This window comes from Heterodontus francisci, chromosome 5 (assembly GCF_036365525.1).
Source record: "Heterodontus francisci isolate sHetFra1 chromosome 5, sHetFra1.hap1, whole genome shotgun sequence".
Lineage (NCBI taxonomy): Eukaryota > Metazoa > Chordata > Chondrichthyes > Heterodontiformes > Heterodontidae > Heterodontus > Heterodontus francisci.
The window spans coordinates 129,081,777-129,203,672 of NC_090375.1; the positions used below are offsets into that span (position 1 = coordinate 129,081,777).

Genomic DNA, 121,896 nt, shown 5'->3' on the forward strand with positions numbered 1-121,896 from the left:
ATTGTAGGTTTGGAAGAGCGTTCTGCTAGTACCGTCAATGACTTAGAATCCTGCATATCTCCCACCAACATCAGCAAGCACCACAACAGGCAGAGACATTGGAGAATGCAGTTAGTAAGCTTGAGGAAGTAGCACCAGATGAGTCACAGTACAGAGCTGAAGAGGAGCAGAAACCAGATGCCATGATGGCTGCAACGAGTGATCTCTTGTGACATGGAGCTGACTGCTGGCAATGAGCAGCTGTATCATGTTTCTGGTGCTATTCAGTGGAAAAGAGCTGCTCTCCTAGAGGTGAGAGAGAAGAAAGGTCTCTTTAGAGTTGAGGTACTTCCAAGATGAAAAGCCTGGTGATGGAAGTTAGAACCAAGCCAACCTTACATAGTAGGCTTGATAAGCTGATATCTGAACCAGCTGTGGTATGTCAAGACTGCTCAGGACAAATCTCCCAATCAAAATATATGATTCTGATAGTGCGTTGCTCCCACCACAGTCAACTCAGTCCCACCGCCTCACAGGTCGCATAACATATATCTTTAATCTTTCCAAATCAAAGAACACAGCAGCCAAATTGAACAATCTAGTAACCCTAGAATGAGGCAAACCAAACCAGATATCTTTAGATATTAACAAATTAACTGTTTATTAGAAAAAAAACTAAAATCTTAAACAGTACTAAGATAAACCAATATCTAAAGACCTTATAACTTATCTAAAAATCTAACTCCCGCATTTGCAAACATATACCCAAACTATCAGAAGTTTTGTGTTTAATTATCTGTCCAAAAAAAATAGAAAAACAATAAAGTCTTTGCAGATTAACGATTCTGCTGAAATGGAATCTTCCAATGTGGAACTGTCCAAGGTTGCTTGAAGTCTTCCAAGGCCTGATGAATCTGACGATAGGAGTTCAGCAATTACAGTTCAGTATTGAAGCATTAAACTCTTCTTCTTTCCAGCAATGAACATAGTAGATCGACAAATAGCTATTTTTTAAAAAAGAATTAATGTGGCTTGACTTTTCAGAATTCTGCGAGAGAATAATAAATAAGGTTTAAATAGACTGAGGGAGAGCTCTCCTCTTTCGTTCATGTGCCAGAACAGTCTGCATCCCAACTGTCTCTGATCAAACAGTTTTCAAAGTTAAACAGCTACATTATATGTCCTGTTCTCCCTCTTTGCATGGCTGTATGCCTTTCCAGTAACTTCTGAAGCTGGCTGCCTTAAAGAAGTACTGATCTCTTACAGCCTCAAAGGCACACTGCATATTTACCCCCCAAAAAAACAGAATCATGACACTGTCCAGGATACAATGCAGTAAATGACCAACTAAACTGGTTCGCTAATAGAATCTGGAGGACTAGACCTATCACTTAGGGCCTGGATTCTTCCTATTCAGCTTCAAGTACCTGTGCAAACCAATGCTCTCATATGTAGAGTGATCCTAGCTGGATAAATAGTGGGAAATTATCATCACTCTATATAGGTAAGCTGCATGTTCTTAGCTAGTTAAACACTGGCAGTACTCCTGTGCCCATTCGAGGGTCCCTAAGCCTGGGGTTTTCTATCCTGCATCATAAGTGAGTGGAGTGTGCTTCTCTGTGCAGTTTCAGATCAGGCAAACAGAAGCTGTATGGTACCAGTTATATGAAAATGTACTCCTGGCATAAAGCCTCATGGACTGCCAATGCACAGCGGGAAATTAAGAGTGTGTTTCCCATGATTTTACATCCATTCATGTTAATAGATGGAAAATCATGGGTGTGTGTTCTGCAAAGTTCCAATGTGAACCCCATTGCTTTTATTTCATATTTGGTCATGTGAGTACAAGAATGATTAGTAAAAAATGGTTAAAGTTTATAACCAGCATGGCACAATAGCCCCCTGGCCTCAAAACTCAGAGAAAATGCACAGCCTGTTGTGATCATAATGACATTCCTGATCATCTCAGTTAAAAATCTATTGTACAGTCTTTTTTTTAGATTTTTTTTTTTTAGATTTAGAGATACAGCACTGAAACAGGCCCTTCGGCCCACCGAGTCCGTGCCGACCATTAACCACCCATTTATACTAATCCTACACTAATCCCATATTCCTACCACATCTTCACATGTTCCTATATTCCCCTACCACCTACCTATACTAGGGTCAATTTTTATAATGGCCAATTTACCTATCAACCTGCAAGTCTTTGGCTTGTGGGAGGAAACCGGAGCACCCGGAGGAAACCCACACGGTCACAGGGAGAACTTGCAAACTCCACACAGGCAGTACCCAGAATTGAACCTGGGTTGCTGGAGCTGTGAGGCTGCGGTGCTAACCACTGCGCCACTTGTGCCGCCTCTTTTTTGTGAATCTCTTGCCAAATTTATTACATCACTGTCAGGAATTTGAGCATGTGCAGGAACCCATTAAGGATCTAAGCATTAAATATCCAGTGTATATTCAGATTTAAATGGAAGGAGCAAAAACTCTTTACAGATGCTCAGACTACTGTGAATTCCCTAGGCAGGACAGATACATTCCAATTCTCCCTTCAAACTAAACACATTTTCATGCCAATCCTGAAAATATGACCCTGAGTATTATAAACTTTTCCTTAATTAGTTGAGTGTGGTGTTTGTATTTGGGTATGGATTACTGCTTATTACTAACTTGGTAAGTACAGTTTGAGTTTGAATCCCAACATGGGGAAAAAAGTTGCACAACTCTCTTTTCTGCACCAGATACCAGCCTCCCTCCATATTCAAAAGGAGACTTCTTTCCCAGAAAATAGCCTGTGGATGGAACAGACCAAAGAAAGAGTTGCGCAGGCCCAGTACTGATCCTTCCTAGAGGACTACAACAAACAATGAAGAACTGAACTGAAGAGGTAGGTGAGAGTGATTGACCTGGATATCAAGGCAGCATTTGACTGAGTGTGTCATCAAGGAGCTCTAGACAAACTGAAGACAATTGGAATCAAGGGGAAAACTCTCCACTGGTTGGAGTCATACCTAGCACAAAGGAAGATGGTGTGGTTGTTGAAGGCCCAGGACATTGCTGTAGGAGTTCCTCAGGGCAGTGTCCTAGGCCCATCTATCTTCAGTTGCTTCATCAATGACCTTCTTATCACCATAAAGTCAGAAATGGGGACATTCGCTGATGATTGTAGGATGGTCAGTACCATTTGCAACTCCTCAGATACTGAAACAGTCCGTATCCATATGCAGCAAGACCTGGACGACATTCAGGCTTGGGCTAATAAGTGACAAGTAACATTTGTGCCACACAAGTGCCAAGCCATGATAATCTCCAAGAAGAGAGAATCTAACCATCTTCCCTTGACATTCAACAACATTACCATTGCAGAATCCCCCACTATCAACATCCTGAGAGTTACCATTGCACAGACACTGAACTAGAGCAGCCACATAAATACTTTAGCTGCAAGAGTAAGTCAGAGACTGGGAATTTTGTGGTAAATAACTCACCTCCTAACTCCCCATACCCTGTCCACCATCTCCAAAGCACAAGTCAGGAGTGTGATGGAATATTCTCGACTTGCCTGGATGAGTGCAGCTCCAACAACACTCAGGAAGCTCAACACCATCCAGGACAAAGCAGCCCCTTGATTGGCACCCCATCCACCACCTTAAATATTCACTCCCTCCACCACTGACGTGTAGTGGCAGCAGTGTGTACCATCTGCAAGATGCACTGCAGCAGCGCACCACGCCTCATTTAACAGCAGCTTCCAAACATGTGACCTCTTCCACCTAGAAGGACAAGGACAGTAGATGCATGGGAACACCACCACCTGCAGGTTCCTCTCCAGGCCACACACTATCCTGACTTGGAACTATATCGTCATCCTTTCACTTTGAATGTCCATTTTATACAGCATTAAAGATCACAGCTTTTAAAACATAACCATCCTACAAAGTCCAGCATTCATAACACAATCAAATAGCATCAAGCTTGTGATGCAGGGATAACTCATTTTCCTCGCTTTCACAAATAGTTAATGAAGATTTCCATACAGTTTGTTCAGCCCTCTGTCGAAAAATTGCAAGACATATTTTACTATAGTGTAAACACCTTCACGTCATATTGATACCAAACGGTCAAGTAACATTTGAATTCTACTTGAATCCTAGATATCTACAATGAGCAAACTAGTACAAAGCACATACAGGAAGGGGCAAGGGTTGTGGCGGGGGGTGGGGGCGGTGAGGGGGTAGGTGCAGATGGAACATCTCTTCTTTGCTCCTCTCACAGTCAAACAATTTTAGGTATTCAGGCATTTTTTTATCAGCAGCATAAAGCATTTTTGCTAGCTTTTCAATTTAGCATACGTACAGTGAATATTGTGGTGATAAAATGAAATTATTGGAATATTTAGGAATATATTGTACAGCTTTAATTGGGCGTGGTTACTTTCATGAAGAGTTGTCATTGGACAGATTGTGTGAAGTAATATGGCACTTGTGATCATTTGAAGTATTTGTGCAGCACGCTTTAAAATTTAAAAGGAAAACAAGCAAAGGGAAACACAAAGTAAAAGGCAAAGAGAACACAAGTAGATAAGCAGGAACTGGTAAGAAGGGAAGAACTGATCAGTAAAAAAGAAAAGTAATGGAAAATGCAGATAATTTGCTTCAGATGCAATTCTGAGGCTGAGATCAGTGAGCCACCCATCACTGTCACCACAATAGAAAGACTCTACTCTTTCTATGCATCTATTTGTTTGTCCTCTGATCAAATAAGTCATAAGTATTTCCATTATAGTCATCTAAATTCTATAATTAGTGCTGAAAGCAGACAATTTTTTCCTCGGTATATAGACTACAAACTTGCTGCAGACTACATTTGCAGAGCAAATATTGATTACAAATATCAACTGATATCAACATTGTCAAAATGGAAATACAGTTTTACTGTAATGCTACATAATTTGATTACAACTAAAACTGTGCTACTGGAGACTGAGTTTTATTGTTGTCTGTGATTATTATGCTGACAATTGTGTTATACGCATGCATAGACATCATTCAGGCTTAGGGTAATAAGTGACAAGTAGCATTTGCGCCACACAAATGCCAGGCAATGACAATCTCCAAGAAGAGGGAATCTAACTATCTCCCCTTGACATTCAACAGCATTACCATTGCTGAATCCCCCACTATCAACATCCTGGGGGTTACCATTGACCAAAAACTGAACTGGAGCAGCCACATAAGGACTGCGACTACAAGAGCAGGTCAGAGGTGGGGAATTATATGGCGAGTAACCCACCTTCTGACTCCCCAAAGCCTGTCCACCATCTACAAGGCACAAGTCAGGAATGTGATGGAATACTCTCCGCTTGCCTGGATTAATGCAGCTCCAACAACACTCAGGAAGCTCAACACCATCCAGGACAAAGCAGCCCGCTTGATTGACATCCCATCTACCACCTTAAACATTGCCTCCCTCCACCACCAATGCACAGTGGCAGCAGTGTGTACCATCTACAAGATGCACTGGAGCAACTCACCAAGGCTGCTTCGACAGCACCTTCCTAACCCATGACCTCTTCAACCTTGAAGGACAAGGGCAACAGATACATGGGAACACCACCTTCTGCAAGTTCCCCTCCAAGTCCACACCATTCTGACTTGGAACTATATTGCCATTCCTTCATTGTTGCTGGATCAAATTCCTGGAACTTCCTCCCTAACAGCACTGTGGGTTTACCCACACCAGATGTGCTGCAGCAGTTCAAGAAGGCCGTTCACCACCACCTTCACAAGGGCAATTAGGGATGGGCAACAAATGCTGGCCTCGCTGACACCCACATGACACGAAACAAATAAAAAAAATGTAGTTAAATAAAGTAATGATTAGTATATTGAAGTGAGCCGCTTGCATGTCCTGATATCTCTGATGAGCTCAGTTAGCTGTTGCTGTTAAGTCATGTTGATTGGCTTCCCATGGCTCTGTCTTTTATGTAAATTAAGTTATGTAGCGTAACTCTATTTCTGAAATTAGGGGCAGGTTTTACGTGGTGAAATGGGGGCAGGAAGGAAGGCGCATGAAGGCACAATTTCATGCTGCTGAGCGCTGTAACGGCTTCCTGATGCAGTTCTGACGCTCAGAGGTTCTGGCACCGAGGTCAGGAAGCGGGACCTAGCATTCCATCCAAATTTGGGCAATACGCAATTGAGGATGTAAATGAGTTAGTTGTCAGCCCGTTCAGGGTCAGTCTGCAATTTTTGAGGGAAGGTATAGGAAACATGCTGCATCTCAAATAGATCAACAAGGAGGAGGCAGCAACGCAGCAGGGAGCCAGTTATGGGCACACGTAAAAGGGTGCAAGGATCAGAGGGACAATCAGCCATTCGTACACAGTTGCTATTGAATGAGGAGAGCTATCAAGCAAGTTGTTTGTGGGCACTGGGACAGCTGGGGGAGGTGGGGTTCTTGAGCCTAAGAGGGTGTGTCCAGGAAGCATTGCTAATGTAGCTGACCACAGTCAAGGCAACAGCTGAACATGGGATTAACATGGGATCACCACTTCTTCCCTCTTTTGCCACTTTGCTATCAAAGATTGGAAGCTCATACGTCTGAGTTCATGGTACAACATTAAAATAATCACGCTACACAGCCACAAATAAAAGCCACCCAAGTGAACCACTCAGTACTAATGAATGACACCGTGGCCTTCGATTGTAGCCACTTCTACGTGTTGCTCCCGTTGTGACCTTGGATGAGGTGGAGGCAGCCTGCTCGTGTATGGCTGCTTGCGGCTGAGATGTCCTGTGGTGGTTGTCCCCAACATGGAGGTGCTGGGGGGGCACCTCCAGAGGATGCTCCATTGTATCAATGCGGGGACAGCCTTCATAACAGGGCCATGTTGCATAGACGATCCCTTAGTCAGATGGGCCAAGGAGGCCGATGATGATAACGGTGCTACATGAGGGGTGACAACCTTATTCTTATAATTAATGACTGCCTCAGCCCTTTGATGGTGCTCTGGATCGCTAGAGGGGACCACCAGCTGGGATGCAACTGGCATCCACTCATCATTAGTGCCACTGACATGCATTCTGTGCATTTCAATGTGCTTTTCCTGCATCTATTCCAAGTGATGCCAGGCATGGCTCTCCATGAGGTTGGCCGTTCTTTCAATGGAGGAGCTCGTGCACTCAAAACTCTGAGCCATGGCGCACATGTGCTGAATGGACTTCTCCATTCTCAGCCCATGATTTTGCACTGCCTCAGTGATCTCTGACATGTGGGTACACATCTCTCCCTGCAGGTCAAAACAGAGCCGCCTTGCTTGTGGCACCTGAGGCTGTGCATCTGCACCCAGCTGAGAATGGCTGCGTCTGACCTCCATCCTCCAAGGGGTACTGTCCACAGCTGCCTCCTCCTGTTCACTCTGTGCTTTTCACCCAGTGCCGACCTTTCTCACCGAGCTCGAGTGTATCTGCGCTGGTGGTAGGTGTGCATGAATGCTGTGACAGTGCAGCCCCTGTTGCTTCATTCTCCGCCAAGGACTCCGGTGATGTCCCTCTGACACAGGCAGGCTCCCCCTCCACAACTGGCCTTGTGGGAGACAAAGAATGAGATCATGAGAACTCATCTGTTACAGCAGATGCCTCTGTAGATGCAGATGCAGCTAGTTTTGGCATGGTGCAGCACGGTGAGGAGTACACTCTATCCCCTTCATGTGGAGATTTCAGTATTTTTTTCACCCTTTCTGTTGTATGATCACTTCAAGAGTGATGTCCCTTTAAGATCTCAATATGCTGATAAGCTAAGTACCAGGACATAGTCATATGACTGGAGGCCATAGTCACTCTGCAACTGTAACACCCTCAACAGAGGGTTCTGTATATAGTTTTCCCTGTGTTGTATATACTAGAATAGCTGTTAATAAACCTGTTAGAGAACTTCAAAGAAACTGGAATCCACATACCTCATTGTGTTGCTTACGATAATACAAAGAACACATGATATGGTGGCAGCTGTGGTGAAAAGACCAGCTATAACCTTGAAGACCATGGGCAAAACAGCAAACAAGTGAAGAAACTTTAAAACAAGTATCTGAAAAGAATGAAACAATTACAGGCCCTAACTGTGGAAAGAAAAAAACTTACCTCCAGCTGTGGGAGACAGAGCACTGACAACAGGCTGCAAATAAATTCCTGTGATCAGGTGCCAACGATCGAGGAATCCAGGTTTAAAAAAAGCTTTGAAGTGCTTAAAAAATGTATTTTTTTTAAAGGCTCCATGGACGAGAGAAAAAACGAGGAAAATCCAATTCCTATCTTAGGCTGATTGAGGTTGACGCCATTACAGGAGGCGTCTGAAAAAAAGCACGTAAAACCTCCAAACACTGCAGAGTCTCCATTCACACAGCCAAAGCTAAACAAAATCATTAAACAAAATCATTAAACCAGTCAACCATGAAGGAGATAAATAAACTCTAGCAAAACAAAAAGCAAAGGGGAAATCCCTTGAAGTTTCTATCGAACAGCTGTGTAAACATACAAGCTGAAGTGCCGAAACCAAAATAAACAGAGAACACGGTCAAGCACCTGGTACACTCTATCAAAGCAGCCAGCCTCAAGAAATTTTTTTTCGTAAAGGGGTAACAGTGCAGAGTTCATAGAACAAGTTTTAGAACCAGTTTCAAACCACAAATAGAAAATTCATAATAAATACAGTGCTGCAGGCACACACAGAGCTGAACAAAGATAAATTTAGAGCAAAAAGCAAATGAACAGCAGAAAGATGGATACCAAACTTCCCAGCATGAGCTGGAAGGCCATTGATATCCCATCCAAGTTCAAACTTTTTGAACAAAGAATGCAGTTATGCTTCACAGAGCAAGTGGGGTTGTAGAACCACAGAAGCAGGCTGTGAAAATATTGATAGCAATTGGAAATGAGGGGTTATGCAGAATCAATATCTCTGGCTTACTTGAAGAGGATCAGAAAGATCCCACAAAGATATGGAAAGTACTAGAAGATCAGCTTCGGGTAAGAGTGAATTGTAAAATTCATCACCTGGAATTGATGTCCTACAGGCAACAGTCACAGGAATAAATAAATTAATTTGTCAGTAGATGCCTTAGTAAGGGCAACAAATTAGATTTTTCAGAAACTGATCTGTCAGAGCGAATAATGGTGATTGTCTCAACACCTATTGAAGCATTTCAAAAAGACCTCTTGGGGAAAAAGGAAAGGTCACAGCATTGTTGTGTTGCTAGAAGATGGCAGGAAATACAAAGCCATTGTAGCTGGACAACAGCATCTGCAAGCACCAGGTGCAGCCGACAGCTTTGGCGTGATAACCAGTTTGCAAAAGCAACCAAGCTGTGTGGTAAGTGTGGTTTGTCCCACTCACCACTAGGTTGTCCTGCATTTCAAGAGCTGTGCAAAGCGTGCGGTGCAATAGGACACTGATCCCGTCTATGCAAGAAATCTGGCTCCAAAGATGCAGCCAGAAGGCACAATAGGACACAAGCAAACAGAAGACAGACACAGCAACATGGCAAAAGCAGCAAGGAGAGCGCCAGAGACCTGAGTAAATGCAAGCTGATACACGAAGTCCACAGAGAAATAGACCTGAGACAAGGCTCAGCGTGGAGCGATTCTCAGCCAGAAGACGATCAGACATTTCACGTTGTGAAACTGAAACATTGTGTTGATGAAGTCAAACAACTGGAAGCTTTTACCACTATCAATATCATGTGGCAAAGGAAGTTGGCAAGCACACACTCAGGACTAAGATTGACATGGGAGCTGGTGCAAATATCCTACCAATTCGAATCCTGAAGGATATGTCCCGGTGTTGTTGGAAATTAATGATACAACCGACAACTGCAAAGCCAACTGCATACAATGGGTCACCCATCCCTTGCAGTGGCACACTAACAATGCAATGCAGCCATGGCAAGTCAGCATGGAAACCACAAATATTTTACTTGGTAGACACAAGCAGACCAGCATGTCAGGACCTCAACATTGTGACTATCCATGAGGTCACCAAGTTACCCATTACAGCAGAAGAGACCAAGGGTACTGCATTGAGTTGTACTGTACCTCAGAGAGGATGCAATTCCATCAATCGACCCTCCCAGAAAGTGCAGAATGCACATACAAGAAAAGCTTAAGCGTGAGTTGAATGACATGTAACGCAATGGCATCATCCATCATGTACATCACCACCCAGACTGGTGCAGCTCAATTATGTGCGTGCTAAGGAAGGATGGAGCAATCAGGGTACGTCTAAATCCGAGGCGTCTAAACCTCTCCCTAAAGAAATGAAAGAGATGCCCTGGCAAGATTCCAACACTAGAGGAATCGAATCCCAAGTTCACAGGAACCAAATTCTTCTCCAAGTTGGATGCTAAACATGGAAATTGGTCGATACACCTAGCTAAGGGATCTCAGGAAGTTACCACCTTCAGAATACCATTTGAAAGATATTGCTTCCAGAGACTACCTTTCGGCTTATCTGTCAGTCAAGATCTGTTTCAGCAACATATGGACAGAATTATTGAAAACGTGCCCAGATGTATATGCATTCCTGATTATATTGCGGTACTGGGCAAAACCAAAGAAGTGCATGATCTAAATCTTCATTCACTGATGGCAGTAGCTTGTCGCAAAGGGTTTGTTTTTAACAGCAAGAAGTGCCAGGTGAATGTAAGTCAGATCAATTTCTTTGGCTCCATCTATTCCGGTTGCGGAATCCATCCTGATCCTGGCAATGTTGAAGATCTAAGGCATATGCCTACCCCACAAGACAAGCAATGTCTTGGATTTTTCAACTTCTTGACACATACATTCCAAATTTTTCTGACAAAGCATCATCACTGAGAGAGCTCTTAAAGAAAGACATACCGTTTCTTTGGCAGGAGAACCATCAGCATATGGTTGAGTCTCTCAAACAAGCATTGTCAGCAGAAACCTGTACCCTATAGTGCTATGATCGAAGAAAGAAAACAATCCTGGAATTCAACGCCTCACAGAAAGGGCTATGAGCGTGCATCCTGCAGGATGGCAAATCAACTGCATTCGGATCCAAATGTTTATCTTTAGCACAATCTAATTACTCAAACATAGAGCGTGAAACACTGACTCTGGTATTTGGGATCGCATGGTTCCACACCTACCTGTTCGGTAAGCAGTTCACTGTGGAAACTGAACACAAACCATTGGAGATGATCTGGCACAAACCATTGGCAAGCGCACCACCTCAACTACAGTGGCTCTTGGTGAAAGTACAAGGGTACGACTTCGACGTCTGCTACAAACCGGGTACCAAAATGGTCACCTTGGATACGCGGAGCAGATTGCCAAAATGAAGAGGTTCCACTAGATCTACAAGTAGGCAGCATGGACATCAAGGTGGAGGATGTGCTCAAAATCGACTTATTGCATTTTTGGTCAGCACAAATGTGACCAACTGCAATCAGAAACAGCCAAGGACCCACAACTCATTGTGAAGCGTCATCATAGCAGGTTGGCCTGATACAATAAAAGAAGTGCCAGAAACCATGAGATGCTTTTGGCCTTATTGGGATAAACTCGGTATCTCGAGAGGCATCACTTTCAAAGGAAAACAAGTGATTGTGCCCAAAGCTCTCCGACAGGACACCTTGTCACAACTTCACCAAGGCCATATGGGCATAGAGTGAACGAGACACTGTTTATTGGCCAGGGATCAATGGTGACATCGAAAAGTTAGTGTGGTTGTGCGAGGCATACCAGAGCCACCAACCACAACAACGTGAAGAACCTCTACATCCTCATGAGATTCCATCAGTTCCTTGGTCCAAAATCGCCACTGATCTATTTTCCGTGAATGCAGATGACTTTATCTTAGTCACTGATTATTTCTCCAAATTTCCAATTGTTAGACAGGTAAAAGACACTTCAAGCACAGTCATTGCAGACATATTGAGTGCCATACTCAGTCTATTTGGTGCACCTAAAGAAATTATTTCTGACAATGGGCCACAGAATATGGGCAGACCTTTCAGGGATATGTGTGCCAAATGGAGCATAAACCATGTGACGTCCTCACCACATTACCCTGGATCTCATGGTCATGCCGAGTGAATGGTTTGCACAGTTAAATCACTCATACACAAGTGTAGGACAATGAAACAAGATTTTCATGTTGCCATGCTACACCTCAGCTATACCTATGGATATGGGCTTACTGTCACCAGCAGAAATCATGTTTGGCAGACATGTGCGTACTATTCTGCCAAACCATCACCTGCTCAGGGTCAGTAATGCTCCCGGGCACACATTACTCCCATGTTCAGGAGCACCATGCACCCTCAGGCTACTCAGCTCGTATGTCTGCTGGTGCAGCAGACCTGGAGGCCTGTCTCCTGGGTGTCGCACTGCACTTACCTTGCCAGAACAAACAAGGTCAGTGAACCGCTTACAGCGGTTGTCCTCCTCACCAAGCTGCGGTAGCTGACTTGGTTTGCCACCTCCAGCCAGGCCTGCTTGTTCAGACTGGATGGCCTTCTCCAGGAAAAGCACACTGCTATGCTCCTGCACTGACTCCACAGCACCTCAAGGGAGGCATCATTAAACTTTGGGGCTGCCCTGGCATGGGTGGCTAACCTGTGGCATTCCTGATCCTCTCCTGTCCCTGCCATCACTGGGTCAAATAACAGTCACAATAATGGCTGCCATCGGCGCTTTAAATTCAGCCCGCACTTTCAGGCTTCCGTCTTCTTCCCGTGCCCACCGCCTCTGATTGGTTGGCGAATGTGAGCTCCAACCAATTAATGGTGGTAATCACTAAAATCACTTCCTCTGACTCTTTCCCACTCGGAATGAGTCAGGTCCTGGAATTGACCCCGACATTGCGGTTCACTGAAATTCCAACTCTATGTATCTAAAAAAAGCCTAAATGCAAAAATAAAAGATGTATAGACATATGTATAGATTGTCCAGCAATTTGTGGCAAGAACTACAGAGTGGTGATATTGGGGGATTTTAATTACCCTAATATCGATGGGGATAATGTTAGAGTAAAGGGTAAAGAAGGGGAAGAATTTTTGAAATGAGTTCAGGCGAACTTCCTTGACCAGTATGTTCTCAGCCCAACTAGAAAGCAGGCATTGCTGGACCTGGTGCTGGAAAATGAGATAGGCCAAGTGGGCCAAGTTTCTGTCTGGGAGCACTTGGGTAAGAGTGATCATTGTATCATAAGGTTTAGACTAGTAATGCAGAAATACAAGGAATGAAATAAGGTAGCATGTCTAGATTGGAAGAGGACTATATTGGAACAATGGGCTATTTTTAAGGAAGAGATGCTTCAGGTACAGAAGTATATTCCAACAAGGGAGAAAGGTAAGGGAACCAAAAATATGATCCTTGGATGACGAGGGAGATACAGATTATGATGAAACAAAAAAGGGGGTATATGATGCATGTCAGGTGAATTCTTCAAGTGAGAACCTGGCCATATACAACAAATTAGGAGGGGAGGTGAAGAGGAAAATAAGACTGGAAAAGAGAGAACTTGAGAACAGAACAGCAGTCAACATAAAAGGGAACCCAGAAATCTTCTACAGGCATGTAACTAGTAAGTGGGTAGTAAGAGGTGGAGTGGGGTCTATTAGGGACAAAAGGGGTAATATATGCTTAGAGGCATAGAGAAAGGCTAATATACTTAATGAGTACTTTGTATCAATGTTCACTAAGGAAGAGGAATGAGACAAAATATCAGTAGAAGCAGAAAGAGTAGAAGCAATGGATAGGGTAAAATTGAGAATGGGGAGATATTAAACAGGCTGGCTATACTTAGAAGAGATGTCACCTGGGCCGGATGGCAGGTCGCTAAATGAAGTGGGGGTGGAGATAGCGGAAAGGCTTGTCATAATCTTCCCATCTTCCCTGGATATAGGGGAAGTGCCAAAGGATTGGAAAGTGGTAAATGTGACACCTTTATACAAGAAAGGGTATAAGAACAGTCCTAGCAACAATAGGCCAGTTAGTTTAACATCAATGGTGGTTAAGGCTTTCGAAACAATAATCAGCAAAAAAAAAACAACAGACACCTGGAGAAGTTCGAGTTAATTAAGGAGAGCCAGCATGGATTTGTAAAAGGCAGATCATGCTTGACTAATCTAATAGAATTTTTTGATGATGTAACAGAGACGTTTGATGAAGGGAATGCAGTGAGTGTTGTTTATATGGATTTTAAGAAAGTGTTGGATAAGGTACCGCATAAAAGGCTGATTAACTAAACTAAGGCTCATGGAATAGGACGATCAGTGTCAATTTGGATTTTTAAAAATTGGCTTAAGGAAAGAAAATAGTGACTTGTGGTAAATGTCTGTTTTTCAGACTGGAGAATGGTAAACTGTGGTGTTCCCCAATGGTCAGTGCTGGGGCCACTGCATTTTTTGCTGCATATAAATGACTTGGATCTTGGAATACAGAGTAGAATTTCAAAATTTATTGGTGACACCAAACTTGGAGGTGTGGCAAACAGTGAGGATGAAAGGAATTGCCTGCAACTGGATATTGATAGGCTTGCAGAATGGACAGAGAGGCGGCAGATGAAATTTAATACTGACAAGTGTGAGGTGATGCATTTTGGCAGAAGGAATAGGGAGAGGCAATATATACGTAATGGCACAGTTCCAAAGAGTGTGCAGAAACAGAGGGACCTGGGGGTGCATGTGCAATGATCTTTGAAGGTGGCAGGAGATATTGAAAGAGTGGTTAGTAAAGCAGATGGTATTTTGGATTTCATAAATAGAGGCATTGAGTACAAAAGCAGGCATGTTATGCTGAACCTTTATAAAGCTCTGATTAGGCCCCAGTTGGAGTATTGCATCCAGTTCTAGTCACCACACTTTAGGAAGGATGTAAGGGTCCTTGAGAGGGTACGGAGGAGATTTACCAGAATGGTTCCAGGGATGGGGGATTTTAGTTACAAGATTCGGTTGGAAAAGCTGGAGTTGTTCTCCTTAGAGCAAAAGAGATTGAGGGGATTGACTGGATTGCTCCATGGAGTGCTGTCATAGACTCGATGGGCCAAATGGCCTCCTTCTGGGCCATAAATTACTCTATGACTCTAAGGGAGACCCTGTGAATTGCAAATCACCACAATTTGCTGGACAATTTGTGCCACTCCATCATCAGCTTTGTGAAAACAGCAGCTTGCCCTCAAACTCCATGTGAGTTCCAAGAAATTGCTTCATTTGTCGTAAATATGAATTACACTTGCCACAGAAAGTTAGATCTACAAAAGAATATGATAATTGTGAATGCAATGCTAATTAATCCCACCAGTCCAGAAAGCGAACAAGTTAAACTGTTGTGTCTCATTCCTGCATGTAATAAACTTTTCTTAGCGATTTGAAGAATTTCATATTTGAAATGCTCTTTTTTACTTTTCTTTTCTGTCTCTGTGTTCTCTCTCTTAATCAAATATTTCTTTCCTTCCTTCTATTTCTCTTTTTATATCTAATTAACTGCAATTCAAAAGCAAAATACTGCAAATGAATCTGAAAAGGGAGATCAACCTGAAATAAAAACAAAAATGTCAGTATTCAGCAAGTCAAACAGCATCTGTAGTGTTACGACCAGGTGAGAAAGGTGTCTCGGGGTCCGTTTTAGCCTTCACTCGGTCTTACTGTAACAGGTTTTCATTTTAAACACACCGTGTTTCGAGCTCTCCCTTGGTGAATCCTTGTTCACTGCTTTCCAACTATAAGGCAAAGAAATGAGCACAAACAGGCTTTCTTAGGTTTAAAGAAAAAAAGTGAAATTTATTAAAACTTAAACTTAAACTCTAATTCGGTTAACGACTACCAGATACATGCTGCGCCCCACACGTGATATGCACATGCAAATAGAGACAGAAAAGAGCAGAAGAAAAAAATAAAGTAGAGAGATTTGAGGCAATCTCTGAGGAGGGTTTTTTGTTACTGTGCTTTGAGCTCGCTGTAGTCTTTGTTTGTAGGTAGATCTTGCTTTTTGTTGGGGCCCAGTATTCTTCTTAAACCTGTTCACTGTCGGAGACTTTTCTCTCTTGGTGTTCATATGTCTTCAATGGTTTCTGAAGCTGGTGAGAGAGAGGTAAGAGAAGACAGGAGAGAGGTCTTTTCCAGTCCAGGAGCAAACAGCTTTCGGAGTTCAAATTCTCTGTGGCAAGTTCAAATTCAAAAACTCAGGTTGCCCAGCAGGTTAGTCATGTGACTAGGGGTGTGTGATCATGTCTGTTTATGTATTCGGCCATCTGAGCAGTCAACCTGGAATGCGAGCTCCTCCACCCTCAATGTCTGGTAATCAAAAGTCCATTGTGGATTAAATTGGAGCAGGGAGTGGCCCCTTTGTCCTTTCCAAGTACTGTTACTATGCAAATGTTTTTCCAGTCAAGGGTCAGTTTTTTAAAAAAAAATTCTTTCTTTACTCCTGTAACAGCTTAAAAATCAATGTTCATATGGCAAAATTAATGTGCCTCATTCTTGGCGGGTGGGGTCTGTATGACAGTAGAGACAGAAACAGAGTTAACATTTCAGGTGGATGACCTTTTGTCCATTCTCTGCTTGACTCTAATTCATCCTATTTCTTTCTCCAGTGATCCTCTGTTTATTTCTCGATCCTTAAATCTCATTGGTTAAGGAGATAGACTGTTGGTCATGTCATTCATCAAGGTCCCAGATGCTGTATTGCCCTTGCCGCACCATTCCAACTGTTTGCAATTTTGAATAATGTTTTTCTTTTATAAGAAATAAAACAGAGGTACCCTAATAGCTCCTCTGGTTAATGCAGGCCAGAATTAGTACTTCTGGGTGATGGAGATGAAAATTGCCAAAGTAATCGTTTTTAAGAAGTATTCAATAACCTGTATCATAAATGTGCTTGTATGGACATTGGATTTGGCTCAGATTTTTTTAAAATTTATTCATGGGATGTGGGCATCGTTGGCAGGCCAGCATTTATTGCCCATCTTTAATTGCCCTTGAGAAGGTGGTGGTGAGCTGCCTTCTTGAACCACTGCAGTCCATTTGGGGTAGGTATACCCACAGTGCTGTTAGGAAGGGAGTTCCAGGATTTTGACCCAGCGACAGTGAAGGAACGGTAATATAGTTCCAAGTCAGGATGGTGTGTGACTTGGAGGGGAACTTGCAGGTGATGGTGTTCCCATGCATTTGCTGCCCTTGTCCTTCTAGTTGGTAGAGGTCGCGGGTTTGGAAGATGCTGTCTAAGGAGCCTTGGTGCAAAGCTGCAGTGCATCTTGTAGATGGTACACACTGTTGCCACTGTGCGTCGGTGGTGTCGGGAGTGAATGTTTGTAGATGGGGTGCCAATCAAGCGGGCTGCTTTGACCTGGATGTGTCGAGCTTCTTGAGTGTTGTTGAAGCTGCACCCATCCAGGCAAGTGGAGAGTATTCCATCACACTCCTGACTTGTGCCTTGTAGATGGTGGACAGGCTTTGCGGAGTCAGGAGGTGAGTTACTGGCCTCAGGATTCCTAGCCTCTGACCTGCTCTTGTAGCCATGGTATTTATGTAATGCCCCTCTAGCCTGGACACTTAAGGGGCATTATTCTATTAAAGTCCAGATAGTCTGCATAAGAATGTCAATGTATCGTGTACGCTAATGTTTTTCGATCAAATTTTACATGACAGTCATAAAATTGTAACACCCTATAATCAGCAGGCATAACAAGCACTGCAGGTACATATTTACACTTTTAAATTTTATTTTAGAGATACAGCACTGAAACAGGCCCTTCGGCCCACCGAGTCTGTGCCGACCATCAACCACCCATTTATACTAATCCTACATTAATCCCATATTCCTACCACATCCCACCTTCCGTCAATGCCCCTACCACCTACCTACAATAGGGGCAATTTACAATGGCCAATTTACCTATCAACCTGCAAGCCTTTGGCTGTGGGAGGAAACCAGAGCACCCGGCAAAAACCCACACGGTCACAGGGAGAACTTGCAAAGTCCGCACAGGCAGTACCCAGAACCGAACCCGGGTTACTAGAGCTGTGAGGCTGCGGTGCTAACCACTGTGCCACTGTGCATTTTTCCTTAAGGTTGGGTTACATAGGAGTTTTCAATGCATTTTGAAAAGAAAGCTTGTGACCCACCCAGCAATTTAACTATACAGTATAGTATATGTATATTTTCCAAAATGCTTTGCAGCAATGCTAATTTCCAGCCATTATTTGTGCAAATTTTGTTTTTTTAAACAATTCTTTGTTTTCTTTGTTTACTTTTATGGCAGCTCCTAAATACATGTTGCCTTGGCATCAAGGCTGAAATGTTACACTGAATCTACTGTAATGTAATTTGAAGACAGCTAAGCTTTATATGAAACAGATGTTCCCTATGATAGTTTATGTTCAATTATGTACAATATTCCATGTTATACAGAGGAATAAAAGTTCAGGCATGGTCAAGCTCTGAAAGTACAAAACTGGTGTTCACTAAACAGTTTTGTACAATCTAATGTACAATTTTGTAAGCACATAGATGCTGATTGTAACTTCATTTGGTCCATAATTGTACATTAAATAATAATGGGATTGTCATTTTACTCCATGATACAGATTCTTGCTTCCCCACATTGGAGCAGTTAGGAATATCCAAATGAGATATATACAGTATGATCTTGTCTATATTTGATCTCAAGCAGTCATACCAACTTTGTTCAAAATCGCCACTATCAACAAATCTAAAAGACATAAACAGGAAGCATCCCCTATAAGATCTATCACGGCATAACTGAAACGAGGCAGAATCATTATGGCAATGGGAAAGACAGGAAGCCATGCACAATCTGCTTTTCATTAAAACATTGTGAGACAATGTGATGATCTGCTTTCAGAAAATAATTGCTGTTTTGTCCCTTTGGGGTAAATGTTCACAGACAGAAAAAGTACTCTGCCTCTAAAGAGATATTTTGTCTGTTATTATACACAGACATACCCATCATAGTGTTTAATGTAATTTTGATATTACGGCTATCTGGTTCACATTTATATAATTAAAATGAAAATTTAATTTCTCAGATTGCTTTTTGTACAGATGTAGTTTCAATGCTCAATTTCTATGGCTTGCTGGTATTTGCTGCTTGTAGCAATAACAACTTTATGTGCCAATACAATTACTTCTTTAATTAGTCACAGCCTCATTTTATATTTACTGCGGACTTTATAAACATCCCCTCTTACCAGAATCTGGTTCATAGATTCTGTCTGCTTAGTAAAATAATTAACAGATAATTGCATTGGTTTACATTAATTTTATAACAGTGTCCCGTGATACATGCAAAATGACTATTTTAAGTAAATTTATATATATAGATATCTTTGTAATGTTTAATTTCAATTTTGATATTCAGAGTGATTTTTAAGTTTAATTTTGATTTTATTCTGCCCTCCTGTGCCTTGGCTAAGTTGAAAACAATGGAAGAATACTATTATCAGGATTTACACCTTAGAAGATACATATTAAGTAAGGTTTTAAATCAAAGTCTTTGATTTTGACATAAATGCAATATAAAACCTGTAATAATAATCAAGACTCAGATTCAAAATTGATCTACGCTATTTGAACTCTTTGGACTCAGGACAGGACAAACTGAAAAAGCAGATTAGTTATAAAAATTGGATGTCAGAGACATTTAGAAAAGTGGTGTGGTGTGATATCATTATGCAAAAGAAAATTGCACCCACAGTAATGGACTGCCATAAAATTGTATTTTTCTGCAAATAGCAAAGACTCTGCAATAATTATATCTTGTTAGTGTCTGCATCCTTCTATTTGTGATTTATGCTTTACTGCAGAGATGACAAGTAAGCATGAAAAATTGACATACTGAGTGCTAATAAATGTGTCTAATATTTGAATCTGCCTGAAAATACTTTACACTCCAAACTTAAATCAAGGCATTCATCACTTTGGTTGCATATTGCCACATATTTCAGCACTGAAGCAAAAAGCGATTTGTTTTTCCAAAGTAATATCTGGCACAGAGAAAACATTTGTTTTCCTTTAACTGAGCTCCAGCAATGATAAAATGTCATTCTTGGATAGAATCTTTGGTTATGTCAACAGCAGCCCATGAGAGTCTGCTCGTATAACAAAATAATTATGCATAAATAGAGGAAAATGTAAAATTATCCTTTTACATTAATCTTCAGTTTACTTGAGGTTTTAAGGTTTTTTATTGTCCACACAAATATTAGTTATTCAATATGCAAATTATTTATTGGGTTAAAAATTTCTCCTCCTTTTGATTCCTACAAGCAATCATCTCCCAAATCTTCCTCCATTAGGTCGGATTGTTGAGTGGAACAGTGAAGGCAGTCTGAGCTGCTGTTACAGGTGCTCTGCATCATCCAACAGAAGGTTCAATTAGACAGGACATGCTTGGGCTGAGCAGTTTTTCCTTTCGTGGTATATAGCCCCACAACAAAAAAAAGCCTCTGGCAGCCTGGATAAGAGCTACCTATACTTCGAATGTGAGGGCTGCCAAGTCTGAATTCAGTCCCTGTTGTTGACATTATGATGCTCTATTGTCAGTTCTTGAGACACAAGTGCATTTGGTGCAATTTTGAAATACTCCGTTTAACTTAGTCCACCATCGATACTCATTCAACAATACAGGAAATAAATATATTGGTCATAGCTATCTTATTAATGAAAAGGATTTTTCTGCAGTTGAATATGATAAAGCACTTTGATTATGAACTTCACAGTTTGGGCAAGCTTGAGGGATCAGCTGGCCTTGTCCTGCCTGTCATTTTTGTATATTTATACATTTGATTGCATGGCATTTGCATAGAAATATTCCACACTTGGCAGAGGAGAATCCACTAACAGTACCTACGGGAGGTAGAACCTCCAAAAGGTTTCCACCCCTGCCACAGCACCGGAATGGCCCTTATCAACCTCACAAATGGCATCCTTTGTGACTGAGACCAGGGTAAACTATCCCTCCTTGTCTTTCTTGACCTGCCTGTAGGCTTTGACACAGTTGACCTGACCACCCTCCTCCAAGACCTCCCCTCATCTCTACAGCTGGGTGGGGCTGCCTCCCTCATTCCTTTCTCATCTATTTAGTCGCCAATGACATATAAATGACATAGGTGGAAAGAGGATGAGGTCCTGTGGGCAGATTTTGAGGAGGTAGGAAAGAAATTAAAAAGTAGGACCTCAAATTTAGTAATCTCTGTATTACTCCCGGTGCCAAGCACTAGTGGGTACAGAAAGAGGTGGATAGTGCAGATAGATGCTTTGCTGGAGAGATGGTGCAGGAGGGAGGGCTTTAGTTTCCTGGGGCATTGGGACTAGTTCTGGGGAAGATGGGACCTGTACAAGCCATATGGGTTGCACCTCAACAAGAACTGGATAACACCATGATGGGGAGGCTTGCTAGTGTTGTTGAGGAGGGGGTTGGGAAACTGAACGTAAATTCACAACTGAAATGAACAAAGTTGGAAAAAGAAGGCAGAAAATTAGTAAATGAGTGTGAAAAGCAGAGAAAACTAAGGCTAGAAAATAGATAAACTGTTTAGTGGTATAGACTGCAATGCAAGGAATCTAGTAAATAAGGCAGAATAGGGCACAATAGATACTTAGAAGCTCAACATTCCTGGTTCCAGGGTTTTCAGACAGGATAGAGAGGGGGATAAAAAAGGAGGGGGGATTGCAATATTGGTTAAAGAAACGATCACAGCTGTGAGGGGAGATGATGTGTTGGAAGGGGAACAAAAAATGGCTTTTGACAAGGTCCCACATGGCAGACTGGTCAGAAAAGAAAGAGCCTATGGAATTCAAGGGAAAGTGGCAACTTGGATCCAAAATTGGTTCCATGGGAGGAAGCAAAGGGTAATGGTCGATGGGTATTTTTGTGATAGAAAGGCTGTTTCCAGTGGGGTTCCACAGGACTCAGTACTATGTCCCTTGCTATTCATGGCATATATCAATGATTTAGACTTAAGTTAAGGTCTGGAATGTGCTGCCTGAGAAAGTGGTGGAGGCAGGTTCAATTGAAGCATTCAAAAAGGAATTAAACAGTTATATGAAAAGGAAGAATGTGCAGGGTTATGGGGAGAAGGCAGGGGAAAGGGACTGAGGGAATTGCTGTTTCAGAGAGCCAGTGCAGACACGATGGGCCAAATGACCTCTTTCTGAGCTGTAACAATTCTCTGATTCTGTGAAATGTAGGGGACATGATTAAGAAGTTTTCAGATGATACTAAAATTAGCAGTGTATTGATAGTGTGGAGGAAAGCTGTAGACTGCAGAATGATATCAAAGGACTGGTCAGGTGGACAGACAAGTGGCAAATGGAATTCAATCCGGGGAAGTGTGAGGTAATGTATTTGGGGAGGACAAACAAGGTCAGGGAATTCACAAAAAGAGGCAGGATACTGAGAAGTTTTGAGGAGCAGAGGGACCTTGGAGTGCATGTCCACAGATCCCTGAAGGTAGCTATACAGGCAGATAAGGTGGTTAAGAAGGCATATGGGATACTTTCCATTATTGGCCAAGTCCCAGAGTATAAGAGCAGAAAGGTTATGCTAGAACTGTATAAAATACTATTAAGGCCACAGCTAGGGTACTAGGAACAGTTCTGGTCACTGCATTAGAGGAAGTAAGTGATCGCATTAAAGAAGGTACAGAGGAGATTTACAAGAATGTTGCCAGAAATGGAGAATTTTAGCTATGAGGAAAAATTGGATAGGCTGAGGCTATTTTCTTTGAAACAGAGAAGGCTGGGGGGGGGGGGATTTAATTGTGGTGTACAAAATTATGAGGGGCCTAGATAGAGTGGATAGGAAGGACTTATTTCCCTTAGCAGAGAGATCAATAACAAGGGGCCATAGATTTAAAGTAATTGGAAGTAGGATTAGAGGGGAGTTGAGGAAAATCTTTTTACCCAGAGGGTGGTGGGGGTCTGAAACTCACTGTTTGAAAGAGTGGTAGAGGCAGAAACCCTCATCACATTTAAAATGTACTTGGATATGCACTTGAAGTGTTGTAACCTACAGGACTATGGACCAAGCCATAGAGTCATTTACAGCACAGAAGAATACCATTTGGCCCATCGAGTCCATGCTGGCTTTCCATGTAGCAATCCAATCAGTCCCACTCCCCCACTCAATCCCTGTAGCACTGCAAGTTTATTTCCTTCGAATGTCTATCCAATTTCCTCTTGAAGTCATTGATTGTCTCTGCTTCCACCACCCTAGTAGACAATGAGTTCCAGGTCCTTAGCAACTGCTGCCTAAAAAAGTTCTTCCTCATATTCCCCCTGCATCTGTGTCCCCTAGTCCTTGTTCCATTTGTAGATGGGAACAGTTTTTCCTATCTAACTTATCGAAACCTGTAATAATCTTGTACATTTTAATTAAATCTCCCCTCAATCTCCTTTGTTCCATGGAGAACAATCCCAGTTTTTCCAACCTAACCTTGTAGCTAAAATCTCTCATCCCTGGAACCATTCTGGTAAATCTCCTCTGCACCCTCTCAAGGACCCTCACATTTTTCCTAAAGTGCGATGACCAGAACTGGATGCAATACTCCAGTTAGGGCTTAACTAGATCTTCATAAAGGTTCTGTATAACTTCCCTGCTTTTGTACTCAATGCCACTGTTTACGAAGCCCAAAATACCATCTGCTTTATTAACCACTCTCTTAATACGTCCTGCCACCTTCAAAGATCGATGCCAAATGCACCACCAGGTCCATCTGTTCCTGCACACCTTTAGAACTGTGCCTTTAAGTATATATTGCCTCTTCCTATTCCTTCTGCCAAAATGCATCACCTCACACTTGTCAGTGTTAAATTCCATCTACCACCTCTCTGCCCATTCTGCTAGCCTATCTATGTCCTACTGCAGGCAGTTCATATCATCCTCACTGTTTGCCACACCTCCAAATTTGGTGTCATCAGCAAATTTTGAGATTCTACTCTGTATTTCAAGACCCAAGTCATTTATATATATCAAAAAAGTACTGGAAAGTGGGATCAGGCTGGATCGTCTTTTCGACTGGCACAGACACAGTGGGCTGAATGACCTCCTTTTGTGCTGTAAACTTTCTATGCTTCTATGTTATAGCCAGAGAATCCTCTGCAATAGCTTCTCTTCTCGCTCCGGTACAGTTAGCTCTGAGTTCTCCAAGGATCTATCCTTGGTCCTCTCATCTATGTGCTGCTCTTCGACAACATCATCCAACAGCATGATGTCAGGTTCCAGATGATGACACCCAGCTCTATACCTCACCACCACCTCTCTCCATCCCTCCACTGTCTCTAATTTGTCACACTGTCTGACATCCCTTACTGGATGAGCAGAAATTTTAGCCCACTAAATATTGGGAAGACTAAAACCATTGTCTTTGGTCCTCGCCAGAAACTCTGCTTTAAACCACTGACTCAATCCTCGCCCTGACAACTGTTTGAGGCTGAACCAAACTGTTTGCAATCTTGGTGTCATTTATTTATTTATTTCGAGATACAGCACTGAAACAGGCCCTTCGACCCACCGAGTCTGTGCCGACAAACAACCACCCATTTATACTAACCCTACAGTAATCCCATATTCCTAGGGGCAATTTACAATGGCCAATTTACCTATCAACCTGCAAGTCTTTGGCTGTGGGAGGAAACCGGAGCACCCGGCGAAAACCCACGCGGTCACAGGGAGAACTTGCAAACTCAGCACAGGCAGTACCCAGAATCGAACCCGGGTCACTGGAGCTGTGAGGCTGCAGTGTTAACCACTGCGCCACTGTGCCGCCTCCATATTTGACCTTGAGATGAGGTGCTGACCACACATTTGCTTCATCACCAAGACCGCCTATTTCTACGTCTGAAACATTGCCCGATTCTGCACCTGCCTCAGCTCATCTGCTGCTGAACCCCGCAACCATGCCTTTGTTACCTCTCGGTTTGACTATTCCAATGCACTCCTGGCCAGCATCCTATTTTCTACCCTCCATAAACTTGAGGTCATCCAAAACTCTGCTGCCCATCTCCTGACTAGCACCAGATGCCGTTCAACCGTCACCCCTGTGCTCGCCGAACTATATTGGCTCCTGGTTGAGCAACATCTCGATTTTAAAATTCTAATTCTTGTTTTCATATACCTCCATGGCCTTGCTCCTCCCTATCTCAGCAGCCTCCCCCAGCCCAACAACCCTCCAAGATATCTGCGCTCATTCAATTCTGGCCACTTCTGGCCCTGATTTTAATCGCTCCACCATTGGTGGCCATGCCTTCAGCTGTCAAGGCCATAAGTTCTGGAATTCTTTCCCTAAACCTCACCATCTCGCGACCTTGCTTTCTTCCTTGAAAGTGAATCCTTAAAGCCGATCTTTTTGACCAAGCTTTTGATCATTTACCCTAATTCTCTTTATGATGCTTGGTGTCAAATTCTGTTTGATAACACTCCTGTGAAGTGCCTTGGGTTGTTTTACTATGTTAAAGGTGCAATATGTACATACAAGTTTTTGTTGTTGTGGAGGAAGTTACAATGATGGTATTGAAAGCAATGCCGTCAGTATCCAACAATATATGGAACAACAGAATATACTGCACAGCTCTTTGTGAGGTTACAGAATCAAGACAATGCAGAAATTTGAGATGGAAAGAGAAAAGTGGAAAGCCGTAAATTAGAAATATTAAATAGAAAATACTATGAATATAAAGCAGGCTGACGAGCAATTAAGAGAAGGATTAAGATCCTGGGTGGTGCACTTTGCCAGTTCTAATATTCTTATCAGTTATTCACTTGGTAGTAAAGAACTTGAGTATTGCTGAAAAAAAAGAGGCATACTGTTGAAGCTTTTTATCTTGCAGTCATCAGGACAGATGCAAGAATGCTAAATTTCAAAGGGAGCAACAGTTTATACTGCATGAGAAAAGGGTGCTGATTAGCTGGTAAGTCGCTTCTGATTGGTTGAGGCATTGCTCTGGAGAATGCACCAGGGAACTATTGTCCCCCATGCATTGTTTAATTCATAAAAGGCACAACGCCTGGACATGATCCTTTTGCCCGCAGAGGAAAAGTCCCAACGTATGAATATATGTCGCTTCTAGCAAGTGTAAGTGAGCAACATTGTGAGACCAACTGATAATATTAATTCAGCTGTTAGCTTAATTTTTAGCACATTCAAGATTGTTCAGTAAGTGTTGTCCAATTGCGGAATCACAATTACGATATTTCCCACTAACAGGATGCTGCTGTCAAGCCAAAAAGACATTCTGCTTACCACACAGATGATTAATGTCGGATATGAATTCCAGTGCCAGTGTGATGCCAGGTACGTAGGCCATATGTCTCAATGACTGGCAGATTGTATCAAACAGCACATCCCTTCAGCTGTTCACAACAGGCAGCGTACTGACTGTACTCAAACAGCCCGTACTTGCAAAACTCAGAACACAATGTCTAATGTTAGATGTGATTCTGCGATTGGACAGCACTTACTGGACAATCGTAAAGGCCAAAACCCTCTCACCCTTCTCTTGTCTTTAGTTTGTTCAACCTTTCCTGCTGGTATAACCTCTCAGTTCTGGTGCAATCCTTGTAAAACTTTTATGCAGCTTCTCCAGTGCCTTTATGTCCTTTTTATAATTTGGAGACCATGGGCAATATCTTATCACCTTAGTCCCTGGCAGAATGGCGGGATCATTTTGGGTCCAAAACCCAACTCTCCTATTTGCGGGCCTTGTGGTCACTCTTTCCCAGAGCAAACTAATTAGCAGGCTGCCTCTGGATTCCTTGACCAATCAGGAAAGGCCGGTGGGTATACAATTCTAATGCAGCAATAAAGGATCTCTATTTAAATGGACCCCAGCAGGACTCACAATGCAACGCTGTTTGGAGGGAAAATTCCATTGTGAGGGAGGAAAGAGCTGTAGAATGGATGCCAGACATGGGAAGGCTGTGTGCCCAGTTCAAAGACTCGTCACTGGAGCTGATGATTCAAGCAATGTGGGCACACTGAGAAATCCTCTTCTGTGAGGACGGCCGGAGGAGTCCAGCCAGCCTCACCAAGCAGGCATGGCTTGAAGTTGCTGAGGTGGTGAGTAGCAGAAGTGTGATGCCGAGGATCTGGATCCAGTGCCAGAAAACGTCTGGCAAGTTGATGTCATGCAACTCTCAGCTGGCAGCCATCACTGTCTCACCTCCTTAACAGTCTCCTGCACAGCACTGCTCTAACCGACACACCTTGTTGTCACACACATTCCTTCCTCTCCAGCTTCCCCCTCAAATCTCCATCTCAACAGACAGCATTCACACTCACCCTGATCCTGTTGTCCTCTCGCACCCATTCCTTGCAGATACCCTCCTTAAATATCTCCCTTCCATCCTCAGCAATCACTTAACTCCTCACACTCCTATCAGGCTTTTTTCATTGCAGGATAAGAGAGCCCACAACTCCAGGGAGAGGCAGAGAACTGGGGGTGGATCTGCAGCCATGGCTGCCCTGACCACAATGGAGGAGGAGGTCCAGGAGATTGGCAGGTTGGCACCAGTACAGGCTGTTGGAGATGGAGAGATGGAGGTGGCCCAGAGATCTGGTGACAGCATTACCTATCACACTGTCATTTGGCACTTAGCTGTCACTCACTGAATCGAAATCACCAATGCATTAATTGTCAATACTAACTTGGAACCCTATTTCACCTATGTTCAACACTAACTCATATCTTTCATCTCCCTCAGGTCCATTGCCGGAGCTGGCACAGGAAATGAGGGAGAAACTCATGGAGACCTCAGAGGCGGACCAGCATGCTGAGGATGCACTGTCATGACTCCTGCGCAGATACACACACCTCAGTGGGTCCAGCCTCACAGATAGATAGGGTAGCACATGGTGAGCAGTACTTGATATGTGAGCAGGAGCAGGTGCTGGAGACAGGGATGGGAGTGGAGAGTCCCAATCAAAGGGTGCAGGAAACGTCAACCTCTGCTCAGCTGGACACAGAGCTTCAGGGGTCAAACACAGGAGTCACGATGGGTAGATTTTAATGCTACAAACACACTCCCCAAGTGAAGTGTGCCTGTGTTGCAGGCTTCTCGGGCAGGCAGTCTGCAGCTGCAGGCACCCGAGGATGCTGGGCGCTCTGCTATTTCCTCTGTCCTGTCTGCAGTGCCATGTTGTGCAGGGCACAGCAAACCATTACTATTCTGGAGACCTTTGCTGGGATGTGTTGAAGGGCACCTCCTGATCGGTCAAAGCAGCGGAACCTGATTTTGAGCAAGCCGATGGCTTGTTGTATTGTGTGGTCCTGGCGGTAAGATGGTTCCAGTTATACCTCCTCTGAACTTCTGTGATGGGGTTCCTCACTGGGATCATCAGCCAGGTCTTGAGTGGGTGTCCCTTGTCTCCCAGGAGACAACCATTGAGGCTGTCTAATGCAGAGAAGAGCTGTGGCACCTGACATTGCCGAAGGATGAATGAGTCATGGCAGCTCCCTGGATACTTGGCATACACATTATCCTCTTGAAATGGTCACACACCAGCTGCACATTAGAGGAATGGAAACTCTTCCGTTTGACAAATACGCCTGACTGTTCTAATGTTGCCTTGATTGCCACACGGGTACAATCTACAAACCCCTGGACCTATGGAAATCCCCTGAGGGAAGCCCTCTGGGTTTGACTGGCCTCATTGGTCTCAAAGTTGATGTAGTTGGAAGCCCTCGCAAACCAGGCATCAGTGACCTGGCTGATGCAGTTCTGGCTTGCAGATTGCGACATCTTACATATATCAGCAGCTGAGCCTTGGAAGGATCTGGAGGTGAAGAAGTTGAGCACTGGGGTTGACGTGACAGTGACGAACAATAGGCAGAGATCTTCTCCCAAAAGGTTGCAGAGGTCTACGACCACCTGGTACGAGAGCCTGAGTCTTTGGGGACCCTGCTGTTCAGACAGGTTGCGAAAGCTGACCTTTTGCCTATAGACCCTGTGCAGAGGGTATCGCCACGTTCGAGGTGCAGCCCTGTGTCCATCCCTCTGTTCTGTCCAGCTGCATGTGGCTGTGGAGAATGCTGCTGCTGTTTCTGGTGTTGCTGCCCCTGTCGCTGCAGTTGCTGAGCTGGAGAACACTGCACATCCTCTTCAGAGGTCCAATCAACTACAGAATATATGGACTCCATGTCAAAGGGAGTCTCACAGGCAATAAGGTGAGATTACCCTCAGAGCTATTCAAGGCACTTGCAATAAGCAGCACAAAGTTGCTGTCCCCAACAAAATCAGCAAGTTAAGCTGAAGGAACTGCTCCTGTCAGTGCAGGCCTTTCACTATGGCAGAGCAAAGGCTTGCTGGTTTCACCCTTTATATTGCGCATATCAGATCAGTTTCACTCTACAATGACCTCCCACTGTGCATTCACCTTCACCAACCCAGTGAATACAAGAACACAAGAAATAGGAGCATAAGTAGACCATATAGCCCATCGAGCCTGCTCTGCCATTCAATATGATCATAGCTGTTATTGGGCTTCAACTCCACTTTCCTGCCCTCTCCCCATATCCCAAAGTGAGTTGCTGGAGGGCTAGACTCATTGACACTAAGCAGGTAAACTCAATGGCATATGTAATGTTCATTTTGAAGCTGTCATGAAGTGCTTCCATTATTAATATTTTTTGAGGACTCATGTTTAAAAGATTGTGAAAATTGATTAATTTGAAAGACTAAGGAGATGCCTGGATTTGTTTTTTTTTAAAGGGTTACTGGAAGGACACGTTGGATTTTTAAAAAACACTTACTGGAAGAGACAATGAAGTGCTAAAATAAACATAAGGAGCCTTGCTGGCTATTGGAGTTGTTTATAGAGAAGTCACATGTCTAGATTTATGGTGGTCAGGAGTTTTGGCTTTTTGATTTGGCTTGGGCTGTTTGAATGCTCAGTTGGTGAGTATCCTGCTGAGAGAGAAGCCACCCAATTCATCCTTATCCACCTGTTTTGGGAAATCTTCTAAGAATCCAGTGTGATAGCTGAAACCACTGATGCAGTAATTCTCCCGAAAAGGCTGCAAGACTACTCCTTGACGTCTCCTGAACAGAACTGATCCAGAAAGATCCCAGTGACAGCCATCTACGTGTACCTAAATGCCAGACAAAAGGCCATCTGAAACATTCCATATCTTATCCTTTTTCTTCAAGAATTGATAATAACTTGGCCAAAGTATTATTTAAAAGTTGATCTGTGCAGAGCCAATTTTTTCATTTTTCTTTATTTTTTCCCTTTAACGTGTGTGTGTGTGTGTGTGTGTGTGTGTGTGTGTATGTTATGTTATTTTAGAAGGGTATATATTTATAATTTCAAATTTCAAACTGTGTGTTAATAAGTTTTGCATCTTTATTGAATAGGTTTTGTTTTATAATAAATCAATAATTTTGTTGTTTATTTAAAAAACCTGGTTGGCAGATTTTTTAAAATTCTGAAACCAATATAAAGTATATAATTGGCCATATCGTTTAAACATACGTTGCGACCAGTGGAATAGTGGAACGAGAGAAAGTGCATTTCTCCAACCTCGGACGTAACAAAGCTCATAATTTTGTGAGTGGGAGATCCAGTAGACAAGAAATATTCTGCAATAGTAAAGACAATAGAACAAACTAAAGAAGCAGCACCATGAACCCCAAGGTTCTCAGATACCAGCATATTAGAGAAAGTGCACCTTATGATAGCAGCTATCTTGGGCATCCAAGATGACAGGCCCATAGAAGAATGGCAAGGGAAGAAATGGCAACATGTAGAGTAACTCCCAAAGGACAAGACTTCAAGTGCTAATGTTGACAGACCTCAATCAACCTGCTACAGTTCATCCAAGCATAACAACATTCCCTTCAGTGAGACGTCAAAGTGTATAAGGCACATTGTATTCATTCACTATCCTCACACTATCTTCCATTTGAATATTTACTATGCATGATCATTTTATTACAAGCCATATTTGGCATCCTCAGTAGCGATACAGCCATAGAGTCATAGAGCCATTTATGGCACTGAAGGGGGCCATTTGGCCCATTGAGTCCATGCCAGCTCCCCACGGAGCTATGCAGTCAGTCCTACTCCCTGGCTCGATCCCCGTAGCCCAGTGATAATGTTGCCTTCACTCCTATCCTTCCTTGGAAGCTGCCCTCTACTTTTAGCCTTTATCAATATTGCTGCATGATGCATTTCCATGTAGTCACAAAAGTTGCTGCCTACTGACTGGCCTTCACTATTATAGCATTTCTTCCTAACATCGTAAACTTCTCACTTCTGCTTCTCTCCTTGAATTACAAAGTGGTGCAGGAAGACAGCCATGTAATTACTGACTCCTCAGCTTGTTTGACTACTTGGCACAGAGGCTGTAGAGGGGATAACAGTTAGGAGAGTTGGATGAGCAATCCCAACACTGCCCCCTACCAAAAATACCAAAGGATACTCTTAATTTAATTTTATCATTTTTTTTCATTCTTACTCTGGCTACTCACTTACCCATTCGTTGCCACCAATGCATACATTCATGCACAAGAAATGTGTGAAAAATACTAATTTTTAGTACAATTCAACCATTATAATATTCATTTTTACTTTTTAGCTGCAGAGCAGAAGCAATTTCAACTGATTGGTGTCCTCTCATGAGGACATGCCCTCATGTAGAGCGAAACGAGACTGTACGGGTTTGCTGTTGGACTCTCAAGTTGGTGGGAGTTCTGTGCAGACAGAAAGTGCAGCGCAAGTGTCAGTGGAACAAACCTTTGATCCCTTGAATATAAAGTAAATGGGTTGATGTCTCCATTAAATAGAAGACAAAGGAACTGCGTATGCAAGCATTAGCTGTTCATGTGCTAGTATTTGCACAATAATTATAAGGCAGTACACTGGATGAACATATATATTCAAGCACTACACATCCAATAAATAGCAATGAATATTTTCGCAGACCATTGAAATGAATGTGATATTTATTTAAAAGCATTATTTACATATTTCTTCAAACACAATGAAATGGTGCTTCGAGGAAAATATTAAATCAGCATCGGTACACCCAATACCTAGGTATTTATGTTCATCCAAAGATCCTTCTTGTAAATGCTATGCCTTAAGAAATGAAGCATGCAATGGGGCCAAGTGGTGCACTATCGCTGTAAGTCCAGCAAAAATGCAGCAGAAGGGCCTCAAATTAGGCCAGTACCCAGACAGGTCAAGCCCCAACCTTCCCTGTCATTTTTCATGGAGCTTTGTTCGGGGCAGAACCTCTGCCCACCTGAACCAAGGTCAGTGGCATAATATGGGACGTGGCCAAAAATAGGGATTCTCAGGTGAGAGGTTTCCTTGACTGGAAGGACATTGGTTGGTTAGTGGATTGAGGAAAAACAGGCATGTCTGCCTCTCTACCATGACAGGCACTTCCTAGTGGCATGGGCACCCACCCAGTTCATGGAACTAAAGTTTTCTCACCCTGCCTCTGCAAATCTTGGCAGGTCTGTGTTGGATTCAATGCTAAGCAATTTCTATTATTTATACCAACATCAAAGACCTATGAGTTTTCAGGCCTAGTGTGACCAAAATGCATGTTTCTCCCTAGCTGCACTGGCTGGTTTGCTATCAGTGCTTGTTATTTATACTAACTTCTTCCTTCTCAGTGTCTCCCTTGTCTGTTGTATAATGCTTATTGGCATAGTGGAATATTATGAAACATGCTGATTGTAATGATTATGAAAAAACTGATTATAATTTTACCATTTAATAAGTAACTAAGGTAGTTTTGCCCTCCCCACGCCCCCATCCATTAGTCCAGGTACCAGAACCTTTTCTTTAAGATCTCAAAAGTTTGTTTAGGTGTGACCTTAGTTCCTGAATCTGTTGCATCACATCTTCCCTCTTGTATATTGCAGGTTATACACATGAGTCATGAGTCACAGCAATTTGTTCACATTATTTGGTATCTCCTATATCCTTCATATTCCCTCTGAACCATTCTTTGCATCTGACTCAACAACATCACTGAAGATAAACAATGAACTAGTACCCATATTTTTCCTTCAGAAATGACCTCCCAAATTATAGGAAGATTCAGATCTGCCTCGAGATCAACACAGGTGTGGGTTCTCTCGCACATCTGCTCTGAAATGCTGCTAGTAATGTTATTTTCTTTCATTTTTCTCATAGTGGAAATTCCAGGGAGTTTTGCATTATCATACCTCACTGAAACCACTATAATCCTTAACTAGCCTTTAACATTAATTGTTTTTTTTGATGTTTCGCGAACGAACAGTATCTGTCATGGCGGCGAAGTCTCAAAAATTATGTTTTCCTGGAAGTGCAAAGATTTTTTGGTAGCATTGTTTGAGTGGAATATGATTATGGAGAAAATTGAAATTGTAAATAACAAAAGTAGAAATAATTAATCAATAAGCAAGAACATTATCAGTCAGATATCACAGTCACGAGAGAAATAGACCCAAAAAACACAAGACGTTTTACTGCAACGGTGATTTACTTCATTATTTAGATTACCTTATCATCATTTTTTTATATCACTTGTATATTTTCCATTTTTGCTGCCCACAAAACAAGATTTCAATATCTTCCCTGTAATATTTTCCATAAATACTGGGAAATAATTGAAAAATTACAAATTTAACATTAAAAATCTTGTTAGCAGCATCCAAATTAACCCACTCACAGGGCTGAATTTTATTGGCCCCTTGATGCTGTGAGTTGCAGTAATTCTCCCGCAAGAGGCCCGCCTCAGCCCATGACGTCGAGAAGGGCCCTTCACATAATACTGGCGGCGGGGGTACCTCAGTGCAGCCCCCCACATCCCCCCGCAACCCCCCCCACCGCCACCTGGCAGCGGGCCCTTCATCAGCATATGCAAAGTAACATTAATCATATGTAAATAAACTTACCTGCAGGCGGTGGCCGTCCCATGCCAATATTACGGCCACCGTTTGTGCTCCGTGTGCCTTCGGAACTCCACATGGAATTACGAGGCGAGAACCTGGTGGGGAGAGGGGAGGAATAAGATTGTCAGGGTGGGAGGGGTGGAGGAAACAAATGTTATTGGTTGTGGAACTAGTGGGAAGGGGTTAGAGGCCAAATGTTAGAGGGTTGTGGGGGAAAGTTCGGGAAGGGACTGAAGTTTTTTCGGACATTAAGTGCCACTTAAATGACCAGTGGGGCGGGGAGGGTTGGGGAAGGGCCTCCATCACAAAGTTTTTATTTAATAAAATTTTACAATGCTACAACTTTAAATATTAAAATTTTACTGAAGGGCTTCAAGCCCTTTAAAAATGGAGCCGGACGCCGTTGCCGGGGACGCGGTGGCCGCTCCGCCTGCTCTATTTAAATGAGCCCTATGCGTAATATCGCGGGGGCTCAGGGATGGTGCTTCCACGGAGGATGCATGCCGCCATTATTGCGCATGCCACAAACTGCAGCACACTCGTAAAATTCAGCCTATAGGGAGGGATCTTACCATCTTTAAAAATTATCAGAGGTTGGGAACAAAAGAGGGTCCTGACCCCAATGGTGATACCTGGCCACCTGCCTTCTCAATCTTATCGGAGGTGAATAATTAAGGTGGCCTCCAGGAGCGTCATCCACTTAAGAACGGTGGGCAGGACAGGCACCCAGCTGGGCCAATGGGAGGGCCCGCAGCGTTGTCCTGCCAGCAACTCCACCAGGAGATTTGGCACTGCTGCAGCAACAGGCGAATGTGAGGGTGCCTCAAGGGCACCCTCTGAGGAAGTGTAAATTATTTAAACTGATTCATTGCCATAACTGCCAAGCCAACATTGTGGCGGGGATCCCATCCACAGGATGTCCTGTGGCCATAGCTGTTACCCAGAATGGGTAGGGGTTATTTAAATACAGGAGACTTTGCTAGCCCCCCTAGCTTGTTTTGTCCACAGTGTGGGTCCCGTCTGCCATTGGTAAGATCCTGGCTGCGTCCCCAACCTGCTACTAATTGACTACTTGTTGTTGCCGGGCAGGTAGCTGCTTCCATTCCTCACCTGCATCTGGCAAAATCAGCTGGAGGTGGGAGTGCACCAGGTGGCCAACCTGACACACCATTCGCAAAAATTCCCCCACTTTCCGCCCCAAGCCACCGTCGTGCAGCTGATAATATTCTACCCATAGTCTAGGCTATGCAGATGCTGAACTACTCTCGGGATAAGAGAAGGCTTATATTGTGTTAATCTAGGTGGACAGTATTAGCATTGGTGAATAGAGCAATACCTCATTTCAAGCACTCAGTATATAAACAGAAAATTCTCAGCAGGTCAGGTAGCATCTGTGGAGAAACAGTGTTATTGTTTCAGCTCAGTGACGTTTCACCAGAACCCATTTTAAGTTCATATCGCAGCAAAGTCTTTTGTAAATGGTGTGTGGCATTGGTCCTTCTTAAAGGAATGGCTGGCAATTCACACATCTCACATACACTTTACCAGCCAATGTCCTGCCCTCCACCATGAGATAAGAAGTAGGGCTGTTCACTGATGTTTGCATGGTGTACAGCTCCATTTGCAATTCAAAATCTTGGGGGTCACCATTGACCTGAAACTCAATTCGACATGAATGCCATGGCTACTAGAGCTGGTCAGAAGCTGAAGATTCTGTGGCTGGTGGGTAACATGACTCCCAAAAGCCTCTCCGGTAGGAGTGTGATGGAAACTCTCCACTAGCTTGGATGGGTGCAGCTGCAACAACATCTTCCAGAACAAAGCAGTCCACTGGATGAGCACCTCATCTACCTCCTTCATCTCTGGTGTACCATGACTACAGTGAGCACTATCTACAGGATGCAGTGCAGCAACTTGGCAAGATTCCATTGACAGAATCTCCCAAACTCATGACTTCCAGCACCTAGACGGACAAAGTCAGCAGGTGCATGGGAACACCATCATCTCCAAATTCCCCTCCAAGTCACACACCATGCTGACTTGGAGATATATCATCATTCCTTCATCATTGCTGAGTCAAAACCATACAGACTGCAGCAATTCAAGAAGAAAGCTCACCACCACTTTCTCAGGGCGACTAGAGATGAACAATTAATACTGCCCCTGCCGGAGACACCCACAACCTGAGAATGAATTAAAAAAAAGAAAAGTAGTGGCTGAAATGTTATTATGCACCTGCTCTCCAAGTTGTGCTGCAAGAGAATCTTTTACTATGTAAGCTTTGCAGTTTTGCTACAAGACATTCCGAAATATATAACGGGATTTGCAACAAGAACATACGATAATCAACAGGGTTTAGTAAATAATGCTTATAATATTCTAGCTACTATATACTTACATAGATATATTGAGAGCTGGACATCATTAAACACAAAAATCACAAGCATTCCTAATTTGGACTTTCATCACTGATCTTACTCAAGGCAGAAATCAGAAATCTTTTCTGATTATGGGTATTAACAATACACTTAACAGCATTGAAACTCACAACTGCATCTATCAACTTTAAATTTATAGGACATTATGAGCAGACTTTATTGACATAATTTGTTTTACAATATTTATATTCAAGTATCTATGATAATAACATAGAATAATGAGGAAGCTGCAATAATATTGCCATTCAATAATCTAAAAGCATTACAATGAGTAATATATTTTATTGTATTATTTATTGGATAATAACATAATTTCAGGAGACATTATGACTACTACAGACCCCGAGAGGATTATTACAGACCTGAGCAACACTAGGGTTGGAAATAAGAACCTCAGAACTAGTAATGACCATAATGACTATATATGATTATCAATCTATGTGGCCTTCGACACATATTCTGTATTTGGCTTATTATTTTCGGTATTCTCTTACAATGATCTTTCTAACTGCTTGGGGGAATTTTATGCTCTCCCCTGTGGTGGGGGTGGAGGCGCTGCCGCCATTTAGGGCCCTTAATAGGGCAATTAAACCCAATTAAGGGCCTCTTCCTGCCGCAGCTGCAATTAGCCATGCGGCGGGTAGCCTTATCGCCGCATGGGAAGCATGGCACAAAAAACCATGCAGGCTGCTTCTCGGCTCCAGGGCTTGGGGAAGGGTGAGGGAGCGGGTTCCCTTGTTAAAAGGCACTTAGTACCTGAATGAGGGACCCGGCATCAGGAAGTGGGGGGGGGGGGGTGCGCTGAGAGCCATCACCCTGCCCTTACTGCCGACCCCACTCTCCACCCCCACGACCCCCACCCCGTGAGACGCGTCCCGCCCCGACCTACCTGAGGCCTGGTTCCAGTGATGCTCCTCGGCCTCCTGCAGCAGCAGCCATTGCCTCCACAGCCTCTGATTGGCCGGCAGCTCTGCAAGGGTGGCATCTCTGGCCACGGGGTCCTTACTCCTGTGGAAGGCCCACCAGTGTCCACTTAAGTGCCTGATTGGCACTAAATTTGGCTGGTCCTCCATAGAAGAGGCAGCGTGGGGATCTCGGTGTCGGCTTCTTCGGATGTCGAGACCTCCGCCGCCAGGATATAATTCCCCCCTATGTCTCACTGCTGGTATATATATTGCTACCTCACTTTCTCTCACAAACAGCTGAATGTTTATCCCTCACATTTGAGGAATGCCTGATTTGCATCAGCTGTCCAACTAGATGGTTACTCATGGTTAAATTATTAGCTCCTGCAATTATTCTTCATTAACAATTGGCACGAATTCTTTGGCCACAAAGATTAATAACATTTATTGAAAATGTACATTTCATTTAGATTAGACTAAAATTGTTAGTTACTAAGATATGCTTCAGGAATTATCTCAGGGTTGGGAAAATGGACTCCTTTTCCATGTGGTTATCTTTTACTTCACTTCGCTACTAGTTTATGTGTTCTTCAAAATCATCTTGTTTGGAAAGAACCAGAGGAGCCAAAATTGTCCAGATGTAAAGGGAACTGCAAACCCAGCTGGAGGCAATTTTCATCCATACCGCAATCCAACTGCTTGATATACTCTTAAAATCAGGACTATGACTGTATATGGAAAGCAAAAAAGTTATTATCAATTGCCATAAACCTTCAAGAATTTGATCAGAAATAATGGTTTTATCAATAAAATCATTTAAATTAAAATGGGAATTTGTTTTCAAATCGTTGAGCTCCTCTATAAAGTGTGGCCCTGAAATTATTCTATGGGGTAATTGTGTACATATGCTTAACATTTTTGTCTGAAACATTAGCAGAGGCATTAACCTATTTAAAATAAAGCAGTTATCATCTCTGCTAAAGTAAAGATGAATTTTAGCCAAATATATTCGATAAGCCAATATCCCAAAGTTTCCCAGGGCTATTTTTGTAATCCACAAACAAAATATAGAGGAAAAACTAAAGTTTTAAATCTGTCACCGAAAAAAGATTATTTAATTCATTACTACATTGTCAGTTTGTAAAAATAGATAATTGTGATTGTACATTCCCTTATAATCAATATACAAAGATATAGCATGATCTTGAAAAGTCATTGGACTGGGCTCACATTAAAAGCAACTTCAGCAAAATCATGATGAAAGGTATCCTTTGGAACACATGCTATGATCTAATTTGTCTCCTATATCGTTTTATAAGCTTATAATGAATTTATAGCAATATAATTTCAATAATCATATGTCAAATGACCGCATGTGTGATAGAAATTGCTAAGCACAGTGGAGGCACTTCAGGAAACAGCTCAGAGTTCTAAGGAGCAAATTACCTGTCTAACCCTGTTGTTTACTGTTTTACCACATATATCGTCAATAATATTGACATTCTTCCTTAATACTTAAAGGACACTCATGAATTTATTGCATTCGAGCCATTATATCCATTTAAAAGCCTGATAGATATAATCTACAATAGCAAGTGACCGAATTAGCGACAAGGCTCTGTGGCAGCACCCCCGCCGCTGGCGACGGGAACAGTATTTCAATATTTAAATGAATGACATTAATAAATTTAAATAAACTTAATTGAAATCTTTCAGGCCCGCCACAATCTTTGACACGGCAGCCGGCTCTCCCGTGCCTTCAATTCCCCATCTGGGGAAAGACGGCGTGACATTGATGGGGACGGAGAGGAGTTAAAATTTTCAGTGTGGGAGGGGGGGGTGCCAAATAAACGTAATGGGTGTAGAGGATGGTGGGAAGGGATGAACTTTGTGGAGTTTTGGGCAGGGGGAAAGGTCAGATTTAAAAGGTTTTGGGGGAGAGGGTAGTGCAAATAGTTAATGTAATTGTTATTAGGGGGTGGGAAAGGGGTGTGAGAAATTAATTTCATAAATTTTGGGAAGTGTATCTTCAAAAATTTAAATATGCTGGCAGGGCTGGCTGCCCTTCAAAAAAGGCACCAGTGCCTGCACACAGGCAGCTGACGCCATTGCCGGCAACGGATAGCCCGCCCCCTCCACATGATTGAGAGGGGTGGGCCACCCCAGCTATTTAAATAAGCCGCCACATAAGAGATTGCGGCGGCCCTTTGGCGTGCGGTCTGCATGTGCAGGCCAATATTTTTTCAGCTCATCGTCAAGATCGGCGGCGGGCTCTTAAAATCCAGCCCACGGGGCGGGGGGTAATTTTCAACTTTACTGCTTGCAAGTGGATTGTCTGTCCTTTGTATAACCCGCCATAATCTTCATTTCATGAGTGCTGACCCACTCTGCCAGATTAATACACAGGCAGCGAAGTTGAAAATTACCCCTCTGGCTACACGTATTACTTTTTTCTATGGAGCCAGTTTTCAGGGCCTCTGCTCAGCAGGATCAAGATGGTAGAGAGCTGAAAGTGGTAGAGCACCACATGCCACCCTGTTCTAATTCCAGCTACAGACACTGCTCTTTCTAGCAATATTATATGTAGGCAAAAACAGAATGTTGGAAAGTAAAATATTGCCAAAAAGAAACCTCGCTTTGAGGAATGTTTTTGACACAAAGCTTTCAAAGTTAGTATATTCAAAATCTTGCTCATGGGAGATTGTCACCACCTTCTTGCAATATAAAGATAAGTCATTGTAATGGTACGCTGCGGGGAGAATGTAAAGAGGCTGCAAAGAGATATAGACAGGTTAAGTGAGTGAGCAACAAGATGGCAAATGGAGTATAATGTAGGGAAGTATGAAGCTGTTCACTTTGGTTGTAAAAATTGAAAAGCAGAATATTTTTTAAAAGGTGTAAAACTGGTAAGTGTGGACATTCAGAGAGACTCGGGGGTACTCGCACAAGGAACGCACAAAATTAATATGCAGACGCAGCACGCTATTAGGAAGGAAAATGGCTTGTTGGCCTTTATTGCAAGGGGATTGGAGTACAGGAATAAAGAAGTCTTACTAAAATTGTACAGGGCTTTGGTGAGACTGTACCTGGAATACTGTGTGCAGTTTTGGTCTCCACATTTAAGAAAGGATCTATTTGCACTGGAGGCAGTGCAGCAAAGATTTACTAAATTGGTTCCTGGGATGAGGTGGTGTCCTATGATGTTGGGTAAATTAGACCTATATTCTCTGGAGTTTAGAAGAATGAGAGACGATCTAATTGAGACATACAAAATTCTGAAAGGGCTTGATAGGGTAGAAACTGAGAGATTGTTCCCACTGGTCAGGGAACCTAGAACACAGGGACACAATTTCAGGATAAGGGGTCAATCATTCAGGATTGAGATGAGGAGAAATTACTTCACTCAAAGGGTTGTGAATCTTTGGAATTCTCTACCCCAGAGGGTTGTGGATGCTCCATCATTGAATACATTTAAGGCTGGGATAGATAGATTTTTGGTCTTGCAGGGAATCAAGGGACATGGGGAGTGGGCAGGAAAGTGGAATTGAAGCCCAAAATCAGCCATGGTCGTATTAAATGGCGGAGCAGGCTCGATGGGCCATATCGTCTACTTCTGCTCCTATTTCTTGTGTTCTTGTGTTATCCTCCCATTCTCTGTGCCTTGTCCTATCGGAAGTTAACAAGCAGCCAGATTTACTACCTGATTTACAGCAAGTGGTTGAATGGGTAAATGATGTCAGGGTAGAAATTTTGATATATATGGTGGTACATTTAGTTAATTTCAGATATGTTTACACAAGATAAAATGCTTACAATCCAGGTGAAATGTCTCCAGTTTGAGCCAAGTTGTAACAGTAATATACTTCAAAAACATTTAATTGGTTGTGAAGCACTTTGGGATGTCCTGAGGATGTGCCAGGTACTATATGACTGAAATTCCTTCCACTTATTCATAAGTTAACACATCCATTAAAACAACAATAACAATTTGTATTTATATAGCATCTTTAACAAAATAAAATATCCCAAGGCAGTTCACAGGAGCATTATGAAGCAAAATCTGACTCTGAGCCTCAAAAGGAGATATTAGGGGAGATGGTGTAAAGCTTGGTCAGAAAAGGAGCATCTTAAAGGAAGGAAGAGAGGTTTAGGGAGAGAATTCCAGAGCTTAGGCAGCTGGAGGCACAGCCTCCAATTGTGGAGCAAGTAAAATTGAGGATGCTGAAGAGGAAAAAATTAGATGAGTTTTTTTATTCATTCTTGGGATGTGAGCATCGCTGGCTAGGCCAGCATTTATTACCCATCCCCAATTGCCCTTGAGAAGGTGGTGGTGAGCTGCCTTCTTGAACTGCTGCAGTCCTTGGGGTAGGTACACCCACAGTGCTGTTAGGAACGGAGTTCCAGGATTTTGACCCAGCGAACAGTGAAGGGACGGCGGTATAGTTCCATCAGGATGGTGTGTAACTTGGAGGGGAATTTACAGATGGTGGTGTTCCCATGTGTCTGCTGCCCTTGTCCTTCTAGGTGGTAGAGGTCATAGGTTTGGAAAGTGCTGTCAAAGGAGGCTTGGCGAGTTGCTGCAGTGCATCTTGTATATGGTACACACTGCTGCCACTATGCATCGGTAGTGGAGGGAATAAATATATAACATGGTGGATGGGGTGCCAATCAAGTGGGCTGCTTTGGCTTGGATGGTGTCAAGCTTCTTGAGTGTTGTTGGAGCTGCACTCATCCAGGGAAGTGGAGAGTATTCCATCACATGCCTGACTTGTGCCTTGTAGATGATGGACAGGCATTGGCGAGACAGGTGAGTTACTCACTGCAGAATTCCCAACCTCTCATCTGCTCTTGTAGCCATAGTATTTATATGGCTGGTTCAGTTCAGTTTATGGTCAATCGTGACCCCCACGATGTTGACGGTGGGCGATGGCAATACCGTTGAACGTCAAAGGGAGTTGGTTAGATTCTCTCACGTTGGTAATGGTAATTTCCTAGCACTTGTGTGGCGTGAATGTTACTTGACACTTATCAGCCCAAGCCTGAATGTTGTCCAGGTCTTGCTGCATGTGGGCATGAGCTGCTTCAGTATCTGAGGAGTCATGAATTGTGCTGAACACTAAAATTATCAGCGAACCTTCCCACTAATGTTGGAGGGAAGGTCATTGATGAAGCAGCTGAATATGTTTGGGCCTAGGACACTACCCTGAGGAACTCATGAAGCAATGTCCTGGGACTGAGATAATTGACCTCCAACAACTACAACCATCTTCCTTTGCACTAGGTATGACTCCAATCAGTGGAGAATTTTCCCCCCGATTCCCATTGACTTCAATTTTGCCAGGGCTCCTTGATGCCACACTTGGTCAAATGCTGCCTTGATGTCAAGGGCAGTCATTCTCATAGGTCAGGGGTGATGGGTGAACAGGACTTGGTGAAAATAAGGACATGGGCATCAGAGTTTTGGATGACCTCAAGTTTATAGAGACTAGAATGTGGGAGGCCAGTCAGAAGCTGAATGGAATTAAGTCTCGAGGCAGCAAAGACTTCAGCAGCAGATGAGCACTGGCAAGTGCAGAGTTGGGTGATGTTACGGTGGTGGAAATATGCAGTCTTACCGATGGCGAACAGACAGAGTCTAAAGCTCTCTTGAGGTTGAATATAACGCCATGGTTGCGACCAGTCTGGTTTGGCCTCAGTTGCTAGTGAGAGGGATGAAGTTGATAGCTAAGGAACGAATTTGTAGCAGGAGCAAATACAATGGCTTTGATCTTCTCAATATTTAATGGAGGAAATTTCTGCTCATCCAGTACTGGACGTCAGACAAGGGGCAGAAATTTCCTTGCCCCATGGAGGCCCACGTGTTCTTTCTAAATTTCCTGACCCTCCCCACCTCCAAAGCTGCTTCTATGGGGCTAGGAAAATTCTACCCTTTGTCTGACATCCAGTACTGGATGGAGGCAGCTTTGGAGGCGGGGAAGGTCAGGAAATTTAAAGGGAAAGCATCGAGCTGGCTCCCCGATGTGGTCCCGCCTCCTCGTGCATTTCCCAGAGGCAGGAGTGCAGCAATAATAGCAAAGTGCCTGGCAGTGGTGGGCAGATAGTTAAGACAATTATTGATGTAATTAGTGGACATTTCTTGAACAGACTGTAATTTTTCCGTCGATACATGAGACATGGGACCTCTCGTTCTGTCTGCAGCTCACCTACTCATAGAAGAAGAGAGCAGAGCGGGAGGTCAAAGTGTCATGAGATGAATATGAAGTTCTAACTTTGAAAGACCAAACTAGCAATCCTTAGGCTATCTTCCTGCAAAGCCTTGCAAATGGATGCGCCTCAGTTGCAGACAGATCCACCACATAATGCTGGGCCCTCTCCTGCTCCACTCAGATCAACAGCACAAGATGGAGGTGCAAAAATGATGATGTGACTGGCAGCCAATCCCTCCTGCCCAGCACTATGTGGTGGATCTGTCTGCAGGTGAGGTTTCCTATGGAGACACTGTTTTTAGGTTTTCCGCAAAACTTCAATCACAGATTTTAAATTTCCACTGAATCGAGGTGTGTTTTTTGTAAACTAGTTTTTAAATGGGATTCAGAGGAATAGATTCCTCCATGACAAATCTTCACTTTGCCACTACACTGGAAAAGAATATTGATATAAGCATTGTTTGCTTAAGCACTTCAACAGCCTTCACAATGGGGCTGTAGGCGACCCTTCTTTTCAGGCGCTCTGATTGGCCCTCCCGCCTCTGCAGCCACCACCATCCCTAATTGGATGCCAAACACAAGACAGCCTACTAATTGGCCGTAAAATTAAACCGGTGTGTGCGCTACTGAAACTCGTGGGGTCGGAACCCAGAAATGGTCCCGACATTGGGTTCTTGACACTCATGGCAAACTTCAGCACAAGCAGTCGGATAATTTCGAATGGAGAAGTCAAGAGCGATGGTGCTGAGATAAAGCTAGGAGGCATCAGCATACATGTGCAAACTGATGTGTTTGCGAATGATGTCACCGAGGGGCAGCATGTAGAAGAGAAATAGAAGGGGGTCAAGGATATATCCTTGGGCAGACACCAGAGGTAATGGTGCAGGAGTGGGAAGAGAAGCAATTGCAGGTGATTCTCTGGCTATGATTAGAAAGGTAAGAATGGAACCAGGCGAGTGCAGTCCCAATCAGCTGGAAGACGGTGGAGAACCATTGGAGGAGGATAGTGTAGCCAACCATGTCAAAGACTGCAGACATGGGTCGAGAAAGAGGAGGTGGGATAGTTTACCTTCGTCACAGTCAATAAGATGCATTTGTGACTTTTTTAAGAGTTGTTTCAGTACTGTGATGGGTAGATTGGAGGGATTCAAATACGCAGTTGCGAGAAAGATGGGCACAGATTTCAGAGGCAAAGACTTTAAAGAGTTAAGGGAGGTTTGAGATGGGGTGGTAGTTGGCATGGATGGTGGGGTCAAATGTTGTTACTTCGAGCAGAGGGGTGATGATGGCAGATTTGACAGAGAGAGAGGGACAGTACCAAAAGAGAGAGAAACGTTAACAATATCAGCTGACATGCAAACCAGAAAGGCAAGTTGGGTGATCAACAGCTTAGTGGGAATAGGGTCGAGGGAGCAGGAGGTTGGTGCCATAGACAAGATGAGCTTGGAGAGAGCATGAGGGGAGATAGCAGAGAAGCTAGAGAAAGATGCGAGTTCAGGGCTAGGACAGGGAGTTTGTTCTGGTGGGCTAGTGGAAGGGAGGGAAGCAGTACAGGAAGTCCACAAGCTCCTCGTACTTGTTGTTGGAGGTGAGGGTGGAGGAGATGGGGGGAGGGGTTTAAGGAGACAGTTTGCAGTAAAGAAAAGAAGCAGCAGGTTATCTTTGCATTCCAGGATGATCCTGGAATAGTGAGCAGTTTTGGCAGACGAGAGTAGAACTCAATAATGCTTTACGTGGTCCAGCCATATCTGGCGGTGAATGTTGTTGTCCACCATATCCATTCAAGTCTGTGTTCCTGGACTTAAGGGAGTGGAGATGAGAGCTATACCAAAGCAACAGGCAGGATGAGAGAGAGTAATGGGCTGGGATTTTCAATCACCTGTGGGGATGAGAATGGGAGAGGACATGCTTTGAAAATAGTGCTCCCAGATGACATATCAGTGTCCCAACACCTCCGGGATGTACTGGTATTTTCAAAGTGAGGGCGGAGTTGGTTGTGGTGGGGAGAGGGGGATGTTGGGAACCCCCTTGCCCCAATTAACGGTCTATTAAGCTCCACGAGGAGCTTCTTAAAGGCCGAGGCGGTCCAGAAGGCAATTTTTAATTCACAAATCGCCAAACCCAAATAGTCTGGTGCACAAAAATAAAAGCAAAATACTGCGGATGCTGGAAATCTGAAATAAAAACAGGAAGTGCTGGAAATACTCAGCAGATCTGGAAGCATCTGTGGAGAAGAAATAGAGTTAACATTTCAGGTCTGTGATCTTTCATCAGATGTAATTTTTTTATGAGGAAAGCTTTTGCCACTAGGGGCTTTTGTATGAGATTAGGCACAATACATTGTAGTTAGCCATTTGGCCACTTCTCTGTGCAGAGTCCTGCCTCCTCTCTTCTGTAAGGCATTGGCAGGTCCCGTCATGGCTGACAGCTGCCTTTGACGATCATACACCTGCTGCCCGGCAGAGCTCAGCACCGTTGATTAGGTGCTGAACTTGCCACCGGCCCAATTGGGGCATCTACATTTGAAGATTTGGTTGTGTGAGCGACGCAGATGGGGCACAGGTCGGGACCTGGAAATTATTCAGGGGTTAGGTACCTGACCCTGGATTGAAAATCAAGCCCATGGTTTCGGTGGGGACTATGCATCAAAGGTGGAGGCGTGGCTGTGGCGAACAGAGGGCCAAACGCTAGATAGTTGGGATTTTGAAAGTGCAGTTGTAAGTGAATAGTGGGGTAGCTTTATTCCAGGGTGGTACAGGGAATGGTGATGTGGGTGGAGAGGGATACAAGGAAGTGATCGGAGATGGCCTTATTTGTGATTGTTATGAAAATAGAAATGTCAAACAGATGTGTTGTGTTCGTCTGCCATTACTGTGTTGTAATTCTGACGCCTCAGTAAGAATCTTGGTTTGAATTTCTATTTATGATTAGTAAGAAGTTCACATGTACTAATTTAACTCAAAGGAGAGCCAGCATGGTCTTGGCCTCCTGCTGTGCCATAAATGACCCTAGGCTCTATGATTCTAGAGGAGGGTTGATAATCAGAAATATTCAGCTTTGTTGCAAATGGCTAAAAAAAGTTTTGCAAAGAAAACTAGTTTGTTACAATGGCAAATACCTGCAATATATTTATAAGTGTGAGCTAATTACAAGATAGTAAAGTCATTTGCAAATGAACAGGAAAACACATTGAGGCAGAAAAATGTACATCACATAACTGTCAGTGAGAAATGAAATTAGGGCCCTGAAGTAGCCTATTAATAGTCAATTATGGGCCTAGTCCCGCTGCCATTGGGATCTTAACTTACAACATGAGGCGACCTCCCTGCGGGCTTGGGAGGGCCCTCCTCTGTGGGCAATTTGTGGCCTACGAAGGACGCCCACCAGGAACAATTTGCACCTCCCAGAATCCCCCTCCCCCTGGACTTCACGACCACCCCCCAAACACCCCTCACTGGGGCCTTCCAGACTGGCCCCAGCGTCCCTGCCTCACCTACCTCTTGTCCAGTGTTTCAGTGCTGGGCCTGGGTCTGAAGCCTCTGCAGTGCCGGCAGTGGCCACTGTTCCCAGTGGCGCTGTCAATACTGCTGAGCTGCCGGCTCTCTGATTGGCTGGCAGCTCATGGAGGCGGAGTCCCCGTCTTTAAAGGGACGGGGATCCCGGCTCGTGAATCTTTAATTGACAAACACTGGAGGATTGCTCCAGGTGGCAACGAAAATGCAAAGGCGGGGTTCCTCCCAGCACCAGGAGTCCCACCTCCTACACAAAATCCAGTCCCAAGTTTTTATGGATGTTATTCTCATTCAAAGAATATAAATAAATGTAAAATATGGATTCATAAACTACCAAAAAAATGGAAAGTATAGTCCTGAACTTTGGAGTCCTTGCTCTGCAACTGGAAATGCAGCAGAGTGGGACTTCCACACACCTGAAACCAAAGATGTGGAATCTATTCCAAGTCACATATTGGATACTTGGGACGAGAGGTCCACGTCTGTACAAGTGCAACAGAAGTCCCTCCCTGATTGTCGATTGAAAATTTGGAGCAGCATCTCGCTGCTCTAATATCAGAACAAGTGGCCCTTATAGTGTCAAACTGAAGGTGCTCATTATGTTTTCTTTTCCATGAAGGGAAATGTTTCTGTTAATGTTTAAGGTAATTAAACTTATGGGATTGATTATCTGTGCCTGGACAAAGTTTGATGCCTTCTGAAGGCCAACTATCAAACTCATGCCAGCTATCAGTGGTTTTCACTGTGCTTACTTAGAGTATAATTCCAGGGGTAGCCTGAGAACTCCCCAGACACAGCGCAAAAGCAGTCCTACGATAGGTGGGGGAGGTGGGCAAAAGAGCCATCCAGTTTCTATCCCAAATCGTGCTCCTTCCCATGGGCAATTCACCTGGACTATACCCTCCTGGATTCCTGTAATTTAGGGGCCTACATTTTGAATGTTAAGATTGTTGCTGAAGGTGGTCATGCAATTATATTGTTTTTCCTCTTACCTATGCCAGTTAGTTAGTGTCATCATAACGTACATGGAGGCCAGAAAAAGAATAAAGTGGAAAAAAGAGTAGCTGTAATGAACTCCTTCCTTTTCATTGTCCTGAAAGCGATGCACTTCTTCACAGCCTTCCTGTATTGATACGCTTTCCAAAGATCCAGCGTCTGGATTATTGATGGAGTGGCTAAACCTCTGTGTGCAGCTGGACTTCCTAATGCTAACAAAATGTAACATCAATAGAATTAGTTTAAAAATCAATGGTACTCAGTTTTAATAAACTGTGACTCTAAAATACATCAATAGTGGCTTAGGAACAGAGGAAAATGAAAATTGAAAATGTCCACCTGATTGGTCCCATACCTTATGTATCTTTCCCAACTTCTTTTAACATTTTTCCATACTGGGCAGTCTGGTCCCCACATTCACTACCATCTGCATAATACACTTAAATCTCAACTGTCTGGTCATCATCCCTCTTCTAAGTGTGAACCAGCATGCCCCGCTCCTGCAGTTTGTTGCAATCTTAAACATGTGTTTGGGGTTCAATTTATCTATTCCTTTAGGAATCTTGAATATGTGAACAACATCTTCCCTGAATCTCCTCTAAAATAAACAATGTCAGTCTCTTCAAGCTCTCCTCTTAAGTGAGTTATCAGTTTGGTTACCCTTTTCCATGCTGCCTCCAATACATGGATATCTTGGCTATAACAGGGCAACCAGAATGGTACACAGTAGTCAAGGTGTGCCTCCAAGCACCTAAACTGGCCAGCAACAGTGCGGGAGACTTAAGGCTGACTGGAAAATTCCAGTTGGACTTAACAAGGCTCCTAACAAGCCTAATCGGCTACCTGTTGCTAAAATAGCCGCACCGGAAATGGTGTCAGGAAATTGGCATGCCGGCTGCCGCCAGTATTTTCAGGCCCTGTCCATATCCGTTCCCTCCTCTGGCGGGGCCCAAAAATCCTGCCCAAGGTGTTTTAAGATGACGAAATGATTATAAAGGCCTGATAGGGAGGAACCTTTTCCTCTGTTGGGGAGTCCAGAAAGATATTTCCCTTACAACCTTAAGATTAGAGTTAGGCCATTCTGGTGTGATAACAGGAAGCACTTTTTCACACAAAGGGTAGTGGTAACCTGGAACTCTGTCCCACAAAATGCTAAGTCAATTGAAAATTTCAGAACTGACATTGATAGATTTTTATTAGATCAAAGTATTTAGAAGTTTAGGAGTTTGAAGTTTAGAAGAATGAGAGGTGATCCTATTGAAACATAAGATCCTGAGGGGACTTGATAGAGTGGATACCGGGAGGATGTTTCCTCTTATGGGGGAGACTAGAACTAGGGGACACAGGTTAAGAATAAGAGGTCTCCCTTTTAAGACAGAGATGAGGAGATTATTTTTCTCAAAGGGTCATCAGACTGTGGAATTCTCTTCCTCAGACAGCAATGGAGGCAGGGTCATTGAATTTATTCAAGGCTGAGTTAGATAGATTTTGGAGAAACAAGGGAGTCAAGGGTTACGGGGGGGGGGGGGGGCGCGGGGGTGTGGTGGGGGGGGTGGTGCTGCAGACAGGAAAGTGGAGTTGAGACCGCAACCAGATCAGCCATGATCTTATCGAATGGCTCAAAGGGCCGAATGGCCTTCTCCTGCTCCTAAGTCCTAAGTCCTATGTTCCTATATATTATGGGATATGGCAAATGAATGGAGTTGAGATACAGATCAGCCATATCTAATTGAATGATGGAACAGGCTTGAGGGGCTTTAAATTGACGAAAGAGTGGCTGTAAAATAGCACAGTATAAAGGATGTACAGAGCAGAAGTACACTGGTAATGTAACACCGATCAAACTAATATTTGTGATTACCTCAAATATAAGATGCAAATAAGGAATAACGCCAAGCCTGCAATGCACTGACTATCCCACTGCAATCCTGCACCTGAAGCATTGATTGTGCTTACGGTGTTGTTGTCAAAGTCAGTGCTGGGAAATGTCTGTTCAAAAAAGCTCATCATATTGGGATTACACTTATCATCTGAAAGCAAAATACAAATTACTGTGCAGTAAAATACAACTTTTAATCTGCATCAAAAATAAATTATTTCATGTGGGTTAATGATTCCATAATTAATGCATTTCGTCCAGAAGCATTTTATTTTGGTACAGAGTTTATTATAGTCCTATTGTACAGCAATAAATCTCTCTTCCAGTTTTCAAGGTCACAGTCAAAGAGGCCAGAATACATTTGTAAAGCGCTTAATTACAAATAATAACTTTTTACTGAGTTTTTTTTGCTGTAATTATATCCCTTGGAAAATGATTTGCTTATTATTATCCATTAGGACATTACTCCTGACTAATCAAGAGTATTCATTAAAAAAAGTAATTTCCTTTTTGACTAACAGAAATTCCAGTGTGTTCTGTGTAACTAGTTTCTAAAAATCTTAACTTAATTGTGACAAAATGAAACTGTTCTATCGTTTTAATTCTGCGAGATGTTCATTCAGTTTTATTCACACTACATAAGGTGTTCAAAATCCACCTAATTAGCCCATCTTAAATCAGTACACTGACTGCAAAATGTATTGGTTTGTTGCAAAGGTTACAAGGAGAGGACCCAAACCACATATAGCAACTATAAACATACAGTGTGAGTGGTACAGTTACGTGTATGACAGTTAGTTTTGAATCTGAATGTTAGTTATTTAAATCCAACAAGTCTTGGCAGCTATTCAAAGGATATTTAAGTGGTTGGTACAGTTCATTAAGCTGAATTAGCAGAGACGAGTAGCATTGATTGTAGTTTATTTCAGCCAATTAAAATCTTCACTGAAAGATAAATTAGATTAGCTAGCTCCTATAATTAGAAATGATTACAAGAAAGAATAAGAATAAAAGAATAGTTTAGCACCTAGATTGTAAACTTTTATTTTGAGATGTTAGATAATAGAAATGTTATTATAAATATTTATTATATTGCTCGTATATATTAATTTGTTTACAACTTGTTTAATAAATTTGCTCAATAGTTTAAACTTAAAATGAGGCTTGATATGCTGCTCTAATGAGAGGAGAATCTTGTGTAGACGAGATCATTTCCAGTAGCTAAAATAATTAGCAGAAAAATTGTTCAGTTCCTTATCCTGCGGACTTTACCAAAGGCTTACCTAGTTATCAATGCTAATAAAGATACTCTTGAAGTCATTGGTGCCACAAAGCACGGTTGCATGGCACCCATATTATCAACGCTGCAGGTGCTGTTTTGGGTCTAAAAGGCAGCCGCAATACGTGCACTTCAGGTGCTGGCTGCACTGGGCACCATTTTGGTAAGGATGTTAGCACAGGTGTGGAAACCATGTGCTGGAGATCTGCAGAGTAGGCAGATCATGGCGTCAGTCAGGGTGTAACGCCGACTTAATGTCAGTGGTGCCATTTGGAATCTGAATGCTCCAACTAATGACCTCTTTTAACCTTCGCACAGCTGAACATGCATTCAACAGCCGGAAGAATCCAGCTACCAATGTTATTTAAGGAGTTATCAAGTACTATCAAGTTAGTTGCTGATTTATTTCCACTGACTGTTGCTGATGTTTGTAGAAGCGTTTGATGATTTTTGCTATTTAAAGTAGGTGATGTTTACAGGGAGTAGTGCGGCACGTGCTGAAAGTTTTGGTTCTGACTTCAAGAGTTCTGCTAAATGCACTTGCTTGCATACGTGAGTGCGGTAGTTTGTATCCCCTTGGCCAGCTGCACAATAGAGAATGAGCAGAGCAACAGAGAGGAGGACGAGTTGCTCAAAGAGGGAGGAGGAGTAGGGGGGAGAAGGGCTCTCAGCAGGAGACCATAGTCACCCAAAGTCTTTAGGGAGCATTTTTTTTTTACCTCGTCTCAGTGAAGAACAGTGCATCAGACGTCTCCGTTTCACCAAGAAGCTGCTCACTAAAATCTGCTACCTATTGCAACACGAACTGCAGCCTCAGAGCAGGGTGAGGATGGCATTGTTAGTGGCTGTGAAGTTGACTGTGGCCATGAGCTTTTATGTGTTGAGCTCCTTCCAGGATGGTGCAGGCGATATTTGCAAAATCTCCCAGTTTGCCATCCATTGTTGTGTAAAGGAGTTCACTGAGGCTCGATATGCATCCAGAGCTGAACACATATCATTCCCTCTTATCAGGCAGAAGCATGCAGAATGAACACGTAGCTTCGCTAAGGATAGTGGGCTTCTTTATGGTGCAGGGTGTCATTGACAGCACCTACAGTGGTTTGTGGGCACTTCCCTCCTCTGCATCTCCTCGACCAAGCAACTCACCAAGGTTACTTCGCCAGCACCTTCCAAACCCGTGACCTCTACCACCTAGAAGCACAAGGGCAGCAGATGCATGGGAACAACACCACCCGCAAATTCCCCTCCAAGCCACGCACCATCCTGACTTGGAACTATATCACCGTTCCTTCATTGTCGCTGGGTCAAAATCCTGGAACTCCTTTCCTAACGGCATTGTGGGTGTACCTGCCCCACATGGACTGCAGCGGTTCAAGAAGCTGCTTGCCAACTTGCTGACACTTCCTTCTACCTCCCCCTCAACCATGACCCAACAACTTAACATCAAGTCATGATTTCCAAGACTGTCACTGACCTCAACTCCTTTGGAGATTTTCCCTCCACAGACACCAGTTCATCGTTTTCCAACCCCTAACAGCCCCTAAGGGCCACAAACAGGCCTTGGAGGAGAGGGGGGGAGGGGGGGTGAAGGGGTGAGAGCAGAAGTGTGGGAAATGGAACAGACAGGGTCGAGGGCCCTGTCAACCATGGTGGGGGGGAGGTGCATTGGTGGGTCCTCAGTTGAGAGGAAAAAATGAAGCACTGGTATGGAAAATTGCATCATCAAAACAGATGCACCAAAGACAGAGAAACTGGGAGAATAGAATAGAGTCTTAGAGAAAAGCAGGACGTGGGGAAGTGTAGTCAAGGTAGCTGTGAGAGTCAGTGAGCTTATAGTAAATATTGATAGATAGCCTATTCCCAGAAATGAAGACAGAGAAGTTGAGGAAGGGAAAGGAAGAGTTGAAGATGGATCACGTGAAGGCTAGGGAAGGGTGGAAATTGGAAACAAAGTTGATGAAATTTTCCAGTTCCCTTACCTTCCATCCCACCAGCCACCTCATTCAACAGATCAACCCCTGCCATTTCCACCACCTCTTGTATGATGTCACCACAAAACATATCTTCCTCTCATCTCCCCTTTCAGCCTTCTGAAGATACTGTTCCCCTCCACGACACAATTAATCACTCCTCAATCACCCCCAACACCCTCTCCCAAAGCACCTTCCCATGCAAGTGCAGGAGATGCTACAACTGTCCTTTTACCTCTTCTCTTCTCACTGGCCAAGGCCCCAAACCCTCCTTCCTGATTAAATCACAATTTACTTGTACTTTTTTCAATTTGGTATACTGTGTTCATGATGCAGTCTCCTCTACAGACCAAATGCAGGTTGGGTGATTGCTTTGCGGAATACCTCTTTTCAGTTCGCAAGCGTAAACTCGAGCTTCTGGTCGTCAGTCATTTTAAGTCTCCCACTTTGACCTTTCTGTCCTCGGCCTCCTACACTATTCTAATGAAGCCTAACATAAGTTTGAGGAACAGCAACTCATTTCTCGATTAGGCACTTTACAGCCCACTGGACTCAACATTGAGTTCAACAAATTCAATCATAATTTCTGCTTTTTTTGGACAGTCACTATTGATGGTGATTCTGCTTTCCCATTTACATCTTCTCTAGACACATCTTTTGTTCCTTTACTTGTCTCATTACCACTTTGCCTTTCACTTTCATCGCCTGTCATTCAATTTCTCCTGACTTCCACCCTATCACAGACCTTCCTGTTTGTCCCTACCTCCCCTCCCCCCTTTCCCTGCCTGGTTTGAAAAACTGTTACATCTCTAAGTACGCTCAGTCATGACAAAGGATCACTGAGCTGAAACGTTAGGCTAGATTTAGCAGAGGTGGCAGGACCCGGGGCTGCATTTTGCCAGCAGCAGCCAATTAAGTGGTCATACCTAGTGCAAAGGAAGATGGCTGTGATTGTTGAAGGCCAGACATCGAAGCCTCAGGACATCACTGCTGGAGTTCCTCATGGTAGTGTCCTAGACCTAAACATCTTCTGCTGCTTCATCAATGACTTTCCCTCCAACATAAGTTCAGAAGTGGGGTTTGTTCACTGATGATCGCACAGTGTTCAGTACCATTCGCAATTCCTGAGATACTGAAGCAGTTCGTATACAGCAAGACTTGAAAAACATTCAGGTTTGAACTAAGACATGGCAATTAACATTTGCGCCACACAAGAGTCAGGTAATGACCATCTTCAACAAGAGAGAATCTAACAATCTCATCTTGACATTCAGCAGCATTACCATTGCTGAATCCCCTACTATCAACATCCTGGGGGTTACCATTTACCAGAAACTTAACAGGACCAGTCATATAAATAATGTGGCTACAAGAGCAGATCAGAGGTTGGGAATTCTGCGGTGAGTAATTCACCTCCTGACTCCCCAAAGCCTGTCCACCATCTACAAGGCACAAGTCAGGAGTGTGATGGAATACTCTCCACTTGCCTGGATAGGTGCAGCTCCAACAACACGGAAGAAACTCGACACTATCCAGGACAAAGCAGCCCGCTTGATTGGCACCCCAACTACAAACATTCACTCCCTCTACCACAGACACACAGTGGCAGCAGTGTGTGCCATATACAAGATACATTGTAGCAACGCACCAAGCCTGCGTTGACAGTACCTTCCAAACCCACAAACTCTACCATCAAGAAGGACAAGGGCAGCAGACGCATGGGAACGCCACTACCTGCAAGTTTCCCTCCAAGGCACATACCATCCTGACTTGGAACTATTATGCCGTTCCTTCACTGTCGCTGGAGCAAAATCCTGGAACTCTCTTCCTAACAGCACTGTGGGTGTACTTGCACCAGATGGACTGCAGTAGTTCAAGGAGATAGCTCAAAACCACCTTCGGAAGGGCAATTAGGGATGGACAACAAATGCTGGCCTTGCCAGTGACGCATACAACCCATGAAAGAATTTTTAAAAATTAACTTGGGACGCAATAATGGGAAAGACATTACATTTTATGTGCCATTACAAAAAAGGAAACTTAACAAAATAACTTTTTGTCAAACACCCATGTGCATATACATGCAAAATGCTGTTGCTGCAGGAAATCTGAAGTAAAAACAGAAAAGGTAGGAAATGCTGCACTAGTCTGGCAGCAACTATGGAGAGAGAAACCGAGTTAACGTTTCAGGTTGGTGACCTTTCATCAGAACCCATGTGCATACCCTTGGTGAATTACATAACCTTTCAACTGCATCTATGTGGTGCATCCCCTGTGGTTTCAACAGAGGTAGTGTTGCTCAGATCTCTGCTCTACCTGCTGAGATGCTTTTGGGTTATAACTTCTGGGTTTTGGAGCCCTTATCAACACCGCTAAATATTGCTACACCTGTCCCTGTGCAGCAGTAGACTTGGCCATTGGCAGCAATGTCAGGTACAGGCTGAGGGTGGGGTATAGGGTGAATAGTGTGAGCACTTTGTGTGGAGTTCACACTTCCATGTCCCCTTTTGTCATCCCTTTCCTGGGATAGCAGTACATCATTCCTACCACTCTAACGGAAAACAACTTGGGCCAGATCAGTGATGCACTGTACAGCCATGAAAAGGTATCTGCCATCCTATTTTAAGCGGCAGACATCTCCTGCACAACCATGGTCATGACCTGCATAGACACATTTGAGACCTGTGCCTGAAACTCCATGGAGGCATCCATTCTCTCCATGGTAGGCTATCTTGCTATTACCTCTGATACCAATCTACTACTGTTGCAGTCTGGACATCTCCATCCTCTCCACCATTGTGGAGGGTGGGTGTGTCAATACCCCACAAAGTTGCTAAGATGCACCCCTATCATTTTCCTTCTCAATGACTCAGCCTCTGTGTCCAGCTGAGCAGAGCTTGGAGAGGAATGTGACCTCCCCGTGTCCACTTCCTCACCCCGATGTGGACTCTCCACAGCTGTCCCTGTCACCTGTGTCTTGCTTATGCTCACTTTTCAATTGTGCATCAATTACGTGTAAACCTAACTAACGGTCTAACTGGATCCATTGAAGTGTGTGTACTTGTGTAGTTGTGCTGATGCATGGTTGTATATCCTGTGACAGTGCACCCTCAGAAGGAATGAGGTCCTCTGAGGAATCATCACTCGGCATGTCCACAGACTGTTGCTCTTTGCGTGAAGGCCCTGGATGAAAAAAGAAATGGATATTAATTAGTCCTGGCAAGTAACAATGGGCATACTCAAGCTTCTCATAGCTTAGTCATTGATGAAATTAAGTCAGCATGACTGTCAGATAAATTTTTAATTCTGCTCCTGGGCATATGCAAAGAGCAACAGTCTGTGGACATGCCCATGGGTGTGATGAGTGATGTGATAGAGTACTCTTGGCAAGACAAAGCGAGGGGAGGGTGTTGTACACCACAAAATGTAGGTGAATTGGCAACTGTACTCACTTTTTGTGCCCTGGTTAGATCATTAAATTGCTTCCTGCATTGTATCTGAGGACACAGTTCTCCTGCAGTTCACCTCCTCAGCCATCTTCAACCTTCTTGGTTTAGAGCAGCAGATTTATTTCTCCCATTGTTGTGTGATTGCCTTTAAGAGCAATATACCTTTAAGATCCTATTATGCTAATGAGCTAAGTGCCAGGATGTAGTCATGTGACTACATGCCAGTCCCACTCTGTTGCTGTAACACCAAGAAGCAAGTCATGTAAACAATTATCTCTGTACTGTATATAGTTGTTAACTGTTAATAAACCTATTTGAGATCTTCAATCAAACTGAACTCCACACATCTCATTTATGTTACATCAGACAACATAAAAAAAGCTTCTCATTGCATGGTGGCAGCTGTGGTGAGAAGACAGAATCCAAGACTGAAGACCACAGGAAAACGACTTTCCTACAGCCACTGGAGAAAGTTGAAAAAATACTGGCTCAAACAATAAGGTAAAAAGAAGAATTTACCCCAAGCTATAGAAGACACAGCTGAACGAAAGATGGCAAGGAAATCGGCTGAGTCATTCTGCCGACGGGTGAGGGATACTGCTTTAAAAAAAAAAGCTTTGAAGTCCTTAAGCAGATTGATTTTTTTTTTCAAAAAGCTCTGAAGTGCCTAAAAACAACTTTTTCAAAGCCTCTGTTAAAAAGAGAAGATTCGACTCCCCACCCAGGCTGATCGGTGGTCAGCACCATCACAGGAAGTGCCCGACACTGAAAAGCATGGGAATCCTCCATTTACGCAGCTCGCAGCTGAAGCTATAAAAAGAAACCCCATTAAATCACTCAAGCATGAAGGGCTTTGGTTCACTCAACCAGAGTTTTAAAAAAAAACACTCACGCAGAATAAGAGTTGACTATTGAACAGCTATATAAACAAACTAGCAAAAAAAAGGCACTTGAAATACCTGTTGCACAGCTATGTAAACAGGCTTAGGTGCTGGAAGCAATACAAACAAACAAGCTGCTGCTGTCAAATCAGCCAAGAAAATGTCTTAAAAGAGGAAACAGTAAAGTCACAGAACTAGCTCTTAAAGCAAGCTTCAAAGCAAAAGGACAGTAAAAAGACGGATTCCAAGTTTCCCAACATCAACTGGAAAGCCATGGATATCCTATGAGTTGCAACTGTTCAAACAGAGAATGCAGTTATGCTTCACAGACCAAGTGATGGTAAAACCAGAGAAGCAAGCTCTAAAAATAATGATAGCGATTGGAAATGAGGGATTGCACAGAATCAATACCTCAGGCATATCTGAAAAGGACCAGAAAGATCTCGCTAAGTTATAGAAAGTGCAGGAACATCAGCTCCAATTATGAGTGAATTTCAGAATTCACCGCCTAGAATTAATGTCCTACAGGCAACAGCCACAGGAATCAATAGACCAGTTCATAAGCAAATGCCATATTAAGGGCAACCAATGTGACTTCTCTAAAGCTGAGCTATCAGACTGAATAATGGAGCTAGTGATTGTATTAACACCCATTGAAGCATTTCAGAAAGATCTCCAGGGGAAAAAGAAAGGTCACAGCATCGCTGCACTGCTGGAGGCTTCTCATTGCACCTATTGCTAGGAAAAATTAACTGCCTCCTGCTCCTGACTGTAACCGGCAGTAAGTCAAGAGATGCATCATTAAATTTACCTTAAATTAGCCTTGCTCAACCTGAATTTACTAATTCTCACTGTCCCCTTCCAAAACCTCCCAATTTAATTTTTGCACTGGCCCTTTAAATACTCAACTTGAAATCACATCATACGGATGTGCATAGAAACATAGAAAATAGGAGCAGGAGTAGGCTATTCGGCCCTTCTGGCCTGCTTCGCCATTCAAAAAAGATCATGGCTGATAGTTTAATTCAGTACCCTGTTCCCGCTTTATCCCCATATCCCTTGATCCCTTTGGCATTAAGAAACATATCTATCTACTTCTTGAATATATTTAATGAGTTGGCCCCCACTGCCTTCTGTGGTAGAGAACCACAGGTTCACCATCCGCTGAGAGAAGAAATTTCTCCTCATCTCGGTTCTAAATGGCATACCCCATATCCTGAGACTGTGACCCCTGGTTCTGGACTCCCCAGCCATCGAGAACATCCTCCCTGCATCTAGCTTGTCTAATCCTGTTAGAATTTTATAGGTTTCTATGAGATCCCCTCTCATTCTTCTAAACTCTAGTACATCACAGCCACAGTCGCAGCCTGAAGTCGTGAAACCCAGAAAGAAAAATGTAATTAGCCAATCAAGTTGAAATGGGACATTTTGACATGCAAAATTCTCTTCTGGGTTCTATGTACGCAATCTCACGCTATCCCAGCTCGGAACATGCCTTTGTGTTAATATCAGGGCCAATGATACACAAGCTTCTATCGCATATAATTCCCATGGTCAAAGGTATAAAATTTAACATTGGTGGAGAGCTCAGCATTGCCATCTATGGGGCTGATGTAGTCTGTTGAAAACAGATGCCACAGCTCTGTAGCTGTCTCCCTGCTGCATTGGAAGCTGCAAAGGCTGTTCTCTTTTGATTTGCAGATCAGCCAATCTAGTTGCTTATATCAGTTACATGTTCATTTGGAAGGTTAACAAGTGATTCAACAGCATTATTACAAGTGCATTTTGATTGGCTTCTCAGTTGTATATTCATTGGACTGGATTTTACCAGCCCTCGAGGGACGGGCTTGATGGCGGGAGGCAGGGGGCGGGGCGGGTGTAAAATGGTGAGGGAAGGTTGGGGCTGGAGTGCCCGTCGTCTTCCCATTGCCATGGAATTTTACCAAGGCAGGGAAGTTCGAGGACAGCCTTTTGCTGTATTGAACCCTTTGCTGAGTCTATTAGAAACGATTCGAGCATAAGAGGAGTGACAATCCCAGGCAGTGGAAGCACTCAGGTTAAAACCTCCTTGTACATGGATGACGTCGCCGTCTTCTGCTCGGATTCGCTGTCCGTTCGCAGACTGATGAGCATCTGTGACCAGTTCGAACTGGCCTCGGGAGCCAAAGTTAACCATGGCAAGAGTGAGGCCATGTTCTTTGGGAACTGGGCTGACCCATCCTTTGTCCCCTTCACCGTCAGGTCCGACTAACTGAAGGTGCTGGGGATATGGTTCGGAAGGGCCGGGGCGTGCACCAAAACCTGGGAGGAGCGAGTAGCCAGGGTACACCATAAGCTGAGAATGTGGGAGCAACGATCTCTCTCCATTGTGGGTAGGAACCTGGTCATCAGGTGCGAGGCGCTCGCGTTGTTGCTCGACGTGGCGCAGGTCTGGCCCATACCCCACTCCTGTGCCGTGGTGGTCACCCGAGCCATTTTCTGCTTCAGCTGGGGATACAAAATGGACCGGGTCCAGAGGGACACGATGTTCAAACCTCTGGATAAGGGCGGGAAAAATGTACCCAACGTCGCCCTCATCCTGATGACCACCTTCGTGTGCGGCTGCATCAAGCTGTGCGTAGATCCCCAGTACATAAACTCCAAGTGTCACTCCGTGCTGAGGTTCTATCTGTCCCCGGTGTTGCGAAGGATGGGCCTGGTCATATTGCCGCGGAATGCTCCATCCAGTTGGACCGTGCCATACCACCTATCCTTCGTTGAAAAGTTTCTGCGGAAAAACACCTTTGACCACCAATCCATCAGACAGTGGTCTGCACGGAATGTTCTCAAGGCCCTACGGGAAAAGGAGATGGTGGATCCTGTCGGATGGTTTCCCGAGCAGACTGCCAAAGTCATTTGGCAGAATGCCTCATCACCAGAACTTTCAAACAAGCACCAAGATGTAACTTAGCTGGTGGTGAGAAGAGCTCTCCCCGTCAGATCCTTCCTGCGCGTCTGGAGTGTCACCCCCTCCACACAATGCCCTCAAGGTGGCTGTGGTGGGGAAGAGACTGCTGCCCACCTCCTTCTGGAATGTGTCTTTGGAAAGCAGGTGTGGAAATAGATGCAGTGGTTTTTGTCAAGGTTCATCACAAGCAGCTCTGTAACACAGGAGTCTGTGCTCAACGGGCTGTTCCCAGGGACGCACACCGAGATAAACATCAACTGCTGCTGGAGGACTGTCAATTCGGTGAAAGACACTCTTTGATCTGCCCGAAACCTGCTGGTCTTCGAGCACAAAGAGTTGTCCACGACCGAGTGTTGCAGACTGGCACATTCAAAGGTCCAGGACTATGTGTTGAGGGACGCATTAAAGCTTGGGGCAGCCGCGGCAAAGGCTCAATGGGGAAAGACCACTGTGTAAGGTCCTCCCACCAAGATGAACTGAGGGGCTGGATCCATAGAAAACCCCTCGGGCTGTATCCAGAAAATATGGGTTTGCTGCAAAATGTACATGGCATGTAAAATGAAATGGAAGGGTTGTGAGGCAACTCATTCCTGTATTGAAGGAAACTGTTCTCCTTTGCACTCGGTGCTGATTTGAACTGTGTTGTAACGTATTTGTTACAGATTTTTATGAATAAAATATATTTTGGGGGAAAAAAAAGCCTTCCTCCCCAGAGGTCAATTGAGGCCCTTAAGTGTTCAATTAAGGATCACTTAAGGGCCTCTTCCCACCACCGCTGGCATTTTACCACCGGTGGGTGGGGGGGGAGGGGGGGTGGCGGTATGGTTGGGGGCTGGTGGTGTGGGTGAGGGGGGGTCGCGGTGTGAGTCTGGGGCCTTCCTCCACGTGGGGAGGCCACCCAGTAAAATCCAGCAGCCTCCCTGCAGGCTTGGGGGGGTGGGGGGGGGGGGTGGCCCTTCTGATTGGACACCTTGTGGTCCACAGAAGGCCCCACCCAGGCTGCAAAGGCCACCCCCCCCGGGAAAGACCCCCCTTTGCCCTCACTCATGCTCTGCCCCCACCCTCACACCTTACCGGGGCTGCATGGCTGCCTGATTGGCCCCAGTGAACCCTCATCCCATTTACCTTCTAAGCAGGCCAGTGTCTATGTTGACAGCTGCAGTCCCAGCAGTGTCCACCACTGCCAGTGCTGAGACTGAAGAGCTGCCGGCCCTCCGATTGGGGCAGCTCTTTTAAAGGGATGGGAGCCCCAGTGCCAGGCAGTTAATTGCCTCAGCGCCAAAAAATGCAGCCAGGGGTCCCTCAAATGGCCGAGGCGGGGTTGCCCTCCAGCTTTCTGCACTTGCGTCAGAAACCCCACAACCCCAACAAAATCCAGCCCATTATAACACATAGAACACATTGATTACACTATTGCGCTTCTGAAAGTGTGCAAAAAGAAACAAGTTAATTTAACACTCTGCACTGAGATAATTCACCCCATGGCACGACTGAAAATATCACAAATAACTAATTATAACTTCATGAAATTCAGTCAAATGCATTTAAAAGATTTGTTCCTACTTTATCTGATGCCTCCCATATTTACCTCAAGATTAGATTTTCTAATGTGCTGCTTCTTTCGCAAATACTCTGGTTGTGCATCCAATTAATTTTGCAACTGCTGAACTTGCTTTAATTACTGTTTTTTTTCAGGTTATTAATTACTTGCCAGTTTCAAGAGCTCAGAGTCATTGAACTGGAGTCCGAGCTGCAGACACTGCGACACATCAGGGAGGGGGAAAGTTACCTTTTGTACCAGGAGGCGGTCACACCCCTTGGGATAGGGTCCTCTGATTTGGTCAGTGGTCAGGGGCAGGATAGTTCGGCTGCAGCTGAGGCAGATAAGGGGACCCAGAGGGCAGGAACGCAGGAGCCTCAGCCTTTGTGATTGTACAACAGGTTTGTGGTTCTTTCAGCTTGTTTGGATTAGAGTGGGGGCTGCAGGGTTGATGAGCAACCTGACCATGGCACCATGGTACAGGAAGCCATTCAAGTGAAGGGAGAAAAAAGGAATGGAGTGGTAGTAGGGGACAGTACAGTTAGGGGGATTAACACTGTTCTCTGCAGCAGAAAGCGAGAGCCCAGACGGCTGTGTTGCCTGCTCGGTGCCAGGGTTTGGGACATCTACTCAGGGTTGGAGAGGAACTTATAGTGGGAGGGGGAGGATCCAGTTGTTGTTGTCCATGTAGGTACCAACGACATAGGCAGGACAAGGAAAGAAGTTCTGCATAGTCAGTATGAGGAACGAGGCCCCAAATTAAGAAGCAGAACCTTAAAGGTAACAATCTCTGGATTATTACCTGAGCCACATGCAAATTGGCATAGGGCAAATAAGATTATAGAAATGAATGTGTGGCTCAAAAACTGGTGTGGTAGAAGTGGGTTCTGGTTCATGGGTCACTGGCATCAGTGGTGGCTGTACTGTTGGGACTGTCTATACCTGAACTGTGCTGGGGCTGGTGTTCTAGCGAGCTGCATAACTAGGGAAGTAGAGAGGGTTTTAAACTGAATAGTGGGGGGTAAGGGATCAAATTTGGGAAGACATGGTAAATCAAGGAGGAGAGACAAGGCAAGAGAGAAAGGTATTAATATGGGAAATGAAAAACAGACTGTGACAGGAAGGGACAGAGCATACAAATCTAAGTGTAAATCAATAGATAAGGCTAGAGGTTACAAAAATAATAAAAGGACAAAACTAAAGGCTCTGTATCTGAATGCACGTAGCATTCGAAACAAAACAGATGAACTGAGAGCACAAATAGAAATAAATAAATACAATCTGATAGCCATTACAGAGACATAGCTGCAGGATGACATAGATTGGGACCTGAATATTGAAGGGTACATGGCATTTAGGAAGGACAGGAAGCTAGGAAAAGGTGGAGGGGTAGCTCTGTTAATTAATGATGGTATTCGTGCAATAAAGAGGGATGACCTAAGTTCAGGAGACCAGGATGTAGAAGCAGTTTGGGTAGAGATAAGAAATCATAAAGGCAAGAAGTCACTTGTGCGAGTGGTGTACAGGCCACCTAACATTAACCACACTGTAGGACAGGGTATAAAGGAAGAACTAATGGCAGCTTGTCAGAAAGGTACTGTGATAATTATGGGGGATTTTAACCTACATATAGACTGGAAAAATCAGATGGACAGAGGTGCAGAGGTAGACTAGATGAGAAGTACATAGAATGTTTTCAGGATAATTTCTTGGAACATTACATTCTGGAGCCAACCAGAAAGCAGGCTATACTAGACCTGGTATTGTGCAACAAGATAGGATTAATTAATAACCTCATTGTTAAGGAACCCTAGGTAGCAGCAATCATAATATGATTGAATTTTACATTCAGTTTGAGAGAGAGAAGAGTGGGTCCAGGACCAGTATTTTAAACTTAAATAAAGGCAATTATAAGGAGATGAAAGCAGAGCTAACTAAAGTGAACTGGCAAATCAGGTTAAAGGATAGGTCAATAGAGATGCATTGGCAGACATTGAAGGGGATATTTCAGAATACACAGAATAGATACATTTCAACGAGAAAAAAAATTCCAAGGGTGGGACCCGCCATCCGTGGTTAACTAAAACAGTTAAAGATAGTATCAAACTTAAAGAAAAAGCCTATAATTGCGTAAAGATGGGAGGCAGGTCAGAAGATTGGATAGAATATAAAAAACAGAATGACTAAAAGATTGATAAGGAAGGTAAAATTAGAGTACGAGAGAAAGCTAGCTCGAAATATAAAGACAGATAGTAAGAGTTTCTATAGATATTTAAAAAAGAAAAGAGTTAACAAAGTGAGCGTTGGTCCTATAGAAAGTGAGTCTGGGAAATTAATGGATAATAAAGAGATGGCAGATGAATTGAACAGATATTTTGCATCGGTCTTCACTATTGAGGATACAAGTAACATCCCAGTAGTGGCTGTAAGTCAGGAAACGGAAGGGAGGGAGGAACTCAAGAAAATTACAATCACCAGGGAAGTGGTACTGAACAAATTGTTGGAGCTGTGGGCTGACAAGTCCTTGGGTCCTGAAGGACTGCGTCCTAGGGTCTCAAAAGAAGTGGCTAGTGAGATAGTTGATGCGTTAGTTTTCATTTTCCAAAATTCCCTAGATTTGGGGAAGGTTCTGTTAGATTAGAAAATAGTAAATGTAACTCCTTTATTCAAAAAGGGAGGGAGACAGAAAGCAGGAAACTACAGGCCAGTTAGCTTAACATCTGTCTTAGGGAAAATGTTAGAAGCTATTATTAAAGATGGTATAGCAGGGCATTTAGAAAATTCAAGGTAATCAGGCAGAGTTCACATGGTTTTGTGAAAGGGAAATCATGTTTAACCAATTTATTGGAGTTCTTTGAGGAAGTTACACGTGCTGTGGATAAAGGGGAACCGATGGATGTATTGCACTTGGATTTCCAGAAGGCATTTGATAAGGTGCCACATCAAAGGTTATTGCAGAAAATAAAAGCTCATGGTGTAGGGGGTAACATATTGGCATGGATGAAAGATTGGCTAGATAAGAGGAAACTGAGAGTAGGCATAAATGGGTCATTTTTTGGTTGGCAAGATGTAACAAGTGGTGTGCCACAGGGATCAATGCTGGGCCTCAACTTTTTACAATTTATATAAATGACTTAGATGAAGGGGCCGAAGGTATGGTTGCTAAATTTGCTGATGACACAAAGATAGGTAGGAAAGTAAGTTGTGAAGAGGGCATAAGGGGCTACAAAGGGATATAGATAGGTTAAGTGAGAGGGCAAAGACCTGGCAAATGGAGTATAATGTGGGAAAGTGTTAAATTGTCCACTTTGGCAGGAAGAATAAAAAAGGAGCGTATTATCTAAATGGTGAGAGATTGCAGAGCTCTGAGATGCAGAGGGATCTGGGTGTCCTAGTGCATGAATTGCAAAAGGTTAGTATGCAGTATAGCACGTAATTAGGAAAGCTAATAGAATGTTATTGTTTATCGCGAGGGGAATTGAACACAAAAGTAGGGAGGTTATGCTTCAGTTATACAGGGCATTGGTGAGACCACATCTGCAGTACTGTGTACAGTACTAGTCTCCTTATTTAAGGAATGATGTAAATGCTTTGGAGGCAGTAGAGAGGAGGTTTACTGGACTAATACCTGGAATGGGTGGGCTGTCTTATGAGGAAAGATTGGACAGACTCGGCATGTATCCGCTGGAATTTAGAAGAGTAAGAGGCGACTTGATTGAAACATATAAGATCCTAACGGGTCTTGACAGGGTGGATGTGGAAAGGATGTTTCCCCTTGTGGGAGAATCTAGAACTAGGGGTCACTATTTAAAAATAAGGGGTTGGCCTATTTAAGACAGAGGTGAGGAGAATTCTTTCCTCTTAGAAGGTCATGAGTCTTTGGAATTCTCTTCCTCAAAAGGCGGTGGAAGCAGAGTCTTTGAATATTTTTAAGGCAAAGGTAGATAGATTCTTGATAAGCAAGTGAGTGGAAGGTTATCAGGGGTAGGTGGAAAGGTGGAGTAATCAGTTCAGCCATGAACTTATTGAATGGTGGAGCAGGCTGAAAGGGCCGAGTGACCTACTCCTGCTCCTAATTCGTATGTTCCTATGTTCACGCCTAAAATTATGTTTGCGTCTTTCTACTACCTGAAACATTTCAGAATTGTTATGTGGAGGAGGGAGGAAGCTTTGATGAAATTTATTCTGAATTCTGAATTATCGGCCTGGATTTTTGTGTGGATGCGAGTTCTGTGCTGGTTGGGGAGGGGAGAGGGAAGTTGGGGGCTGTTGTAATATCGGGAAACCCAGAAGAACAAGTTTCCTGAATACCCTGCAGAAATTAATTGCAGGACTCCGTTAAGTAGTGCTTTCATGTACAGGCAGCCTGATTGACAGGCTGATGGCCTTTTAGGTTGCAAATCTGCTTCACAGACCTGAAGCCCACGAGAGGAGGTAGGTGTATTGGGGGAATGAGAGAGATGTGGGTAGGGGGCTGCGATGCAGGTCACGGGTGGGCCAGATCACAGTTCGGGAACTGGATGGAGATGTATGTCCGGATTGCAGGACGCTGGTTCCCTGGATCGCTGGGGAAGTCCCAATCACTGGGGGTAGGGGCGGGGGGGAACAATCCCATGGTGGTATGTGGTGTACCAATCACACGGTGATTGTGTCGATTGTGTAGATGGTGCTCTGGGCGTCTGATGGTGATCAGGGGGTCCGATGGTGGTCAGGGGCAAGGTGGGGGAGCCAGATACATCATGGACAGTAGGGGGAATTTAGTGAGTTAGTTCATTGAGCCTAGAGGAAGCACTCCTGCTCTTCCTGGCCCACAAGCAATACTGTAAAGGCACTTACTTCATAGATTCAGTCCCTCTCACCTCCTTTAAGCCGTTAAATTTCCCAAGGCCTGGGAAACCCGACTGCCTGTGGTTAAAAATAGAATGGCTGTTAAAATGAAGGAACACAGCCTGATTATAATATTTGAATAACCAGCCTGCTTCCCATGAGTGGGATGGTCATCAGCCTCCATTAAAAGCAGAAGTGGGTGGATTCGCGGTAGGTTTGATTTCTGTTGCAGATTTTTGCATTTTCACCTTTGACATGACCCCAATCTACCTATGTTTGGGAGTTATGATGCAGCTTATTGTTTAAGTTGGATCTTTTTCTTCACCCTCTTTGTAGACCATGATGGATGAGGTCAAATTAATTTGATTTGATAGGTTTGGCTAATACAGTAGCTTGTGCTAACCATTAATGATGATTAACTCCCCATACTATTCACTACTTCTTTCTTTGTGCAATGAGCTTTCTCAAAGATACTGAGCACATTATTGAACAATTAAAAAGGCGTTGTGATATTGGGTAGACTTTCAAGAAAGCTACCTCTCTGAGTGTCCATTATGTTTGACAGTGGTAAGTCTACATTGCATAATGTACCTGATAGAGCACTCACCTTTTGCAATGCTCTTTAGTTTAGCTGCAAATGATGATGTGATTGTTCTATCTAGTAGTTTTAGTAAAACTGGTAAAGAATCTTGCAAAGCAATCTATCAAACTATAAGTTTCTTTCAACCAGCAAATAGTTGCCAACAGGTACGGCTCCAGCATAATTGCTGGAATCACAAGATCCAAAGTGTTTCAGGAACTGTCTGTAAAATGGGACAGCATTTATGGTAGTCAATTTTCTAACCTACATTATTTTATTCAATGTGCATTAAGATTAATTTGAATTTAAAATTATTATATTTAATGCTTCAATTTTAAGTAAAGTGGAAAGTCCAAAAGTTACACAGCAAAGGAGACCAGCAGCAGTACTCCTGCAGGATATATTATTTTCTTGCTGTGCAGTAATAAACTCAAAGGCCTGGATTTTGCAGTCAGCAGCAACACAAGGTTGCTTGCTGCTGACCTCACAGAAAGTTGCCCACAAAGATCGAGCAAACTCTGTGACATGGTTTTCCCTTTCCCGGCGACAGTTTAAATCTGGCACCCAGTCAAGGTGATGTCTTGGCTTGCAGCAGCAGTGATGTCAGCACTTAAAGTCCTTCATTTTAATTTAGATTTTCAAATAGTGGAATAAATTATGTTCATATTAAGCTATAAACTATAGTAAAGATAAACTAATTTTTAAAGAAGAAATTTTTTTTTAAAAGATATGTGGATTTTTTAAAAATAATTTTGAAGAAACTTAACATTCCACAAATATATTAGCTTTACAGGACGATTGAGGGTGTTTAGCATGAAGTTAGAATATGGTTAAAATCCCAGTTGTGACTCATTCAACAAGGTATATCTTTTTCAAAATATTTACAGTGAGACTGACAGCATAAAGTGGAAGCTCTCATCAATCCCATTGATTTCTATGATTGTCTGCAGGGGTGCTTCAACAGAGTATGCTCCAGAGAAGTATAGAATCACTGACTGCAACTTCTGGATTTCTGTGTTATTCTATGCATGAGCAGAATCCAGAAGTTGCTGTTAGTTTTAGTGGAGTAATGATGGTGAATGCTGACAGTGTCGCGATCATTTCTTCTGCAAAATCTGTGCCAAAGTAAATCATTAACTGGTAAAATTAATTTGCATGTCAAAATGAGAAAGGAGTATATGTCAATAAGAGGAAAATAGTCTATTTACCTGGCTCATTTGTCATTGCTGACCAGGTAAGGTACATAATATAGAGAGTGATGATGGAGGATTGAAGGCCAGTGCAAAGCTGAAATTCCTAAAATTGAATAAAATTCAATAAAGAATCTTTGTTGTTAGTGAACAAGTACACAGTAAAAACTACACATAAAGAAGTCTAATAACTTAGGAAGCATTCTTAATCATGAGTTTTTTTATTGCTAATTAACTTGTTAAACTTGCAAAATCAGGCAAAAAAAATCCAAATTAAATTCTTTCAAATTGTATTGATCTCAACTTATGTTGCTCAAAACAGTACTAAGCAGTGTAGAAATAAAGCTACTAATGCAATTCAGCATTTAAATGTTCCCAAATCGCACCAAAAAATGTTTCTAAAATTGCTTAAAGCAATTGATTGTACAATGTTCAGTACCATTTGCAGCCCCTCAGAAACTGAAGCAGTTCGTGCCCACATACAGCAAGATCTGGACAACATTCAGGCTTGGGCTGATAAGTGGCAAGCAACAGTGGGGCAGTGGTTAGCACCGCAGCCTCACAGCTCCAGCGACCCGGGTTCAGTTTTGGGTACTGCCTGTGCAGAGTTTGCAAGTTCTCCCTGTGACTGCGTGGGTTTCCTCCGGGTGCTCCAGTTTCCTCCCACATGCCAAAGATTTGTGGGTTGATAGGTAAATTGGCCATTGGAAATTGCCCCTAGTGTAGGTAGGTGGTATGAGAATTGAAGGTCAGGATGTGAGAGGGAAATGGGATGAATGTAGGATTAGTATAAATGGGTGGTTGATGGTCGGCAGGGACCCGTTAGGCCGAAGGGCCTGTTTCGGTGCTGTATCTCTCTATGACTCTAACATTCACACCACATAAGTGCAAGGCAGTGACCATCTCAAACATCAGAGAATCTAACCATCTCTCATTCTCATTCAATGGCATTACTATTAATCCCCCACCATCAATACCCTGGGAGTTACCATTGACCAAAACCTTAACTGGACCAGTCATATAAATACTGTGGCTATAAGAGCAGGTCAGATGCTGGGAATTCTGCAGTGAGTAACTCACCTCCTGACACCCTAAAGCCTGTCCACAACACACAAGTCAGGAGTGTGATGGAATACTCTATACTTGCTGGGATGAGTGCAGCTCCAACAACAGTCAAGAAGCTCGACATCATCCAGGACAAAGCACCCTGCTTGATTGGCACCCCATCTACCACCTTAAACATTCACTCCCTGCACCACCAGTGCACAGTGGCTGCAGTGTGCACCATCTACAAGATGCACTGCAGCAATTCGCCAAGGCTCCTTCAACAGCACCTTCCAAGCCTGTGACCTCTCCCACCTAGAAGGAACAAGGGCAGCAAATACATGGGAACACCACCACATGCAAGTTCCTTTCCAAGTCACACACCATCCTGATTTGGAACTATATTGCCATTCCTTCACTGTCACTGGGTCAAAATCCTGGAACTCCCTTCCTTTACAGCACTGTGGGTGTAGCTATACCACATAGACTGCAGTGGTTCAAGAAGGCGGCTCACCACCACCTTCTCAAGAGCAATTAGGGATGGGCAATAAATGCTGGCCTGGCCAGCAACACTCACGAATGAAGAATGAATATAAAAACCTACATTAAAAATGCACAGTAAATTTAATTCACCACAGTCAAAGTTCAAATTAATATTGTGGCACTTTTGAGAAGTCTTTTGTATGAGTTATGTTTTCTTATTTACACAACAATGAATTTGTTTTCAAATGTAGCAAATAACATAACCAGTTAACCTGATTTTGGTGGCAATATTTGAGGCATAAATGTCCGCAATGCCACTTGGGACAACTCCCCTGCTTTTCTTTAAATAGTGTCATGAATTCTTTACATCTGCCTTTGAGGACTTGAATTAACATCTCATTCAAAAAAATGCCTCCCTGAATACACTGGATCCATAGGGTGGACACATGCCTTACAGTCATAGGATCATAGGATATAGGAGCAAGGGTAGGCCATTTAGCCCATTGAGCCTGCTCCGCCATTCAAATAGATCATGGCTGATTATCTACCTCCATGTCATTTTTCCCCACTATCCCCATATTGCTTGATGTTGTTAATATTCAGAAATCTATCAATTTCTGTCTTGAACATGCTCAATGATTGAGCTTCCACAGCTCTCTGGGGTAGAGAATTCCACAGATTCACCACCCCCTGAGTAAAGAAATTCCTCTTCATCTCAGTCTTAAATGGCCTGTCCCTTATTCTGAGACTGTGTCCCCTTGTTCTAGACTCACCAGCCAGAAGAAACATCCTATCCATATCCACCCTGCCATGCCCCGTAAGAATTTTGTAAGTTTCAGTGAGATCACCACGCATTCTTTGAAACTCTAGAGAATACAGGCCCAGTTTCTGCAATCTTTCCTCATAAGAAAGTCCTGCCATCCCAGGGATTAGTCTGGTGAACCTCCATTGCACTCCCTCTTTGGCAAGTGTATCCTTTCTTAGAGACCAAAACTGTACACAAAACTCCAGATACCGTCTCACCAGTGCTTTATACAATTGAAGCAATCTATCTTTACTCCTGTACTCAAATCCCCTTGTAATGAAGGCCAGCATACGGTTTGCCTTCTTAATTGCTTGTTGCACCTGCGTACTAGCTTTTAGTAACTCATGAACAAGACACCCATGTCTCTTTGGACATCAACACTTCCCAATCTCTCACCATTTAAGAAATCCTCTGCCTTACTGTTTTTTCTACCAAAGTTGATCACTTCACACTTGCTTACATTATATTCCATCCGCCATGTTCTTGCCCATTCACTTTGCCTGTCCAAATCCCCTTGAAGCCTCCTTGCATCCTCCTCACAATTTACATTCCCTCCTAGTTTTGTGTCATCTGCAAATTTGGAAATATTACAATTGGTCCCCATAACCATGTCATTCATATAGATTGTGAACAGCTGTAGCCCAAGCACTGATACTTGCGTTACCCCACTGGTAACAGCCTGCCATCCTGAGAATGATCCCTTTATTCCTACTCTCTGCTTTCTGTCTGTTAACCAATTCTCAATCCATTCTAGTATATTACCCCCAATCCTATGTGCTCTAATTTTGTTTACTAACCTCATGTGTAGGACCTTATCAAAAGCCTTCTGAAAATCCAAATACACCACACCCACTGGTTCTCCTTTATCTATGCTACAAGGAACATCCTCAAAAACTCCAACAGGTTTGTCAAACATGACTTCCCTTTCACAAATCCATGTTGACTCTGCTCAATCATATCATTATTTTCCAAGTGTCCAGTTATCTCATCCATTATAATAGATTCCAACATTTTACCTACTACTGACGTCAAACTAACAGGTCTGTAGTTCTCCGTTTTCTCGCTCACTCCCTTCTTAAATAGTGGGGTTACATTTGCGACTTTCCAGTCTACAGCAGCCCTTCCAGAATCTATGGAATTTTGAAAGATAACCACCAATGCATCCACTCTAATGCCACCTCCTTCAAAACTCTGGGTGTAGCTCATCTGGTCCAGGGGATTTATCAACTTTCAATCCAATTAATTTTACGAGTACTACCTCTTTATTGCTACTAATTACTTTCAGTTTCTCATTTTTACAAGTCCCTTGGTTCCCTAGTATTTCTTGGAAATTTTCTGTCTTCCTCCATTAAAACAGACACAAAGTAATTGTTTAGTCTCTCCACCATTTCCTCATTCTTCACCTCAAACTCTCCTGTCTCCACCTGCAATGGAACCACATTCATCCTTGCTAATCATTTCCTTTTCACATACCTAAAGAAGTTTTTACAGTCCACCTTTATGTTTCTAGCTAGCTTGCATTCATAATCTCCTTTCCCTTTCTTTATCAGTTTCTTGGTCCTCCTTTGTTGAGCTCTAAATTGCTCCCAATCCTCGGACTTATCACTTTTTTTGGCGACCTTATAAGCCGCGTCCTTTTACCTATGCAATCCTTAACTTCTTCTGTTAGCCACAGTTGATTCACCTTTTCTGTTGGGTTTTTGTGTCTTAAAGGAATGTATATTTGTTGTAAACCATGTAATACTTCTTTAAATACTACTATTGCCTGTCTACCGTCAAATCTTTTAATGTATTTTCTGAATCCAGCATAGCCAACTTGCTCCTCATATCCTCATAATTTTCTTTGTTCAGCTTTAAGATCCTAGTTTCAGAATAAACTATATCTCTTTCAAACTTAATGTAGAATTCTATCATATTGTGGCCATTATTTTAAAATGCTCCTTTACAGCATGGTTGATAATTAGCCCTTTCTCATTGCATAATACTAAATCTAAAATAGCCGGATCCCGAATTGGTTCTTCAATGTACTGCTCCAGAAACCCATCACATACACACTCCAGGAATTCATCCTCCACAGTATTAGTGCTAATTAGGTTTGCCCAATCTATATGTAAATTGAAGTTGCCCATTATTACTCTATTATTACTGTATTTGGGTGGCGCAGTGGTTAGCACTGCAGCCTCACAGCTCCAGTGACCCGGGTTCAGTTCTGGGTACTGCCTGTGAGGAGTTTGCAAGTTCTCCCTGTGACCTCGTGGGTTTTCGCCGGGTGTTCCGGTTTCCTCCCACAGCCAAAGACTGTGGGAGGAAAGACTAGGTAAATTGGTCATTGTAAATTGCCCCTAGTGTAGGTAGGTGATAGGAGAATGGTGGGAATGTGATAGGGAATATGGGATTAAAGTAGGATTAGTATAAATGGGTGGATATTGGTCGGCACAGACTTGGTGGGCTGAAGGGCCTGTTTCAGTGCTGTATCTCTAAATTAAAAAAAAATAAAAATACCCATGCTACATGCCGCTCTAATTTCCTGATTTATACCATGCCCAACATTACCACTACAGTTAGGTGGCCATGTAAATAACTCCGACTAATGTTTGCTGCCCCTTGCTGTTCCTTAGCTCCACCCAAACTGATTCTACATCTTGCTCCTTCGAACTAAGATCCTCTCTCACTAATGTACCGATCTCATCCCTTATTAACAGCACTACCCATCTCCTTTTCCCCTCTGCCTATCCCTCCTAACTGACGAATACCCCTGAATATTCAGTTCCCAGTCCTGGTCACCCCGTAACCATGCTTCAGTAATGGCAATTAAGTCATACCCATTGACCTCAATTTGTGCCTTCAAATCATCTACCTTGTTGCAAATACTGCGTGCATTCAGATAGAGTACCCTTAACTTTGTCTTGACATTATTCCTCATTCCGATCCTATTTGATCTATGCCTTCATCTCATCTGCCTTCCAATTTTGCTTACTAGTTCTCTACTTCCTGTTACCAGTTTTGCTTACCACCAATCTGAACTCCCTCTTCGGTTCCCAACTGCTTGCCAAATTAGTTTAAACCCTCCCCAACAGCACTAGCAAATCTCCCTGCGAGGATGTTAGTCCATCTTGTACAGGTCCCACCTACCCCAGAACAGATGCCAATGCCTCAGAAATCTGATACCCTCCCTCCTGCACCAATTCTCCAGCTCCATGTTAAATCGCTTAATCCTCCTATTCCTATGCTCACCAGCACGTGGCACTGGGAGTAATCCTGAGATTACTGCTTTTGGGGTTCTACTTTTTAATTTCTTTCCTAACGCCTTAATCTCTGCTTTCAGGACCTCATCCCTCTTCTTACCTATGTCATTGGTACCAATGTGGAGCACGACCTCTGGCTGTTCACCCTCCCCCAGAAGAATGTCCTGCAGCCGCTTTGTGACATCCTTGGACCCTGGGCACCAGGGAGGCAACATAGCATCCATTCCTAGATCCATTCTTTCACCCATTGCAGGAGAAGAGAATGAAAAACATAAGGGAGAGAGAGAGAGGACTGGAGGTGGCCACCACAGATTTGCAGTCTGGCAGATGCAGAGGTAGAGGCCATGGAGACTGCTGGCATATCTGCATCCCTGACTATCAGAGATGGAGAGACTGGGAATTCACAGGTGCCTGGTGACAAAATTTAAAATATATCTGACACACATCTCATAAAAGACCTGGTCATGTTGACTTTATTTCAGCAACAAGTGAAATACGATAAGCCTGATTCTGCTGAGTGGTAACATTGCTAGCAATAATTCATTTCCCTTTCTTCTCTCCCCCAGGGCCTTCACGTGTAGAGCTTGATTTTCCTGAAGCCGATTCCTCAGAGGACTTTATTCCTTCTCAGGGTGCATTGTCGTAGGGCGCACGACCATGCACCAGCACAAGTTCTTAGCCCTTTGATGGGGCCAGTTAGACAGCTAATTGCGTATTCACCCGTTGATTCACACTTCACAAGTCAGTTCAAGCAGACATTGGTGGCAGGGTCAGCTGTGGAGAGATTGCGTCCTCTCCAAGCTCTACTCACCTATACACGGATACTAAATCAAAAGGGCCATCAATGAAAGAGAGAATTCAAAGAAACAGCAGAAAATTTGCGGGGTACTGACAGATGAGCCACACACACTCTCCGCAACAGTAGAGATGATGGAGGATCCCAATTCCAGCATTAATGGATTGGCATCACAGATCATTGTAAGAATGCTGTCATGGAGAGAGTGGCTCCCTCCCTGGAACTTCAAGCAAGGCCATCAAATGAATCCCTGCAAGCCATGATCATAGCTGTGCAGACTTTGGAAGCCGGCAAGCCTGCGCCTTAAATAGAATGACAAATATCTTATCTGTGACCTTACAACACATCAGTGATCTGCACCAAGCTGCTCTGCAGCAGAGTGGTAGGAGTGATGTGTCGCTGACCCAGGAGAGGGATGATGGCGAAAGGGGACATGGAAGTTGGAACTACACTCAAAGCGCTCCCATGATTCACCCATTGCCCGTCTTGCAAGCAGTACCCAACATGCTGCCTCATCTCCCAATGGTCGAGTCTGTCCCTGCATAGGTGCAGGTGGAGCATTCTTTGGCAGGGCTCTCACACACTCCAAGATCCATAGGTTGTAGACCAAGGGCAAGATAAAATCCTGCCCTTGGAAATGGGAACGGAGACTGGGGGTGGCACACACAAATGGCAAAGTTGGTATGGGTGGTGTGCCCAACATTGGCCTAGCCCCCTACTATATTGTCCAGGGTGGGGAAGACCAAGACAGCCTTCCTGCCCCAGGCCAATTGAAGCCCTTAAGTAGCCAATTATTGGTCATTTAAGGAAAGCTTCCTGCCTCCTCTCCAACTTTATTGAAGACAAAGAGGCCTGCTGCTGCATGGAGGCACCGCCAAATGAGACCTGGCAGCCTCCTAGCGGGCTCAGAGTGGTCCCTCCTCTAGGGGCAATCCATGGTCCTAGAGGGCCCCCCAGTGGCAATGACTACCCCTGCAGAAAGACCCCCCACCTGCCCACATAAAACCCACCCACCCACTCTCTCGCCAGGGCCTGCCTGACTGGCCCTGGTGACCCTGAACCCACTAACCTGAGTCCCAGGTTCTCTGGCTTCACGTCCTCTGTTGGCCTCCTGTGCTGTCAGTACTGCAGAGCTCCTGGCCCTCGATTGGCTGGCAACTCTGGAGGCAAGAGCTCGCCCATTAACGGGACAGCGTACCTGACGGTGAGCTGTTAACTGGCTGTCTACTGTGAAATTTGCAACAGAGGTCCAAAACAGGGCAGGGGCAGGGTCTACCCCCACTTTCTGGCCTGCCACCAGGACCATCACTGGGATAAAATCCCAGCCACCAAGAGTCTCTCAGCAAGATATCTAAGCGGCCTGTCTCTACCTTTGCTGAAGCCAGAGGGGTTGCATCATGTAGAAGTGGTAGGCTGTTAAGTTTCCTTTTGTTATCTTAGCATATAAAATTTCTTCATTTGCACCACTTCCACATGTTGCCCATTTTTGCCTGCAGAGTGGGAACTTGCTTTTCATTTGCCTGGTAATGAATGTGAAAACATGAATTGAGGGGATTAATTGAGGGGTGTGCAATCTATGAATGGTTGGTTACAGGACTCCTCTGTGTGAGTGGGGGGGTTGGTGGGGGGGGGGGGGGGGGGGGTTGTCCTGGGAATGTGATAGTTATTTTGCTCTAGCGTGACTGTCGAAACAAAGGAGTTGCATTTATAAAGCACATTTCACGGCACAGGACTAATGGAACCTTTGAGCTAGTTGGGCATTCCTGGAATCCTGAGCAGCAACTTCAGTGGATATTGGCCATTAGGTGCCTCATCTTCATCCTACTCCTCATCCTTGTCTCTTCTTCAATGAAATCGTCACCAAATGATGAGCGCCTTCCATGGCCTCCAACTCTCAACCTTGCTGCTGTGCAATGTTTTGAAAAATGCCACACATCATGATCATTTTGGAGACCCTTGCTGGCGAGTACTGAAGAGTGCCTTCAGACCTGTCCAGGCAGCTGAAAAACATCTTCAGTATGCCAATGGCTTTCTCGTTGACTCATCTGGTGGCCATGCGGCTGTTGTTGTACTGCTCTTGGGCTTCTTTGGTGGGCTCCTCACAGGTTTCATAAGCCAAATTCGAAAGGGTTCTCCTTTGTCTCCTAAGAGCTACTCCTTCAGTGTGTTTGCAGGTACAAAGAGGTCAGGGATGTTGGACATCTGCAGTGTGATAGCATCATGACAGCTCCTGGAGAATTTGCCATACACCTGCATAAACCTTTTCTTCTGGTTGCACACCAAATGCACATTGATTTAATAAAATCCCTTGCAGTTGATGAACACTCCTAGTTGATCTGATCATCCTTGAATTGGGATGTATGTGCAATCAATGACACTGTGTATCTGTGGGGAGTCAGCCACAGATGCGAATCTAAGTGTCCGCTCATTATGGCCATTCTCATCATAGGAAAGTTGGCATAAGTCGATACCCTAGCAAACAACTCATTCATCACCTGCCTTATGCATTCCTGTGCAGCTGACTGGGAGATCCTCTATGTCTTCAGTGGTACTCTGGCAGGAGCCAGAGGCAAATCAATTGAGGGCAGTGACGACTTTGACAGTGACTGGCAATGCATGGCCACCAGGTCCAACAGGGAGCATCTGTTGTTCTAGAAGGCTGTAAATGTCTTCAATCATCTGAGAGGTCAAGGAAGCTGAGCTTCTGTCTGTACACCCTGTTATGTGGGTATTGCCTCCTGTGACCTCAACCCCTCTCTGTTGTTCCCCTCTCTGGTGTCCCCCTGCAGCTCCCTCCACAGCATGCCATTGCTGCTGCTGATGCTGATTGCATTCCTCATCCAAAGTTCAATCTAAAGCAGCCTTGGAACCACCCATACTGATGTGTAGATGAACACCTCCAAACTTTACCAATACGTGTGTCACCACAAGAACGCTCAGCAAGCTGTTCACCAGAGGGAGCTGAGAAAGCAGCTATGAGCACTAGTACTTTCTTAGTATCGGGACACCTAACCTTTAACTAGCCTCATGAGGTGCTGCTGGATCTCACCTGCTGAGTTTCCTGAGTCCTGGAAAATCCATGCTGGAGGCATTAAATTCAAATTCCAGTCAAAATGTGAAGGAAGTATCTTCATTTACATATGATAACGAAGGACCTGCCTCTCAACATTGGGTTACTTGGCCACACCCAAAACTGCCTCCATTAAAACCAGAAGTGGGCGGGTTGAGTTGAGATTTACATTCCCAATATTTTAACCGTGCCCCTCGCCTTCTCCTGCCTATCGTGGGTGAGGGGGGAGGAGGGGGGGGTATTGTGGAGGAAGGATTAAACTTCACCCCAGTGTCATTGCCGGGAGCTTTGCCTATAGCAGGTGGCTTACAGGAAACTTGTGGCAGTGCTGTCTGTAATGTTCTTTCTATTGACATTAATGGACAAGAATTTGCAGGTAATGCACCCATGATTTTCAGATAGAACACTCACTGTATGCAAGTTCAAATCAAATAAAAGGTAAAACTCGAGCAATATTGAAGTTAAAATTCAAAAAAGGGAAAAGAGTATAGAGAATAGGAGGTAGAAAAACAAATAAGGTAAGCATGCATAATTAGAGGTGTTTCTGTAATATGGATGTAAAATTGTATTTAAATTAATAGTTTAGATTAATATTATGCTAATAAATGATCCCTATTTGACTAGCTTTTTATTATAATATTAGCATTAATTTAACATGAGTTGAAACAGACAAAAACAAGTCAGCTTCAGGGAGACAACAGCTTCACTGAGCTTATATGTTTGAAGTGAGCTAATTCAATATTTGTGCAAAAATGCAATGGTGTGAAATTCTTTGTTCACTATGCTTAAAAGTGAATCTGTTTATGAATGTAAAGAATCACATTTTCGAAAACATTTTCAGAAATGATTTTTCTTCAACAGAAAGTTAAGTCAAGTGTGAGGACAGATAATTTTCAAACAGCAACAATGTTCAGTAAAGCTCCATGAGCAGTTTAACAGGGACTGTAAATTTTTTTAAAATTCTGTGGGCGAGACTGGGAAGGCAGCATTTATTGCCCATTTCTAATTGCATTGAAGTTATTAAGAATCAACAATGTAGTGTAGGATTTGCTTACATGCAAGTGAGAAAGGTGAGGATAATAGGTTCTTTACCCTGAAAGCATTAGTGAATGAATTGTTTTATTGACAAAAAACTGGCCACTTTCAGGTAGAAATGACCAGATCTTTCAAAACTTCAATTTCACCATTTATCATTGTTAGATGTGAACTCATGACCTGCAGGTTTCTGGTCCAGTACCATAACCACTAGGATACCACAAAATTCCTACTGAACACACCGATGTCACTCTTACCACAAGAACATTTTTTACTTATATTCAAATAATGAAGTCAGCTAATAACAGCTACAGTTTCCTTTTAATTTATACCTCTTATTGATTCTTAAATCAATATACAAGTTGTCAACCATGTTTATTTATCATAATTCAGGTAGATCCATTAAAATTATACAATTTGTCATAAACAAAATATTAAAAAAACATTGTGATCGTTTTAAAAAGATGATATAAAAAAACTATCGTGAAATTAAGATTTGTAATATGCTTACCTGGATCTTTGGATGAACTGATATTAAAGAAGCTACAACACAAATAAGTATGTTGAAGCTAATAACAAATTTATTTTCAATACAGCCATCAACTGTGGTGTAAAACACATAGCAGAGGATTGCAGTGGTTAATGACAACACATAATTCAGACATGTAACTGATAGAAGCGCTGCAAAGACACAAAAACAAAACAATGTCAGCAAAAATGTTATAATAACTATTCCGACCTACTCCAGACAATTACAAAATAATGTTGTTAAATGATAAAACCAGGTTACAGAACAAATAATTGAAAGTGGCCTCTCAATACCAACCATTACAATACATGATAAAGCATCAATTAAAAATGTATATGAATGGTAACAGAGGCTAAAATGTTTTGATTTAAGCATGGCATATTTGGAAGATCTTGCCCAGAGACTTTTGAAACAAATTGGATTTTCCTGATTCACAGATATTTTTTTCTTTATTTCCATTTCCCAATTCTCTCAGTGAGTTCTTAATTCAGTTAAAATTTGTACTGAATTTTAGACATGTTTGAATTCTGGATATGCGCCTTTTAAAAGTGGGCCTTGTCTGACCCAGTTCAGTTCAAGTCATTTAATTTCATTTTTTTTATTTGTTCATGGGATGTGGGCATCGCTGGCCAGGCCAACATTTATTGCCCATCCCTAATTGCCCTTGAGAAGGTGGTGGTGAACTGCCTTCTTGAACCACTGCAGTCCATGTGGGATAGGTACAGCCACAGTGCTGTTAGGAAGGGAGTTCCAGGATTTTGACCCAGTGACAGTGAAGGAACGGCGATATAGTTCCAAGTCAGGATGGTGTGTGACTTGGTGGGGAACTTGCAGGTGGTGGTGTTGCCATGTATCTGCTGCCATTGTCCTTCTAAGTGGCAGAGGTCGCGGGTTTGGAAGGTGCTGTCGAAGGAACCTTGGTGCGTTGCTGCAGTACATCTTGTAGATTGTACACACTGCTGCCACTTTGCATCAGTGGTGGAGGGTGTAAATGTTTGTGGATGGGTGCCAATCAAGCGGGCTGTTTTGTCCTGGATAGTGTCAAGCTTCTTTAGTGTTGTTGAAGCTGCACCCATCCAGGCAAGTGGAGAGTATTCCATCACACTCCTGACTTGTGCCTTGTAGATGGTGGACAGGCTTTGGGGAGTCAGAAGGTGAGTTAATCGCTGCAAGATTCCTAGCCTCTGACATGTTCTTGTAGCCACTGTATTTATATGGCTATTCCAGTTCAGTTTCTGGTCAATTGTAATCCCCAAGGTGTTGATAGTGGGGGATTCAGCGATAGTAATGCTGTTGAATGTCAAGGGGAGATAGTTAGATTCTCTCTTGTTGGAGATGGTCATTGCCTGGCACTTGTGTGGCGCAAATGTTACTTGCCACTTTTCAGCCCAAGCCTGGATATGGACCAGGTCTTGCTGCATTTCTACATGGACTGCTTCAGTATCTGGGGAGTCACGAATGGTGCTGAACATTGTGCAATCATCGGCGAACATCCCTACTTCTGACCTTATGATTGAAGGAAGGTCATTGATGAAGCAGCTAAATATGGTTGGGCCTAGGGCATTACCCTGAGTAACTCCTGCAGTGATGTCTTGGAGCTCAGATGATTGACCTCCAACCACCACAACTATCTTCCTTTGCGCTAGGTACGACTCTAACCAGCCAAAAGTTTCCCTCTCATTCCCATTGACCCCAGTTTTGCTAGGGCTCCTTGATGCCATACTCGGTTAAATGCTGCCTTGATGTCAAGGGCAGTCACCTCATCTCATAGAAGCAGGCCTCATTACCCTTCAGCACATCAAGGCCAATTTCAGCAACAAGCCCAAGCAAACCCTATGGTATGAGAATGAAGTTCTGTAGCAGCTCTTTATGGGATTTGAAGGCATCTCAGTTTCAGTCTGTCTTGATATAGGGACCAGTAATATTATTTCCACTGCAGGGGAGAAGACTAAGTTGAGATTTAATAGAGGTTTTTAAATTAGTGAGGAGTTTGATCAAGTGAATAGAGAAAGACAACCTCTCCCTTTAGGGAGTTAAAGACGAGGAATTATCAACTTAAAATTGTCAGTAAAGGATGTGAAGAGAGAGGTTCGGAGAAATTCCTGCAACCAAAGAGGAACTCTTCCCACCCCAGTTTTCTCAACCACTTTGTGTGAAGTGCCATGCATCTACTTTACCCCTTTGATAGCTTGGCAAAAATCTGAATCTCAGAGTGTGAGTATACAAAGGTATGTACTTGTATTCTGCCAGTCTGGCCTTAGAGCCTAAGGTTTTGCACAAGGCTGGCCTTGTATTTTTTTTAATGTTCAAACAGGTACTACGATGTGCCATGTTCTTTTGGGTTACTCATAAAAGAGCTCAAGCAGGATTTTAGTTGACAAAAATTGTGTGATTTTAGCAAGAATAGGTTGACAAAATTGAGAAACAGAAAGGGAGAGATATTCACCATAGTATAGGATGAGGCAGGGATTGCTGAATCTGTGGAATGTTCAAAGGTAATACTTGTGATTGTATAGCAAAAACTGTGCCAAGTCCCTGTTACCTTCTGCTCTCCCCTCACATCTTAAGACATGGCACTCATTTTATTCACCTCATGAGCATGAAAGGCAGTGTGAATTTGGCAAGGATTCAAATCTTGGATTGCCTAGCCTCCAGTCAAGCACTCGGGTAACTGAGCTACTAGTAGATGTTTTGCATTAAGTATACACAGAACAGATAATTTTAAGATTAATATTCCATATTATGATGAATACAGGTACTATGCAATATTTAACATCTGCATAACACTTCAAAAACGTAATTAAATGAATTTCAAACAGTATGATTGTGAATAAAGCAAACAGACAAAAAGTGCACAAACATTACCATCCTACTACTAAAATAACAGCTAAAATATGATTGACCTTTTTTGTAAGGCACTCTGACTCCTTCCCCTATTGCCGACACCCAGCCTTTAGCCAGGCAGAGTCCACCTTCGTTGAAAATGGGGAGGAAAGTCAACTGTGCAGCTGTAATGACTGTTGGCTGTAGGGCCTTCTGGCTGCTGTTTCAAGCAGTAGCCAGATGGCCTCCAGGCCCAAGGTGTTGTCTGACACCTGTACTTTTAACCCAGCTGCATTTTCTTGCTGCCAGCTCTTCTCAGATCTTTTGTTCTAAGAGGGACTAAGGGCCACTTTTTCTGGGTTACCCTCCGAATTGAACATTCCCCTGGGAGCAAAGGAGATGAAAATCAAACTCAACATGTTGTATACTGTAGCCTAGAAATAATGCAAGATATTACGTTTTCTCCTATTTTCACGGAGGCACTAATCGAAAAAACGCTAAGCATTTGTTCAGCAACATTGTCCGGCCTAATATCTAGGCTCATGTGTTAAAGATGCAAAAGGCCCCAGACTGAAATCATGTTGTAAATGTTGTGTGGGGACATCTAGTGCCAATAAGTATTAAAGCAGTGTTGAAAGTATGCGTCCAGAAATTACTGTATATATGAACATACAAAAGTTCAATGCATTTGTATGAAATTTTATTTCAATGGAGACCTTAACCCTTTCAGCTTAACCTACTAATATATAAAATAATTTCAAGCACCTTTTTTTAAAGGTGTATATAACATTGATCACTTGACCACTTCCTTGGCTTTCTATGGTGGGTTTCTCCATTTACATTCATCACCTTTCCCCATTGCACTGCCCTATCATAATACTACATCTGTCAGTGCTAAACTAATTTGTACATATCCTCAACTGACTTCTCTTTCCATGCCCACATGTGTGTCTAAGGCCCTCTTTTTTATCCCTCCTATTCCTCATCTATATACCATCCCTTTGTGAAATAATTTATTTGCATTGGTAAGCTTCCATGATCTTATGGACCTGATACTCCTTTCTGTAGAACCCCAGTCTCAGTTCCTTTTCCCGGCACTACAGAGAAAAGGAGGTAGATGTCCTTCCCTGAAGGGCATTAGTTAACCAGATCGGTGAACATCTCTCCCTTTCTGTCTCTCATTTTTGTTAACGCATTTCTGAGTTAGAGAAGCTGAGATTGGAAAGGGAAGAGAAAGGAAAGAAAGAGAATTACGGAGAGAAAGGGAAGCCAGGAAATTTGAACTGGACAAGGAAAAGCTTATATTACGCAGACAATGAGTGGAAGAAAGGTTTGAGGATGAATCTGATTTAACTCCTGGTTTTGATTTGGCAAGAAATATTCACTTAGTGCCTCAATTCAGTGAGAAAGGAATTGAAATGTATTTTGTTTCCTTTGAAAAAATTGCTATGAAGTTGCAATGGCTGAAGGAAAGTTGTACAATTTTATTGCAAGGTATGTTAGTGGAAAAAGAATTAGAAGTATATTCAAAACGTTCAGAGGAACAGTCAAGTGATTATGAAGTGGTTAAAACTATGGCTCTCAATGCTTATGAGTTGGTACAAGAGGCTTGCAGTCAAAAATTCAGGAATTAAAAAAAAAGCAGGGCCAGACATTTATGGAATTTGCTAAACAGAAGGAAATGATATTTGAGCAATGGTATAGCACCATGAAAATTGGGCAAGACTTTGAGAGCCTCAGGGAAGTAATCCGAATGAAGGAATTTAAAAATATTCTCCCTTCAGGAATAAGGTCCGACCTGTAAGAACATAAAGTTGGTAAAATAAGGAATGCCACAGAAATGGCAGATGATTATGAGTTGACTCACAAAAGCAGTAGTTACAGGCCCCAGTTTGGAACCTTTCAAAGAAGTTGGCAAGATAAGGGGGAGAATAATGAGAAGAGGTTCGGTTTTAGTGAGAAAAGGCTAAAGGAGAGGAAACAGGCAACCTTGGATGGTTAAAAAAAGATAGTCAAAAGACTAGGGTTGAGTCAAAACAACCAACTTGTTACTTTTGTAATAAAAGAGGACATATAAAATCAGAGTGCTGGAAGTTGAAAGGCAAGACAGGTTTACTGAAGGCCTGTCCTGAAAATTATGCGCCAATAGGTGGCACTGTTGACAAGCCAGTGGCTTTGGCGATATTGGATAGTGAGCAGAAATGTGCTGCCCTGTGTGCTAATGAATTATCAGGTCCCTGAAGGGTATAGAAGTTTTGTGTTCAGCGGTAAGGTGTCACCATATTTGTCAGCTGAAGCAGGCAAGCCGATTGTGCTGCTTAGAGATAAGGGTCAATCTTTAATGGTAGCAAAGGATGGAGATCTTCCCCCAAATAGTGCTATGAATGTGAAAGTCATGGGGCTGGATTTTAAGAGCAGCTGCCGATCTTGGCAGTGAACTTAAAAAATGGCAGCCTGCCTGCGCGGGCTGCACGCCAAACAGCTGCCGCAATCTCCTGTGCGGCGGCTCATTTAAATGGGCAGGGTGGCCTGTCCCCCCCACCCCCCCCATCACGTGGAAAGGGTGGGCTGTCCGTCCCTGGCAATGGCTTCAGCTGTCTGTGTGCAGGCGCTGGCGCCATTGTTAAAGGGCAGCCATCCCTGCCAGCACATTTAAATTTTTAAAGAAATAACCCCCCAAAATTAAATAAATAAATTTGTAATGCCCCTTTCCCACCCCCTGATAACAATTACATTAACTATTTGCCCTTCCCTCCCCTCAAACACTTACCTTTTAAATCTGACCTTCCCCACCACCCCCCACCCCCCAACGAACTGCACAAAGTTTAAGGTTCAACCCTTACACCTATATTTGACCCCGATCCCCCCCACCCTACCGCCCCCCCCCCCCCCCCCCCCCCACCGCACTGACAAACTTACCTCCTCCCCCCACCCCACCAGTGTGGCGCTGCATTTCCTAGGACGGGGATCTGAAGGCATGGGAGTGCCAGCCACCATGCCGAAGATCACGGTGGGCCCGCAAGATCGCAGGTAAGTCTATTTAAATGTATTTATTTTATTGATTTGAATATGTTAATGGTGGTCCCATCGCCCAGCAGTGGGGGGGCCACCATGGAGCCTCGCCGTCGCCGGGAGGATCAGGTGTCAGTGTCGAAGTCCGTGGTGGGACTCATCGAGAGCAATCGTCAGGCCACCCCACTGCCAGCCGCCACGGAATCTGACGCCTGGGGGAGAACAAAATCCAGCCCATGGTGTAGGGCACTGTGGGGAGTTATTTATCCATTCCATTGCATAAGGTTAATTTGCAATGTGATGTAGTCACCGGTCCGGTAACAGTGGGAATCATCCCAGATTTGCATACTGAAGGGGTGGATTTGTTGCTAGGGAATGACTTAGCTGGGAGTAAGGTATTGGCATCTCCAGTAGTTTCGGAAAAGCCAGTGGAACTCGCTGAAACTGAAATTTTGTAGGAGGAATTTCCTGGAATATTCCCAGATTGTGTGTGACAAAATTCCAGGCTCATAAGATTAAACAGGATGAGAAGGATTCTGTTGTGGAAGGCAATTTAGGTGTTTGGTTGGCTGAAACGTTTGTCAAGGATTTGGGTAGGGATGTTGGTGAAAAAGACTCCAAGGCTAACAATGATCAATTGTTTAGCAGATTGTCTTTGATTGAGGCCCAACAGGCAGACTCTGACTTAAGAACTTTGTCTCAAACGGTGTGTTCTGAGGCAGAAGCTGAAAAGGTCTCTGAGTGCTATTATATTAAGAATGACATTCTAATGAGAAAGTGGAGACCACCCAAGAGGCCCACTGATGTGAAATTTGAGAATTGCCCATGAAATCTGAGTGGCAGGTTATGTGGGTATTCAAAAGACTCAAGTCAAGATAAGGCATCATTTATTGGTCAGTCTTGCATAAGGATGTGCTCGAATTTTGTAGAACTTGCCATACATGTCAGGTAGTTGGGAAGCTGTTGCCTTGATTAAGCCAGCCCCATTGATACCAACACCTGCTTTTGATGAACCGTTTAGCTTGTGGATAGTGTTGGACCCTTACCCACAACTAAGTCAGGTCACAAGTTTCTCCTAACCATCATGGGTTTGCCCACTAGGTTTTGAAAAAGATCACAGCAAAAGTTGTGATTGAGGGGGCGACTGAGTTTTTCACTAGATACGGATTGCCAAAAAAAATTCAGTCAGACCAGGGGTCAAATTTTACGTCAGGGGTATTTCAAGAGGTCATGAGTAATTTGGGAGTGAGACAGCACAAATCATTTGCTTACCACCCACAGTCCCAAGGTGCTTTGGAAAGACACCACCAAGCTGTAAAATGTATGATAAAGGCTGATTGTTTAGACTATTGTTATAATTGGGATAAGGAGATACCATTTTTATTATTTGCTGCCAGGGACACACCAAATGAGTCCACTGGTTTCAGTCCATTTGAATTGCTGTATGGGCATGAGGTTAAACTCTTTCAGGAGAGATTTTTAGCACAAGAAGAAGAAACTACCCTCTTAGATTATGTATCAAGAGTTTCAAGAGAGACTCACAAAAGCTTGTGAGATGGCCAGAAAATATCTCAAGATTTCTCAGAAAGTGATGAAAACCCAAGAGGATAGACCAGCTAAGGCACAGAGTTTTCAACCTGGAGATAGGGTTCTGTTGCCTTTGTCTGGGAAACCATTGAAAGCTAAGTTCTATGTACCTTACTTCTTCAAAAGGAAATTTCATGAGGTGAACCATTTGTTTAGCACCCCAGACAGGCAGAGAAGTCAAAGAGTGCATCATGTGAATATGTTGAAAAAATATTATGACCGTGAACCTTGTCAGCCAGTAAATGTATGTCAAATGACAGAAGAGGAGGTTAAGGATAGTGTTACTTTTGATGAACTGGAGGAAGGGACAGAGACTGAGAACTCTCAGGTTGAAACCCCTGTGGTGAAGTACCAGAAAGTTTAGATACAGTTTTGCACTATCTCTGTGAACAGCATAAAAGGGACATTAGCTGATCTGCTAAAAAAATTTAAAATAGTATGTGCAGATATGCCAGGTCGAACTCCTACGGCTATTCATGGGGTTAATATAGGGACAGCTACACCCATTAAACAGAACCCTTATCGACTTGAACCTGATAAATTGGCTCAGGTCAGAGAGGAGGTTCAATATATGCTAAAGAATTATATTGTTGAGCCTAGCCAATGTACTGGAGTTCACCAGTGGTGCTAAAATCAAAACAGGATGGTTACAGAAGATTTTGCATTATCAGAAAGTCAATGCAGTAACTAAAACAGACTCTTATCCAATCCCATGACTTGAGGATTGTATTGACAGAGTGGGGAATTCAGTCTTTATTAGCAAGATGGACTTGCTGAATGAAAGGTTATTGGCAAGTCCCCTTGATTGACCAAGCTAAAGAAATTTCCACTTTCGTGACCCCAGATGGCTTATTTCAGTGTAAGGCCATGATGTTTGGTATGAAAAATGCATCGGCCACATTTCAAAGTGGACCAACAGGGGAGTGGTGGACTAAGCAATTGTGTGGTGTACCTGGATGATCTGTTGATATACGGTGACACTTGGGAGGATCATGTTGAACATGTAAAGGTTCTGTTTGACAATTTTAGTAGTAAACTAAGTGAGGAATGAGTTTGCCAACGATAAGGTCACCTATTTAGGCATGTAGTGGGTCAAGGTCAAGTGTTGCCTAGGGAAGTTGAAGTTCAAGCGATAATAGAATTCCCAGTCCCCAAGACAAAAAGGAGATACCACGATTCCTAGGGATGTGTGGGTTCTACTTCAAATTTGTTCCTAACTTTAGTACAGTAGTAACTCCACTGACAAGTTTATTTTAAAAAAGGGTGTGAAGATCCAGTGGACAGAATCCTGTCAAATGTCTTTTGAAAAGTTAAAGACCTTTTTAATAAATAAACCCATTCTAGCAGCACCAAATTTCAGCAAGCCCTTTAAGGTAGCTATTGATGCCAGTGATGTAGGAGTAGGAGCAATGTTACTCCAGGGTGGTGATACTGGCATCGAATGAACAGTCAGTTATTTTTCTAGAAAACTTACTAAGTACCAGAAGAAGTACCCCACTTCTGAAAAGGAGGCTTTAGGTCTCGTATTGGCCCTTCAACATTTTGAGGTATACGTCAATCTTACAACCAGGTGAGAAAGGTGTCTAGGGGTCCCTCTCAACCTTCACCTGGTCTTACCATAACAGGGTTTAATTTTAAATACATTGTGTTTTTAGCTCCCCCTTGGTGAATCCTTGTTCACCGCTTTCCAATTATAAGGCAAAGAAACCAGCACAAACAGGCTTTCTTAGGTTTAAAGAAGAAAAGTTGGAATTTATTAAACTTAAACTTAAACTCTAATTCGGATACACGACATGCCCATGCTAGCATGCATATGCAATACACACATGCAAATAGAGACAGAAAAGAGCAGAAGAAAAATAAAGTGGAAAAGTTTGAGGCAATATCTGAAGAGTTTTGTTACAGTTCTTCGAGTTCACTGTAGAGTCCTTGATTGTAAGTAGATCTTATTTTTTGTTGGGGCCCAGTATTCTTCTTAAACCTTAATTGCTGTAGGAGACTTTTCTCTCTTGGGGTTCATGTGTCTTCAGTGGATTCAGAGGCTTGTGAGAAAGAGATGGGAGCAGACAGGAGAGAGAAATTCTCAGTCCAGGAGCAAACAGACTTTCTGCCCAAACTGTACAAATTCAAAAAGCTCAGGTTGCCCAGCAGGTTAGTCATGTGACTAGCTGGTTTGACCATGTCCATTTATGCATTCATCCATCTTAGCAGTCAACTTGGAATGCAAGCTCTCCCACCTTCAACGTTCAGTGATCAAAAGTACATTGTGGGTTGAATGTGTCAGGGAATGGCTGCTTTGTCCTTCCAAACACTGTCTGTAATATGCAAATGTCTTTCCAGCCATGGCTGATCTATTTAACAAGTCCTTTATTCACTCCAGTAACAGTTTAAAATCAATGTTCATGACAAAATTAATGTGCCTCATTCTTGGCAGGTGGGGGCCTAGCATGACTGTCACTTAAGTTTCTCTAATACTTTTTCTCTGCTGATATTAATTACCTTAATTTCCTCACTCTTATTAGCCCCTTGGTAACTCTGTATTTCTGGGATGTAATTTGTGTCTTCTACTGTGATGACAGACACAAAGTATTTGTTCAACATTTCTTCCTCATTCCCCACGATAGCTTCTCCTGTCTCTGCCTCTAAGGGACCAAACTTTACTTTAGCTACTTTCCTCCCTTTTATATAGTTGTAAAAACCCTTACAATATTTATATATTCCTGGCTAGTTTATTATCATATTCTATTTTTCTCTTTTATCAAATTCTTGGTCGCCCTTTGCTAGTTTCTAAAACACGCCCAATCATCAGGCTTACTACTACTCTTTGCAACATTATAAGCCTTTATTTTTAATCTAATGCCATCCTTAAGTTCCCTAATAAGACATGGATAGATATTGCTTGCCAAGTTTTTGTTTTTTAATGGAATGTATTTTTATTGAACATTTTGAATTATTTTGTTAAATGTTTCCCACTGTTTGTTTACTGCCATACCTTATAGTCTATTTACTCAATCAACCTGAGCCAGCTCTCTCCTCATACATATGTCACTGGCTTTGTTTAAGTTTACGATTCTTGTTTGGCACTGGAATGTGTCACTTTCAAACTTAATATGGAATTTAATTGCATTATGATCTCTTTTTCCCAGAGGATCTTTTACTGTGAGATTACTAATTAAATCTACCTCATTGCACAATACTAGATCTAAAACAACTTTATCCCTAGTTGGTTCAACAACATATTGTTTCAGTAAACTCTGGTGAAAGCATTGTACAAACTCATTTGCCAGACTATCTTTGTCAATTTAATGTGTCCCCTTTATATGAATGTAAAAGTCCCCCACAATTATTACATTGTCTTTGTTATAAGCTCCAACTATTTCCTGTTTCATGTTCTGTCCAATGGTATAACTACTGTTAGGGGTCCAATAAACGAAACCCACCAGGTTTTCAGACCCATGATATTCCTAATCTCCACACATATTGATTCTATTTCATGATTTTCTGAGCCAAGATCCTTTCTCCCTACTATCTTTGCCATCCTTTACTATCAGGGATACTCCTCCTTTTCCATTCTGTCAGTCTTTGAGAAGTGTTGTGTACCCTGGAGTATTTATTTCTCAACCTTGACCACCTTGTAACCATGGGCTGGATTTTATGGAGGAGGCAGGGGTCCCGCCGCCAGAGCCGAAAGCAGGGTGGAATGGGGGGCAAACCCGTTTCGGCGGCCAGCGGGACCTGGGACTGTAGCTTTTCAGCGGCAGCCAATTAAGTGGCTGCCTCTGGGGCTGCCGTCCCAGAGGGCCAACAGCTCAGCAGCCTTAGTAGCCACCACTAGCGGTGGCCACTGCTGGGGCTGCACCTGCAGGGTGAGGGCGCATCGATGTTTCTGTGCCCTCAAAGGTAAGTAAATGGTGTCTGGGGGCCAATCAGGCAGGCCCTAGCGAGGGGTGGGGGTCATGAGGGGAGGCAGCACCTTTGCTGCAGGGGTGGGGGGCGTCACTGTGGGCCAACAAAAGCCTGAAAAGGAGCATTCCCCCCAACTTCCGGAGCCCACCAGGAGGCCACCAGAGTTTACCTGGCAGTCTCCCTATGTGGCAGAGTGATCCCCCGCCCCCGCACAAGCACTGGTAAAATGTCAGTGGAGGCAGGTAAAGGCCCTTAATTGGCCATTCAAGTGGCTCAATTGGGTTCCGGGCCGCAAGCCGTCTGTCACCTTTCTCACCATTGGCAAGATGGCATGGCAGTAGGCAGGGTAGGCGGTGGTGTAGTGGTATTATCACTGGACTAGTAACCCAGAGACCCAGGGTATTTCTCTGGGGACATGGGTTCGAATCCCACCACAGCAGAAGGTGGAATTTGAATTGAATAAAAAAATTTTAAAATCTGGAATTAAAAGCTAGTCTAATGATGGCCATGAAACCATTGTCGATTGTTGTAAAAACCCATATGGTTCACTAATATCCTTTAGGGAAGGAAATCTGCTGTCCTTACCTGGTCTGGCCTACATGTGACTCCAGACCCACAACAATGTGGTTAACTCTTACATGCCCTCTGAAATGGCCGAGCAAGCCACTCAGTTGTCCCTAACCTCTACGAAGTTAACAAAAAGGAATGAAACCGGACGGACCACCCAGCATCGACCTAGGCACCGGAAACGACAACGGCAAACCCAGCCCTGTCGACCCTGCAAAGTCCTCCTTACTAACATCTGGGGGCTTGTGCCAAAGTTGGGAGAGCTGTCCCACAGACAAGACAAGCAACAGCCTGACATAGTCATACTCACGGAATCATACCTTACAGACAATGTCCCAGACACTGCAATCTCTATCCCCGGGTATGTCCTGTCCCACCGGCAGGACAGACCCAGCAGAGGTGGTGGCACAGTGGTATACAGTAGGGAGGGAGTTGCCCTGGGAGTCCTCAACATCGACTCCGGACCCCATGAAGTCTCATGGCATCAGGTCAAAAAAAAAGGGCAAGGTAACCTCCTACTGATTACCACCTACCGCCCTCCCTCAGCTGATGACTCAGTACTCCACTATGTTGAACACCACTTGGAGGAAGCACTGAGGGTGGCAAGGCAATAAAATGTACTCTGGGTGGGGGACTTCATATGTCCATCACCAAGAGTGGCTCGGTAGCACCGCTACTGACCGAGCTGGCCGAGTCCTAAAGGACATAGCTGCTAGACTGGGTCTGCGGAAGGTGGTGGGGGAACCAACACGAGGGAAAAACATACTTGACCTCGTCCTCACCAATCTGCCTGCTGCAGATGCTTCTGTCCGTGACAGTATTGGTAGGAGTGACCACAGCACAGTCCTTGTGGAGACTAAGTCCTGCTTTCACATTGAGGATACCGTCCATCGTGTTGTGTGGCACTATCACCGCGCTAAATGGGATAAATTTCGAACAGATCTAGCAATGCAAAACTGGACATCCATTAGGTGCTGTGGGCCATCAGCAGCAGCAGAATTGTACTCAACCACAATCTGTAACCTCATGGCCCGGCATATCCCCCACTCTACCATTACCATCAAGTCAGGAGACCAACCCTGGGTTCAATGAAGAGTGCAGGAGGGCATGCCAGGAGCAGCACCAGGCATACCTCAAAATGAGGTGTCAACCTGGTGAAGCTACAACACAGGACTATCTACGTGCCAACTGCGATAGACAGAGCTAAGCGATCCCATAACCAACGGATCAGATCTAAGCTCTGCAGTCCTGCCACATCCAGCCGTGAATGGTGGTGGACAATTAAACAACTAACTGGAGGAGGTAGCTCCACAAATATCCCCATCTTCAATGATGGGCGAGCCCAGCACATCAGTGCAAAAGATAAGGCTGAAGCATTTGCAACAATCTTCAGCCAGAAGTGCCGAGTTGATGATCCATCTCGGCCTCCTCCTGAAGTCCCCAGCATCACAGATGCCAGACTTCAGCCAATTCGATTCACTCTGCGTGATATCAAGAAACGACTGAAGGCACTGGATACTGCAAAAGCTATGGGCCCTGAGAATATTCCGGCAATAGTACTGAAGACCTGTGCTCCAGAACTTGCCGCGCCCCTAGCCAAGCTGTTCCAGTACAGCTACAACACTGGCATCTCCCCTACAATGTGGAAAATTGCCCAGGTATGTCCTGTGTACAAAAAGCAGGACAAATCCAACCCGGCCAATTACTGCCCCATCAGCCTACTCTCAATCATCAGTAAAGTGATGGAAGGTGTCATCAACAGTGCCAACAAGCAGCACCTGCTTAGCAATAACCTGCTCAGTGACGCTCAGTTTGGGTTCCGCCAGGGCCACTCAGCTCCTGACCTCATTACAGCGTTGGTTCAAACATGGACAAAAGGGCTGAACACAAGAGGTGAGGTGAGAGTGACTGCCCTTGACATCAAAGCAGCATTTGACCGAGTATGGCATCAAGGAGCCCTAGCAAAACTGAGGTCAATGGGAATCGGGGGAAAACCCTCCGCTGGCTGGAGTCATACCTAGCGCAAAGGAAGATGGTTGTGGTTGTTGGAGGTCAATCATCTGAGCTCCAGGACATCACTGCAGGAGTTCCTCAGGGTAGTGTCCTCGGCCCAACCATCTTCAGCTGCTTCATCAATGACCTTCCTTCAATCATAAGGTCAGAAGTGGGGATGTTCGCTGATGATTGCACAATGTTCAGCACCATTCGTGACTCCTCAGATATTGAAGCAGTCCGTGTCGAAATGCAGCAAGACCTGGACAAGATCCAGGCTTGGGCTGATAAGTGGCAAGTAACATTCGCGCCACACAAGTGCCAGGCAATGACCATCTCCAAAAAGAGAGAATCTAACCATCTCCTCTTGACATTCAACAGCATTACCATCGCTGAATCCCCCACTATCAACATCCTCGGGTTACCATTGACTAGAATCTGAACTGGAGTAGCCATATAAATACCGTGGCTACAAGAGCAGGTCAGAGGCTAGGTATCCTGAGGCGAGTAACTCACCTCCTGACTCCCCAAAGCCTGTCCACCATCTACAAGGCACAAGTCAGGAGTGTGATGGAATACTCTCCACTTGCCTGGATGGGTGCAGCTCCAACACTCAAGAAGCTCGACACCATCCAGGACAAAGCAGCCCGCTCGATTGGCACCCCATCTACAAACATTCACTCCCTCCACCACTGACGCACAGTGGCAGCAATGTGTACCATCTACAAGATGCACTGCAGCAATGCACCAAGGCTCCTTAGACAGCACCTTCCAAACCCGCGACCTCTACCAACTAGAAGGACAAGGGCAGCAAATACATGGGAACACCACCACCTGCAAGTTCCCCTCCAAGTCACACACCATCCTGACTTGGAAATATATCGCCGTTCCTTCACTGTTGCTGGGTCAAAATCCTGGAACTCCCTTCCTAACAGCACTGTGGGTATACCTACCCCAAATGGACTGCAGCAGTTCAAGAAGTCAGCTCACCACCACCTTCTCAAGGGCAATTAGGGATGGGTAATAACTGCTGGCCTGGCCAGTGTCACCCACATCGCATGAATGAATAAAAAAAAAAATGATGGGCACACCACTCACTGCTTTCTCACACCATCTTGCCAGTCTTCCCACCTCCCTGCCCATCCCCAAAAGAGCTGGTAAAATCCAGACACATGTCACTGTATTGGCAATTAGATCTGAACCATTTATCTCTAATTGTGCCACTAATTCATCGATCTTATTATGAATTCCTTCATGCATTCAGATAAAGAGCTTATTATTTTATTTTCTTACTACAATTCTTTGCATGCCCTTATTTGCTGATGCAGTTAAACTCTCTGTTCCTTCCAGTCCCACTCTGCTTGTCTTTACCTAAATTGCTGCACTGCTCTGTTGCCTCGACTTTTCTCTTTAGGTTTCTAAATCTCCCTTCACCTGACCCCTGCCCCCAGCTCCTTATAGTTTAAAAGCCTATCTGCAGCCCTAATTGTCCAATTCGCCAGGACACTGATCCCAGCCCCCTATACGCGGTTTAAGCATAAAATTGGCTTGCTTGTGGTGGCCTCACAGTTAATTAGCTTGCCAATACCCACTGCTGTGTGAGCTCATGCATGAAGAATTATCATTTGGTGAAACCCTGCCAGTGCACTTGGATACAAAGCCCCAAAACGTTATTATTGCCTTAATGAAGGGAACGAATTACATTGAAAAACATAATGTCAGCACTGGAATGAAAAAAGTTATGGATGATTTTAGTAGCTATACAGAAATTTTAAAAAATACAGATAGTCTGAATATCACAATTACCAAGATTGGACATGTGTAAGGAAAATAATTCTAGCATTTAACACAGTAATCTTTCCTGAATAGATTTAACAAAGTACTAAAGGTGTAAAAGTTGACAGAGTGTGAGGAGAGGTATTTATTTGGTTTGGGAAGTAAAAGCGAAAATTGTAGCAATCCAGATTGTGTAATTCTCTTTCTACAAACCTTTGTAGGTTTTTGTCATTCTCAGTTTGTTCAAAATGTTTTCTCCTTTACATTGCTACATTACATTCTCTTAATGTTTTTTGCCATGGTGTTTTTATTTCCAGGTTAGTTGCTCTCTGTTTCTCCCTGGCTTTAAGAACTTGACTTTATTCTTTAGAATCCATTCCACAATTTACCATTTGCATAATAGATAATTCTTAGTAAACACTATTGTTGGCCCAACCTGTCACTATTATAAACTAAAGTAGACTCTCTCCATGGAACAAATTCTGGCCAGTAATGCAAACTTACACACAACACTGCTTCCTGATTTAAAGGCAGAACCTCTGTTTGAAATAAAGACAAAAAAAAATACTTTCTTAATTCATTCCCTTAGTACTGCCACATTTCACATTTGGAACATCACCATAATCTTCAAATTTGCCAGGGAGCTTTTTATCAATCCAGAAGGAAGGTTACTGGCAGAGATTTCCAAATCAACCATCCCTCAGCATAACAATAATTTTCTATCATCCAAACCAAGGTGTCCAACCTGTAGGCCTAAGGCGCAGGAAATCCAGCCTTCGAAGCCCAGGGAACTCAGGCCTATCTCTGGTAATTGTTTATATTTTCTGCATTGTTCAGTCTGAACTTTGCAGGCTCAGAGGTTTGAAAGGGATGTTTTAGCTTTATTGTCTCATCATTGGATAAAACCTAAATTAGAACACTAATATTTTTTACAGCAGCAGAAATTTGTAAATAAAGAAAACACAGTGTCATGCTAGGCCCCCACCTGCCAAGAATGCGGCACATTAATTTTGTCATGAACATTGATATTAAACTGTTACTGGAGTGAAGAAAGGACTTATTAAACAGATCAGCCATGGCTGGAAAAGACATTTTCATATTAACAGACAGTGATTGGAAGGACAAAGGACCATTCAACCCACAATGGACCTTGATCACCAGGTATTTTGTGTAAGAGGAGCGTTCTAGAGACTGCTAAGATGATACAGTTCGAGATGTGGTCAGACCAGTTAGTCACATGACTAACCTGCTTGGCAATCTGGGTTTTTCTGAATTGTACAAACGGTTTGAACTGAGGGTGTCTGTTTGCTCCTGGACTGAGAAGATCTCTCTCCTGTCTGCTCCCATCTATTTCTCACAAGCCTCTGAATCCAATGAAAACACATGAACCCCAAGAGAAAAAAGTCTCCTACAGTGAACAAGGTTTAAGAAGAATACTGGGCCCCAACGAAAATAAAGATCTACCTACAATCAAGGATTCTACAGTGAGCTCGAAGAACCTTAACAACAACTCTTCAGATGTTGCCTCAAACCTTTCCACTTTATTTTTCTTCTTGTTTCTGTCTCTATTTGCATGTGTGTATCGCATATGCATGCTAGCATGGGTACGTCGTGTATCCGTAGGCGTCAACCGAATTAGAGTTTAAGTTTAATAAATTTCAACTTTTCTTCTTTAAACCTAAGAAAGCCTGTTTGTGCTGGTTTCTTTGCCTTATAATTGGAAAGCAATGAACAAGGATTCACCAAGGGGGAGCTAAAAATACAATGTGTTTAAAAGTAAAACCCTGTTACGGTAAGACCAGGTGAAGGCTGAGACGGATCCCTAGACACTTTTCTCACCTGGTCCTAACAGACAGATTTAAACTTTTGTGGCCCCTGAGGCTCCAAGAAACATACCAATCCAGCACATAAAAACAAAAGCTTAGATTCCCCTGCCCCATACTTTTATATATCTTCAATTGAAAGATACTTCCTAGATGAATTCAGAAAAAAAAAACAAAATAACAGTACCTATGAATAAAGAGAAGTATATGCAAGCTTAATCATGAAGGGTAGCCACTTTTGGAGCGCTATTACACCTCATGGAAGCAAGCTGACCAACCAATCACTGTACATCAGGTAATCAGGTCCGGCCCATCCTGAGCTGATCACGCAGGTAGCATGCACAAAACAGGGTATAAGGAAGCATGCTCGGAAGTACTGGATAGCTAGCTCAGGACTAAGTAGTCTGATCAACTACTTGGAGAATCGGAAGTGGAGGACTAATCATCTGCTCCCTTCTGACTCTTGGATGAATCTAAGTAATCCTAGTTTACATGGACATGTAAATATAATCTCTGTGGAAGATACGATTTTGAAACGCTGAATAAATGTGCTATGTGTGAACAATAATTTGGCAGTCTTGAGTCGTTGATACCCAGAGTAATCCTCCGGACCAGTAGTGGATTAGACTACGAATTCTTCCAGACATGCTGCAGCACTGACCTATGGAGGCAGTGCCTTTGAATGTCAAGGAGGGCATTGCCCTTGCAGCTAATTCATTCAGCACCACCTCCACTGCAGGAGCCATTAAACAAAAGGTTTTGTGCTGAGCTGCACCAATATTTGCCAGCACACTCCTGCATATTGTTTCCCTTTAATTGTCTGGATCCCTTTAATTTTCACCTACATTTGATTTTCCGATTGCATCATCAGTATCCTTTCCATTCCTGTCCAAATCTGCACATGGAACTGTGAGAAATTGTAAATAAACACCTTGCATTTAAATAGTGCCTTTCACATCCTCAGCACATTGCAAAGTGCTTCACTGCCAATGAATTACTTATAATGTAATCACTGTTGGTTTTTTGGCAAACACAACAGCCAATTTGCACACAGCAGGGTCCTAGAAACAGCAAGAAGATAAATGGCTTGTTACTTTGTTTTTGAAGTTGCTTATTGAAGGATAAATGCATGCCAGAATATCAGGAGAACTCCCTTGCTCTTCTTTGAATGGTGCCACAGGACCATTTGCATCACCTGAACAGACGTCGGTTTAACATTAGGGAGAACAAAATAGGATTATCTTATTCCAAGTGCTTACTGAAAGTTTACTTGAGAGGATAAAATAGCAACAGGGAAATGGTATTTGAAGTGGGGTGGAAAGCAATGGTGGTGCAAGTATATTGGCTAACTTTCCTGTGCAGGTTTTCACTCTGTGTTAATAAGCTTGCCTTGGAGAACCGAATACTATTACCGCATCTGCTGAGATTTACCTCAATTATTGAGATCTTACACCAATGGAAGCGAATAAGGTGATTCTTAGGCTAGCATTTTGTTTTCTGAAGGCACGGGTTGGTTATGTTACATGACGTTCATTTACAAAAATGATATGGAGCTATTTCTATTTATGCTTTAATTGATTACAATTTAGAATAATAATGTCATTTATTTTAATTAAACTTTACCTATCCACTGCAAGTAAATGGTAAATAATGACACATACCAAAGTACCAGCACTGTGATCCACCTTCTTCTGATCTTTTGAGCCAGGATTGATTCCAGGAATTGCCAAAGTCAATCAGCAGCACCAGTTCAGTAAGGATAAAACAAAAAGCACCAGCTGAACCAATTCCAAATGACACTAAAAAGGAAATTTTATTTAGTGCAAACTTCTCGAAAATAAATCATTAACTGTAGATGAAAAGCAATATTTATAAATAATAATTAACCTTTATTTCACAGTTATTTTTATTCCTTGAATTTGCAAAATTGTTCAATAATTTATTTATGAGTAGTTACGTTGCAATTTAGAATTTTTTATTCTACCTTACTTAGATGAAGCATTAGGTTAGGAGTAGAGGACACACAAAGGATCATTTTCATCAGGATAAGACACACTGAGCATACACCTCAGAATATTAGGGAGAATAAAATAGGATTATCTTATTCCAAGTGCTTACTGAAAGTTTACTTAGAGGATAAAATAGCAGCAGGGAAATGGTATTTGAAGTGGGGTGGAAAGCAATGGTGGTGCAAGTATATTGGTCCACTTTCCTGTGCAGGTTTTGACTCTGTGTGGAACAAACCCTTAAAGGAAGGTTTCATTGATTAAAACCTGCCTTAAGGTTCTTTCTATCTGCAACCATGAGTCACCAGGCATGCCTTTAGGCTCAGTCTCCATGACATTACCTGCCAATAGCTGCAGCAGAGTCTCCTTTCGCTACCTACTCTGCAGTAATGCCTCTCTGTATACTGTAGTTGTACAAAATGCAACAGTCTAGAATAAACTTTGAGACCTTGATGGGGCTATACCCACACAATGCCCCCCACCACCCCCTGCCATTCAGCATTCAGTCTTGTTCTTGACTGTCTCTAGGGCATCATAAGCGAGGGCTCGAGGATATATTTGGTCTCTGAGAAGCCATTAGACCCATGCTCCTGGCTCTTCAAATAATAATGCTACCATAATGACATAGCCAAAAAAAATTCACTGCTTCTAAGATAGTGGGCATCTCTATGCATATTTTGGGCATACGTTCACAGAACAGCTAGTCATTAATAGAATAGAACTCCTTTCTGTTCATGAAGGTGATGAGATTGGGTTAGGAGCCTATATGTCATCAAAAATACCCTGCACTTTGGAGAAACATGCACTTGAAACAAGGCATCTGTCACTTGTTTTATGCATCAGTACATTGCTGATTTGAGATATTTGCATATACACACTGCTGCTGCTTGGAAGGCTCCAGTAGACCAAAAGTTCAAGGTAGTGATCATCATGATAGTCACTAGCAGAGTCTTTCTTGTCAGGGAGTTTGTCTGAAGATGTGCCTTAAGGACAAAGCACAATGCTGTGACTATTTCTCTAGTAAAGCAAAGTCAATGAGAGGGATCGTGTCAGGCATGTCTATGTAGCTTTTTACAATCACAGGTGATTAGGTAAGGATGGGTGCATGCAGTATGCTTCAGACAATAATGCACTTCTCTCTCATTCCTCCTCAAAACATCCTCCAAAATATGCGCAAATGTAAGATATACTCAGCAGAATGCCCATCTCTTTAAATGTACTGGTGGCAACATAACATTCTGTTGCTATCAAGTCACAGATGCAAAATGTGAGTCACAAGTAATTGTAAAATGGCAAAAACCAGAAGTTCATGCAATGAAAATTATTTTATTTTATTCATTTTCAGATTGTATGTGTTGATGGCTAAGCTGACATTTATTGCCCAGCACTAATTGCTGTTAGAAGGTGGTGCTGAGCCACCTTCTTCTTGAATTTTAGCCATTTTAATTCTTTGTGACAGTGTGATACAACTGAGTGGCTTGCTCGGCCACTTCAAAGGGCAGCTAAGAATCAACCAGGTTGGCGTCGGGCTGAGTCACATAGTCATAGGACAGACTGAGTAAGGATATCAGTGGCTGGATTTTCAAATGCTGTGGGGTCCACGCCGGGTGCGGGCACAATTTGAATGTCACATTCCCAGAGGGCAGCACTGGATTCCGCCACCTCCGGAACACGACACAACTTTCAAAGGGAGGGCGGAAGTGGAGGAGACAGGAACCCGCATGCCTTCAATTAAGTGGCTGTTGGGGCTCGTTGATGAGCTCATTAACAGGCCTCAATGGAGCAGTTTTAAATTTTCGATCAGAAGGCAGAGGGAACACGCAGTGTCTGGGACACATCAGGTCGTGAACAGAGCGAGCAGCACTGAAGGGTGATGAATGCACTGGTCAACAGACTTAAGAAGTGGAGAATAATGCTAAGCTGGTCAACCAGTAGCATGCAGCCACCACTGGTACTGACAGGCTTGCTTTCTTGAGGAGTGGGTGGTAGGACTCCTGAGAGGGACATGAGGCTGCTGACATCACTTGGGCAGCAGAGATTGGCAGACGAGGCCCTGGTGAACAAACGTGCACCAGCTGAGGGAGTTGGCATGGGAGTAAGCTACTCTGACATTTTGGAAGATCACAACCAATGCAACCACTATCTCTGCAGCCACTTCTTTTAAGACCCTAGGATGGAGGGCATCAGATCCTGGGGACTTGTCAACCTTTAGTTCCATTAGTTTTCCTAGTACTTTTTCTTTAATGGTAGCATTTGTTTCAAGTTCCTCCCTCCCTTTTGCACCTTGATTTTCTACTATTCATGAGATGCTTTTAGTGTCTTCTACCCTTGAAGATAGATACAAAATATTTGTTCAAAGGCTCTGCCATTTCCTGGTTTTTTGTTATGAATTCTCCAGTCACATCCTCTAAAGGACCAAAGTTTACTTTAGGTACTCTCTTTTTAAATACTTGTAGAAACTCCTATTATCTGTTTCTTTTTTCTTGTTAGTTTACTCTCATATTCTAAGTTCTCCCTCTTTATTATTTCTTTTGTCATCCTTTGCTGGTTCCTAAAATGATCCCAATCCTGGCCTACCACTAATCTTCGCAGAATTGTACACCTTTTCTTTCAATTTGATACCATCCTTAATTTCCTTAATTAGCCACAGACAGTTCATTCTTTACTGAGAATTATAAAATATCTCCTTAAATGCCTGCAGCTGCTTATCTTTTAAGCTATTAACTTTTAACCTATTTTCCCGGTCTACTTTCCCACTCTACTGAGTCATCTCAGTCCCAGGACATCACTGCAGGAGTTCCTCAGGGTAGTGTCCTAGGCCCAACCATCTTTAGCTGGGTTTGAAGGCCGTCTTCGGCCTATCCCATCCCCGACCAAATTGCGGTGTGACAGGAAAGAGATGGGGCCTCCACCCCCCCCCATCCCCATTGCAATTCTATGGGACCCCCATGCTTCCTAGCCTATCTCCATGGGGGCTCATTAAATTTAGCAAATATATGCAGATTTCTCCTCTTTCCTAGCCTAAAAAGCATGCCCAGTGAAAGTCTTTGAACTGGTGGTTGCTATTGTCTCTTCATCTTCACTTTCTTCTCTTTCCTCTACTGACTGGGCAGGTTCCAGTTCTTGGCTATCTGAAATGAAAAAGGGACAGAGGTTGGATTGTGGTGAGGGGAAAAAGTAAGAGGTGCATGCTTAAATCCTCTGCAGTTTATCAGTCAAAAGAGATTAAGGGATGAGAGAGAAGTGGGATTTGAGAAGGTGGATTAGGTATGTGATACTGTCATTATCAATCACTTCAGGGCTACCAGCGGCCATAGCCTCAGCAATGCCCCTTCCCTTGATGGCCATCACCGTCCCCTCCATGGGTGTTAAAATGTGCAGGTGTGCTTGTCCTCCTGCAGTTCATTCCTGCTGCCTGTTGCTATGCGCCACCTTCTCCTGAAATAAAAATAGAAGTGTGTCAGTGAGTGTCGTGCAATATGTTTGGGTGATGTGGCTCTCATGGTTGAATCATGCTAGTAAGTGTGAGCTGTGAGTTGTGTGTGTGAGGCTTACAACACTGCTAAGTGTGAAGGTGAGGTACAGATGGTTAATGGGGGTGTAGTGAATTGAACAGTGGATGAGGGCACTGGTGCAGTGGGTAGGATATGCCATTAGAAGATGAACCCACTCACCTTGGGAACTCAAATGCGACCATTAAGCTTCGTCCTGCATTGTAACTACATTCTTGGAGAAACACTCGAGATTGACACCTGCTTCTACTTGTTCCAACTGCCTCCTGAGCACATGTCTGGAGGGCCTCCTGTCCCCACTGCAGAACAGGACACCTGCTCTCTTTTCCATCTCTTCCAAGGTCTCCAATGCATTGTCTGCAAACTTTGGTGCTCGCTCTCTTGCATGTTCTGCCATTGCTCAAATATCACAATACTGATTCAGTTGTGAAAAACTCCCACTACTTGTTGCAGCCACAATACACCTGCCCTTTAACAGGTGCAGGCTGCCTTTACATAGCACTAGACACTTGCTGATGCACGCAGCTAATAAGCAGCGTATGTAGTGCTGGCTGCATGCAGAAATCATTCTAAAGAGCATGCAGCACAAATCTGAGGTGCTGCCTGCAACACTATGAACAGGTATGGGTTAATCACACATTGTGATCCCTGTGCCATTTTCAGGTCTTATCCAAGTTCTCCCCCGCAGTTTGCCAAAATGCTAATTCGAATTTGCCTTCATAGCACTTTTAAGTAAAAGTATTCTAATGTGTTTTAAATACAATTTGAGAAATAATTTTAAAACAGGAGAATTTCTAGATAAAAATAAAAGTAAAAGCAAAATACTGCTGTTGATGGAAATCTGAAATAAAAACAGGAAGTGCTGGAAATACTCAGCAGTTTGGCAGCATCTGTGGAGAGAGAAACAGAGTTAATGGCCGGAATTTCACACCAACCCAGCAAGCCGGATGGTGGCAGGGGGGTGGCGTAAAACTGAGCGGGAGGCTCCGGCAGGCTTTCCTGACCCACTCCCGCCTCCACCCCACTTTAAGTGGGCTGAGGGGGGTGCGCAAGAAACGGCCCGACCATCCCAGGCCAATCAAGGCCCTTAAGTGGCCACTTAAGAGCCTTCGCCTACCTCCACGGTTATTTTTCTCATGGCAAGCGGGCGTCCGGGAGATATGAAAGGCCACCCAGTGAAAGCTGGCGGCCTCTCAGCGCCCTGGGGGTGGGCGCTGACAAATGGGCACAGTGTGCCCGATTGAGGGCTGCCCCCACTTCCCCAACCACCCCCAGGACCCAAGACAGCCCCTTCCCCCCACATGACCACCCTTATCTCACTGGGGCGCAACCGATCACCCTGGCGAGGCAACCAAAACGTACCTGTCGTCTGGGCTCCATTTCCTCAGCTGGGTTGCAGTCCCAGCAGTCCTCAAGCAGGTGGAAGTCCCGCCTCGGAACATTTAAAGCCCGGGGACCCTTAAAATGCAGGACTGATCCCCGGGCCAGGCGGAAGCGCGTTCGCCACCAACTTTTACGTCGGTGGCCAGCTCCCGTCCGCCTGACGTAAGATCCAGCCCAATGTTTCAGGTCTATGACCTTTCATCAGAACTGGCAAAGGTTAGAAATGTAATAGGCTTTGAGCAAGTGAAAGAGGCAGGGAGGAGGGAAGAAGAACAAAAGGGAAGGTGTGTGATGGGGGGAGGGCAGGAGAGATTAAATGACAAAAGATGTCATGGAAATAAAGGAACGGGGAGTGTTAATAGTTGTAGGAAAAGACAAAGTATTGGCTGGAAGGTCACTGACCTGAAACGTTAACTGTTTCTCTCTCCACAGATGCTGCCAGGCCTGCTGAGTATTTCCAGCACTTTCTGTTTTATTTCAGAATTTCTTGAACAATAGATTGTGCTGGCAATATTTTCAGTTGTTAAATACAGAACATCTTTAATTCACTGAAGTAAGTGGTTTGGTGATTGTGTATATGCACATGCAATGCCAAGGGAGATCGACTAGTGTATTTAAAAATATAAGAACAAATGTGTAAATCATGCTCAAAGTGATACTAGAACTTTGTTTTTCAGAGACTGAATATAATGCACTTATTACAAAGAGACTTTCACTTCAGAGGCATATCAGTTTCCTGCTCCTATAGTTAAAAGTGTCAATGCCATAAGCCACTAATTGAATTTCCACCTCTTGCTATAAGCATTAGAGTATTCAATTAAGCACTTGATGCTAAAATGCACCAGGAAATGCAAGGAGAATGGGATACATTTCTTTTCTAATCAATTTAGCATCAGCAGTTCTGTTCAGGACTCTCAATGACCCAACTTCTGAAAAGAATTCTAATGTTTATAGTATACACCAGTACAATGGGGAAAAAAAAATGTTAAATGATGAAATAAGGTCTTATAAGCCATAACAATAACAAGAATGCTTTCTAAAATTGATGGAACATTGCTTTTAGCACAATTATTTTATCTTCTGCTCATTTGATCTTACATTGTTTATCATTCTCAGCCTTTCAACAATCTGGGGATATGCTTTTGAAGTAGATGATTTCATTGCCTATTTTCTTATATGGTTCTATAATGTTTTACATCTATAACTGGTTTGCTATGTATTAAAAGAAAATCAATTACCAGCCTGTGAATGAGCCAGATCAAGTTTCATTTCTGATTTTTGTTATGCTATTCTTGACGGAGATGGTAGGAATAAGTGTCTTCGACCTGAAATGTCGACTGTCTTGATTTGTAATTCTCCACAGCTGCTGACAAACCTGCTGAATATTTCCAGCTTTTTCTGCTTTTGATTCTAGAATATGCACTACCAAACCAATCCTATATTTGGAAAATCATGTAACCATATACGAAAAAAGGGGAAAAAAATTCACATATTTAAAAAAAAATCAAAAAATAGCTTGGAACTGCCCTGACGTAGAAATGTGAGTCAGGGTCGAGTTGGAAGGGTGGACAGAAGTCCTACTACTCTATCCCAAAGAAGGGAATCCAGCTATATACTACAATTTTGGCAATATAATCCAGCATTCTATTACTTTTATGCTATGAAGGGCATAACACAAAAAGGAGGATGCTTAGGCAGTAAATGCAATCTCCATTATCTCATGAACAGCCACACAGTGTGGAAAGAGGTTTAATGGCCTTGCAAGGTTGGCTAAAGTAATGTAAGTGAAGGTTCTATTTCCCATGCACATCATATAAAAATGATAGTGGCATGACTCTCCTTATCTCCTTATGACCTCTTTCTGCCTGTAACAGGATGAAAGGAAACCTACACTATTCACAAGACATCTCTGGAACCTAGAATGTACCTTCTAAATTTACCATGCCACCATTTAAACTCTCATTTCCTATCAAAAGGGGGTTGTGCTGGACTTGCAAGAAGGTCTAAAATTCCATAGCAGTTCCCCTCCAGCAGACCAGTGGGCCCTCAGGGTAATGATGGAAACAGCATGTCTTAATCGCCAAGGAGGAGATGATGCTGGACAGTATTGGGAAGCCCATTGCTGAGGCTGTGGCCAATGGTGGGGCTGAAACCACTGAAGATGACGGTATCGTCATACCTAATGCTCCTTCTCATGTTGCACGTCCCCCTCATCCCACAGTCTCTTCTGATTTACAAGCTGCAGATGGTGTAAACATGCACCTCCTAGTTTCCCTGCTCTCCACATCATGACCTTACCCTGTGCCTTTCTCCTTCAAGAAGTGCAACCTGGTCAGGCAGTGGCGAAATACCAAGGAGACAATGATGATGAAGACACACTGCCACCCAAATTCATACTCGCAGCCACCAGCTAGAATAATGAAACTTCACCTAATTTAAGAGAAAGCATAGAGGTCCGATCTGCACATAGTGGGCTGGATTTTATTCTGGCGACGGGGATCCCAGCAGCAGGCCAGAAGGCAGGGGAAGAACTTGCCTCGGCCCTTTGTCAGACCCCCGTTGCTATCTCATGACAAGCAGCCAATTAACAACTCGCCAGAAGGCGGGTGAGAACTTGCCTTGGTCCTTTGTTGGACTCCTGTTGCTATCTCATGACAAGTAGCCAATTAACAACTCGCCGTCCCTTTAAGAGACAAGATCCCGCCTCCAGAGGGGCCAGACAATTGAAGGGCCAGCAACTCTGCAGTACCAGCAGCATCACTGGGAGTGATGGCCACTGCCAGTACTGCAGGAGGCCCGACAGTACTGAGGACATCAGAGACCTCGGGACAAGTATGTGGTGTCAGAGTCACCAGGGCCATTCAGACAGGTCCTGGTGATAGGATGGGGTGGGGTTAGTGAGGTTTGGGAGGGGGGTTCTTCCCGGGTGGGGCAGGTCAGCCATCACTTGCAAGAGTGCCCTCCCGGGGCCCTAGATTGCCCCCAAAGAAGGAAGCACCCCTGACCCTGCTAGGAGGCTGCCTGGCTTTAGCTAGCAGTATCTCCATATAGCGGCAGGCCCCTCTGTCCTCCATAAGGTTGGAGTGGAGATGGGTAGAGGCCCTTAAGTGGCCATTTTGGGGCTGTGCAACATCAGGAATGGCACCACTTGCCATTTTGTTTGACCCCCCCCCCCACCCCCACCTCCAATCTCATCTTCAAGGACAAGATAAAATCCTGCCCAGTGTGACATCAGGCATGAGTGGCCTGCAGCACCAGGGCACTGGGCTGGGATTGTGCAGGTGCCAGCTCACCAGAGGGTGAGATCACTCACAAGTTCAGCTGCAGACGACGCATTTGAGGATCTTGATGGGGCAGCTTACAGAAGAAGGCTGATGGGTATGCACAATGTAATGCTTGGTGAATTGGGAAGCCTGCCAGAAAGCCAGTGTTCAATGTCAAGGAACATGGAGTCATAGAGTAATTTAAGGCAGAGAAGGAGGCCATTCAGTCCTTCGAGTCCATGCCGGCTCTCCGCAGAGCAATTCAGTCAGTCTCACTCCCTCCCCTGATCTCCCTAGCTCTTCAATTGGCCATCCAATTTCTTTTTGGATATATCCGGCAACAAATTAGCATGGGTCTCTGCATAGAGCTTGGAACTCATCCTTGCCAGCACGGAAGTGATGGCCAACTATGTTCACACATTTGTGGACTCAACCAAGATGCAACGTCTGGTGGCTGATGTCACAGCTTCCACTGCAGCACAAGCAGCCATCCAATGTCTGAGTGCTGCAGCAGAAGCTCAGTCTTCTGTCATGTAAGATCAGACTGCTGCCAGCATGGCTGCGGTTTAGTGTTCAAAGTGGGTGCAGGATGTCATTGCAGTCCAGCAATATAACCTCCAACAATTTACTTGGATCACAGACATTACCCAGGGGGAATGGCAGTAGCTCCATCGAGCATGAACCTGCTGTCCCCATGCAGGACAACAGCATTGATCCTCCAATCCCTGCCACTCCACTAGTGCCCTTAACTGTTGCCTGTCATTCAGCCAGCACAGACTGCTGTTGCCCATTCCGAGATGGTGCAGTCTGTGGCCGGGCTTTATAGGCCCAGAGATACTCGGGGGCATCCTCCAAGGCCATCTGCAGTCTCCCCCACTGAAATTCGGCGGCCTTCCACCAGCCATGCTGCAGCCACAGAGATAGCACTGCATAGGAGCACTAGGACAGACAAAGAGACACAGAAGACATGCACTAAGGGAATGCATAATTTCATTTATAAATTTGGTTTGCAATGTTTGTTTTTCTGGTGGCTTTTATTTTTGCATTGTGGACACTGTGATGGTCAGTGACAGAGGGAATGTAAGGGGCTGGATTTTAACAAGTCCACGATGTCTGGCTCCATAGTGGAGGGGGGCCGGAATATGGGTCCGGCAGAGGCCTGCCATGGAGGCTGACGCTGGGAGGGCCCAGCCTGATCCTTCCAGTGGTGTCAAGGCTCCATGGTGGCCTCCCCACCGCTGGGCGATGGGAACAGCATTTCAATATTTTCAATGAATAACATGAATTAATTTAAATAAACTTACCTGAAATCCTCCGGGCCCACCAAGATCTTCAAAGTGGCAGTCGGCACTCCTGTGCCTTCAATTCCCCATCTGGGGAAAGCCAGCGTGACACTGGTAGGGAGGAAGGAGGAGTTAAGATTTTCAATGCAGGGGGAGTTGGACGGAGTGAAATTAAGGTAATGGGTCTAGGGGGTGGTGGGAAGGGGTAAAATTTAAACTTTGTGCAGTTAGCCGGGATAAGGTCAGATTTAAAAGGTAAGTGTCTGGGTGGGGGGTGGGGAGGAAGGGCAAATAGTTAATGTAATTGTTATTGAGGGGTGGGAAAGGGACGTTAGAAATTTATTGGATAAACTTTGGGGGGATACTGCTTTAAAAATTCAAATTGACCAGCAGGGGTGGCTGCCCTTTAAAAATGGCACCAGCGCCTGCACACAGGCAGCTGATGCCATTGTCGGGGACGGACAGCCCGCCCCCTCCATGTGACTGGGGGGGGAGTGTGGTGAGCTGCCCCAGCTATCTAAATGAACTGTCGCGCGGAAGATTGCGGTAGCTCTTGGGCGTGCCGCCCGCTTTTTGAGCTTGCCGCCGATCTCTTAAAATCCAGCCCAAGGTGTGGGACTGTTGGTGAAAGGGAAATTGGGGTTGCAGTTACTGGTATCACACTCGGATGAGATCTTCATAGACAGTCCAAGTAGAAAGGGGCAGTCTAGATTGCCTCCTCCCTTCCTCTTCCTCCTCCTCCTCATGCTCATGCTCCTAATCCTTAGCTACTCGCCGTATGGCTGGTGGTACGGGTTATCCCCTCACAATGGCAAGGTTGTACAGCATGCAGCAGACCAATACAAATCTTGACACATGCTCTATTGCAGGGCTCCTGCAGAGCAGCCCGGGCAGTGTTGTTGCAGTTTTCCAGTGGTCTGCTGTAGCATATTTTGTGTGGCAGCATAGCTTTCATTGTATGCATGGTCGCATGTGTGTGTGGATTGCATTCAGGAGTAATGAGCCATGCAGTCAGCAGATAGCCCTCGTCACCCAGTAGCCGCCCTTTATTTGCCGTGGCACCTCAGTTGCAGCTGGCTCAGCGGACTACTGCAGAATAAAGGGATCATGGCTGCTGCCAGGATACCCAGGTGTTGACCTGCATGATTTGCTGCCTATGTTCGCACATCAGCTGGACATTGAGGGAGTGGAATCCCTTTTGGTTCCAGTACATGGCAGAGGTGACATGTGATGCTTGCAAAGTGATGTGCGTGCTGTCAACAGCACCCTGCAACATGGGGGCACCTGCAATCTTAGTGAAGCTGGGTGTTCACTCCAACTGCTTTTCTCTGGCATGACTTGCCTGCTCTGCATACATCTGGCAAGCATTCATTGTGCGTGCGCTAATACCCTTAACAAAAGGCCATCTGATGCTATACTCCTCAAAAGTATGCACACATACTACAGACACCATTTTGGAGCTCTAAAGGCGCTCATGGCACCAAATATACAAACCCAATTTCTCGCTGCTTATGCTGTTATGACCAGGTGAGAAGGTCTAGGGGTTCTCTCTCAGCCTTTGCCTAGTTTAACCATAACAGGATTTAATTTTTAAAAAACACAGTGTTTTAGCTCCACCTTAGTGAATCCTTGTTCACCAATTTCCAATTGTAAGGCAAAGAAATAAATTCAGACAGGTTTTCTTAGATTTAAAACAGGAAAGGTAGAAGTTTATTAATCTTAAACTCTAATCCGGTTACCGACTACGAATGTGCGACGCGACCATGCATACGCAATAAACACAAACACAGATAGAGACAGAAAAGTAGAAAAGAATAAAGTGGAAAGGTTTAACACAATAGATGAGTTTCTATTTTACTGTCCTTTGAGTTTGCTTTGAAGTCTTTGGTTGCCGGTCAAACTTGCAATTCGCTGGGGCCCAGTGAGGCTGCGACTTGTTTTGAGGTCGGAATCTTTTCTCTCTTGCGGTTTACATGTTTTTTGTGAGTCTGGTGGCTTGGGAGAAAGTCAGAGAGAGCGAAGCTTCCTTGGTCCAGGTTCCAGTTCAAATTCCTTCTGCCTCTTTCTCTGTGGCACATTTCAAAAACCCAGGTTGCCTAGCAGGTTAGTCATGTGACTAGCTAGTTTGACCACTTCTGTTTGTGGATTCTGCTATCTTAGCAGTCATCCTGGAATGCAAGCTTCCTCACCTTCAATGTCTGAAGATCTCCGTCCATTTTGCGTTCAGTGGATCAGGGAATAGTTCTCTGTCTCTCCAAGCACTGCCTGTTAGTATGCAAATGTTTTTCCAGCTGAGTGACTGGTGATTTTTTTTAACAAGTCCTTTCTTCACTCCAACAACAGTTTAAAATCAATGTTCACATGAAAAAATTAATATGCCTCATTCTTGGCAGGTGTGGGTTTGCATGACACTGCCCTTATGTCCTTATGTTCTGCTACTTTACTTCTGTCCCAAGACCCTGAGATTTCCTCAGTTTGTCATCTCAGCACATAGAATTTGCAGGGTCAGTGTGAGGGCACTTTATTTACAAGTGATAAGTGGGCACAGCCACGACTTCTGGCACATCTCCTGCATCCATCTGCCCAAAAATGGTAACTCCAGTGCCTGCCTATACTGGAGGCTTCCCAGGCCCCTAACCCCAGCCATGGTTCCCTCAGCACCCAGCTATTCTGCAAGAGATTTTTTTTTAAATCTCATCTTTGCAGGTCCAGGCCAGTTACCTGACCTCAGTGGTGGGGCCCACTTCCACCCTTGTGGAAACCAGTACATATCATGTCACTCAGTATACCAACCTCCATTGATATGCTAGGACTCTGTCCAACCTGAAGAACAAGAAATCCCAGGGTAAGAAATTCTTACCCCTGACTCCATGCACAGGCTATCATTTGTAAAAGACAGACAGAGGTTCTGCCTTTTAAATGGCAACTTGCAAACTCCTGGAAGCAGCAGAGACCAGCACTCTGCCATTTTCCTGAAAATTCTGTCGGTTTCCTGCTGGAGGTACAGCTGGAGATCAGCAAAACTCATGAGGAATTTGGAGGCATAGAAATTCAGCAATAAGCTAGTTTTTAAGTTTTATACTATGGTGGTTACATATGCCCGTTCTGTCAAATTGAAAGCCTGTAATTTAATAAACAATACATAATAAAGGAGCTGTGGGGTACAATTTCTATCCCATGATTGGGTTGGCCAAATGTAAAATTCAAGAGTTATGGTTACAAATGTAAGTGGTTATAGATTGAGTAGCATAGCTCCTCATCATATTTTCTGTTTCTGCTGTTAATTACATATTAATTGTGTTTATTTGAATGCAGGTGGTGGGCATTGACTTGTGTTCCTATAAATAGGCACAGACTGAAACTGTGGGTGTTGGGTTAGGAGGTGCATGCTTGTAATGTGTATCTATAAATAAATGTTTATAAAAGTGTGTAAAGATTGGATCCAGTTTTATCCTTCACCAACTGGCTTTCTAGCCTATAACATTAGCCACATAAAAGTAATTAAAATGAGAAAAGATATTAAACATTACTTAAATTGATGTCACTATAAAATGCTTCTGCCAAAGTATGGTCTGTTTTCCATTATGATGTCACCTCCATGAAACATGAACATTTCTTCGACGTGCCATCAATATCTATATTATAAAGTTACTTATTGAGAATGTTCCCAAAGAGAACTGTTGGCACATGGTATCATTAGTTCCATCAGTGTGAGCCTTACATATTTTGATTGCAAATACTGAAAATAAAGGCAATTAAAAGTACTTTCAAGTCTGCTCAAAATGGGCAACTCTGCTAATTTCTCACTTACCTCGGCTGAAGTGTCCTTCAGGAATATAAAATACACCGACCATTATTGCTACGAGTGCTCCAAGCTTGAATAACCAGAAGCTTTGAAAAGAGAATGTTAATGGCACCATAAGTCATAAATTTCTCTGTGGGTATCCACTGCATTGCTTCTTGTGCAATCCTGTATAATTTTATCTATATTTTATAATTTAATTTCATTCTAAAACAAAAATCAAAGAAACCATTGTGTTATTTCAAAAAGAAGAATTTTGTAATTTACACGTTTTAATTTTATGCAAAATTTATTTGCTTTTGATATTAAGAGTTGCTTGGTATCCATAAGTGTAAAGGATGAATAACTACTGATAAACAAAACAGTTTTTAAAAACAACCATTAAAATCTGATGTACAATATATTGTCTTGAAGAAAATAAGCTTTAATAAAATAAGAGTGTAAGGATAAGCCCAGCAACTACAGGCCAGTCAGTTTTACCTTGGAGGTGGGAAAGCTTTTAGAAACAATAATTCGGGACAAAAGTAATAGCCACTTGGACAAATGTGGATTAATTAAGGAAAGCCAGAATGGATTTGTTAAGGGCAAATCATGTTTAACTAACTTGACTGAGTTTATGGATAAGGTAACAGAGAGAGCTCTGATGTGGGTAATGCAGTTGATATGGTGCGCATAGACTTCCAAAAGGCATTTGATAAAGTGCCACAGAACAGGCTTGTGAGCAAAGTTAAAGCCCATGGAATAAAAGGGACAGAGGCAGCATGGATACGAAATTGGCTGAATGACAGGAAACAGAGTAGTGGTGAACGGTTGTTTTTCAGACTGGCGGAAGGTATACAGTGGGGTTCCCCAGGAGTCGGTACTCGGACCACTGTTTTTCTTGATCTATATTATGACTTAGACTTGGGTGTACAGGGCACAATTTCAAAATTTGCATATGACACAAAATTTGGAAGTATTGTGAACTGTGAGGAGGATAGGGATAGATTTCAAGAGGACATAGATAGGCTGGTGGAACGGGCGGACACGTGGCAGATGAAATTTAATGCAGGGAAGTGTGAAGTGATTCAGTTTGGTAGGAAGAATGAGGAGAGTCAATATAAAATAAAGGATACAATTCTAAACAGTGTGCAGGAGCAAAGGGATCTGGGGGTATATGTGCACAAATCGCCAAAGTTGGCAGGCAGGTTGAGAAAGCAATTATTAAGGCATACGGGATCCAGGGCTTTATAAATAGATGTATAGAGTACAAAAGAAAGGAAGTTACGGTGAACCTTTATAAAACACAGGTTCGGCCTCAACTGGAGTACTGTGTCCAATTCTGGGCACCACACATTAGGAAGGCATTAGGGAGGGTACAGAAAAGATTTATAAGAATGGTTCTGGAGATGAGGGTCTTCAATTATGTGGATAAATTGGAGAAGCTGGGGTGTTCTCCTTAGAGAAGAGAAGGTTGAGAGGAAATTTGATAGAGGTGTTCAAAATCATGAGGAGTCTGGACAAGGTAGAAAAGGAGAAATTTCCCATTGGTAGAAGGGTTGATAACCCAAGGACACCAATTTAAGGTGAATGGCTAAAGAACCAAAGATGACATGAGGGAAAACATTTTTAGCAACAGATGATTAGGATCTGGAATGCACTGTCTGAGAGTGTGGTGGAGGCAGAGTCAATCATGGCTTTTAAAAGGGAATTGGATAATTATCTGAAGAAATAAAATTTGCAGGGCTACGGGGAAAATATGGGGGAGTGGGACTAGTTAAATTGCTCTTGCAGAGAGCTGGCACAGACAAGACGGGCCGAATTACCTCCTTCCATGCTGTAACCATTATGTCATTCTATGATTTTATAAATGCTGTACAGGCTGATTTTTACCAATTTCCACTCCTGAAAGAGTGCCTTATTGTCCATGAGCCCATAGCAAAAATGGCAATTTCCAGTATGTGCTGCAAGCAGGCAAGGGTTTCTGTCAACAGCATGATTTTGTAACCTTGGTCTTGATAAGTAAAAGTACTCTTTGAGACCAATGCAATGATTATAAACTTGTTTCAATTACAGAATCTCTTTGAAAAACAATTTACAAAATGACTTACCCGTTGTGTACTAGGGCCCTGGGATCTTTGCTATTTTTCACATTGATCATAAGCAGAGCCAACAGCAGGAAGAATGTGGCCATTCCAAAGCAGATACGATACACAGACTTGTAGCCAACCAACACTCTGCAGATCACAGGGCTAACATCAGGGACCTGTGCATTATATCCAATCTCACAGAATCCTGGAATCTAAAATGCAATTTTTCAGAGTTGCTATTTGCTTTACAAGAATTTGCAAACATTAGAAATATATATGTTTATATATGGTTAAAGAAAGAAATAGAATTTATCATATCCTCAGTAGGTCTGGAGTATGTGTCACATCTTTATTCTATGTGCAGTTCCTTACTCTTGTATGCATTAAATTTCATTGCCCTTTACTGCCCGCATGCATAAGGGCCTGAAAAGTTGCTGGCTATGTATCCTGACAGAAATGCGAATATGCACATTCCTGTGACCTCTGGCACTGGTCTCAGAATTCCCAGGTCAGGTAGTCACCTAATTTGATTAGCATAGATAATAGCCCTGACACTGGAGATGCATTTTGTGACGAGTGCCCATTCTAGGGAAAGCAGTAGGGCCTCTTTCAGACAGATGCCCAGACTGTCTCATCAGCTGAATTTATAAAAGGATGAAAAATCTTTTCATTTATTACCTTTTCAGAGGTCCAGACCATAATCTAGGCCTGACCCTCACAAAACTGGCTATGCCCCCAGATCGAATTAATCAGCATGGCAAATATCTGCTAATTCTACCCGTTTGCGAGTCTGCGAAGAGGCTCTTAAAATTAAACTGTTTTTAGATGCAAGAGCACCAATAGGAACATTTTTTTTTAAAATTAAGAAACTGACTACACCAATGTAACTAGTAAATGATTCTGTATCGTTGATACATTCAGTTATTTAAAATCAGATGGTGGACTGGACACTCTGAATAAAAATGCTTATATTTTGTGATAAACTCATTTTGAGCTATATTAATAAAACTGTACTCTTAAATATACCAAGAAATATTTTTAATGCAATTTTTTCCTTTTAAAATTACGTTCTAAAATATTGCCTTATTTCACTGGTTCATGGATGATTTTATGTTCTGTGATACACGAATAGTTTTGAGTAGAAACTTGGGCAAAAAATTCACTTTATAATACTAGTGCAATTTTGAGTGCAATTAACACCCAGATTGCCAATTGCTCCCAAAGTTTAAACTTTTGGCCACGGTGCACAGACTGCTGATGGAAACAATTTAAGTCACTGAATGTATTTATTACAGCCTCAAATTTGCATCATCTTCTTTAGGTGAGTGGAGGTTTCACCCCAGAAAAGTCTCCATGGAAACTGCCAGGGAAAGCTGTGACTGAGCGTATCCAAGTCCTGACCTACTTTGTGGCCCATTGGACTTAAAGACTATGGGGAAATAACGGGGGTGTGGGCATGGGAGATGGGTCAGGCAGGATGGGCCAAATAGCTTCCTTCTGTGCTGTATATTCTATGAGTGTGCTGGAAGTGCTGCAAATTTTGTCCAACTCATGATGTAACTTCTGAGCTGGCATCTTTAACATCACTGCCCCTCATAGTTCGGTATCAGCAAATTTGAGGCATTGCATTTCTGAATCACAGTCATTGGTATAAATGAGAAACAATAATCGTCGCTATGAACCCCAGGGAATACCCCACTCAGTACTTCCTCCACTCCTAACATAACTGCTGTAACGAATGGCTGTTGCTTCCTTCAAAGCAGCCATTTCATTATCTTTTGTCAAGATTTACTCTGGATCTCCCAAGCTTTGAACTTGACTAAAATTAAATTGCATGGAATTTTATCAAGTACATCTCATTGTGGTGTTTTTCACAGTCCACAAGTTATCACTTCTTCAAAGAAATTGAGTAGTTTTAAAAGGAGGCAACTTTCCCTTTTGAAGCCAAGGAGATGGGGCTCAGGTTTAATGGCTGGAATTTTTACATTGGACGGGAGACCCCACACATCGGCCAAAATGTCAGGGGCAAGCCCACCTCTGCTGGCCTGGGAACCATGCTATGAATTTATGTGGCCCAGGCCTTTAATTGGCCTCGGGCAAGTCTTTCTCCCCTCTGAGGCAGCTCTCAGTCCTAGCAGTGCCAGTGGGAACAGTGGCCACTGCTGGAACTGCAGCTAGGAAAAGGAGCAAGAGGTTCTCCAGCTCTGGAAAAAAAAGTAAGTTTGTGGGGCCTCGCCAGGGACAAACAGCCGGGCCCCGCGAGGCAAGGGGAGTTGTTAGGGGGTGGGGGGGCGGTGAAATGTAGTTCAGTGGGGGCAGTTGGACCATGGAGGGATCTCCCTGGGGAACAGGGTGCCCAATCAGAAGGGCAGTCCCCCAGCCCGCAAGGAGGCAGCCAGGTTTTACTGGGTGGCCTCCTGGGGGGCCTGAGGCCCTTGCCCGCTGCTGGTAAAATACCAGCAGCAGCGGGAAGAGGCCATTAAGTGGCCGTTAATTGGCCACTTAAGGGCCTTAATTGGCCTGGGGTGGGTGGGCCGTTTCTCGCTGCTGCTGCCACCCCTTGTAAACTTGCAGCGGGGACATGAAGGTTAGCATGGTTAGCACCTCAGCCTCACAGCTCCAGCGAGCAGAGTTCAATTCTGAGTACTGCCTGTGTGGAGTTTGCAAGTTCTCCCTGTGTCTGCGTGGGTTTCCTCCGGGTGCTCCGGTTTCCTCCCACATGCCAAAGACTTGCTGGTTGACAGGTTAATTGGCCATTATAAATTGCCCCTAGTGTAGGTAGGTGGTAGGGAAATATAGGGACAGGTGGGGATGGGGTAGGAATATGGAATTAGTGCAGGATTAGTATAAATGGGTGGTTGATGGTCGGCACAGACTCGTTGGGCCAAAGGGCCTGTTTCAATGCTGTATCACTAAACTAAACTAAACTAAACTAAACCTCCTGCCTCCCACTCAATTTTACGTCCCCCTCACCTCCAACCTGCTCTTGTGGGGGTTGGGGGAAGTAGGTGTAAAGTTCCGGCCAATGTCTCATCCAAAAGTTTCCAGCAGTGCACTGAGTAATGCCTGAGGAATGCACTGAGATGTCAGCCTAGATTAGGTGCTCAAGTCTCTGGACTGGGAGCCCGTAACCTTCTGACTCAGAGGTGACAGTGCTACCCTTGAGCCACGGCTCAAATGAACAATGATATGCATGATGCAGTGCTGCTGGTCACAAAAGAGCTGCGTATTTGATGGAAAGGGTTTCGTAACATAGATGGTGAAATTATTCAAGCGAATAGAGATGACCACTCTCTAATCTGTTCCCCAGTTGTTCATGGGGAAGTGGATAAAACTGCTGGTGGATTAAATTATCAATTATAACTAATACAAATAGCTCAAGGTCTGCTAAATATTTAAGTTGATAGGGAAGATTTTTCACTCACTACACTTGGACATCAAGTCTGACTTAGGCACAGTGCACAGAGCAAAATAAGATGGGCATGATTGCATATAATCAAGGCTACTTGGTTTCCTATCCATTACAGGCCTGATATTGCATGCACTATGTCCAGTGGATCCTTTACACCAAGCACAATAAGAGGGAAATATGTGCTATTATCTGTGTACCTATGATTTTCCATAACAGGCTCCCTACAAGTATCGCTGCCCACTTTGAGCACAGAATTGTACCCACTGAGCTTGTGAACTCTGTCAAACAATTTCATAAAGTCTGAGGTCCTTTAAACAGTATGACATTTTCCTCCATATCATATTTCAGATAATTAATTTATTATTAAAGCTTAATGCTGTATCATACCTTCCTCAATCGATCTTCTACTCCAGGTATAAGCATAATACCAGCAATAGTTGTACCAATCAATAAAATAGTTGCGTACACCAATCGTGTTACTATGGAAGTTCGCCCAGTTGGACAACACGAGCACACCAGACATGGAGCACTACTGCACAAACATGGGATCTGTAACCAGAGAAGGAGAGGGAATTTAAACATGGCATAAATTAGCTCTGCATCCTAAATATATAGGAAGCTCATGTCAATGATTGAAGCAAAAGCAAGATATAGTAAAAGTAAGCAAATGCAAAACACTACTGGCGACCAGAATAACAGGTGTAGGCTGAATATTTTTTTCAACGCATTCTTTTGAACAAGTCAAAGTGTCTGTCATAGAGGTAGTTAGACATGTGGAGTTTCACCAACTTTCCAATTATACCAGGCATTTATATATCCTTGCCTGGTTTTGAACCCAGTACTAAAGTTGCATGGATATATGGTTTATTCAATGAGCTAGCTCTACAAACAGGCAGCGTCAGTCTCAGCAAGCACTTCTTGAGAAATGCAATATATTTTAAGAATTAAGATTATTTTATTTGACAAAATACAGGCTTAAAGAGGGTACGAATTAGCTTTTAAATAACAAGGGAATTGGATGCAGTCTAGGTAGATTTGAAATGGATAAGGATGATAGGACCAGGGTCATCCCTATAAAATCGATAGGCAAAGAGTTAGATTAAATGCCAGGAAGAGGGTGAAAAGGATGATACCAAAAGGGTCATTTTCCAACTTTATGTTGCTAGCAGGAAGCCCCACATGCTGAGACTACATAGTCAGAAATTCAGGCAGGTGCTGCACACAATTTTCCAAGCATTGAGGTAAGTGAAGCTTCCCGCTGAAGCACTTTGGAGAAATATAAATTTAGACAGGATATGAATGAAGTCTTTAAAAATGATCAGTGGATTACAGGCAGTCAGGTTAGAATGTTTATTTGAAATAGGTAGTGATAGTAGGGCTAGAGAATATCCCTGTCAAATTGAAAGGCAGAGAGTTAGGATAGAAGCCAGGTTGTATTTTTTGTTACGGAGTCATTGCCTTCTGGAACAAAGCGCTGAGACACAATAAATGTGGAGGTGTTACAATCCTTCGCCAAATTAAAGGGATCTTAATACTTTTCTGAGAGAAGATGACTGTCTCAGCTTTAGAAAGGACGTTGTCAGTTAGTTGTGAATGTAATGAGTCATGAGCAATCATGGGGCTGAATTTTCATTCCAGGATCAGGACCTCAATGCCAGGACCATTTCCAGGTTCTATCCCTGCTCCATGTCATTGCTGGAAGTCGATCATTATTTTGAAAGAGGTGGCCAATTACTGCTGCACTGACACATTCAGCATCCAACTTGGAGTGGCAGATGCGCAGAGGAGGCGGGATGTAGACATGACGGGCCAGATTTAGAGGGCACCCAGCAGCTATGATTGTGAACACCAGCATCCTGGGCAATGGCAGAGGCAAAAAAGGCCACAGAACAGCAGCATGGCATGCACCTGTGGGAGGGTGGTGCCATGATTTGCAGATGCCTCCCTGGAGGTACAGTTAGAGGCAGTGGCAGTCTGGAGGAGCATCCGAATTCTGGAGAGCGGCAGGAATAGGTCAGCCAGTCAAACAAAGGAGGCAGGAATGGAGGTGGCTCAGGAAGTGAGCAACTGCAGTGTGGTCAGCAGAAGTGGGTGTAGAGCAGGAAGTGCTTCAACAACCTTCTGAGGTCTGACAAGGTGAGTGCAATACTACACCCGGATGGCAGGCCTCCAGTTCTGGAGTCACCAGCCCACCTACCAGAGGAGCAGTCTGAGGGCACATAGTGTTCAGGAACATTTTCCATACATGTTCCCAGCTGGGCAATGCTTACACCACAAGCACTTTTAGATGAGGCGATACTGGAGCCATGGACATCACACGAGTGAGACGCTGGATGCGGTGACAGGGGGCACCATGGTTTTAACTCTCTCACTCTTGACTTTGCAGGAAAAAAATATCACACAAGAAAGGGGTCGTTCCAGTAGTGGAGTGGTGCATATCACTATACTCACAGCCATAGAGGAGTAGGGCCTTGAAATTGCCAGGGTAGCAGCTCAGCAGGTATTCAGCAAGGGTGAGATAGGTGTCTGTCTGACAGAGGGTGAAAGCATGTCACCATTTCCATGTGATGGGGATGGAGCTCCATCCTTGTTTGTTGACTCCATGCCAATGCATAAGCAGATCTGGGCTGTTGCAACTCTGTAGAAGCAGCTACTGACAGAGGAGGGCTTTCCTAACCAAAGTCTAATGCAAAAGGGGAGCCTCAGCATACCACTGTGCTCTCAGGGCAACCTCAGAGGAGGAAGATACATCCGAGGCATTACTGTCACAGCAGTCAAGTGCACCCTCCACCAGCTCAGAAACACTCATCTCGGTGGGGCCTCATGAGAGTTTGAATCAGGTAGCACAAGGTGACCAGCACTTCACGTGTGAGCAGAAGGAAGTGATGGAGGCAGAGGCAGCTACGAACAGTCCCCCCGGAAGTTGGAGGACAGCTCCAGCCATGCTCATTTGGGCAGAGATGCAGAGGCTCGGGGGTCACGTACAAGGCAGGTCTTTCTGGCACAGCAACGGGAGATGTGTGCCAAATGTCGGCTTTCCCTGAGGCAATGCGGAACCTTGGGAATAGAATGGAGGAGTCCATTCATGAGATGAGTGCATATGAGACATAAGCTCAGCCATTGAAAGAGTGGCCTACCTCATAGACAGCCATACATGGCATCACTGAATGGATGCAGGAACATCGCACTGACATGCTCAGAATGCATGCCACATTCTGTAGCATTGACAGGTCAGTTGTACTGATGGTGTAAAAATGCATGGACGGGATGCCAGATGTGCCCCAACTGCTGGTTCCCTCAGACATGCATGCACGCCATGAAAGGGCTGGGGATGATGTTGAGGGAGCTACGTCTCACAGGACACCTTCGTCATCAGCTTCCCCCTTGACCCATCTGACTGAGGCACCATCTATACAGCAAACACCATGACCGAGACTGCCCCTGCATTGTCACAGGTTTGGCAGCCTGTGGTGGTGCACCGCAGATGGGCACCAAGGGCATCTCAGCCGCATGCAGACACAAGACAGCAGCCTGCCTCCACTTCTGCCTCAGCCACAGGGGGAAGCACTCCGTAGCAGTGGCAGTGTGCAGTCAATGCCGTGTCGGTAGTTTCATTTTGTGATTCACCTGGGTAACTTTGGTAATGCCTCTGCTCACTGATTAAGCATCAATGTAATGAAATGGTTTATGACTGCAACCTGAATTGTGTGATCCCACTGTTTTGAGGGCTATAAGGCAACAGCATTATAAAGTGTATGTGCGATGTAAATGTGCGTGGTCGGGGACACTGTGTGGCTGGTCGTGACATGTCTTCCAGGCATTGTGGGAAACAGGAGATGGCTGTGTGTAACATCATTTTAAATGCAGCTGCTACTTGTGGGAAAGGTGTGATACTGGGCCAAATGCCATCTAGGATGTTTCTCATGAGAAGTAGGCCTGTATCGGTGCAGCCCAAACTTCCCTGCCATCCAGGTCAATTGCTTGATTCCTCAGCTGGACCACTGGATGTCCATGCAGCACAGGATCACTGTGCTCCACCATGTCTTCTTCCTCCTCCTCTGATGTGTACCGCTCCTCCCCAACTTCATCCTCAAGGTCCACACCTCACTGGAAGGCCATGTTGCGTATACCACCAAAATACAAGAAATCCTTGAGG

The 121,896-nt window shown here is 43.6% G+C and overlaps 1 protein-coding gene across 1 annotated transcript; it reads right to left on the reverse strand.

Moving 5' to 3' along the window:
- Nucleotides 1–37,257: 37,257 nt before the first annotated feature.
- On the reverse strand, nt 37,258–120,054 carry LOC137370282 (serine incorporator 1-like). Its single transcript, XM_068032659.1, has 11 exons — nt 120,011–120,054; nt 119,476–119,596; nt 118,128–118,289; nt 114,350–114,540; nt 112,269–112,348; nt 98,672–98,809; nt 79,507–79,676; nt 68,536–68,623; nt 49,837–50,005; nt 47,972–48,187; nt 37,258–37,989 (listed from the first exon to the last, which is right to left on the reverse strand). The coding sequence occupies exons 1-11, from the start codon at nt 120,052–120,054 to the stop codon at nt 37,836–37,838; spliced, it is 1,533 nt and encodes a 510-aa protein (XP_067888760.1). The 3' UTR covers nt 37,258–37,835.
- Between the last annotated feature and the right edge of the window lie 1,842 nt (nt 120,055–121,896).

Coding starts and splice junctions, on each gene's coding strand:
- LOC137370282 (XM_068032659.1), bottom strand. CDS start 120,054: ATGTCCATGGCTCCAGTATCGCCTCATCTAAAAGTGCTTGTGGT. Junction 112,349..114,349: donor AGGGCCCTAGTACACAACGG/GTAAGTCATTTT, acceptor CTCTTTTCAAAG/CTTCTGGTTATTCAAGCTTG. Junction 50,006..68,535: donor AGCAATGACAAATGAGCCAG/GTAAATAGACTA, acceptor TTTTGCTTTCAG/ATGATAAGTGTAATCCCAAT.